The sequence below is a fragment of the Coregonus lavaretus genome, assembly GCF_964263955.1.
Source record: "Coregonus lavaretus genome assembly, chromosome: 5".
Taxonomy (NCBI): Eukaryota; Metazoa; Chordata; class Actinopteri; order Salmoniformes; family Salmonidae; genus Coregonus; species Coregonus lavaretus.
Window position 1 is genome coordinate 43250200 of NC_139992.1, and position 126533 is coordinate 43376732.

General features: G+C 43.0%; 2 protein-coding genes across 5 annotated transcripts in view; both read left to right on the forward strand.

Moving 5' to 3' along the window:
* Nucleotides 1-16880: 16880 nt before the first annotated feature.
* LOC311130157 (protein phosphatase 1 regulatory subunit 12A-like) lies at nt 16881-86680 on the forward strand. 4 transcript variants are annotated; one of them, XM_084162846.1, is made up of 26 exons: nt 16881-17194; nt 44765-44895; nt 53324-53442; nt 58487-58646; nt 59342-59486; nt 59640-59714; nt 59932-60023; nt 60316-60476; nt 61313-61449; nt 64010-64273; nt 64798-64889; nt 65364-65483; nt 66081-66227; nt 66613-66777; nt 67141-67302; nt 68178-68268; nt 68927-69097; nt 69313-69580; nt 72470-72603; nt 72892-72957; nt 79047-79063; nt 79353-79467; nt 79598-79702; nt 79859-79906; nt 82472-82522; nt 85569-86680. In XM_084162846.1, the coding sequence occupies exons 1-26, from the start codon at nt 16958-16960 to the stop codon at nt 85653-85655; spliced, it is 3360 nt and encodes a 1119-aa protein (XP_084018972.1). In that variant the 5' UTR covers nt 16881-16957; the 3' UTR covers nt 85656-86680. The 4 variants fall into 4 exon arrangements, with proteins under 4 accessions (XP_084018972.1, XP_084018973.1, XP_084018974.1 ...); XM_084162847.1 differs by having other exon boundaries at nt 67141-67287; XM_084162848.1 differs by having other exon boundaries at nt 16889-17194; nt 61313-61422.
* Nucleotides 86681-117606: 30926 nt separating this feature from the next.
* Nucleotides 117607-126533, forward strand: part of LOC311129267 (putative ferric-chelate reductase 1) — a gene marked incomplete at both ends in the record, with an annotated part of 13015 nt that continues 4088 nt past the window's right edge. Inside the window, 4 exons of the mRNA XM_084161557.1 lie at nt 117607-117799; nt 118004-118137; nt 123497-123549; nt 123694-123752. Of these exons, the coding sequence (XP_084017683.1) occupies nt 117607-117799; nt 118004-118137; nt 123497-123549; nt 123694-123752 (439 nt within the window). The remainder of the gene's footprint in view (nt 117800-118003; nt 118138-123496; nt 123550-123693; nt 123753-126533) is intronic.

Here is a 126533-nt window from a genome sequence, read left to right on the forward strand (position 1 = left end):
CTTAAAAGGCCAGGATGAATGATGTCGTCGTGGTCTCTCTTCTTTTCAATTTTTTTCTTTCCTTCTTAAAGAGTAGAGAAGCCTAGCAGCAGGCTTTGTGAAACTCGTCATGCACATCAGATACACCCACAACATCGATGACTTCAGAGGGCTGGAGTACATAAGCCTCATGTCCATCAGATTCTGACTGGGGCACACAGAGACCATGGGTTTATTGGACAGTATGTGTAGTCATTCAATGGGGCAGTGATTATATTTGTCTCTATTAGATATTGGAAAAGTAGAATAAATTCCTGAACAGTATAAAACCGCTAGTTCCATCAATGCAATCTAATCGTCTCCTCCTCTTCCTCACAGTCAAAGATACGTGGTTCTCCATGATAGGGCTTGTTTAAAGGAGAGAGTGAAGGAGAGACAGGAAGAGAGGGCTGTTCACTTTGATGGAATGTGACATGACAATGGTTGACAACACGATGCGCCAAGGTAGGGTTCTCAAGAGTTCCGGACCATTTACAGTCTGCTGAAGGCTCTGGAGAAGGGCGTCATTAATTCAACTGTCATCCGTGTGACACCCCTGTTAATGTGCGTGGTTCAGTCTTGGGGCCACTGAAGATGGAGAGAAAAAAAAAAAAAAAAAAAAAAAAAAAAATTTAATCATGGAGTGCGCCAAGAAATATAAGGAAGCTGTAGCTGGTTCCCCTTCTACGAAAGCAGGAACAGAAATTAAGTGAACAACGCAATATCCAGACAGAGACACGAACAGTGTGAAATTAGGCATTTCATCAACTACTATTTATGTGTTAACCAGGCCTACAATACAAATATCAACAAGATGTATGAAGTGATGATTTCCATGCTATGAAATGCTCATGCAGTTACCAGGAAGCCTCTATAGCTACATCCTGGCCCTAATGACTAATTAAAAAACACAGAGCACGTTCAGTAGCGGTTGTCTTCTTCAGACAACAGCTGTTGGCCTCTCAGTTTCAGGGAGTCCACATTTTTCCACCAGGACCTCACTGATAGGGGTCAAGGACTGCTTCATGTACAAAATGCTACAGTGTAGCCAAACCCAGGGTCCCTCTTAAACCCCTGTTTGCCTCCACACAGGACAATTTGGGAGCCCTGTCTCCACTCTTCGCTTTCTCCGTGGTGAACCTCCGCACCTATGGGCCTGCGATGCCTTGTTTGAAGCTTGTGTGGGCTGTTCCTCCTCTCCCTGCGTGGCCCAAATCTGTGAGCCATCTGCTGTTATCTGAGGAATGTGCTGCACACTTTATGGACATATATGTACCAGCGCTTTGACGTCTTTCCTATTTTTAGACACCGGCCCGCTGCTGGAGGTTGTTATTATGATGTCACACAGCCTCTGAAAATAAATCAGTTTGTTTGTCTTAGGTTGCACCTCCCGCCTGCTTTCCATGTCAAGTCTGTTTGTGTTTACATGTCTGTTAAACTGCATTTTTTGATGGCTTCCATGCAGGCTGGGCCTGAGGGCCGTCACAGTTCCAAGGACATTTCCTTGAACGATTTCCAAATGCGGAGTTGATTGGAGGATAATGTGATGTGTGGATTGGCACCATTTTCAGAGCTGAGAACCTACTCTCTGGGGGCTTTTGCTGTGTCTTTTCCAATGAAAATGTTGAAGTCTAACTCCAGGATTGTGTAGATCTCGATTGGAGTCAGCTGATATTCAGTTCCCTGGAGGTGATGCATGAATTCATATGTAAAACTGTAACCAGAAAATATGCAAAGCATTATCGGACTGGATGATTTACATGTCATATGAATTGGATGATAAATACTTCCCTGCTTTAATTTAGTTGTCACTTTCTCTATCAGTAAATATATCATATTATTGTACACTTATTTTGAATAGATAACAAGTCCATTATGTAATGATCACACATCCTGAAAACAGCATGCCTTGAGAGATGTACTGTATATGCTCTCCTGCATGTGAGTGTGAGATTGCATGCACACATTAACACGTGGGAGACTGTTATGAACACCTGTGTGTGTGTGCATGTGTGCGTGTGCATGTGTGCGTGTGTGTGTGTTTGTAGAGAGGCATCAAACCATGCAGGGTGAGTTGATCTGGGGTGACAGGTAAATGTGTTTGACTAATTCTGATTTAGGGAAGCTCTGACATGAGGAACCCCCCAGGGGTGTCTGGGAGGTACACAGTGACTGGCTCCACAAGCGACACGTCACCCCTCCCTCTCCCACCCCGTCACATACACACAAACAAACCTTATGTCATCCACTCCCCATCCTCCACCACACCCTTAGTACAGGTAGAGAGGAAGTGGCGAAGCGAGAGATTTTACTCCGCCCAAAATCTGTCCACAAAAATAATCCCACAACGTGAGGAATTTTTGCATGGAGGTCAATGAGAGAGTGTCGAATTTGAGGTCAACAAAAAACGGAATTGCTTATTTGCTATGTGAGGTTTATTTGATTGAATAGAAGTTTCGTAATGGTTAGGTTGTTACGAATGCACTGATATAAGTGAACACGTGACATTTCGGCAACTTTATATCGAAGCTGTGCCTGTTGTCAAAGAGATAGATAGAGGACTCATCATGGCTATAACCCGTTTTAGCATGGACATTGCCATTGAGAGCTTCCAACATTTTAAAGTAGTCAACTGGGTGGGGATTCCTATGAGTTGGGAGCAATCAGCCAATGAAGAAGAAGAAAATGGAGACTACTTTAAAATGGAGATAGCCTCAAAGGCGCAGTCCATGCTGTCACAGATGCTATAATGGCACAGATACAAAGATGAGTCCTCTTTCTATCTCTATCGCCTGTCTTTCACGTAAGTATCTGCCCTCTCATGGGCTAGAATGGTCCCACCTGATCTCGCCTCCTCCCACCTGCCTTCCATCTTTGAGGACATTTATTACCATTGTTAGAGCGGTCACTTGACTATCTTGTCAGTATAATAGACAATCTTTGGTACATGTAACGCGTGAGCACGGATCAGGACCTGTCACGGGGCTGTTGACAATTTCCATGTGATGAACAGCGTCAGTGGTCGGCTTGTCTTCTCTGACACGGCCCAATTGCTCAGAGATAACACTGACACTACCTCTTCATCACGTAGCAGGAGAGAATACCCATTCAGACTGGCTTGTTGTATTCTACACTATACAACTCAACACTTTGTATTGTATACCTGCAAAATATGCCAAACTTTTTCCATTGTACCTCAATAGATTGTATATTGGCAGCCATTTTGTTTTTACTATCTCTGGGCCTAGGATGGAGATGGTGGGCTGCAGCGGGACCAGGGAAGGAGGCTGTTATTGTGACTTTGGACATTCAGCCGACCTTGACCTAATTTGTTACTCTAAATTTAAACCGCATCCCAGAAAAGCCGTAGTGGTGGCTCACCGCTCGGTGACATAACTACCGTAGTCTTGTTCCATGGTCAAAATCATTGACCATTAGCAGCTATGCTGAAACAGTTACTGTGGGGTGTTAGTCAGAGGGCAGACGTACGACACAGTTGTCTGGTCATGAAGGGCAAGGCGAGAGAGGGACACTGGCTGTGTTTGGAATAGGATTACAACCAGCTTGATGAGCTATTTCACTCTATTTGTTTAATGAGAGAACGTCTGTCTGTGATAAGTCAACACAGCTGAGTAATTATACTCCTGTTAGACATGCATGTCTCAGCATAGCTTCCCTGGATGCTGAATATTCATATTCACACCTGTGACACCACGCCCCCATCTCACTGAAGCAGAATCACTCTCATTAAATTATTATTGCATTTGATGATAATACATTAATGTATTAATCCTGCTATGTTAATGCCAATGCCATCTCCTTTTACATGTGTATATTGTATACTTCAGGTCACCTGTGTTAGCTGATAAACCAACTGTATTGTGTGTTAAAATAATTGTTTTGTTTCAGCTCAGAAGCATGACTCTTACCTCCTCACTGGTCTTCTGATTCTGGTGAGAGGAGAGCTGCAACATAAACGCTAATAATGAGTGTCTCCACTGTAAAGCGAGGGGGAAGAGCTGAATCTAAGTAAGCAGAAGAAGACAGCTCTATTTATAACTCTGGTTGGAGGGACTGTTCTGTTTGCTTCATCTTGCAGACACTCAACACTGCTGCTCCAGGGCTTCCTGTGTAAAATGGAGGGTCTCTCACTGTTCATGTGCCAACTCTCCACAGTGGTAACGATGGCGGACTAGGTTTAAGGAGGATTATGTCTTCAATGGCCAGAGTCTGTGGTTGTCTATCTATCTACAGTATTTTTGGGCTGGGCTCCTATTGTCAACTAACACTGGCTACTAGTTGTTTTGCTCTGGAACTCTGGGGTCATAGGAGAGATGAGGCCGATGGGAAACAAGATATATGACACCTGTTAATTGAAACATGAACCTGTCTGCATGCGGATTTGAGTGCCTTGAAGTCCTGTCCATGACAAATGGGCTGGTCTGGTGAACTTTAAACCCTGAGAGAGAGGTCTCCACTGGGCTCCCATCCACTGATCATCAAAAGGGTTGGGGTTCAGTTCCAACTGAGGGTTGAAGACCCGGCAGCCCCCAGGTTGAGTGATCGATCACGTGGCTGCCCTTTTCATCACATGGTTGTCATGAAGGTAGGCTAAATGGAAACAGTCTGGATAGGAGATATAACCAATAGTAACTCTAACTGGGAATGCCCCAGTCTCTTTGTCCCAGAGATACATTTGACTCTTTGAAGTCAAGAGGCTTTCTGATATATTCTCCATTATCAACCACTCATTAATGTTAACCACTGATATGTCTACTGTCATGGAGCAATGGAGGAAGTTAGAGAGAGACAGACAGACAATGAGGAAGTGACAAGAAAAATAAGGAACAGCAAATCCTCCAGTTGCTGATAAGCCAATTGACACAAATAACGGAGTAGACAGCTGAGAGTGCCTCTCATCCACTGGGCTCTTGATGAAGCTGCCAGTGCCAACGTTGCCATGGTAACAATTTAGCAGCCCATAGGAGTGGACAGGTCAGCTGTTTGGTAGAGAGACGAAACACACTCCATCACCTTCAACGCACCGCCTCACCAATGGCGTGTATGTTGTTAACCTTTTATGACAATTAACGATGGATAGGCAGGCGTCTTTTTCCATGGTTTTCTCTGTCGGAGTGACTCATTCGAGCTTTTAGCTCTAACCCATTAACGGTTGCTGCACAGCTCCAGATTCATTCTATTATTAGACTCTTGATATGAAACAAGGTCAGTCCAATAGCCTTGTCTTATTAAGCTGTCACTACTAATTTTGCCTTAAAGAGACATGTATCCCTGCACCAGTAGAGTATTGTGCATAGTATTCATCCATTCATATGCAGTAAACCATAGCCATACCATAGGAAGTATATCCCCACACTGAGGGATATCTTAAAAGTTGAACGGTCCTTTGATGGACTGGAATATCTGTGACAAGAAAAATACAGTAATTTGTGTGTTACAGTTTAAGCACACTGTGTTTGTCTATTGTTGTGACTTAGATGAAGATCAGATCAAATTATATGACCAATTTATGCAGAAATCCAGGTAATTCCAAAGGGTTCACATACTTTTTCTTGCCACTGTATCTGTGCATGTGTAGCCTTTAGACTCATAGAGAGAATGGAGTGCACTACAGTAGTAAAAGGTGCTAAGTGAGGGCCCTATATCTGGCTGAGGCAGGAGCTCAGCTGTTGTCCATGAGAAGATCAGATCATGATTACTCCTCCTCTGGGGGGATTTTGGCGAGGGACGCTCTCGCTGAGATATATCACGTGTTAAACACAGGGGCACACCAGCAAGATTTGCCAGGTGGCACGCATTCGACAGACTGGCTGGTATTCTCAAGGAACTGCCTGCCCGCTCACGACAGAGCAATATTGCTCCTTAAGTCGAAGAAGCCACATGATCAGTGGTGTAAATATCTTAAGAGCATGCATTCAAAGTGACAAGCTCCCTGAGACTACAGAGAGAAGCTTTTCCACACCCCCCATAAGGAGGCTCAGAGTAGAAAAAGGGGGCCCTGGGACAGCTGCGAGGAAGGGGGGAGGGCAGCTCCATCACAGATCTGTCTGACCTCTGACCCCTGGCTGCAAGAGTCAAATCCCTGAGTCTCTCTGCCTCAGTGTCTCTGCTATGCTGCTGCTTGCTTAGCACCACAAATATACCCTGCGCTGAGAGTTTAGCCACAGCTTATTCTTTCCACTATTGCCTTTCTGCTATCTATTTAGAGAAGATGTGTTACCATAGTTAGGTTGTTGGTTGTTTTGGATCTTTGGTGAACCTCAAATTGATTAGACTCATCAACAACTGACATGGGCAATGAACTTCACTTCAACACTTGAGAAGCTTTTCTCACAGAAGCATGAAGTGTGTCAGCCACAATGTCAAACCTAAAACCACAGCCTTGCATACCATACCTGCCAACATGACCTGACAGGCTGTGTGAGCATACAGTCGTTTTATTAATTTACTTGGGAGAACTGCTCAACAGATTTCTATAGAAATTATGCAAACATGTGCACAGATATGCACACACCCACACACACACACACACACACACACACACACACACACACACACACACACACACACACACACAAACACACAACAACAACAACAACAACATCAACAGACTTCACAGCATGTGACTGGCTGCTGCGGAGATCAGCTTGCTATTAATACTCAATGAGGAGGGTCTGACAGAATCGAACCACTCTGCCTCGGCCAACTCAGCTTAGAGTATCTCTTCCTCTGCCTGAAACACTATGTGGTATGACATAGTCTGTCCCCCGGTTCAGCTGGATGATGGTGGGCCAAAGTTCCACACGTAGCATACTTTGAATATATAGAACCATAGGCCTATTTGTCAATGACGGGCGTGGATGAGCACAGATGTATAGGAAGGGTTGCATTGGGCCTGCTGCCAATTTAAGCATCATGCTGTGCTTTTCTGGGAATGTGATGATATGTACGAACAACTTTGCCCATTGCAAAACAGCGGGCCGAGAGCGACACTTTCTGCAGACCTGCTAACTCTCACCTGATACCAGGGGCTGGAGGAGAGCTTTAAAATCTGACAGTGACTAATTGAAGAGGCTATGGTCTGAGCCGGCACTATCTATGCATTTCTTGCCATCGCCTTTCGCATCCCAGATAACATCAAAGCAATACTATTTCTATCAGTGTGATGATAGCACTGCAATCTGGGTTTTCTGCTCTGGGAGGAGTTGAGTGTGTGTCACAGGCGCCAACGTCGCCGCGGCAGCAGGCAGTGGGCAACAGGAAGTGGGCGTCTGGCTTCACTCAGATGGTGCTCACTCATCCACACTTACGAGTCACCCAGCTCTGAGTGGCTGCTGCATCAGTTACCTTCTGGGACATGTTACTGTAGGTAGTGAATATGTCTGAAGAGACCGTTTTACTGTCAATGGTAGTCAGTTATTTATTGGAAGGATTCTAACATAACTGTATTTCATCTTCAGTGCAATATCTGATCATTTACCCCTGTCCAATACATTAACAGTTTTGAACCCACTCACAACCACAGGCAATAGCAATCATCCCACTCACAACAGTCCACAATATTGTATAGTCCTCCACCCTCGGCCTCAGCCAGCTGTTTCTCCTGCATGCTCTTAGACTGCACACCTCATCTGGTTTTCCAAACCACATCAGGGAACAGTTGCTTCAGAAACACTCAATTACAATAGTAAACACCAGCTTCCCCTGAGGAATCAGTCATCGGTATAACCGTTCTGACACCAGATCACACAACAGCACACACACACTCAACAACAAGTCTTTATGACTTATGGCTTGTTTGTAATCAGCCCCAGTCACTAACATGTCAATGGACAATGCCAAAAAGAGAGTGTTGGTGGTTTGTGGTATTGATTCACTTCATTTGTTTCCCTCCCAAACTTTTGTTTGATCTCCGCGAGGAACAGGAACAACAGCAAACAGTCCTCTGGCATCAAAGTGAAAGGTAATGAGGGACAGAGTTTGTCTGGATTACCTTCCCTCCCAGTGACACATGATGACTGGATGGCCTGCATGCAGCTGAGGCAGCCACTAATGGCCAACGTGAGCATTGTGGTAAACACAACTGTTTGATGGGTAAGGAAAAGACATCTAAACATTTACTATACCTTCAAGAGGTAGGTTAGTCCACATGGGAAAAGCCAAACAGAATGCACACAGTCATATAAATGATGTGGTTGGATGATGGATCACATGATTGCCCCAGGGAGCGAATGACCACTGTTAGACAAGCAGAGGGGTTGTGGCAGTTGTGGCGACTGACTACAGACAGGACCTGGCAGGTTGGGGAGTATAGGCCAGAAGGAGAGGCTGTGGCGAGTGGATATGAATTCACCTTGGGGGCCCTATGATCTACTGTTTCTCTGCTGAGGCGTCCAATCAGAAGCCTGTAACAAATTAGCACCCTGACGTTTCAGAAGGCCTTGGCTTTAGGATAGACTGAGCTTGGCCCTGCATTTCATCCACAGATGGTTTCTTGGTGGTACTCCACCTTCCTCGTGGAGAGAGACAATTCACTGCCATGCTTGGCTCTGCCTGTATTGCAGACTTTGTCTTCTATATTCCGCTCAAGCTACCTATGATCCCTGCAAATGTGAAAACAAGCAAATGGATTTACTGTGTTTGACGTGACATCATCCTTACATAATTAATGGTTGGTTCTTTATAATCTAACCCGTGGGAAAGGTGTAGCTGTTCAGTCTCACACACAGTATGGTGCTGTATGTGATGTATAGTAAGCATAAACTGATGACGGTAAGGTGTTTAGGTAGGAGAGGGGCCCTGCTTTAAGGTTGATATACAATTCCTACACTATTGGCTTGACAATCAATGTTTTAAAGCAGAAGCAGGAACTTATAAAGGTGATTTGGACACACATTTGACACATTTTCTTATGTGTGTTTATTCGGTAGGATGATTTCCTTGAGTTTGAGCACCTCCATTAACACATTGAGAAGAACAATATGCAGACGCTGACAGATTGTCAGTGTTCCAATACAAACACTACAGATATCAACGCCGTCCAACACACATGTACCCTGAGCTCAAAAAGCTCCACAAAGTGACTCATGTGGCTTCACTCACACTGTCCATCACATCACTGGGAGGTCTGCTCCCTGCCCTACCCAGCAGCAGCTTACACATCACTTTCCACTACTAGCTCTCCTGATATCAGTACATAAAACCCTTTTAACCATCATCCTGACACCACAGACGTTTGGCGTGCTCCACCTCCCCTGTGACTAAACACAACAGACCTCCCTCCAGGATCTCCTGACGGCCGTTCGCACTGTAGACGTTGGTTCGAGGGGTGGCCAGTAAATCAGGATGAACTGGGCCTGATCCCCCTCTGTGTATCTTGGCCTCCCACTGGTTCTCCTGGCCCAGAGATCCTCCACTCCTCAGCGTCGGTCCTGCCAGGAGGCTGATTCATGTGCCGAGTCTGCAGAAATCAATTAATGTTAAGTCTGTCCTCATTATTATTAAAACAAGACCCAGATGGCAAATATAAAGATCCAGTAAATCTAAAAAACTGGAAGCCTCTTACACTTCAAAGTTGTGATGCAAAAATACTAGCGAAATGCATAGCACTCAGAATTAAAACGGTTTTCCCAGGTATTGTTCATCCTGATCAGACAGGTTTTTTACATGGACAATACGTTGGAGATAATATACGACAACTACTAGAAATAATAGAACAACATGAAACATCTAAGAAGCCAGGCCTGGTATTTATAGCGGATTTTGAAAAGGCCTTTGATAAAGTAAGACTGGATTTGATTTATAAATGCCTGGATTTTTTTCAATTTTGGTGAGTCTCTTATAAAATGGGTAAAAGTAATGTATAGCAACCCCAGGTGTAAAATAGTAAATAGTGGCTACTTCTCAGGGAGTTTTGAATTGTCAAGAGGAGTTAAACAAGGGTGTCTGCTGTCTCCTTATCTATTCCTTATGGCCATCTGTCACGGTTTCGGCCGAGGCTGCCTCTCTTCCTTGCTCGGGCAGGCTTCGGCGGTCGTCGTCTCCGGAGTACTAGCTGCCACCATTGCATGTTTCGATGTTCGTTTGGTTTTGTCTTGATGTTGTACACCTGTTATCGTTTAGCGTTCATTAGTTGTCCTATAAGTTCTCGTTGTGTTTGTCATGTGTTGTGTGTGATTGCGCTACTGTTGGTTGTCTGTGCTTCGCTGTTTTCCTCCTCTGTTTTGGGAGGGCTCTCGCACATGTTAGTGCGCATTTTGTTTTACGCCTGTGTGCGTATTTTCTCGCCTCCGGGCTTTTTGGCTCGTGTTCTAAGTGATTGTTCACTAAAGTCTTTTGGACTAAGTTTCTGCGTCCTGCGCCTGATTCCTGCACCACACCCACCTACAGCACCCACTGACACCATCGAAATGCTAGCTATTAAAATCAGATAAAATAACAACAGTAGAGGATTCGAAATCTAAGGCTTAAAAACAAAGGTGTCCATGTATGCCGATGACTCAAGTTTTATATTAAGTCTGCAAACTAGATCCCTGCATTGTCTCATTGAAGATAGATAGATCTTTTCTGGACTCTGTGGACTAAAACCTGTGGACTAAAACCTAATTATGTGTACAATATTACGTATTGGATCTTTAAAAAATACAACTTTTACATTACCCTGCAGTTTACCTATAAAATGGGCTGACGGTGAAGTAGACATACTACAATTAATTGAAAATGAAACCTCTTTCAAAGTATCTCTCTTTTTCTAACAAGCATTGCAGAGCTGGTTACAATTTCAATTTCATCCTCCTGAAAAGACAAAACAAATATTGCAACAAATATTATGGCTGAACTCAAATGTGCTGGTTGATAAATGACCTGTATTTATGGAAAATATGTTTGAAAAGGGTATTATGTTTTTAAATGATATTGTAAATTGGAATGGTAGAGTTATGTATTTCATGGAGTTATCAGAATTGTATGGGAAGGTCTGCTCAATCCAAGATTACAACCAATTGATTACAGCATTACCCAAAAATGGAGGAGGCAGGTGGCAACGGGAGGAGGTAGGGAACTGGTCTGTCTGCCCAATATAAAGGATAAAAACTTGCAGAGGAATAAAAATAGCATAAATAGGAAAGTATACCAGTTTCATTTGAGGACCAGGATGTTGACAGCTGTGCCATACAGATTGCAAAATAGTTGGAAAGAGATTTTTGATGTACCGATTCCATGGTATGAGTTGATATATAAAACGACGCAAGATTCAAGACTTGGTGCTTTTGAGCAAAAATTATTGTACAGAATTCTTTCCACCAACAAAATGTTGAATATTTGGTGCATACAATCATCACAGCTCTGCAGATTTTGTTGTGAGGATACAGAATCAATAGACCATTTGTTTTGGTATTGCCCTCAGGTAGCCTGTTTCTGGTCTCAGGTTCAGGAATGGCTGAAAAAGCATAACAATCTAAAATTGACCCTAGAAATAGCATTGTTGGGAGATCTGGAGAGACCTGGTAAATCAATTACTAATATACTAATACTCTTACTAATAGTACTTATCTTCAACTTGCAATCTGTCGATTCTATTCGATTAGATAGATTCAAATTATATGTTAAACATCACAGCATAGTTGAAAGATATATTGTATGGTGTGTAGAAATCCAAAGAGGGTGGACAGCAGAGATAGCTGTGATGGGCTGAGGGAAGCTGAGGGTTGGGATGTGGAATTGGAGACAAGTGGGAGTGGAGTTGCTGGTCAAAAATAAAAGTAAAATAATTAAGTCAAAACAAAACAAAACAAAAAGTAAGTTTGAATGGCACTGAGGGGCAACGTTGTTACATCTCATGCCTGTTTTTATTTAGCGCCATCCATCATTCCTTCAATTCTGACCAGTTTCCCAGTCCCTGCCGATGAAAAACATCCCCACAGCATGATGCTGCCACCACCATGCTTCACTGTGGGGATGGTGTTCTCGGGGTGATGAGAGGTGTTGGGTTTGCGGCAGACATAGCGTTTTCCTTGATGGCCAAAAAGCTCAATTTTGTTTGGAGAGCTCCTTGGTCTTCAAGGTGCCGCTTGCTTTGTGGTGCCCCTTGCTTAGTGGTGTTGCAGACTGGGCCCTTTCAGAACAGGTGTATATATACAGTGAGGGAAAAAAGTATTTGATCCCCTGCTGATTTTGTAAGTTTGCCCACTGACAAAGACATGATCAGTCTATAATTATAATGGTAGGTTTATTTGAACAGTGAGAGACAGAATAACAACAAAAAAATCCAGAAAAATGCATGTAAAAAATGTTATGAATTTATTTGCATTTTAATGAGGGTGTCACGAACGTCAGGGTAAGGAGTAGACCAAGGCGCAGCGTGAGAAACAAACATGACTTTAATTAGTTAAAGTTTCAAAAATACAAAACAAGAAACGACTTGTGAAGTCCACGGTGACAATGACCGAACACGGAACAAAAACCCACAACACCCAAGGGACAACATACAGTTTAAATATGGCTCCCAATCAGAGACAACCAGCCGACAGCTGACACTCGTTGCCTCTGATTGGGAGTCACACAGGCAAACATAGAAACAGACAACCTAGAACACCCAAACAAAGAAACAGAACACATAGAATGAACACACCCTGGCTCAACATATAGAGTCCCAGAGCCAGGGTGTGACAGAGGGAAATAAGTATTAGACCCCTCTGCAAAACATGACTTAGTACTTGGTGGCAAAACCCTTGTTGGCAATCACAGAGGTCAGACGTTTCTTGTAGTTGGCCACCAGGTTTGCACACATCTCGGGAGGGATTTTGTCCCACTCCTCTTTGCAGATCTTCTCCAAGTCATTAAGGTTTCGAGGCTGATGTTTGGCAACTCGAACCTTCAGCTCCCTCCACAGATTTTTTATGGGATTAAGGTCTGGAGACTGGCTACGCCACTCCAGGACCTTAATGTGCTTCTTCTTGAGCCACTCCTTTGTTGCCTTGGCCGTGTGTTTTGGGTCATTGTCATGCTGGAATACCCATCCACGACCCATTTTCAATGCCCTGGCTGAGGGAAGGAGGTTCTCACCCAAGATTTGACGGTACATGGCCCCGTCAATCGTCCCTTTGATGCGGTGAAGTTGTCCTGTCCCCTTACCAGAAAAACACCCCCAAAGCATAACGTTTCCACCTCCACCTTGTCCCTGACATCCTTGGAGAGCTCTTTGGTCTTGGCCATGGTGGAGAGTTAGGAATCTGATTGATTGATTGCTTCGGTGGACAGGTATCTTTTATACAGGTAACAAACTGAGATTAGGAGCACTCCCTTTAAGAGTGTGCTCATAATCTCAGCTGTTACCTGTATAAAAGACACCTAGGAGCCAGAAATCCTTCTGATTGAGAAGGGGTCAAATACTTATTTCCCTCATTAAAATGCAAATCAATTTATAAAAATGTTGACATTCGTTTTTCTGGATTTTTGTTATTGTTATTCTGTCTCTCACTGTTCAAATAAACCTACCATTAAAATTATAGACTGATCATGTCTTTGTCAGTGGGCAAACGTACAACATCAGCAGGGGATCAAATACTTTTTTCCCTCACTGTATACTGAGATCATGTGACAGATCATGTGACACTTAGATTTCACACAGGTGGACTTTATTTAACTAATTATGTGACTTCTGAAGGTAATTGGTTGCACCAGATCTTATTTAGGGGCTTCATAGCAAAGGGGGTGAATACATATGCATGCACCACTTTTCCGTTATTTATTATTTTTGTAATTTTTGAAACAAGTTATTTTTTTCATTTCACTTCACCAATTTGGACTATTTTGTGTATGTCCATTACATGAAATAAAAAATACAAATCCATTTAAATGACAGGTTGTAATGCAACAAAATAGGAAAAAGCCAAGGGTGATGAATACTTTTGCAAGGCACTGTATGTTTTAATATTCAATAAATAAATACAAATATATATATTTAAAAATATAAGTCTGTCCTCACTGGACGTCCACTGGGTCTGATGGAGGGACCAGGTTTGGGAAAAGAAGTGGCAGCCGGTTGGATCTACAGAGGAGATCTCTCTCTCGTCACTCCCCTTCTGTCCTCACAGTGGTCGGTCTGTCTTGAGGTTTAACTCATGTGGGTGGAGCTGTGTAAATGTTTTGGATCATTTCTTTGCTTGGATGGCTTTTTGGCTCAGGTTGTCAGATTTTGTCAGATAGTCCAGAGGCAGGCGGTTTATCGCACAACAACATCTCTGGTGCTGCTGACAGATACTAAAAGGTTCAATTGACAAATGAAGCATTGTATCAAGCAAAGTTACAGAAAATGGACTAAAGCAGATTATAATGGGCAACCAACTTCAGAAACATGTATCTGTATCACTATTATCCCCACTTGTTTTATACACAGGGATCTTCTAGATTTCATGTAGGAAATAAACTATTTTGAGATCCAGGAGCCGTTCCCACCCACCAGAATTAGCAAGACAATTAGACCAACAATTTTTGTCCTCAAACCCATAAACACTATCATTATGAACATGACAGTAAACAGCACATCCATTTAAATAGTGTTGTGGCATGCTCCATGACGACTGCCTAGGAACTGGCCTCTAGAAACAACTCCACAACCAGCATACAAGGAAGCAAAACCACACCCCTGCGGCGTACACATGGGTGTCTGCCAATAATAACGCTCGGTGGTTCAAAATAAAAACCACTCTTCGCCGGTCCATCTTGCATTCAGTCAGGGCTAAGTCTGGACCACCCCAGAGCTTGAGTCCACTAGACATTCCTGGCGCTACAAGTGCTCCCATCAAATCATTACAGGTACTGGTTTGTGGTAAAGGTGCTTTATATTGCACTTTGTGTGCATTGTGTCTCTGTTATGAAAAGGAACATGTGCTGATGGGACAGAAATACACAGAGTAGGTCTACCACAGGCGGCTGGTGGCACCTTAATTGGGGGAGGACGGGTTCATAGTAATGGCTGGAAAGGAATAAATGGAATGGTACTCCATTCCAGCCATTGTTATGAGCTGTCCTCCCCACAGCAGCCTCCTGTGATGTCTACAGTAATTAGCCACGTATGTCCGTATTGGTGACTCATGTTGGAGAAAGGGAAAAAAATGCAGATTGAATATTTGGGTCCTGCCAAGCTTATCCACTTGAGACAATTGTGTTTGTCTTACCAGAGCCACAGTTGCTATGCAAGGTGTTTCGAGGGCCCTGAACATACTTTGCTTCAGCAATATTGTGGCAATGGTGAGAATCACCATCTGTTTATACCACAATAGGTTCGTGGCACCTTAATTGAGGAGGACGGGCTCGTGGTAATGGCTGGAGCGGAATCAGTGGAATGGTATCAAATACATCAAACACATGGTTTCCATGTGTTTGATGCCATTCAATTTACTCCGTTCCAGCCTTTATTATGAGGCGTTCTCCCCTCAACAGCCTCCACTGGTTTATACCTGATATAACCATCCAACACACAAAATAAAGTGGATGTCTCTTGTGAAGGTATTTTCCCCTGACAAAACATACACACAAACACTACTGAGAGACAAAGTAGTCTATACCATGGCTTACACCCTTGGGTTTCCAATCCCATTTGAGGCCAAGGAGGAAGTCAATAGTTTCCTATAGATAAGTTGTTGTTGCACACTGGTCACTAAACGTTTTCCTATCGACCCACAGTGCTTCAAAACACCATGGCAAAAGGCCAGCTAATGTTTCATGGACAATAGTCTCTCTCTCCATAATGGCTACTCTGAAGGAGTGGCACAGCTGACACAGATGGGCACAAACTGAGTAAACAACTAATATCCTGCTACTACAGTGAAACTACCACAGAGATATTTAAGTAGAAAATAGATAGATATTTGTTCAACTGTTGGTTGTTTTGTAATCAAGCTATTTAAAATTGAAAGTCTGATTAAGTGACCACGGTCACATTTCATTTAGAGGCCCAGTTTTAAATTCTTTGGGATGTAATTTGATGTGTCCTTTTAATCATTGGTGAGATGGTTTTGAGTTTTTTAGGGCCTCATGAATAACTCTAAATGTAAAAATAATGTAATAGCACCTCATCCTTGATTAATACAAGGCTCTGAAATCATCTTGATAAGACATGCATTTAATTGGCCTGTGTTGTACAGTATGTGGCCTGCCTGTCTGCTGATAATCGCTCTGCAACATCGATTTCACTTTTTGTTTTCTGAGACCTTAGCATGCAAAGCTCAATTTGCTACCTTAAGAAATCTGCAAGTTCTGCTTTTGGCGATAGTGCCTTTTTACACCGTTGTATCACTTGTTGGTAAAACATAAACCCCCTTGCCTATTTATATTGGTAATGATATTTAATTGTTATTGTCTTCCTCTGGTAATTTCATATGGATACGGATGATGTTCTTTGAATGTTATTAATAAACAGATGAAAAAATGTATGAAAGAGATATGTTTATCAATAGCCTATCTCTGGTCTAAGAAATAAAATACATATTTTCTCAAATGTTTTGACTTAGTTTGACCAGTCATCATAAAAACCCTTGAGAAAAACAGTAAGCAATCCTGATAGAACTCACAATGACTAAAATCGACATTATGCTGGTCTTAGCGCTCCTATTTATGATTAATAAATGATAACACTCTCCAACTCTGTCAAGGAATGTACAATCTCCTCTGATTAATAAATGATAACACTCTCCAACTCTGTCAAGGAATGTACAATCTCCTCATTTCCCTTTATCTGTTGATGATGACGTTACACTGCAGATCCTGAGGTGACGTTACTTTGTCTCGCGAGTTTATGGAAAACAATCCAGACGCTCTCTCAGCCCCCCCCTTCCCACGCCCCAGTGCGCTGTGGGATAGTGGCACTATAAAGTATATCCTCTCTTGGAGAAAGATAAGAAACCCGAGACAGGAGGGGATGAAGATGGCGGACGCCAAGCAAAAAAGGAACGAACAGTTGAAACGGTGGTTAGGGTCGGAGACAGACATCGAGCCTCCTATTCTGAAAAAGAAGAAGACGAAGGTGAAGTTCGACGATGGCGCCGTGTTTTTGGCTGCCTGCTCAAGCGGCGATACCGAGGAGGTGCTCCGAATGATTGACCGGGGTGCTGACATCAACTACGCCAATGTAGACGGTCTGACTGCCCTCCACCAGGTTTGTCATTTACAGCTATAAGCCTAGACACTGCCCATACGATAGTACGACAACCATATGTCTTGCCAAAGATAGTAGTTAACGTCTCCTCCTGCCACAGCAATGGAGAAAGGAGTCATTCCTACTGAAGCTCAGTCTGTTTACCTAGCACGCCCGTCTTTTTTAGACGAGAGACAGGGCCATTTCATTTGTTGGGCTGTGTTGATTGAATTGGATCAGAAGCGAAGGGGTGGATAAACTCATAAAATACCTGATTGGTAGCTATTCTGTTTGGGCTAACTAGGTATGTTACATGTATTCTTAGGTTAGCTAATGTTGAAAATATGGATAGTTAGCTATTTGGTCTTTGTATATCAGCAACTGATTCAAACATCCATAGTCAGGAAGAATGACGTTGGCTCGCTTGCTAACATCTAACCAGTTACTGTAGCTAGCTAGCTAGGCAAACCATTATTGGAACTGATCTGTCGCCCTGCCCTGGCTAGCCTGTACGCTATGAAAGATAGCTTAACTCTATACTGTTGGTTTGTTGTTTAACAAATATTAAAGTATTACAGTCGTCGACGAGGTTAAAACCAATCGTGTTGTATTGGAGTCAATAGGAAGTACAGAAAAGTAAAATGTTTTGTTAATTGCTAGCTAACGTGCTACAAGTTGGCTAGCTGGCTAGCTAACGTTAGCTAGCCTGTACAAATGGTGGAAAGAACGTTTAGTTAGCCTGTTCGTTACCAAGCATAAGCTTGACTGTAGTCAGTCGGCAGTAAAACTCCATTCAAATTAAGTTAATCAAATGTCAGTTTGGATCACGTCGAAGCTGTGACATGCAACAATATTTTAGTTGGTTGAAGTGCTGTAAGTTGTTCCTGGATGTGAGGAGTGGGTGCATTATCAGAAATATGTTTAGCAACAATAGCAATGCCGCAGTCTCTAGTCTAAAGGGCAGGACGACTGTAACTAGCTACAGTCATGACACATTTATATTTTCAAGAAATATTATCTGTGGTTAATAGCAGATGTAACTAACTAGCCTGACTTAGGCTAGCTAAATCATCATACAACAGCCCACTACAAGCTAACGTTAGCCCCAGGAGCCACGTCTTTTGACATTCTGTAGCTACTCCTATCATTTCAGTAATAATAAAATAGCAGATTGATAACGTTGCAATTTGTATCTACATTTTGTAATTGCAATTTGAGACTTCACTGGATTCAAAGCTGTTTTTTCAAGTGTGATATATATTACACTACAGATTACATGTATCACAATACGTGCATGTATTGGTTTTGGCCTAGTTTCCTTTGCTGCTCTGGTAAGGTAGGCACAGCCCAGTTATTTTGATATATGGAGGATATAGCTATGCATAGATCTGTGCAATTTTATTATAAGCAATCTGCATCGATTGGCAATCAAAACTTGTTGTGTTTCAAAGTAGTTAGGACAGTGTACTTTTCAAACAGCCTAGCTAACTAACATTCTTAGCTTAAAACTAGGTAAATGCTCAGAATTAGAATCATACGCTCATTTTATAAAGATTGTTACACTTTGGAATTGGCGATTGGCTCTAAATTAGGCTATCTAGCCTATATCCTGCAGATGTGTTCGGATTGCAATGTTGCATTACTAACATGGGTTTTGCTGCACAGTAAACTGTTCTGCAGTCGGATAACAGCTGACACATCTCTCAGAGAGAATGTGAGGTTTACATGTCAATACCTGTCGCTTTCAGCTGTCTGAAATAAGCCAATCCTAGGTTTTTGGGCTGTTAATGTTATTAGTCAACACTTTAGCCTACATTATGGCAGGTGGAGGACCAGCCTGTTACCCTGAATACTGACAACAAAACAGAGTGCCCATGGAAGCCAGAAGTCCTCTAAGTCAGTGGAAAGTGTTGTGCTTTTAGGCTATCGTTTTTTTCAAACAGCTACTACACATAAACATTTAAAGTCATGCCATTGTTTTGTGTCATTGTAGCCATAGAATAACTAACACGTTAACTGTTCATCAAAGGTTTTCACACAGGCTTAAATGAAAAATTGAGAAAATGTAGGTCTGCCTTTCTCCCCAAATGCATTTTAGTAAAGTCAGAATGAGTCATGGTTTATTGAAGAAGTCTTGCATGCTCAAACTGTCTTGAACCTTACATCTACAATGATCTCATCACCCAGATGTCCTCTTTGCTAAGTGATGCATCACCCGCACTTTCTCTTAAGTAGTGTGATGTGTGCATCTTTTATAAACAATGTTATTGCCGGGCAAGGCTATATCCCTCAAGGCCCATCTCAGGGTGTGGAAGTGGTGCCGTATCCCTAGAATAGATGCTGCTGTATAACTAGTTGACTTTGGGGGGATGAGGAGGAATTCACACAAATTATTGTGTCTTATCTGACATTAGAAAGTCCCTAACTAGTAGTGCATGTCTCTTAATCAGCCTTTCTTTAGGGTGACCGAGTTGGTCTTCCTTTCAACTGGAATTAGTCAGCTCCCTGCTCTGCAGGCTCACTGGGTGAAAACATTGCCTTTTTTTGGACTGGAGTCTACTCTAGGGATGAGCAGAGTGAGGAAAGCATTTGCGATGCAGCGCGTGAGACCTAACCATGTCTGGAGAGACTTGGAGCAGCTTTGTGTTTGTGTTCCAGCATGTGATCCCTGGCTTCAGGGTCTTGGAAAAGAGTTGAAGGCGATATAGGGATTCGCGTTTAGCGTGCTAATCCTAGGATTTCAGGAAGGCCATGCTGATGTTGGTTTGCTCAAACCAACAGATATTTGGTTTAGGGATGTGCACGGTTATTCAAATATCCAGACGTCAGTATTTGAATACTTGTGAGTGTTCATTAATTCATTTTCTAAAATAAAATATCCATGTGACATTGTTACATACAATAATATACCATGACATTTGAAATTATACACTAATAAATACAACAAACCTTTCAATGTAGTTTTTTGATGTTCTCCCCATAAAGACTGGTAGCATTAATAATAATAATATGCCATTTAGCAGACGGTTTTTTTTCCAAAGCGACTTACAGTCATGTGCGCATAAATTTTTACGTATGTGTGGTCCCGGGGAGCGAACCCACTACCCTGGCGTTACAAGCGCCATGCTCTACCAATTGCGCTACAGAGGACCATTCAGGTGTTTGTTGGCCAATCAAAGCAGCTCAATGTGTATTGACTTCACTATTGCAATGCAAGATGGAATAAAGTTACGTGATTAAAAGTTAGCGAAATGAGAAGTAGGTTACTACGAGCAACCAACAGGTAGGCAGTTCTATCAGAATGGGGTTGGAGAGAAAGTGCAAAATGTGGCCTCAATTAGCCTAGCTAGCTATAGTTGGCTAGCTTAGCTTCTCTAGGCTAATCCAGTCAAGATGGGCACTGTTATATGGGATGATGAATAACAGTGGCTTCTACAAGCTAGGTAGTCTTGGCTGTAGCCGAGTAGCGTCACTCTCTGCCTCAGTCTACTCACTCCCATCTCACCGGCACCTCCGCAGCTCCCTCGCGCAGCAGCGCTCGGGTAAAAAATGTATGTAAAAAAACAAACAGCCACATGTATTTCGGATATCCGACAAGTCTAATTTTATTGGTCACATGCGCCGAAAACAACAGGTGTAGACTTTACAGTGAAATGCTTACTTACGAGCCCATTCCCAACAATGCAGAGTTAGAAAAGTAGACAAACGTTTGCTATAAAAAAAACAATTCTTGATACTATTCCAATAGTGACATTTTTTGCAAACCCCCATCTAATGTGGCTCAGTCTGTGTTGCCACGTTAATTGTCCCTGATGGCTTTGCTAATCATTATCCACGTTGGGAATCTCTGCCTTCAAGGAGTAGGGCCAGTTGGCTTAGAGAATCAAAGTTGTCAGAATAATGGTTAATGACTCCCCTCCTATTAGCAGGAGGCCAGTAGTGGTAATGCACCCTAGTCCTGGTCTTCAATGGAACTAAATCAAAGTCTAGTAAGCTAATTCTCCCCAATACTCCACTGCCCACCCCCCATTCATTGTAAACAAGCCTAATATTTTCATTGGTCCCTAACACGTCTTCTTCGAAAACACCTGCCTCTTTATTGGGTGTATAGGATTAGTAGTCATCTGCCTGCGGTTTGGCTAGCCTATTTATTTATAGAGTCAAACATGGTGCCACGATTCACCACTACTGTAATAATTGGCTTAGTAGTGAGACTACGGGTGGCTTTAACATTACTCTAATGCTGCTACCATGCTGGTACCTGGGTGACCTCTGACCTGCCAGGCAGTGTAGGCTAATTGACATGGTAGAGTGGCAACTCTCCTTTCAGTTGCAGCTGTAGAGCTGTTATTTTGTCTGCAAAAATTGTTTATGGGGGCTGTCGAGTGCTGATGACATCAGAGGCCATTGACATGCCCTGAACCATGTCCCTTCCTGGTGACAAGGCAGTGACCTCTATTTTTTTGTTGTAACAATGCTCTGTTTTTACACGGAGGGTCACTCACTCCTCCTCGGGTGCAGTGACTGCACTGCACTCCCGCCACTTGTGAGTGCCAGGTTATAAATACCACCTGCACCAGTTCCTCTCAGTATAGCTCGGTTTGAGGAGATGATTCTAAGTTTGGGTATGAGTCACCGCCACACATACTCCGGACCGCTTAGCTTTGTACTGGCATGCATTTGGAGTTTATGTGGAGTATATATGGACAGTCTGGCTTGAAAGGGCTTGTCTGTGTGGAACAGAGATCACCTACTAGAAATACTGCACCAAACATCTTAATGTAAAATTGCACGACTAAGATCTCCTTGGTAAAAATGTCAATTTTATGACATTTCTTGAGTTATCTTAGATTAATTCTGAGTATTTGGTTATGGCGTCTTCATGGACAAACGGTACTATTGCCGCTTTTTTTCTCGTTTTTCAAACAAATTTCTTTTTAAGGGAGTATGCGAGAACACTCGTTTGGCTAGCTGAGTTTGGCGAGACATCAGCCGATATGAAGCATGCTGAAGCCTTTACTGCTGGCACACAAGCCCTCACACCCTGCAGCCTTCTAGGACCACTGAGTAAACGCATTGACTTGAAGTCGATGTGTGAAGGGCTAGGAAATACATATAATGGTGCTACTATAAACCAGAATTGTAACGCTTTCCATACAGTTGCTCCCCGTCGGTGAGGGGTGGAGAGGAGGTACAGGGAGTTGTGAATGAGGGGGCAGGACTGGAGAGAGATGTTTGTAGATATGCACTGGATGGGTAGCATTCCGGCCCTGACGTCCTGGCCCGTGCATTCCTCGCATGACAGTAGATGGAAACCATGGCAAAGGGAGAGCAGAGCAGGCATTCCTCAGCTGTCAACCCCCCCCCCCCCCCTCCCACAGTCCTACCCTCTTTCTGGCCTGCCTGCCAGCCTCTCCCCAGGCGATGCCAGGAACCAGCTGACTACTGTGCCCTATCAAGGCAGGGCCTGCACTGTCCCCTGTAGCTCAGTTGGTAGAGCATGGCGCTTGCGACGCCAGGGTTGTGGGTTCGTTTTCCACGGGGGGGCCAGTATGAAAATGTATGCACTCACTAACTAAGTCGCTCTGGATAAGAGCGTCTGCTAAATGACTAAAATGTGGCAAAAAATTTGGAAACAACGGGTGTATTCACCCATATCTGGCCTTTCTTTTGAGTCGTCCACATTGTCTATCATTGGTAATGTACTTACAGTATATAGCCTAGCTGGTACAGTTATTGTTAAGGATTACATTTTTACTGGCTCATCAAAGTAGCTTTTTGTAAGTTGTGGTTTTGACGTCATGGTGAAGGTTTTACGACATTGGGATAGGCTCGATAAAATGCCAACTGTTCACTTTTTTACCTTAGCAACAGTTTACCTTCCACGCCCTCACTATCGGTGTGTGAACTCTATTAACAATGTAACCATGGCAACGTCTCATGCCAAGTTGCTAGTGGCTTGTCGGCATATTTGCGTACATAGAGTTACATAACCACTGACTTGAAATGGAACCTATGCAGACAGCAGTGCATGGGGCCCTCACTGCAGTTCCATCCAAAGCAGCACCAGTTACATTAACACATTACATAATTGCTCCAGCCCCAACCCTGAATCGTGGCAGGAAGCACAGATTCCGACTTTCAGTAGTTGCTTAGAAGTTTTTGTTGTTGCTTGAATTCAATCTATTGATTAATTTTGGAAAATGTACTTGTTGACTTTATATTTTGATGGTCTGGCCTTGTAAAGTGTTGTCTTCGCACAGATCCTATTGCTGAAATATTCCGTTCTGGAACATTTCTTCCACCAGTCATGCTGCGTTCTGTTTTGGTTCTCAAGGCTGTAAACTCACTTACCCTGGAGGGAAGCGGAGAACGTTTTGGGTTACCACGGATCACCTGATCTGAAGTGAGAATTGGTGTGTGATGGGACCTGAAAGCGCTGCCCAATTAGGGCTAGATTAAGTTGACTTGGGATGAATCGAGCTGTGTGACTTTTGATGACGGGGGAGCACCATGTTCCTCTCATTACAAGGGACATTTGCAGTGGTTCTCCTTTGAAGATAATCAAAGGAACGCCAAACAAGACTGAATACTTTGTCACTGTTTATTTTCCATACCAAGGCCCAGAAGATAAAGAATGCAATTGCTTAGTTTTTGTCTCAGACTTCATTCTCTACTTGCTACCTTTTCCTGTAGATGTTTGCTTTATCTGTCACTCAATGTCACTCCGAGCCGGTTTGCTCATTGAAGGCGTCTATTCCTAACCCTAAACCAAAGTTGGAGGTGGCCTGTTTGGCAGTGGACTGGGTCTGCAGGCGCAGGGTGAACACAGCACATGGCACTGTTTGGATTGTGGAGGAGGGGATGCTTACAGTGGAATGCCCCACTTCCTTTGTTGAAACCACCGAGGAATGGTCTGAAACCCCTGCCTCTGGTGTTGGGCCCTGTCAACAGAGGCTGTTTAGACCTGCCAAAGGTCAGTGGCAATACAAATGGCAGCTCTGAATTAAATGTAGGCTAATTGTAGCCATTGCGGTTTATGGCGACGGGGGTACTGTAAAGCTTGATGACCTTATATTTGTGATGTGATAATTTGTCACTGTTTGTCCAATTTTAAGACCTTAAACACTTGGTCATTTTTGGAGGGCTTTTTAAAACCACATTTCATTGGTGGTTGAGGTGAGTTTAGCCCTTACTATGTAAAGCTCTTTAAGTACCTCCAGTAGAAAGGCACTTTAAAAATAACAATTTGACCACCCCTTTAGTTGTAGCTGAAGTTTAGGCTTTCTAGTTGACCTGCTCAAAGGCAGCGATTCATGCATTTATAATGCAAATAGCAGCATGAGAATTGAGAATACATTAAAATGTCACTCAATTATTTATAGTATGGAATTAAGACAATCTGAATCGTATTACTCTTTGTCTATTCGTTCAGTCTGTCTTGTAGAAAGGTTAATGGCTAATACAGTTTGATGTTTTCATAACCTTAGCAGTCGATTGCTTGTCAGTTTTATGGACACTAGGTCATTAATAACATATTATAATTCAAGCATTACGGGTCACCCAACCCAATGTTGGTTCAACGTTGCCTCTGAATCATCAGCACAACCGTCACGCCTCTAGCCTGTGACAACTCAAATATTAGAGAAGCTCACAGAACGTGCACATTCTACCTGTTTATAATTGGTAGGTCTTGCTCTGTCAGGCGGGCCCCGTCTTAAGTTTTCATTGAAATGTTTCTACAAAACCTATAATCAAGTGCAGGAAGTCGTTGTGTCGTTGCTCTCGACTGCTTCTCTACATGTCGGGTAGTCTGCTGATCATGATCCGTCAGCATGGCTTCCTTACGCAATGTCAGTCAGACATATTAGAAAGCAGACACCTTCCATGTCTGTTCAACTCAAGATTTTCTTGGATAGTTTGCCAACGTTACCTCAAATAAAACAAACCCTTGCATATACATTTTTTTTTGTTATAAACACTCACATTTTCTTCCGACTTGACACCCAATTTCCTGACGCTTTGATTTTCAAAGGGCTTTAGTGGTAGGGACTGTCTGAAGTATTTGAGACAAGCGTCACCGCAGGTTGAAACTGGCTCACCTGGGGTTGAAGGTAGAATTCCTCAGCAGGGGTGTAAACTCAACCCTCTTTTGCCACGTATGTGCTCAGACAGACGTGACAACCAGGCAGGCAGTGGAGACGGACTTGACCTGTCAGACACTACTTCACCCTCCGCCAGAAGCAACCGATAGGCTAGGTGCTCTGCGGATGTCAGCCATGATCAAAACGAGACGGTGAAGCTGGCGACACGGCTATAAATTAAAGGCAAAGTGACGGTTGATTTGAAACTAGAAGCTGCCATTGATCCACACCAGTGTACCACCCTCTCCCACATGCGTTTTGATGATGTCACTGTGTTTTCCTGTACATGCAAACTATTTCTCACCCGAGCGAGAAGCTATAGATCTCTCACTATGTCGTCAGGGCTCCTCGGGTCGCTGAGAAATAGTCCCGGCACATAGACCTGTTGACAACATCTGTGTAAGATAAACTGGGATGAGAACCTTCCAAGAGCTCTCACTCACTCACTCATCTCCGGCCACACTCGGGCTTTAGCATAGTATTGAGCTGCTGCAAAATTTTAGTGGGATGACTTCAGCAGCTTGTCTGTTTTATTCACCCTGTGGCACAGTCTCCTCTGTTCTAGATTGGTCTTTAACCCATCCCAGGGTTGTTTGCTCTCCAGCAGCAGTCACATGCCTCACTCTGAGTGTGGGTTTATAAGATGTTTTTGAACCGAAAACACCTGGACGCTGAAGACTGTGAACTCCTCTGTCTTATGCAGCGAGGAGGACAATTAAGCCCAGAGTCTGTTTTGTTGTTGTCCTGGGAGGGAGAGGTTACATTCTTTCCATTAATCTCAAAATGGCCTCATCTTTCCAGCCAGTGAAATTGGTGGACCAAAAACTGTACTGACAGGTACAGGAGTCGCATTAACGCAGAATTCTGCGTTTTTCATGCAAGAAGGAGAACGCATATTAAATATCTTGCTGCGTTTTATAAACGCAGATCTAAAATGCTTCTTATTGTAATTTATGCTCTGCATCAGACTAATGTGACTCAAAATGCCTGTTTGTGAATTGTCATCTATCAGCAGACAACGCTCTAACTGATGTGAATATACTTTTCTCTGATAAAATGCAAGATTAACTTCAAGCAAATCATTAGGAAATGTAGCTTGCTACATTCTTTCTATGATAAACATCTATAAATATGATGGCCTTTTCATTGTAAGCAATATACAACGCAGGTGAAATTGTTTAAAACATTATTTGATGGTCTGCATTTTGAAAAGGAAGATCCCTGAGGTAAAGTCCTTTATTATAGCCATGGTGAAGGACCATAAGATGTAGGCCTAGGACACCTTAGAATATGTGAGTGAAGAACCTACAACTTAGTAGACATGACAGCCTTCACACCCCTATGTGGTTTCAAAGTGGGCTACTTCCCTAGCCTTGCCTTGCCTATAGTCAACCCAGTACACAACAAACTCTTCAGCTACCTTTGTACAGGCTAACCAGTCTGCCTCTTCCCCTCAGCCTGTGATTGATCTAGTTATGTACTGAACTACCACCAGACTGTGTGCCAGTGAAACTGCTGTGTGCAGTTGTGCAGCCAGGGCCTTTTAATTATATGCTGTACTGTGTGTGTGCTGTGCTTGTGTGTGTACTGTGCTTGTGTGTGTGCTGTGCGTGTGTTTGTATTTGACTGCAGAGGAAAGGCAGTGTCAGTGAATAGAGCTGGGTGTCAGAGTGCTTGGCTTGTGAGTTTTGATGGCTGCAGGCATTGGACATCATTCAAAACCACTGATTTTATTTAGAATTTCCAGGTGCAGTAATTTAGTGGTGCCATTAACACCGCTGAACAGACCAACAGAGTAGGAAACTATTCAGAACAGGAATATACTATAAGTAAAATTTACTCTTATTTTCACTCTGGTGCCTTTTTGAAATCCAAATGGACATTTTGGTTCAATGTCACCGTTTGCATATTTTTCACTGTTCATTTCCTAATATTGTAGACTTGATTTTACATATTTTGTAGAGCGTGAATATTGTCCAGTCAGAAAGTCTAATTGAGCTTTTATCCCAGATGTTGATAGCCTGCCAAATTAATAATTAAATGAACCAAAAATAAGCAACTGCCCTACTGTACATGTGCCGGTCTGGAGAAAGGAGGCTACAGTCGGAAGCACAGCAATGTCAATCAAGAAGTGTAGCCTTTTCAACCCAGATAAGTGACCTCTTTCATGAGCAATGAGCCGTTTAGCATGCTATATAGAACTCTTGGTGTACCAGTCATTTTGGTCTGATTTAGTCTCCTTAGACCGCACTGGAGATTCACGTGATCCTTCCAATGTAGTTGACATTTTCTGAGGCTCAGGGAGATTAGGTGTGCCTTTGGAAATCCCAACGCCCTAGTCTCCACCAGAGTTTTGCTCTGCTCAGGACTACTCTAGTAGATTTTCATTGGCTAATTAAAGGTGTGCCCTGCCGTCGTTGTCCGTTTTGAGAGGGCAGGAGGACTGACAGGAATGTTTCTCCTCTTCCTAAATGGGGGGAATAGGATGTAGAGGGGGATGGGGGTGTTGGAGAGATTTTCATGCAGAGGAACAGGAAGTATTTGTTTATTTTTCTCATTTCCTCGTCGAGGCTCCACAAGTGAGCTTCAGCTACTAACTCCTATTGCCTGCTTTTATCACTGTAACCCCCCCCCCCCCCCCCTCCCATTACCCAGCATTCGCCCCCACAACCACCACCACAGAACACACACCCAGCTCCTCTCCTACTTGAAAGCCCAGTCTGCACTATATGCCGCTCTCACATTGGAGAGCCAAGACAACCCTCCTAACTGTGTAAACTGTTTCCTCATCTAGTACTGTGTGGCTTAGCTCTGAGGAAATCACACTCTGATGCTTATCTGTGTCTTGAGTTGTTCTTTCCCAAGAGCAGTCTTTTGGTAATACCAGGAAAGAAAGAGATCATGTCTCATGAGCTAGGCCTAACAAGATACAGAAAAGTATTTGATCCCCTGCTGATTTTGTACGTTTGCCCGCTGACAAAGAAATGATCCAGAAAAACGCATGTCAAAAATGTTATAAATTGATTTTCATTTTAATGAGGGAAATAAGTATTTGACCCCCTCTCAATCAGAAAGATTTCTGGCTCCCAGGTGTCTTTTTTTTTTATACAGGTAACGAGCTGAGATTAGGAGCACACTCTTAAAGGGAGAGCTCCTAATCTCAGTTTGTTACCTGTATAAAAGACACCTGTCCACAGAAGCAATCAATCAATCAGATTCCTAACTCTCCAACCTGGCCAAGAACAAAGAGCTTTCCAAGGATGTCAGGGACAAGATTGTAGACCTACACAAGGCTGGAATGGGCTACAAGACCATCGCCAAGCAGCTTGGTGAGAAGGTGACAACAGTTGGTGCGATTATTCACAAATGGAAGAAACACAAAATAACTGTCAATCTCCCTCAGCCTGGGGCTCCATGCAAGATCTCACCTCGTGGAGTTGCAATGATCATGAGAACGGTGAGGAATCAGAACTACACGGGAGGATCTTGTCAATGATCTCAAGGCAGCTGGGTCCATAGTCACCAAGAAAACAATTGGTAACACACTACGCTGTAAAGGACTGAAATCCTGCAGCGCCCGCAAGGTCCTCCTGCTCAAGAAAGCACATATACAGTGGGGGAAAAAAGTATTTAGTCAGCCACCAATTGTGCAAGTTCTCCCACTTAAAAAGATGAGGCCTGTAATTTTCATCATAGGTACACATCAACTATGACAGACAAAATGAGAAAAAAAATCCAGAAAATCACATTGTAGGATTTTTCATGAATTTATTTGCAAATTATGGTGGAAAATAAGTATTTGGTCAATAACAAAAGTTTCTCAATACTTTGTTATATACCCTTTGTTGGCAATGACACAGGTCAAACGTTTTCTGTAAGTCTTCACAAGGTTTTCACACACTGTTGCTGGTATTTTGGCCCATTCCTCCATGCAGATCTCCTCTAGAGCAGTGATGTTTTGGGCCTGTCGCTGGGCAACAAGGACTTTCAACTCCCTCCAAAGATTTTCTATGGGGTTGAGATCTGGAGACTGGCTAGGCCACTCCAGGACCTTGAAATGCTTCTTACGAAGCCACTCCTTCGTTGCCCGGGCGGTGTGTTTGGGATCATTGTCATGCTGAAAGACCCAGCCACGTTTCATCATCAATGCCCTTGCTGATGAAAGGAGGTTTTCACTCAATCTCACGATACATGGCCCCATTCATTCTTTCCTTTACACGGATCAGTCGTCCTGGTCCCTTTGCAGGAAAAACAGCCCCAAAGCATGATGTTTCCACCCCCATGCTTCACAGTAGGTATGGTGTTCTTTGGATGCAACTCAGCATTCTTTGTCCTCCAAACACGACGAGTTGAGTTTTGACCAAAAAGTTATATTTTGGTTTCATCTGACCATATGACATTCTCCCAATCCTCTTCTGGATCATCCAAATGCACTCTAGCAAACTTCAGACGGGCCTGGACATGTACTGGCTTAAGCAGGGGGACACGTTTCGCACTGCAGGATTTGAGTCCCTGGCGGCGTAGTGTGTTACTGATGGTAGGCTTTGTTACTTTGGTCCCAGCTCTCTGCAGGTCATTCACTAGGTCCCCCCGTGTGGTTCTGGGATTTTTGCTCACCGTTCTTGTGATCATTTTGACCCCACGGGGTGAGAACTTGCGTGGAGCCCCAGATCGAGGGAGATTATCAGTGGTCTTGTATGTCTTCCATTTCCTAATAATTGCTCCAACAGTTGATTTCTTCAAACCAAGCTGCTTACCTATTGCAGATTCAGTCTTCTCAGCTTGGTGCAGGTCTACAATTTTGTTTCTGGTGTCCTTTGACAGCTCTTTGGTCTTGGCCATGGTGGAGTTTGGAGTGTGACTGTTTGAGGTTGTGGACAGGTGTCTTTTATACTGATAACAAGTTCAAACGGGTGCCATTAATACAGGTAACGAGTGGAGGACAGAGGAGCCTCTTAAAGAAGTAGTTATATGTCTGTGAGAGCCAGAAATCCTGCTTGTTTGTAGGTGACCAAATACTTATTTTCCACCATAATTTGCAAATAAATTCATTAAAAGTCCTACAGTGTGATTTTCTGGATTTTTTTCCCCTCAATTTGTCTGTCATAGTTGACGTGTACCTATGATGAAAATTACAGGCCTCTCATCTTTTTAAGTGGGAGAACTTGCACAATTGGTGGCTGACTAAATACTTTTTTTCCCCACTGTACATGCCCGTCTGAAGTTTGCCAATGAACATCTGAATAATTCAGAGGAGAACTGGGTGAAAGTGTTGTGGTCAGATGAGACCAAAATGGAGCTCTTTGGCATCTACTCAACTCGCCGTGTTTGGAGGAGGAGGAATGCTGCCTATGACCCCAAGAACACCATCCCCACCGTCAAACATGGAGGTGGAAACATTATGCTTTGGGGGTGTTTTTCTGTTAAGGGGACAGGACAACTTCACCGCATCAAAGGGACGATGGACGGGGTCATGTACCGTCAAATCTTGGGTGAGAACCTCCTTCCCTCAGCCAGGGCATTGAAAATGGGTCGTGGATGGGTATTCCAGCATGACAATGACCCAAAACACACGGCCAAGGCAACAAAGGAGTGGCTCAAGAAGAAGCACATTAAGGTCCTGGAGTGGCCTAGCCAGTCTCCAGACCTTAATCCCATAGAAAATCTGTGGAGGGAGCTGAAGGTTCGAGTTGCCTCAACCTTAATGACTTGGAGAAGATCTGCAAAGAGGAGTGGGACAAAATCCCTCCTGAGATGTGTGCAAACCTGGTGGCCAACTACAAGAAAAATCTGACCTCTGTGATTGCCAACAAGGGTTTTGCCACCAAGTACTAAGTCATGTTTTGCAGAGGGGTCAAATACTTATTTCTCTCATTAAAATGGAAATCCATTTATAAATATTTTGACATGCGTTTTTCTGGATTTTGTTGTTATTCTGTCTCTCACTGTTCAAATAAACCTACCATTGAAATTATAGACTGATCATGTCTTTGTCAGTGGGCAAACGTACAAAATCAGCAGGGGATCAAATACTTTTTTCCCTCACTGTAGGACCATCACGCACATTACTTTGCCTATGTGGTGTTGACGATGGCGCAGGGGACAACGGCTGGAGCCTTTACTCCAAAGGCTATGGAGGTGATCCATATTTTTCAACCGTAATGGCTATGGATTGGTTGAATGCCTGGCGGGCAGACACAAGCATACACACTGTCTCTTTAACCTCTGGAGTTCAGTCAGTGCTTGCCTAGAGAATGACATGAACAACAGGCTTCATCAGCGTTTTCTGCAAATGGCTGTATGTTAACCCACAATGCACAGTATTAAGGGAGATTGTGCTACACACACGCTTGTGTTTCTGTGGCCGTCTGACCTCGTTGTCCCATGCCCCCCACTCATTTGCCCGCCCTCTCTCCTTGGATCCCTGACAGTAACAGCTCATGGAAACAAACTTGGCTCTCAAGCAGGGCTATTGTTTTGGCTGGTGAGCGTGAGCCTCAGTTAAATGTATAGTTACAATCTCCCTGGACTTTTTTTTCTCTCTGCTTCAATCCTGGCCTTCTTTTTCCATGGGAATCCCAGAGCCATATATGGTCGTCCTCAGCAGCAGTGGAGACAGAGGCAGTTCTCTCAGTGTAGCTGGGTTACGGCTCCCAACAGGGCTCACCTAGTGGAGGAACCCAGCTGGCTGCCCTGCAGCGCTCCCCCCCCCCCCCCCCGGCCTCCTGCAGTAGCTTTATGCTTTTAAACCACACACACATTTGCTCCCTCTTTCATTTTCTCTCTTGCTCTCTTTTTTTCCTCTCACTCACGGTAAGAAGGAATTCCTTTTGTGGAAGTGGCTGCGTGCCTCTGAGCCGGTGACATAGCCCAGTAGGCGTGGCCAGAGCGTCGTTCCTCGAAGCCCTGAGCCCCGGAGTATTACTTATCTGGGAAGTTCTCCACTGCTATGCTAGACTGTGGCTTGGCTGCAGCTACGCTAGGTGGCTGTGGAAAGAAAGCAAGGTAACGGGGGGAGAGAAATGGGCCAGTGTTGGTCTCCAGGAGAAGCTGCTTTGTCTCCATGCTGTTGCTTTATAAGGGAGTAAATTGGGCTTTTCCGAAAAGAAAACAAGGGCTCCACTGTGGATGCCCTATCTCCTGTTATTACATTTAGTTACTGACTCAAAAAGCCAGCGGGCGTGTTTGTTATACACGTGATATTTTAAAACCAGGCCTATGATGGATGTTTTGCTTTTTCTGACGGCTATTCAAATGTTGCAGTGCCTCTCTCTCTCTCTCTCTCTCGGCTCTGAAATTAGATTACCAGTTTAGTTTTCTCAAAAGCCAGTGAGGTTTATCCAAAACACATGAGCAGACGGTTGACAAAATGATAGAATGGTGATAGTTGATACAGAAAAAATACAACAGTTCTACTTTTTTATGGTGTTGATATTGTGACAGAGATAATGCTATCATTTGGGTTCTATAATGTCATGTTTTCAAAGTGCTTGGTGGCTGTGCTGGTGCTTTGATCCCACCCAAAGCCCTGATCACAATCACAGGGAGAGTGACTCAGGCCTCTCTCTGTCGTTATGGGTTTGAACAGCTGCTCAGTCACCACTGTTCTCCACTCATGGCACAAAGTGTCTTGTTTTGGTTGTGGTTTGGTCATCTGTTCTGAGCCGGTTCCTGTGCTAAAACAATTGAATTACCATATTCTAAATGTGTCATTCTGAGCACTGTGGGTGAATGCCCTAATCAGGTTACACACCCAGTGCATATGGGTCCGGTCAAATTCTCAAATGTCAGGTCAATTTAAAAATGTTGCCAGTTAAATGTCAGGCGCCACATTTTCCTAACGGAAACCCTGGTTGAGACGTAGTCTACCTGTAGCTGAGAGAACACTAGGCCTCTGCTGTTTCACTCTCCTGCCTCCTGTTTCTGGGCTAGCTCCCACTGGCAACCAGGCCCAGTACATTTACATTTACGTCATTTAGCGACTTACAAATTGGTGCATTCACCTTATAGCGAGTGGGATAACCACTTTACACTTTTTTTTGGGGGGGGGGGGGGGGGGGGTTAGAAGGATTACTTTATCCTATCCCAGGTATTCCTTAAAGAGGTGGGGCTTCAAATGTCTCCGGAAGGAGGTGAGTGACTCCGCTGTCCTGGCGTCGTGAGGGAGCTTGTTCCACCATTGGGGTGCCAGAGCAGCGAACAGTTTTGATTGGGCTGAGCGGGAACTGTGCTTCAGCAGAGGTAGGGGAGCCAGCAGGCCAGAGGTGGATGAACGCAATGCCCTCGTTTGGGTGTAGGGACTGATCAGAGCCTGAAGGTACGGAGGTGCCGTTCCCCTCACAGCTCTGTAGGCAAGCACCATGGTCTTGTAGCAGATGCGAGCTTCAACTGGAAGCCAGTGTAGTGAGCGGGGTGACGTGGGAGAACTTGGGAAGGTTGAACACCAGACGGGCTGCGGCATTCTGGATGAGTTGTAGGGGTTTAATGGCACAGGCAGGGAGCCCAGCCAACAGAGAGTTGCAGTAATCCAGACGGGAGATGACAAGTGCCTGGATTAGGACCTGTGCCGCTTCCTGTGTAAGGCAGGGTCGTACTCTCCGAATGTTGTAGAGCATGAACCTACAGGATCGGGTCACCGCCTTGATGTTAGCGGAGAACGACAGGGTGTTGTCCAGGGTCACGCCAAGGCTCTTCGCACTCTGGGAGGAGGACACAACGGAGTTGTCAACCGTGATGGTGAGATCATGGAACGGGCAGTCCTTCCCCGGGAGGAAGAGCAGCTCCGTCTTGCCAAGGTTCAGCTTGAGGTGGTGATCCGTCATCCATACTGATATGTCTGCCAGGCATGCAGAGATGCGATTCGCCACCTGGTTATCAGAAGGGGGAAAGGAGAAGATTAGTTGTGTGTCGTCTGCGTAGCAATGATAGGAGAGGCCATGTGAGGATATGACAGAGCCAAGTGACTTGGTGTATAGCGAGAATAGGAGAGGGCCTAGACCTGAGCCCTGGGGGACACCAGTGGTGAGAGCACGTGGTGCGGAGACAGCTTCTCGCCACACCACTTGGTAGGAGCGACCGGTCAGGTAGGACGCAATCCAAGAGTGTGCCGCGCCGGAGATGGTGGAGAGAAGGATCTGATGGTTCACAGTATCAAAGGCAGCAGACAGGTTTAGAAGGACAAGAGGAGAGAGAGTTAGCTTTAGCAGTGAGGAGAGCCTCCGTGACACAGAGAAGAGCAGTCTCAGTTGAATGACCAGTCTTGAAACCTGACTGGTTTGGATCAAGAAGGTCATTCTGAGAGAGATAGCAAGAGTTGGCTAAAGACGGCACGCTCAATAGTTTTGGAGAGAAAAGAAAGAAGGGATACTGGTCTGTAGTTGTTGACATCAGAGGGATCGAGTGTTGGTTTTTTGAGAAGGGGTGCAACTCTCGCTCTCTTGAAGACTGAAGGGACATAGCCAGCGGTCAAGGATGAGTTGATCAGCGAGGTGAGGTAAGGGAGAAGGTCACCGGAGATGGGCTGGAGAAGAGAGGAGGGGATAGGGTCAAGCGGGCAGGTTGTTGGGCGGCCGGCCGTCACAAGTCGCAAGATTTTATCTGGAGAGAGAGGGGAGAAAGAAGTCAAAGCATAGGGTAGGGCAATGTGAGCAGGACCAGCAGTGTCATTTGACTTAACAAACGAGGATCGGATGTCGTCAACCTTCTTTTCAAAATGGTTGACGAAGTCATCCACAGAGAGGGAGGAGGGGGGGGGGGAGGAGGATTCAGCAGGGAGGAGAAGGTGGCAAAGAGCTTCCTAAGTTTAGAGGCAGATGCTTGGAATTTAGAGTGGTAGAAAGTGGCCTAGGCAGCAGAAACAGATGAAGAAAATGTAGAGAGGAGGGAGTGAAAAGATGCCAGGTCCGCAGGATGTCTAGTTTTCCTCCATTTCCGCTCGGCTGCCCGGAGCCCTGTTCTGTGAGCTCGCAATGAGTCATCAAGCCACGGAGCTGGAGGGGAGGACCGAGCCGGCCGGGAGGATAGGGGACATAGAGAGTCAAAGGATGCAGAAAGGGAGGAGAGGAGGGTTGAGGAGGCAGAATCAGGAGATTGGAGGGATAATGATTGAGCAGAGGGAAGAGATGATAGGATGGAAGAGGAGAGAGTAGCGGGAGAGAGAGAGCGAAGGTTGCGACGGCGCATTACCATCTGAGTAGGGGCAGAGTGAGTAGTGTTGGAGGAGAGCGAGAGAGAAAAGGATACAAAGTAGTGGTCGGAGACATGGAGGGGAGTTGCAGTGAGATTAGTAGAAGAACAGCATCTAGTAAAGATGAGGTCAAGCGTATTGCCTGCCTTGTGAGTAGGGGGGGACGGTGAGAGGGTGAGGTCAAAAGAGGAGAGGAGTGGAAAGAAGGAGGCAGAGAGAAATGAGTCAAAGGTAGACGTAGGGAGGTTGAAGTCCCCCAGAACTGTGAGGGGTGAGCCATCCTCAGGAAAGGAACTTATCAAGGCGTCAAGCTCATTGATGAACTCTCCAAGGGAACCTGGAGGGCGATAGATGACAAGGATATTAAGCTTAAATGGGCTAGTGACTGTGACAGCATGGAATTCAAATGAGGAGACAGACAGATGGGTCAGGGGAAAAATAGAGAATGTCCATTTGGGAGAGATGAGGATTCCTGTGCCACCACTCCGCTGAACAGATGCTCTCGGGGTATGCGAGAACACATGGTCAGACGAGGAGAGAGCAGTAGGAGTAGCAGTGTTTTCAGTGGTAATCCATGTTTCCGTCAGCGCCAAGAAGTCGAGGGACTGGAGGGTAGCATAGGCTGAGATGAACTCTGCCTTGTTGGCAGCAGAACGGCAGTTCCAGAGGCTGCCTGAGACCTGGAACTCCACGTGGGTGGTGCGTACAGGGACCACCAGGTTAGAGAGGCAGCAGGCACGTGGTGTGAGGCGTTTGTATAGCCTGTGCGGAAAGGAGAGAACAGGGATAGACAGAGGCATAGTTGACAGGCTGCAGAAAAAGGCTACAATAATGCAAAGGAGATCGGAATGAAATGAACTAAACATCTGGGAAAGGAGAGAGCGGGGCCTCCCTCACCACAACTCCCAAATATAACTCTCCCAACTTCCACCTCAGAAACTATAATTGTTGTAAACTACAGCGGTTCAATGTTTTCTAGGAATAGACTAACTTAGTTTATTCAGCTAGCTAACTAGGTACAGTGTTCTTCCGTGAAAATCGTCCAGGGCACCTAGTCATAAGACGCCACAGCCAGCTAGCATGCCGGACTCCAACAACACGGTTTAGCACCAATACTCGGCCACAACAAACCACCAGTAGAAACCACTGCATTTACAACCAACGCACCAACCAGGCCCAGTAGAAACCACTGCATTTACAACCAACGCACCAACCAGGCCCAGTAGAAACCACTGCATTTACAACCAACGCAACAACCAGGCCCAGTAGAAACCACTGCATTTATAACCAACGCACCAACCAGGCACAGTAGAAACCACTGCATTTACGACCAACGCACCAACCAGGCACATTGGTGTTAGAGGTGGGATTTCAAATATGGGCATGTGCCACGGATGCTTCCGTTTTTAATATATAGCGTATCTGAACACTGGCTCCCCTCTCATTCAGCACTAGGCATATTCCAAAGGAGCAGTTTAGGCCGGGTGTTTTAGTTGGCTATCGGAGGGCCCTGCCAGAGGAAGTGAGGGAGGGGAGGGGTCCTCAAGTGTCTTTTCATTGATGTGGAGTGCTGCTAAAGTTAGCATGGAGCGCTCTGCACGATGACCTGGGAGATAATCAAGCTCCCTAACACCCCCCCCCCCCCCCCCCCCCACCACACACACACACAATTCTTCTTCACAGTAGCAGTTGGAGGTACAGTGCCTTTTTAAAGTATGGAAAAAGCCCACTGTCCTTTTTCTGAACTGTACTATGGGTGGGAGATGGGGTTTGGAAGCTGTCACAGGTTCATTATGTTGTATGAAATGTTTTCATATTGTGTGATTTCATTGCAATAGATAGGAGAACCTATATGCATGGGCTAGGCTACATTGTCTACATGCATTATATTTTTGGGTAAATACTCTTGGTTGGAGCATAATTGTTAATCACATGTTAATCAGGTGGAAGTCTTTTGAAGTTCACTTTGTGACTTGACAGTAAAATGTTATGTTATGGATTGTGGTCATACAGCAAAGTCTTCTGACTAATAATGCAACGTCTGCCTCAAGTCTGGTTATATGGATGACACGCCATTAGCAAGAAGTGTTATTTTGGTTTTTTTTGTGTCCCCCCCCCCCCCCCCCCCACAGAAATGGCTTCAGCCATCCTGAAGTTTGAGGTCGTCACCATTCTATTTGTTGTATCCTTTAAGTTAACCTATTATGGTGACCTAATGCTTTCAACCTGTCCAATAATATACTCTGAGATTGTGGAGATAAGTCCTGGTACCTTGCTGAGAGGTCTAGCAGCAGAGAAGAAAAGTATTTCTATCTGTTGACCATAATGGGTCATGAGAACAGTGGTGGGGTGACCAAAAACTTGGAATGTCCAAAAAGAGAAGGAAACCTTCTCTCCCCTGTTCTCAAGATTAGCTTTTGATCTTGTACTTGCAAGGTCTGCTCCGTGCGCTGCCTTCGGGGGGCTATCTGAGCAACCCCAGTGTGCTTTAAATTAACTATTTTCTCTATTTATTTATGTTTCTTACAAAGGCCCGAAAAGACTGAACTCTCGTCCTCTTTTGGGCTTGGTTGCCACAGCAACGGCCCGGGCTCTCTCAGCCGTCATTGGTGCATTTTTTTTTGGGTCGTTCTCTGAGAACTGCTTTGCCCATCTCCGCCCGCTAGCCGGGGCTCTTGAATTCCTCTATTATTTTAACATTAGGCTGGTGCATATGGACACTGTATTCTTTCTGCTCTTAATGTTTCCATATTTATGGAAACATTAAGAGCAGAAAGAATAGTGTCCATATGCACCCACCCCGAGCCCTGCTGGGTGGGTTTCTTAAGTTAATCTATAGATGGTGCTCTGTAACCAGCCCCATGTGGGTACCCTAAATTGAAGAGTGTGAGGCGCAAAGGGCACCGCTTCACTTGCCTTGCGGTTGGAGAAAGTCTCGACTGCCCTGGGACAGTCGCTCCTTGTAGCCTGAGCTTGTGAAAACAGCCAGCATGAAGGCTACCTTCACGCATTTCTTCCAGCAGACGAGGTTGGTTCTGTCATGTGAAACGTATAAACATTCCACTGGTAAGTTCCCAACTGTTTTCACCATTAAACCACGATTGACAATGCCAGGACAGATACAGAGCATTCGCTCACTGATGCCCGCTGATATGACTTCCTGCAGTCAACACATGGACAGCTACCTAACAGGGCCATGAGTTGGAGCCATTTGGCTGTGCTAACATTGTGGTTTACAGTGTGAGCCCTGTGTGTTTGTACGGATCAGGTTTCACTGGGGAGCTTAGGCTCTGCTCTCTGACTGCAGGAGACAGCCTCTACCTCCCACCCTCAGTGCTCTTTTGTGAAGTGTGCACTCATAGCCACAGTCACTTCCTGACACATGCCGGCTGAAGTTCCACTGATGGGAATGGGTAATCACGTGTACACACACCCAATAAACACACACAAGTTTGATTTAGGAGTACTTTTCAGTGTTTGAAAAGAGTATCGGTTAGAACAGTCCTGTGTTGTAGTGTTAGTGTTCTAAGTTCCCTCCAGTGAAAATAAGATGCTAAGTGTTCTGTCACTTAGCAGCACTGAGATTGAGTGCAGACTAGTTAAACATGAGGTCAATTCCAACGCTGTTTCTGTATATTTTCAAACTCTAAACCCAAGCAGGCCTGGTATGAATTTATCAACTATGATATGATACTATTCCAGTAGCCGCCGCCTCTTTTTATTTCAAATATAGAGATTCATAAGAATGTTACAGAGCTGTGTATCTTATAGAAATGCACAAAACAATATTGCAACTGGTAAGGATGATTACATCTCGATTTACTTTAACTTAATTGAACATAATCAGCTAGGATCTCTTGCTAGTCAGTCAGTAACGCAGAAAGAGCATCACTATCTGGCTTGGGGTGGAGGTGAACGTCATGAGATGACAGCTACTTTGCTGTTCTCCCTGGTCGAACCGTTTAGTGGATAAACAGGCTGTTGTTTTCAGAAGGAGAGGCACATACGCTGTACATTTTAAAGCTGCAATATGTAACCTTTTGGGCAACCTGACCAAATTCACATAGAAATGTGAGTTTTATAGATCTGTCATTCTCATTGAAAGCAAGTCTAAGAAGCGGTAGATCAGTTCTATGTGTGCTATTTCTATGCTTCAAACAGCTGAAAATCTATTTCACAGCGGTTTAGATGGCACAATGTTTCTCTACACTACTTGCTTGTTTTGTCGCAAACTGAAACTAGGCGACCTATTAGCATTTTAGCATACAGGAAATGGCGTAGCGATTTCTGCATAGTGCATCTTTTTAACTATTGACCAGTGAAGTGGGGGGTCCTGTCCTACTGTGCATCATGGATTCATTTACTAAAGCTCTGTAAGTGTTTACTTCCCAGAACCCCTCTCTTCCTCCATTAGAGAAGGGCATTCCAAGAAAGGCCACCTTGCCCTCAGCCCCTTTCCTGTCAGGCTAGCTTTAGTGGATGCTATGCTATATGGCTAAAGCACCTGCTCCAGTGTAGTGATATCCAGCGGAAATAGCGGCGGCTGTGTTTCCCCCTCTCTCTCTGTGTGGCCACCAGCCAACCCTGCTGTCTCAACATTGCGCTTAGCGCTATTGAAAGTCACACTCTGCCATATAGAAATTCCCCCTGGGCCAAGGGGAGCGTGCTAAGGTGCAGTTTGCCGGGATGGGATGATATTTTACCCGGAGCGTACGGCGTTCCAGGCCTGACTTTGGAGTTCTCCTCTGCAGGGATGGCTGGGGAGGAGGCGGCAGCCCTGGTTTCAGGGCTAGGGGGGGATCCAGCCCTTATATTTAGCCTCACGGTGAAGTGTTTTACCATTTTAAAACAATTTAACAAACTGTCAATAAAAAAATGCGGTCAGCCAAAGCAAAAACCAGAGAAATGAATTTTATCAATTCTGTAAGTACAGATTGTTTCCTCAGTAGGAAATGTCCAACTAGTCAGTGACAACAGTTTGACAGCAACTATGTGAGTTTATTACAGTATCAAAGATACTATGTGCTGGGATTTCCTATACTATGTAGAAGAACCCCTTCTAACGACTTGTGTAGCTTGTTACATGTGTGTTTTTGTTTCATAGTTTGTAGCGCAAACCATTTGGACCCGGGATCGGCCCTTGTCTCATAAACACAGTTAATCACACAGACTAATGTTGGTATCTACGGATGCAGAAGAAGTAGACTAATCCAATGGTACAGGCCAGAAATATTTCAAAGCGGTTTGAAGTCCAAAATGTGCCTGTGTTAGTGGGAGTCATTGGGTTAAGAACATGCTGGAAGGGAAATGGAGAAGTAGCCCCCGCTGCTATACCCAGCTGGTGTCTTCATGTTATGTCGGTGTTAATAATACTGAAGAGGGTTGTGCTATCGATGACATCGCTCTGTGTGGTTGAGTAACACTGGATTGAACTGTGAGTCATGATGGCTTTTAGTCAAACATTACGATGATGCTACATTAGTTTTTTTTATTTATTTTGCGAGTTCATGACACAGCATTGCCCTCCCTCGCCCCCCTCTCTCTCCCTGTCTGCTGTGTTGTGCAGACTGCTACGTGTGTGACAAGGCCTGCTCTCTAGCCAGAACACTGGCCAAACAGGTTTGAATGGCTACGTGTATGTTGCCTGTGGAGTGTCAGTACGTGTCTGCAGTGTTTCCCCTATATTCAAATTGTTTCCACCGCTGCAAAAAATGTGGTGATAAAAAAAAAAAAGGGTCTTGACACCACTGCTGAAAAAAGTGTATCCTAGGATTGTCTGTGTGGGCTGTGAGTGCAGAACAGGCCTGTCTGTCAGGGGTCAGTGGCGGTGTGAGGTGGGCTTTACTCACAATGTCTCCTGTTATTGCCTACATTAATAGTCAGATTATCTCCCTCTCTCGCTCCCTATAGTGTGTTTAGCCATCAAATAAAGATGGCTTTGTCTGCCTTGTTCGGCTTTAACCAACGAAACGCTGCTGAAATCTCCCATCAGTAAAAAGATGGTTCAACCCATTCACGGTATTGCTCCCGTTGCATTTCTCAGCGGCTCCTATATTGGTCAAGGAATGCATCGTTCCCCCCCGTCCTTGACATTAAACAGTGGTAGTGTCCCTCCTGCGTCAGTGGGTGTCTCTCGCAGGCTGCTGAGAGATGCCAATGTGTGGCTGTGACAGAGTGGGGCAGCGAGGTATGCCAGTTTCCCCACAACCCTTAAGCTCTGCCAAAGGACTGTTAGCAAAGGATGACACTTGCTGTCTTTTCTCCTCCTCCTCTTCCACATCCTGTCCCCCTGGTTGCCATGCTACTTGTCCCTGTGATGTGGGCAGTAACTCTGGCACCTGTCAGCTACAAACAATTACAGCCATTAAGGGATTACCATTGTTGGGCTCCTGTAGCCGGTGGGCTGGGCCTCTGTAGGGGATGAAGCAGTGGAGAGGAGGCTCAGGAGGGGAGTAGCAGGAACTAGCAGTGAGTTCTCCTTAAGGGGCATGGTAGCGGTCAGAGAAAGAGAGAAGGAGACAAGACGGAGGGGGAAATGGTGGACACAAATCAACTGACCTAAATTGCTACTACCTTAGTTTCCTATAGTATCAGTCACCTGCAGGTATGAGACTTCAGACGGTGCAGAATTGGGCAGAACACCAGTCTAGCTGTTTGTATACCATCTACATTTAGCTACATTATTTTGGTTTCTGCATTTAGCAGACGCTCTTATCAATAATGATCTACTGTGTGTGTGTGTGTGTGTGTGTATCTAAGGGATGGTGACACCGAGGGGTGACTGAACTCTTGACAGACAGGCCTAGCGTCATCTTGTCACTCAGCCAGAGTGTGGTTGTGAGCAGCTGTGTGGAGCGCGCTCAGTGGAGGGCCGTCTGTCTGTCTCTCTGTCCGCCCTGCAGCAAAGTCAGACGAGCCCAGCCAGCCAGTGAGTGAAAGGTGGATACGCACCTGGATACTCTTCCAAGCAGCTGCCTGAATAGCTTATTTCCTACCCCCTCCCATTACACACACACACACACACACACACACACACACACACACACACACACACACACACACACACACAGTCCCAGATAGGCGTGGCGAGGCCCACGCAGACTCCTCTCCAGCCTTGGCCATGTACGACGCTTGTAAACAGCCCAAATTTGGACAAGGATTCCAGCCAGATAGCGGTGTGCCCCAAACGTGAGTCCGGTGTGTGTGTTCCCCCCCTCGCCGCTTTTACCGTCAAAGCAGCTCGCAGAGAGAGTTGGAGACTTTACAGGCAGCTTTTAGAAAGGGGGAAGCCTCGGTCTGAACGTTATCAAGAGATCAAAGTTTTGGGACGCAAAGCAGGGATTTGAACTCCCAAGTCCTGGGTCTAAAAAGGGATCCCAGAATGACATTTAGCAGTAGTAATACCAACAGGATTGTTGTCATATCAACATAGCATTGAAATCTATAACGGTGTCCATTTTCAGAATACCATGCATTTTGCAAATCATGTCCACGCTCTTTTTTGGGGGGGATGGCTTCTAAAATGTTGCAGTGGAAAGAGTTGGCGCTGTCGTGACTGGAGATATTCAGTAGCATGAGAGCAGGGGGGCATTTTAGTCGAGTGAGAGCAGGGGGGCCTTTTGGGCATTCCCGATTTGTGAAATCCCTGCCACTTACTGTAATAACTGAGCTCTGAAACTGTTTCCGTCAAAAGTGTTTCACTAATTTGGTCCAGCTTTAATCCTGTCATTCCTGTGTACAATGTTTTGCCCAGCTAGGCCATGTTTCTTTGTTGACAGTCACCTTGTTATCTGGCTGGCTTTTAAGCGGGTGACATTTTAACCCCTAGATCGTCATTGAGGTCACTGCGGCGCTGGCCCAGCAGCCCCTAGTCCTCTGAACAGAATGTCTCAACTCCCTACAGCGCTCTCCCTCTCCTTTCTCTCTATCTTCTCTCTCTCCCTCTCTCTCTACTACAGATAGTTGGCCTTTCATCCCTTTTACCTCTCAGCCTCTAGGCAGGGAACGCCCCCAGCTAGCATGCGCACACAGTTGCTGGCTCACTCCCACATTTCATTTACATTTACATTTACATTTTAGTCATTTAGCAGACGCTCTTATCCAGAGCGACTTACAGTTAGTGAATACATTTTTTTTTAATTTTTTTTTTTATACTGGCCCCCCGTGGGAAACGAACCCACAACCCTGGCGTTGCAAACGCCATGCTCTATCAACTGAGCTACATCCCTGCCGGCCATTCCCTCCCCTACCCTGGACGACGCTGGGCCAATTGTGCGCCGCCCATGAGTCTCCCGGTCGCGGCCGGCGGCGACAGAGCCTGGATTCGAACCAGGATCTCTAGTGGCACAATTAGCACTGCGATGCAGTGCCTTAGACCACTGCGCCACTCAGGAGTACATTGTACTGTTATGGTTTCTCTTTGGATGCAACCTAAAATTAGCAGATTTACAGCCATTTTGTAGTGTCGTCGCTTAGGCCTAATGTTTTTCCCTTCTCATGTTTGTGCTCCTTGCCTCTCAAGTCCTGGCATGCGCATTTGAAGGATAAGAAAGCTCCTTTTGAATTTCTGACTTACCGGTTTCTTGTTCTTAGTATGCATAGGATTTGCCTATTCCAGAGGACTAAATACTGAGTCGAGGGTATAATGGCGAGTGCGTTTTGGGTAGCTCAATGGTCTTTTCTGTCTAACCACATTTCACTGGAATGAAATATCAGTCATGTTGTCGAGAGCGGCACAAATCTATAGATACAGCCTTTGAATGGGACAGCCTAAAAGAGGAAGTCTGAAAAGTCAAATTGTGCATATTTTTTTGCATATGAGCTGTCGGAGAAAACCCAAAACATCCATCTCAACAGAAATCGTACGCACGGAGGTATTCCAAACACCTCGGCTATGTCCTGGCATTTTGGGCATGCTACCCCCGCCAACATTCACCAACAATTTCTGGAGAAGTGAGGAGATTCATCAAAAGGAGTTGACCGCTGCCCCTCTCTTTAAAACAGGCCATGAGGCAGCCCTTACTGACATCACCCACTCCCTGTCAGCGGGGTCAACCGGGTACACACACACACACACACACACAGGTGCTGCTAGCTGGTTTCTGACACTCTGAGGAAGGCATCACACAGAAACATAAGCCAACCTGCATGTCCCTGAATGCTCATGATTTTTCTCCTTTTGGGGTAGTCACACTGAAGTTTCTTAGTGTTTAAATGTTGGACTTTTCTAACGTACTTTCTATTTCTCTCCCCCTCCTTCAGGCGTGCATAGATGACAACGTGGACATGGTGACGTTCCTGGTGGAGCATGGGGCTGCCATCAACCAGCCCGACAATGAGGGCTGGATCCCCCTCCACGCCGCAGCCTCCTGTGGATACATGGACATAGCAGAGTAAGTACAGCTGCTGGGCCAGAGAGGTGTAATGGCTGACGTGGTGAGGGTCCAGCTGGGGGCTGTTATGGACCTTTAGGGAATGGCTGCACCCCCCCCCCCCCCACACACACACACACACACACGCACACACACTTTACTGCATTGGGATAACCCCATTATGTACCAGCCCTTTCACATTGTTGTCTAACGACTCACCCTGAATTAAATTCTGCTGCTCTGATCGCTACGTACATGATCGTATACATTCATCGTGGAGAAGAAACGTCAGTTTGGCCAGAGCAACATGGATGGCTAGCCAGGCAATTCACCTTGAGCAAACTCATTTTTCTCAATGGAGGCAATAACTCACAGGCACTTAAAAAAATCAATGGTCAGTTTTGAAATGTAACAAGTGTTTATTTTGCGTCGCCAAGCGTTACAAGGCTATTCCCTGAGGTTTCATTTGGAGAACATCCATTACCCCATCCTGTCTAGACACATCAATTTGTTGTAAATCACTAGTCAGGTTAGTTAGGTCATCAATTAACCCTTTCTATTCAATCGTCTTAGACTATGAAATGCAATGCTAATCAACTAAATCCTAATAGCTACTTTTTACAGCCTAAACTTGTTAAGGGTCACCGTTTTCAATGGCCCATGCTTCTCCAAGGTGCATGATTACATGTTGATGGGCGCAACCGCCTATCAGAGGGCCCCAACAACCTCGCACAAGTTCCTGGTGATGTAATCAATATAGAGAAATCGGGGTGTCCACCGGCATCAGTCATTACTCCAGTTGCTTTCCAGTCTTTTCTTTCATTGTGCTTATTGAGGTAAGAAGGCTGTTTTAAAGGGAACAGAAACCGGGCCGGCGAGGAGGGAGGTATTATCAGTAGACATTTTAAACAGGCTAAGGAGAGCTGAAGGAGCTCACTTGCACCCATTGTGCAGTGACCTGTTTTACTTCTCTGTATTGTATTACAGGAGCCTGGCATGAGCGTTATCCCACAATCGCACACTGTGCAGTCCTGCTGCCCAAGTTAGAGCAGAAGTATCATACTATGCTACCAAGGTTATTGACTGACTGGAATGTTGCCTTTTTATGGTGTTTCATCAGCTGCAATTGTTTGTTGTAATTCCAAGAGCTTTCTTGTAGGTATTACCTGGAAGTTCTGTCCTTCAGACTTCCCTCTCACCCCTACGGCAAATTAGTTTATTAAAAATATGTACAAAAGCTGTCGAACGTTCAGTTTAATCATTTTCAGACGGTGGTGTTTGTCGATTATTTTCATACAGTGGAGTCTACCTTATTGTCCCATTTTCTCCATATATCAGGGCTAGGCTGTTGTTGAAGACAAGGGCTCTCTTTTGTTTTACACAATGCAATGAGGAATGAAGGAAAATGTGAAGGGCCTTGTCTGATATGGATGACTAATGGAGTGCTCTGGTCTTGGGCGACTCTGGGCCCTGATGTGGGTGGTAGGAGCACATAGCAGCACCATTTTACCCCACAACACTGTCCCGTAATGAGGCCTACAGAGCCGGAAAGGCAATGGCAGCCTTTTCCGCCAAGCCCTTTGGTGTCAAACCGACAGCCATCCGATGGCAGTAGTGCTGAGCGATTTAACCAACATTTCCGTAACTTTTTTGGGCTTTAAACAACTAATTGACCATGTGTTTAATTATTTGAATTCCATTTTGTTCGTTTTTTCTGTGAGCTCAATGCACAGTTTCTCCAGATAAATCAGATCAAGCCCGAACTGTGTGATGTAGTAGGGAGTTGTAGTTTCCAACAGGCCAATATTCTACATAGTTTAGCGCAGAAAACATGGTGATGACCTACAATGACCATAATCCATTGCGAGCCTACTTGTCCAGTCTACAGCACAGACCGTCTGTTGGGCAGACACAGAGAAGAAACAAGAAGAACACGGATAGAGCAGTTGCTTCGAGGTATCTTTGCCTGAAAATACATGATCTATGTGATAGTTGGTATTCGGCAGTCATAAAAGTAGGCTTTATTTACTTTGAAAAACTACAAAAAATAGAGATTTTGTCAGACAGCATAGGCAGCAGCTCTATAGAGATGAGGACTTGGAATGAAATAAGTAATCCAATGAAACAAATAATGTAGAGAACTTACATTTTTTTATTTAAGTAATGTGAATAAATGATTTCACAAGTAATAAGCAGTAGGGCTGGGCGCGATACCATATTTGACTATATACCGGTATTGATGCACAGACTGGTTTGGGTTTTTACTTCACCTTCTATAACAGTATTTGGTTTGTTAAATGTGAATGTGATGAGCAATGTCCGTAATGTCAGTATTTATAGTTTACTCTGTTTGCTACTTGCAAGTCGTCGCTCCTGCATGCCGCTTCTCACACCAAGCCCTGCCCCCTGTCACTCAAGGAGAGCAGTTCTTGGTGTTGCTCGACCACAGAGTCACGAGCACTTCACTTGCCGTTCACTCTGCAGTCTGCATGGTCAGACGCAACGATGTTGGTAACAAGTATGCTGCTTTCAAAGCCTTCTATAATTACACTATTAGTTTGTATCTTACTTTCTGCAAACAGCTAGTTTGTCTTTCCTTAGCACATTGTTAATAAAATAAAATGTGTTAGCCGCTAATGCTAATTGCTAGTTACCTAGATGGCTAATACAGCCTGATACCAGTGCTGGTGTAGACCTAGATCTGCATGTTTGTGTAATGGCATCTACTACATCAGAGGAATAGGCAAAGCATGAATGTTAGCTAGCCAGCTATATAAAGAAGAGGAACGTAACACCGTATAGGGTCCCCTGGGAAATGCTGACCAACACTTTGGTTCCGACCCTTACACAATAATTCCTCCCTGGCTTATTCATTTGTTGTCATGTCAAATAACAATTTATTAAAGGTGCTGCCCACTATATTCCAACTATTGAATTACAATAATTTGAATTACATTCTATTTCCATGATTCCAACAGTACGCCAATAAACTAGGCCTAGATATTTTGCCCATATCATGCAGTCCTACGTGGCACAGTGAGGAATTGATGAAAATGCTGATTTTGTTTGAGGGGGACGGGTTGGATTGAACAGTATAAAACAAACAGAATGGAGAAAGCCCCATTTGAAATCACTTATGTATGTGTTGCCACCCTAGGGTCACGAACTACTCGTGAAGTATATTTAGAAATGTTTTTATTAGAACTTAAAATACTGTCGAGTACGTCATATATATATATTTATTTATTTATTTATTTATTTTTTCTCTTGTGATAAGCTATTTTGGCCATATCTCTCCCAGCCGTAATAAGCAGTATTGTGCAGTCACCACCATCTTGGGACTTTTATTAATTGTTTTATTCTGTGTTACAGCATTCAACCCACATAATGCATAGTACATTTAATGGCAAATAAAATCCTGAAATCGAAAACCGTGATTTATTTTTTAATAATCAAACCGAACCGACCTCAAAAAGCTTGAATCGCTCAACACTAGACACTGGCAGGGTGAACTCCTAACCACAAGGCCCAACCACACCTTGTAAAACCCAGCTAAAATGGGTCGAAAGTGAATTCAAAAGAATGTGGAACTCTAAAATGTAACGGCGGTCGCTGAATCTCCATTACGAGGGAAGTTACCGGAATGCGCCGTTTTCAAGTGGTGTGTTCTAATGAGAAGGGTCTGCGTATCTCCATGGCTTTAATTGGTAGCAGCAGGAGTCAAGATCTCCTCCTGCTGTTCCAAGAGCCACTTGAATCAGCCAGCGCAGGGTGAGAAATCAGTGAGGAAAGATAAATGGAGTGTGATTGACCAAAAAGGGTGATTCACTAGGCTAATTATGCAGTGAATATGTGTGAACTGGTTGTCTGATTTTAGAGGCAGGGTACTAGAATGACATCATTAAACTCCTCAGGTGTTTAGGTCAGTGGAGGGATACAACAGGAAACCCTTCAGGTGAATATGGTGTAATTGCAGACTGCAATTCGGGGTGTTTCTTGATATGGGTGTTCCCTGATATTAGAAAACGCCAATTCATACCTGCCGTTGGTCAGTTCCGGAGACTGATGGTTTCTCATCACAGATTTGTTTACACAGCAGGTTAGGATAACTAACATGGCAGGTTAGGTGAATTAGCGTGGCAGGTTAGGTGAATTAGCGTGGCAGGTTAGGTGAATTAGCGTGGCAGGTTAGGAGACTGAGGTTAAGGTTAGGAAAAGGGTTAGGCTTAGCTAAAATGCTACAGTAGTCAACCACTGTTGTCCCCGACGAGAAAGAAACGTCCACGGACCAATGGCGAGCATCAATGGGTGTAACTTGATATCAAGAAACGCCTATGTCAGAAAATGCCCCTAATTGCGGTCTGCAATTACACCATTCTCCCTCAGGTGGTTAGGTCAGTGTAGGGATATGTGCCTGGCCTTACCCAAGGTTGGGGATTTCTGCTACCAGTGGGTTGTGACCAGGGTTTCCATTAGCCGGTAATAGCTGACTGAAGTAAGTAAATGAAAAAGCTGATGAATAAAATTGGCGCCGGCCAATTGTCCTGGCAAAATAATGCTTTTTAGCCTATTAATTGATGGAAATACCTGTCTATGTAAATACATTTGAGTAGTCAGGCTTATCGGTCTATAGGTTAATTTGCATAATTTAGTGGAATTAAATGGGTGCGTGTACAGTATATTCATTATGTATATTTTTTTATCACAGGAATACAGAGCCTTTGAGCGGAAAATCTGTCAGACCGCAAGAGCTGCAGCTACAGCATCTCAAACGGCAAATGTATAGACAACAGAAGGCAGGCTTCATCAGCGCGTCACACCACTTTGAAATGAGCTGAAGGCAGTATGCATTTTGAGAACATATGCTTAACTGTTGGAAACCTGAACGTTTTACTTCAAAGTAGCCTAGCCAAAATCAGACCATGTCCGTGGAGGCAATTATTTTATCAACTTTTTCATTGTCCAGTAGCCAAAGGCACAATCCTAGTCATATTAGCAACCCATGCTAGTTGTTGCATATTAAAACTCCCCTCTTTCTAAATGTCTAACATATATTTTCATCTGTCACATTTAGGGCTGACCCCATTTAGTCGACTGGTCGACAGGCTGTTGGTCGACCGAGATTTCTTTAGACGAGCAGTAGCAAAAAATAATCATGGTGTGCAAGACACCTGTCTGATTGGCTCCTGTCTGAGTGGACTGATCCATTGTGGAGGCCTTGGGGATGGCACAGTCCATCAGACGAAGACATGTGCTACTGAAATTGTACATGGTTATATTATGTAAGAACAATGGTGCAACGCAAATAGAAATGATATTATTTTATAACAAATGCGCTTTCTCCCGCCTTGGATAGTGGTCACTGTCTGCGGTTCTGAAACACATCATGGCGCTGTTGAATTGCCGCCTTTTCCTAGACCATGTTGCTATGTGCATAATTTCAAAGTTAACCAGCATATTGGTGTTAAGAACAATGCGTCGGAGGCAGCAGTGGAGTTAGGAGACGAGAAAACACCCCTTGCCTTAATTGTGTAAGAAAAGTGAGGAGAGAGGAAACCCCAATTTAATTAGGTCTATAATCAATAGCCTAACTGTTTAAATGTGCATGACTTTTATAAATCATCCATATATATCTACAGAAACCAGACAATTCCTGCTTCTGTTGCCTATTTGAGTGTTTGTTTAATAGCCTACTCATTCTGAGAGCACCAAGCCTCACGCCACCACATGTCAGATAAATCATCTCACAAATTCTGCTGTTTTTAATCTTTGCTAGGCGTTACACTTTTTTTCCCGTTAGACCAACCTCTGGTATTATTTATCATTTATTTAGTGTTTACACTATTCCAAATTTGTATAAATTATATTTATAATAAAAACCCACATTTTTCTTTGACATTATTATAATAATAATAATAATAATAATAATAATAATAAGTAATTTCATTATCAATAGTAGGCTTAATATAGCTCCCGAGTGGCGCAGCGGTCTAAGGCACTGCATCTCAGTGCTTGAGGCATCACTACAGACCCCCTGGTTCGATTCCAGGCTGTATCACAACCGACCATGATTGGGAGTCCCATAGGGCGGCGCACAATTGGCCCAGCGTCGTCCGGGTTTGGCCGGTGTAGGCCGTCATTGTAAATAAGAATTTGTTCTTAACTGACTTGCCTAGTTAAATAAAGGTTAAATAAAAATTAAAAAAATAGCAGCCTTGTATAACCACCATCGAGATGTAGGCCTAAGAGCGCATCCTGTTTAGTCTTAATACCGTAACTTAGGCGTATATTTCAATACTTACAGTATATAGGCTACTGTATCAATCAATCATTTATTTGTTCATGTCATCAAACAGCATATGAGTCATTCATGCTTTTAAATGCAATCAAACATTTATTTTAAAATAACAAAGTGACCTTTGAATAATTAGAGTAAACAATAAATAGACCTTAACCATTCCATTTCGGGAATTGAATTCACAAGTGAATGCGACTGTTTTTAGCCTTTGCTGTAACAAGGCTTTACAACAAACAAAAAAACTTTACAACCTACTCTATTATAGGGCGTTTGTTTCAAACGGTCAGAAAAATGATATTGTAAACCATCGGCACCTGTTTGTCACACATACGCATGCAGCACTTACTCCTTACCTTCTTTTTCTTGATCTCCAGTATTTACAAGTCAAATTTATTTCACAGAACTGACTTCCCCCATTACCTCCTGAGCAACCAGTTTCGAGTTTATTTGTCAAGTCCTCTGCATCCATTTTTCTGTCACATGTGTTACGGTGTTCAGAGTTTATAACCAATTTGTGGATATGATATGCTATAGGTCAGGCCCTATTGGTCACGTGCATTTTATTTTATTTTTATTTAACCTTTTTATTTAACTAGGCAAGTCAGTTAAGAACAAATTCTTATTTACAATGACGGCCTACATTGGCTGGGCCAATTGTGCGCTGCCCTATGGGACTCCTAAAGAGAGCAAGGGTTGAGGGAATAGAGAATATTTTTCCTAAACAAATGAGGGATTTCGGTGTAAACTTTTCAGCCAGAAAGGGCTGTAATTGTGTTGCAGCACTGACAGTGCGATACACACTGATGTTCTGTGGTGGTCACTGCAGCAGGGAGGAGAGGGCGACAATGGGTGCTAGTCAGTCACTCAGGATTTTGTAAATGTTTTTTTATTTTTTTATTACAGCACAGCAAGTCTTAGCCAGGCCCAGCACAATCAAATCAATTGCGGTCGGACTCCCTCTTGTCATTTTGTCTTAATTATATCATCAAACAGTTCAATTAAAGCATCAGACAAGCTCAGTGCATATAGTTGATATGATTAAAACACATAGGATGTGTCTATATAAGGAAAAAATACACGGTTCGAAATTTCGACCAATCGATTGGTCGAAAGAACCGACGACTCTCGGACGACCAAGATAAAAAAAAAAAAAAAATGTTGGACAGCCCTATTCACGTTAAACCGCTAGCATGTGCGGTGCACTTTTGACAACAGTGTTTTCCCGATAATTGTATTATTGAACTAACATTTGCGCGTTGCCTACTGTGTTGTGCTCATATAGTTGAAATAACAGTTGATCAACATTTTAAGCTAAACTTTCTGATCTGTTGCAATTATTCATTGCTTTTTAACGTGATATATTTTTTTTTTTTGTAGCGTAGGGCTACTGGTTGTATGAATTTGTGATCTATCGTTCCACAACTGTCCCAGAGGCTGTTTGGAATCGGCTATTTCTTTCTCGACAAGCTGACCAATAGAATAGGTACATTTTCTCTACTATTGGGATAGTAGATTGACAAAGGCTAGTGATTTTGCTCTTGGTTACTCGTCTTGTTGGCTGAGGAAAAGTCAATGTGGACGATTATTCTAACCTCTTCAAAGTGCGAATCAGATTTCGGTAAGAAGGACCACACCGTTGATCCTCGACTTGCATGTTCTGTTAATATGAATTACCATAATCTAAATGTGATTTCTGTCGTTCTGAGCACCGTCTGGTAAATTAAAATGCTGCCGGTCAAATGTCCAGCGCCACATTTTCCTAACGGAAACCTGGTTGTGACGTACTGGTTTTCTTTAATATATTCACTCGACTGTTTCCCTGCAAGTAAAGGAACAAATTATTGACAGAGTTATGGTAATTGGTAAATGCATCTATTTTCCAATCCTGGTAAATGTGTCTTGCTAGAATTTGGCCCATTTTTGTCTTCAAACTTTTCATAGGCCTAGGATAGTAGCTTATAGAGGCCTACTACATAGAATGAGATGGGCATGATTTCCTTGGCATTTTGATTGAACCTTTATTCACCTGGGTTAAATAAGAGACCTGATCCATCCATATTGATTCAGTGAATAATTAATTTACTACTACTGAATGTTACTAATACTACTTAGACGACTACTTACCTGTCCTAAGCAAGTGTGTTTGTGCAGGTTTCTGATCGGCCAGGGGGCCAGCGTGGGGGTGGTGAACAGCGAGGGGGAGACGCCACTGGACATTGCTGAGGAGGAGGCCATGGAGGAGCTGCTGAAGAATGAGATCAACCGACAAGGTATAGACGGACCGCAGCACTGACTCACTCTGTCTGCCCCACACTGACCTGCTAGTCAACAACGACTCTTTCACTTCTGCTTTCAGTTGAACCATTGCCAGTCAAACATTGTCCACCAAGCATATCATTAATGGGACTTTTTATATCGATATGTAATTGGAAGGGAAGTGCTCAAAATGACACAATGGAAATGTTTTTCATAAAGTTTTCAAATTAGATTACTTTTTAACGACAAATGTGTGCTGCTACTTTGCTTGCATCATTCTGTGTTTTCTACAGACCAGGCAGTTATGCATTGCCTTTCCAAATAGACCGGTTAAGGGAGAAGAGAGTTGTTGTGTGTGCAATGGATCGTGGTCAATTCATCTAGGCCGCTGTGGCCTCCAGTCATATCAGGCAAAAAGTATTGGCAGGCCTCCAGTGGCGTGCACTCAGCTTTGTTCAATAGCACTGCAGCCGCCACGGCCAACAGCTCACTGGTCTGGTCTGACTCCCCCTTCACTACTCCACCCAATATCCCGCTTACGTACATGATGTTCAGGTATGTCATGCGTGTACAGTGTCATCAAGGATTTATGAAATCGAGTGAGACCCAGAGTCCCGGCAGCTGCGACGCTTTGCCTCAGTGGAGAAGTTACATAATGGAGATTAATGTGATCCACTTAAACTCTGGGTTTCTCTTTGTGATGATTCTAAACTGGATGGAAGGGTTTTTCAATTTTTGGGCCTGTGTGTTCTTGAGATGATGAAATGTACCCCCCTCTGGTGGGAGTCCTTGTTCAGATGTGCTAATGGCCCCGGGGACAAACCGCTCCTCTGCTCATGATGCCGCTGCGTTGTCGGCAGATGATGGCGTTCTCCTTTGCCTAGTAGCCATTCCAAATGCGCCTCTCTTTTCAAATCCACTAAGTGTGGCTGGACACCTTTGCACTGTTTACATTGTTAGCCATGCTAGCCACCCAGCCATAATTAGAAGTTAGGTAGCAGCTTAGCTTGTCAGACAGCAGGCCCACCCCCTCTGTCATTTGCACCCTTGTCTGCTGAGGTTGCGCCTCCCCTGAGGTGTAGACCAGTAATAGAACTAGGGCTGTGCGATATGGCCAAAATATCATGTCACATTATTTGTTTTAATGTTTTCACGGTATACATTTTTTAATAATAAAAGTTCTAAATTTGCTTTATGAGTATTGCGTGACCCTACAGTGGCAACACATACATTCTAAGTGATTTCAACAGGTCTTTCTCCATTCTGTTTTATACTGTTCAATTAAACTTCAACCTAAAATAATTTCCTGCATTTCCATCAATTTCTGCATTTCCTGAACTAATTTGAGAATTTCCACACTGCCACATAGGGCTGCACGATATAGGCAAAAAAATTAGGTCTTATTTTTAACCAAATGTTGCAATTGCGATTTGACTTGCGATTTAGATCAAAACACTTGGGTGAACTGTTGGAATCATGGAAATAGAATGTTTATTCTAATTCTATAGTTAGAATATAAGTAATAGTTGGCATTTTGAATAGTGTTAAATGCCCAGGAGGAGTTATTGTGACAGGGTAGGAACCAAAGTGATGGTCAGTGTTTCCTAGGGGACCCTATAATCTTTGGCTACATTAAATGTATCTTCATGTAGCCAACATATTCATGCTTCGCCTATACCTCTTTTGATTTAGAAGATACTGTTGCACAAACAACATGCAGATTTAGGCCTACACCATCACTGGTATCATGCTGTGTTAGCTAGCTACGTTTGCTCTGACTGAGTACATTTATTAGCTAGCTAGCTAACTAACTAGCGGTTAGCATTAGCGGCTAACATGATGTAGCTAAAACGTACTAAGAAAAGACAAACTAGCTGTTTGCAGATGTATGAAACACAAACGAAGTGTAATTATAGAACGCTTGTGGATTTATATTAAGAAGCAAAGTAGAAACATCGTTGTCCCAAGCCTTTTTTAAATATGCAAAGCGTTGTTCCCTCCTGGCTGTATCTGATCAGTGACACTACAGATTTAAAAAAATTGTCGAAGGGCAGTTACACTGGCAATTAGTTTGCAGTAGTTGCAGCACGAATGGAATGCCCAGGCTGTTGGATGGAACTCTACATAGGGAATGAATTCATGCGCATTGTTCTTGACCTTACCACAATAAGGGCTAGAGCAGCTCTCCATTCACTGTGTTCAGTAAGGTACAGTTATGGAACAGTGTTGTGCAACTCCCTCTATGTTTGTAATGTGATTTTATCCTCCTGTCTCATGGTCTCCTCTTTAACGAGATACCGTCATGGGATTAAACTCGTTAAGGAGCCACCACTGTTCCCCCACAGCCAGGCGGCTGGCCACAACTTAAGATCCCCTCTCTGCCTCCCAGACAGTAGCTCCACGCCGGCCAGGTGACTGGGCTGCCTGTAACCCCACTACTCCCTTTATAGCTGCCCATAAGGGCTGTCTCTGATACCCCCCCCCCCCCCCCCCCCTACAGTTGCCCTGCTCAGTGTCTTGGGTTAATTTAGTTTTGGCTAGTCAGCAGGTTTTCCCTCAGCTGAATTTAGTCCTGTGTTGTCACATCCTCAGAGGTCCAGGCAACTTTCCTCTGTTTGCTCCAAGGCAGATTATTTTGGATATTTTCATTTTGGCTTTACCAGACCATATGTAGGCCTAGCTTTGAGAGAGTGGGAGGAGGGAGAGTGGTGGAGACTTAATGAGTCAGTTTTTGGTCTACTGGCTTTTCTGTTTATTTTCTCAGCATCCCGGTAGAAGGTGCAATATTCTCTTGTAAAATCAGCTTTGAATGTGTGCCAGTTCCTCCGCCAGGCTGCTGTTTTGTAGTCCTACTTAGGATCTATTAGTCTCCCTGCCTTTTTATAGAACCAGTATAGGCTACTCCCTAAAACAATTTCCCTGCACTCTAGTAAGCGATAGGCCCTATTGTAGCAGATGCAATAAACATTTATACAGGCCAATTACTGCAAGGCTAGTAATGTTGATAATGCCTTGAATAATAGACTTCCCTGCCTTGCTGGTTCATTTGTAAAACATGCATATCTCTCACCTTTTGTACCACAGTCCACGCGTTCCACTCATACAAGCTTTATGCGCTGCAGCCCAGCCGAATAAAGGACTAATTGAGATCCATTATGACAGCAGTGTATTGTGTGTTACACTGTAATGGCATCACATGGGCTGGACTAAAGGGCAAAGCTTTACTGAACACTGCAGCCATGGTGCCATCTGCCCCAACTCTAACCCAAGGCCAGCCTGAACCCATTGATTCACTTCTGTATTGGAAAAAATCTGTTTAATTGGACCATTCATCATGCAGTGAGTCAGGGATTTCACTCGTAGACCCTCACCCATCCCCCTTTCAAATGGGGTTTGTTTATTCCATGCAGCTAGACGTCATAGTGACCCAAGGTGTTGTTGATGAAAGGGATGGAAAACTCAATGCAAAGGCTTATAGTTTAGCTAAAAGTATTTTTGTCACAACCATTAACTCCTACTGCACAATGAGAAAGTAAAACCGAACTGTGGTGAGCTGCAAAACCGAACTGTGGTGAGCTTTAATTTCTTCCCACGATTGAAATGCAGCATGCAGACAAGCGGTGCTCTGTCAGTGAATTTGTGCAGGAATTTTTACCAAGGTCCCCTAGCTGACAGATCTACGTCCCATCGTCCCTTGTGTTCTCCTCCGCTGGCGCCAGGCCAGAACTTCTGGCTGGAGTTAACTGCTCCCTGTCCATCCAGCCTAACACTGTCAGACAGTTGGAATCTTCTTTTGCCCTTTTATTTAGTCACGCTTCAGCTCACTAATCTCATCAACCATGACAGGTACAGTGTTAACAAGGCACTTAACCAGTGCTGATTTAACCAATGTCGATCTGTTTCTGAATAAAATCAGACTATTCCTGGACCTTATGATATTTGATCTTTGTCAAAATCTTGTTTCTTTTTTTAATGCTGCTTGACTCTCCTTGGCCCTCTCATGAATGGAAAAATAAAGTAATTTCATGAACGGATAGAAAAAGAAAGTCCAGCCTTTTTTGCAGGAGCTGACAAATGAGGGATGATGGTCATCATACGAGGAACCCAAAACCTATAGGACCAGCTGAAGTGTAGTTGGCTTCCACCCCAGAGCACTTATACTCATTGTTTATGTAGTTGAGCACAATCAACTCACAGCTGAGTAGTCAGACGCACCTTCACCAGTCGCTCCAAATTTCAGCTGTCTCGCGTTCCAGTCGAGTGTCAACAAGACATTACACGCCTGTTCCTGCTACAGCCTGTATCCTGTAGAGTGCCAGCCTATACCTTAGACATACTGACCCACATGGAAAACTTAGGCCCCATGTTTGCTCTCAGTCCCAGAGCAGTGATAACATTTACAAAATATAGAAATAAGCAATTTGTCAGAGGTCAGACACTCCACATCAGCCTCTAGTGTAGTCTATGGAAAAGAGTGCTAGCTTTCCTCCCACTCACTTTGCACAACCAAGTGGATTATTTGCTTAAACTACATGCCTGCATGGCTTGGATTTTGACATCTCACCATACAAAGGATGTCAAATGTCCATAGCTCGCTTACAACACTGTGTAAACCATAGGGAGATTTTAGCCTGTGCTTGTGTAATATTCCAGGGCAGATTTCTGCTGTGTAAAGGGTTTCTGCCGCATTTTGACTGTTCATCCATTGTCGTTAGTTTCAAATGAAACTCTGGACTGTAGTTCCCCATTTTGAGTGTGTTCAACGTATTCACTTAAGGCCATGTGTGTCAAGCATGTGTATATGGTGTGTCCAGTTTCAGCTAATTTCAGGGTTCCATTTTCATGTCTTTTGAATCACTTCTGTAATGTTCTAATGTTGGTTCCCTGGGGTTTAATGCCAGACAGGCAGCATTATTTCTTGACTCTTTCTGCCTTCTACTGCTCTTTGTAGCCTAGATAATCTCAAGTGTTTATAGGGACGTGCCTCTCTTTAAGTAGCCGTTAATCCACTGAGGCCAGACTAACAGTGGTCACCGTTACACTCCGCCCCCCCACCAGGCGTGGACATCGAGGCGGCCAGGAAGGAGGAGGAGCGGATCATGCTGAGGGACGCCCGGCAGTGGCTCAACAGCGGAACCATCAACGATGTCCGACACGCCAAGTCCGGGGGGACCGCACTCCACGTCGCCGCCGCCAAGGGATACGCAGAGGTTTTAAAGTAAGTCCAGACTCCTTACCTCGCCTTTACCTCTAACAAGCTGTCGCCAATCTTTGGATATTTTTTTATTATAGACGTATCACCTTTATTAACACAGATTTTTAAAAGATATTTCCACGTACATATTGTCGTTATTTTAGTCCGTGTTAGGTATTTGTTGTTCTTAGGTGGATGCTGCTTATAGCCATGTCCCTTGTGGGATTTTACTACATTACTGTATCAATGGTTATCAAGAGCACATCTCCAGCTCTGGCCTGTCAGTACAGACAGACTGCCTAAGGTTGGGACTACAGCACCCTATTCATCTGCTCCTGGGAATGCAGCCAACAGTCTCCCACACACTCCACTGCCATAGTTGGCTAACACTAACATCTACCATGTTGAGTACCAGATACTCTGAGAGAGGTCAACAATTTTCCTGTCCTGCAAGACGTTTATTGACTGAAATATGGTTCTTAAACCTTTTGCACAAATGTATTTGCGCTTATGCAAATAGTTGATAGAAAACTTTTTGGTTTATTTGTGCCTAACTAATAGGAAATACAGCCATAATGCTGGCACAGTAACAAAAGCCTGGACACTGGCAACGACTGATAAGATTAGGTTGCAGCACCAAATCCAAGAAAACAAGATTTAGATAAATCTCATAAACACTATGAGATTTAGCTAATCCCACCCCCCCTGTGCCCCCCCAGGCTTTTAATCCAAGCAGGGTATGATGTAAATATTAAAGACTTTGACGGCTGGACCCCGCTCCACGCTGCTTCACATTGGGGCAAAGAGGAGGCCTGCAGGATACTGGTGGAGAACCTGTGTGACATGGACCTTATCAATAAAGTGGTGAGTAGTACTTCTACTGAGTCTCCGTCCTCTTTCCATACCTTCTAAGGTTCAGTTGAATATGGAGCATGTACTGTACTCTTCATGTACAGTACTGCACATATGTGCTCTTCTCATAACACTAGTTCTGAGAATTGTGTGTTTCCTCCTCAGGGTCAGACAGCTTTTGATGTGGCAGATGAAGATGTCCTTGGCTACTTAGAGGAATTACAGAAGAAGCAGACTCTGGTAAGCCAGTGTGTGTGGCTAATGCTTTCGTAAGAGCTTTCATTTGAGCCTGGATGAACTGCATAACCTGTTATTATAGCTTTCAAAAGTGAAACTGAGTCACTGGTATATGCCTTGCAGGTGTAAGCATTGCAGAAGCCCTTGATCAAATCTGACAAGTTCTGGCGTTCGGTACTAACTGCCGTCAATCATTATGCATTTTCTTCTCCCATTGCAGCTCAATAGTGAAAAGAAGGATGTTAAGAAGTCTCCCTTGATAGAAACGACAACCACTGGGGACAACAATCAAAATCTAAAATCCATTAAGAGGTAAATGTCCTGGTCGGGGGGAAATGGGGTGACATAAGGGAGTCACTCAGTGAAAAACGGTCCTATAATGGATTCTCAGTCTTTTATGCATCAATCCCCAGGGTAGGTCTAGGCCACGGGGCAAACCATGGTTAAAGTGCCTGTTAGCGCTAAGTCATTGAGGCACTCTGATAATACAGAGGTGAATGAGTTTATGGGTAATGTTACTCTGAAATGGAGCACATGTCTTTGTAGTCTAATAATAATGAATCCATGCAGGCTGAAAGTACCAAACTTTCTGTGTGTGTTCCAGCAAAGAGACCCTCCTCCTGGAGCCCGAGAAGCCCGCACCGCGCATCGAGACCCTGGAGCCGGAGAAGGTGGACGAAGAAGAGGAGGGCAAGAAGGACCAGGAGTCCAGCTGCTCCAGCGAGGAGGAAGAGGAGGAAGACTCTGAGTCTGAGACTGAAGCCGGTACGTTCCACCTACTGTAATGGTACAATAACCTCAATGGCAGGCAGGGTGTTTCTAAACCTTCACCTGATTTCAATCTAAGCCATTAGCACAGAGTCCAAGTCTGAAGAAGACCTTAGACCCTGTATACATTAGTTGAACACATTGTAAATGTTGTAGTGTTTTGTAGATGTACTCTTTTGAACTGTGTCTGTATACACTTATTGCAACATCATCATGAACATTGTTGTCTGTGACATCACCTATGGTCGTTATCTTTATGAAAAAGTATAAACACAAAAACGACAGTCTGCATGACATCAGCAAAATATGGTCCAAAAAGCATTCCTGCTCTATTTTAACACCAACAAACCCATCCGTTAAAAAAATTATTTTGGTACATGTCAATCTAGCAAGCCAGACAACTAAAAATACACATTTCTAAAGAGGGGTTTGGCGCTAGCAATTTAGCTAGCTAGCTAACCAGTTCAAATGATCATCAGACCATATCTTACAAACAACAGTTGCAACGACGGTCTGCAGACAGTCGACCTGAGTATAAATTGAATGTTGATTTTTGCCAACGACACTTGTCTCATTTGTGGTTAGACTAAGTATAAACCAGCCTTTATGCATCAGTAACTGGGGCGGCAGGTAGCTTAGTGGTTAAGAGTGTTGTGCCAGTAACCGAAAGATTGCTGGTTCTAATCCCCGAGCCGACTAGGTGAAAAATCTGTCGGTGCCCTTGAGCAAGGCACTTAACCCTAATTGCTCCTGTAAGTCGCTCTGGATAAGAGCGTCTGCTAAATGACTAAAATATAAAAATTTAACTCATCCTATCTATTCCTCCATTCCAGACAAGAGCAAGATTCCTGTCCCTGTGAGCAACAGTAACGGCACTACTGTGGTGCCAGCGCCGACCAGCGTTACGGCGTCCTCCACCTCCCCAACCAGCCCCACTAACCAGGTGACTCCCACCTCACCTGTCAAGAAGGTACGGCCTGGTGGATAGGTCCACTGCAGTCCTCCACTAGTCCTCTTCAGCCTCTTCTGCAGAGAGTTTATCACGCCTTTACAGCTCCCACTACAGAAGCACTCTTTTCTAGAGATTCACATGACTGATCAAGTGGTTCCGTGTCCCAGAAGTTAGTTAGTTATAGAACCTAAGAGGAAGGTTTAACCGCTGATGCGTTAGGATGTAACCTGTCATCCGGGATACATATCCATGCCTGAGCTCACCGTTATACAGGTCGATATAATTCAGTCTATTTAGTTAAAGCTTTAACACAAACCCACGTTTCACGCTTGGCTCAAGTTACACAGGGTTTACTTAAAGGGGGTTACGTGGGATTTGACGCCCGTCACATGAGTAGTACAACACTTGGGTAGGTTTTGTTGTCGCCGCCAAGGTACACTGTGAACAGAAACTAGTGTCACAGAGGCCCAGGGCGCTATAGTTACGATTAGTTGAACAGGAGCTCTGGTCTTCAACAAACATGGCAGTGGTTGAACATGGGGTGGGTAGCCATTGCTCGATGGTGTTAACGGTACACTGTAACACTGTTGACCACGGGTAAGGGCATCAGTCAGATATTTTAGCAGTGTTGATTATTACAAGACACAATGAGGATGGGAATTTATCATTCAAAAATGGCCCCACAGTTTCCCTATGTCTGCTGCCCTCTGCAGTGCAGATGTGGCATTGCAGCTGACTGAATGTACTCAGTGACCTCAGTCATACTGTGCCTTTCAGTGTTGGCCTGTTACTCTCTTTAGAGGGCACTTGTGCATTATCCCCTCATAAGACCTGAGGCGGTGGACTTGCGCCACATTATCCTAATTATAGTACATTTATAGTAATAGTAGTTTGTAGTATCTTGCCTTCAACACAACTGGCACAGTATCATTCAACTAGAGAAAATAACTGCTAAGCTACAAACAATACCCTGTCTATACTTCCCTTCTGTTTTTCTGTCTCGTTAAGGTCCAACATTTTGAAACGGTCACGTTTTCCCTTTGTAAGTTGAAGTTATGTGCCTAAGGAAATTTCTCCCATTGGATGTATCCTCCCATCTGATTGCATTTTCTTGGTGGACTCTGCATTCAAACCGAAGTCAAGACTATGAAATATACCCATCACTATCCCTGTTATCCATATTTCCTGTTATCTCTCTTGTAGAAATGCTCTCAATCCCCTCCTACTTTAATGCCTAGCACACACACAACACAATGTCGTCTGTCTAACAAGAGTGATCAAAACAATTAACAATGTCCGCTTTGAGACTAGCATTGTCTTGTCTTTTCAAAAAGCCTCTCGTGCCCTGCGAGAGCTGTCACTCACTCAACCAATAGAAACGATTGACCCACTGGTCAGTAAACCTTGTGTGGTGTGATCAGGCCTTAAAATATATCTTTGTCTCTCTCCGTCTGTGCTAGGAACTGTATCTTTGCTGCTGCTTCTGTCTCTGTACTCTGTTTCTGTTTCTCTCTTACTCTCCCTTTCTACTAGTATTTTTGTCTCTCTGTCCGCCCCTCTCTCATCATGGCTCTTGTCTTGGTTGGCTTTAGTCTGATTATATTACTGCCCTCATGCCTGTGGCGGAGCCAAGCTGTCCTGCATTGTGGCGTCAAGGCTTGCGCAAAACTGGCATTTCTCTTGTGCCCAAAAAACCCATGGTGAGGCATTGGTGTGTGTTCCAGAGTTATTCGTTACCCTGCCCTTGTTACCTCCGCACCAAACGACAACTTGCCTAATCACCTAACCTCAATGGCACATCCAGTCAACACTCTTGATAAACCCCCTAGTGACATTTTGGTCTGCATGGGTCTTCAAACACACTGTCCTAAAATGCTTTCTCTGTGTGTCTGTGGCTCATGTGCTCCAACTAGTATGTGGTCTATTTGTCTCTGTTGCCGTTTATGTTTGCAGTGTAACAGTGTGCCCAAGGCTTGTGTTAGCCCTCTAAACCCTAACAGGTTGAATTGACCCAGTCCCATCCATCCATGCACTAACTAGAGTTTATCAGTGAACTGTGTTTATTCTCTTTGGTGTCTGATTGTAGACCTGCCGCTCAGTGTAGTTTGTACTCTGTCCCTCAGTCAAAAGTCTAATATCTGAGGTTATTTATTTTACCTTTTATTTTAGCTGGGAGTCCCATTGAGACCAAGCTCTCTTTTTCAAGGGAGACGTCGACTAGATGTGGTTATATTATTTCTAGGGGTACAAGTCACTTGTAGTGTTTTCAGCATGTCTCCAGACTTTCAGTTCCCCCTTCAACATGCGCCTGTACTCAAAACGTCCCCTGCATTTTGTTGTCAATCCATGACACGTTCTCAAGCGCTGCCCGAGATCAGACAGTAGCCTCTGCAGATTCATTCCACACCAAAACTCCTTTGCTTTTTGACCTCTTGATTAACCTCTGTTGACTGCTGTGTTGTTCACCCCAGAAAACTAAACCCCGGACTGCTGCCTTCGTCTGCTCTCTGTATAAACCCCCTTTATTAACGAGTCTAAGCTAACCACTAACCCCTCCTCTCCCCTCTCTCTCCCCCAGGTGGCCCAGCAGGTGTCCCCTGCCGGTAAGGTCTCTCCTAAAGAGGTCTCCCCTAAAGATAAACAGGAGGATGACAAGACTAAGAAATCGGACGTGTCCCCGGCGTCGTGGCGCCTGGGCCTGAGGAAGACAGGCAGCTACGGGGCGCTGGCGGAGATCACAGCCACTAAGGAGGCCCAGAAGGAGAAGGACACAGCCGGGGTGATGCGCTCGGCCTCCAGCCCCCGCCTCTCCTCCTCCCTGGACAACAAGGACAAAGAGAAGGTCAGTAGCTAACTAACGCCACACTGTCTGACCCAGGCATCAGTCCCCATCTGACCCAGGCATCAGTCCCCATCTGACCCAGGCATCAGTCCCCATCTGACCCAGGCATCAGTGCCATCATAATGTGTCCCTATCTGACCTAGTCATTAGTGCTGACACTATATCATCATATACTTACTGTATGTCCCTGTAGGACCCACTCAGTACCCCTACTATAACATAATGTGTCCCTGTCTAGCCTAGTCAATAGTGCTGATACTAATATATATATATAAAGCATATAGATATGCTTTAATGTGTACAAAGCAGCTGGTCATATAGCACGATTTGAAACGGATGTCATCGTTCATATTAAGATGAAGTTGATGATTCACCGTTCCAGACTGTTTTGAAAAGTTGCATTGCTAGATTGAAGTTGAAATCCACAGTCGACGGAGACTAGTTTGTTGGCTGGGGGTATGTATGTAGCATGCTTTTGTGTTTAGGAGCTCAAGCAAATGCCTACAATGTTGTTTCATGTGCAGGAAAAAGACAAAGGAACCAGACTTGCCTACGTTGCCCCCACCATCCCCAGGAGACTGGCCAGTACATCAGACGTTGATGAGAAGGAGAACAGGTGAAGCGCCAGCGTTGTCCCTCTGAAGGGAAAAGTGCATTGACAGGAACGCCACCTGCTGTTCACTGCTGTGTGTTACAGGCCAAAAGCAGCACTGCATGTTGTGGCTTAATGTAGCTGCTCTGCTGCCTCTAAGTATTTACATTTACATTTACATTTACGTCATTTAGCAGACGCTCTTATCCAGAGCGACTTACTTCAGTTTACAATGAAAAATCCTCATACATATTTCTATCAAGTGTAGCAATTAGTTACAGGAAAATAATATTCTCACAATGTTCACATTTGGCCAGCATCAGATTGACAAGAATAGAATATACAAATATCAGTCATTGATACTTTGTTAGTCATTGTGATTTACATTTCAATCTTAGAATTTATCGAATATTTACTTGTTGTAGCACAAGGCTGCTGGTCCTTGCCTGTATATTGTGGAGCCCTAGGTGCTATTGTAGTGTGTGGTTCCAATCCCAGGGACTCTGCTGCTAGTCTGGTACGTAGCGGCTCCTACACCAGGAGACGCTGGGACGATGAGCTGAAGAACAGTGAAGGAAGCGCTTCCACCAACCGAACAACACCCAGCTATCAGCGCAGGTTAGCCACGCTTCACTATATGCTACCCCTCAACCTGACCGAATCACTACACCAGATCAGTGCGCCATCTTCAATTCATTCAGTACTAGTTCTGGACATAGTTGTTAAAAATTAATAACCAAACTAACAATGTCGTGGAGATATCCAGTTACACTTTAGTTGACTCTTAGTAGTTTTGCTCATTCCTCATTTCGATTTGATTTCGGAGTGTCATTTGAAAAACGTGCATGTACATGCTTAACATGCAAACAGCTACTGAGAAAAGCCATGCAAATCAGTCCAACGGCTCTGTCACAAACGCCACAGTCTCTTGCATGACTGTACTAGTCCTGTCAGGTTTCTGTGCCTTTAGTTTCTCTATACTACACACCAGGTTCTACATTACTATCTGCCATTGTCACGCTCTTACAGCCTGCAAGGTTCCAAAACTACATTACCCAGAATCCATCCCTATGACGCAAGAAACCGAGACATGGACCAAGTGTATCAGAGCTTAGTTTTTATACATGTTATGCATGTGTATGTATGTTATATAAATGTGTGTGAGTTTGTGCACCCTCTTGCTAACATGCCAATCTCGTCCCCACACACTGCCAGCACGTCCCACACGCTAACGCTAGGGCGGAGCGGCAGCACGCGGGACGTGCCAGCCAAGTCCTCGTCCGCCTCCAGCTTGGACCCTAACACCTGTAACACTAAACTCTGGCAGTCGCCCGCCTCCCAGTCTTACAGCATTTACCGCAGGTATACCACCAGCCCCCACTCAACACCAACCTCTCCACCTCCACTGTCTGTCACCTGTCTGTCGGTCTCGGCTACATAAGTGTTGTGCAGTTCAATGCGTCTTTGTGACTTTGTTGTTCTCTTGACCATCCCATCAACTAAAGAGAGATCAACCCCATTTTGGAACACTGGTTATTGGCTAATGGAGAGGAATTCGTCTTCAAAGGCCATAGTGTTAACTGTTTTTGATCGGCTAGTTTTCAGAACATGTCATTCCTGTTACTGTTTTACTAAAGGTATGGGTAATGGGTCCTCTCCTTTCCATCCTATCTTTCACTCTCCTTCCCTCGTTCTCTTTCCCGTTCTCTCGTTCCTTCTCTGACTGTTGTCCCACTGGTATCCACAGTGGTTCCTTTGGCAGGAGGCACGAGGACCTGGGTTCGACCACCTCTTCCTCCACTAGCACCACCACCACCTCGTCTGTTACCTCGCCCACCGGCCACCGTGACCGAAGCCTGCTCTCCAGCCTGGGCTCCTCCACCCGCACCGGATCCTCCAGCCTCACCAGCAGGTACACACACACACGTAACACATGCATGTAACACGCACAGGGATCTCCCCAGAGAATGTAAGCGGGGTGCTGCGGCACTATGTAAAATAAATGCGTCTAAAAAAAAAAAAAGTTTTATTTTATTTGTTATCATATAATTTTTTGGCTCTAGATTGTGGGAAATGGCAGTTACAGGTGTTAAAAAATTCAAAAATCTCTGCGCCAAAGGGGGACACTGCCCCCCTCCGAGCAGAACCCCCCTCCGTATTCAGCAGCACCACCTTGTTAAAAAATCCTGGGGAGGACCCTACACACACGTGCATATAAATGTAAAAATGTTAGTCCTATTTTGAAGTCCTGTGTGTACAATTGTGTGTGGATCAGGTACTGGGCAGAGGAGAGTGCGGAGAGGGAAAAGGAGCGTGAGAAGGAGTCTGCGACTGTCATCCCTACGATTAACACTGGTTCTACCACCACCACAACGTCCACTACTGGCACTATCATTGGCTCTGACGGCAGGGAGAGACGCAGGTCCGACACGCGCACGTACGCGCAACCCCCACCTACACACACATACTCTGAAATGCAAACATGGACACACACATGGATGCCCACACGTGGCACCCACAGGGAAAAACAAGGATGTCACTGATACACACCTTTTTTACACAACTCATGTTTCTTCACTTGTTTATGCAACTACAAACAATGTAATAACTGCAGTCTCTCAGAAAGCGGAATATCTTGAAGCTAGCAGGATCCTGTGCTATTTGAGATTGCATTGCCTCTGTTTGAGAATTGGGTGTGGTCTCCTCCAGTGTGTACACACTGGAGGAGGAGCGGGAGTCTGTTAAAATGAATGGGGTTAAGAGCTCGTCTTCCTGTGAAGTCACTGCTGCTGAAAGAAGCCACCTGTTCTGGGAGGGGTCTAGAACCCTGACTGCTTCAGAAAGTTCTCCTTATAAGGAAGATGGGTTTCTCTAGGCCATGCCAAGGCTCACAAGTGATTGAGTTCATATTCTTGTATGGGATGAAGAAACACATTCCCTCGTCAAAGAAAGCACTAGACTTACCGGTCTCCTCAATATTAGCCATTTATTTTAGACTGATGCTAAATAAAAGGTGAAAGGAGATAATATCTCCACAGCTGATAGTACAATACAAATCTGGATGATTAAACGGAGGGGAACAGAAAGAATACCTGGATGTTAGATTTAGTCATTTTAGATTTGGCTACTTACTTGAAGTGTTGTCAGTCTCATTCTATCATCCTCATGCTTACGTGTGGCTTTAGCCTGTCCTTGTTTGTGTTGCAGCTCCTACCTCACGCCTGTCCTTGTTTGTGCTGCAGCTCCTACCTCACGCCTGTCCTTGTTTGTGTTGCAGCTCCTACCTCACGCCTGTCCTTGTTTGTGTTGCAGATCGTACCTCACACCTGTCCGGGATGAAGAGTCTGAGTCCCAGAGGAAAGCCCGCTCCAGACAGGCTAGACAGTCCAGGAGGTCTACCCAGGTTAGTCTAGACACTTGTCCTGACTCTGCTTCTGAACTGGGCCTGAATGGCTAACCAAATACTTGCTGGGGTTTACAAAAAGAAAACAACATGCTGATAAATGCAGTGTCAACTGAGTCACTTCTCATTGGACTTTGTAATGGTTCATGGTTAGTCCATTTATCTACTACAAGAGTCATATATATATATATGTGGCTTGGGGTAATATAGCTGAACTGATTGTTGTTTAAAAAAAGTTATTGCCAGTTTGTTTTATTGCCGAAAACAAACACGTTTGTATAAGCTGGCACACATTGCTAAGCGTGGCAAGTTTTAATGAGGAGATTGTTTACAAGCCATAGGAAATTGGGCTATTCCTTTTCCTCTCCCCCAACAAGCTCAATTTTCCATGCTGTCGCTAATACTACCTGAAATAACTAAATATGGTGCAGCTTAAAATGCCCTATTAAATTGTCTACTTTTTATAACATAAATAATGTTCACAGTGCAGTAAGTGAATGCCTGAAATTAGTTGTAAATGTTCCTCTTCCAAAACGCAGATAACTGCCATTTTGTAGTTTTTCCCTCCATGAAGAAATCAAAATGGCCCAATAAAAACATTGCTCCTCTAACCCTTTTCGACACAGAGATTCACTCAATTCTCTCCATTTCCTCTCAGGGTGTGACTCTGACTGACCTCCAAGAGGCAGAGAAGACCATTGGCAGGAGCCGCCCCACACGGACCCGGGAGGAGGAGAAGGAAGAGACTGAGAAACAAGACAAGGAGAAGAAGGAGACTGGTGAGACCAAGGAGGACGACTACCGGTCCAGGTACCGCAGCTTCGAAGAGGTATGTGAAGGCTTCCCCAATAGTTATTTACTATGCTATATTATACATTTGGAAAAACAACATAATGTGTTTACTGGTGAAGTGTAAACTGAAAATCACTTTTGAGATTTCAGAATAAATTAATCTTTTTTTGTGTAGTTTTCCTCAAGCCCAGGTTGATTGATCTGAAGACTGTAACCATTCCTGACTTCCTGTTCTCTTTCTCCTCTCTCCAGACTTACCAGCGCTACCGTCCCTCCACCACTTCAACCACCTCCACCCTGAGCACGGCCTCCACCCCGTCCTCCTCCACTTCCCTGTCCACCTCCTCCAGCTCCCTCAACAGGCCCAACAGCTTGACGGGCATCACTTCCTCCTCCAGCTCCCTCAACAGGCCCAACAGCCTGACGGGCATCACTTCCTCCTCCAGCTCCCTCAACAGGCCCAACAGCCTGACGGGCATCACCACCTCCTACAGCCGCTCCTCTAGGGACACTGAGAAAGGTAAGCCATGAGAGCAGAGCTACGGGTTCAGATCTCTAAATGCTATGGATTGTTATTAAACCTCATATGTTACTGCCATTCGGTGTATCAGTATGATAAATCTATGTACTCGCATACCAAACTGTAAGCATACTGGACACACTGTCAGCAGTGCATTGATTGTGACTGAGTAGACGCACATGCACACACTGAGATACTCATGCTTTCAACATCAGATCTATTCATTGAAAAAAATAAGCTTGAGTTCTGCTGATGTTGAATGTATTCCCACATTGAGGTATGGCCAGAGTATCTATCATTATTAGATGTATAGCGCCTTCAGAAAGTATTTGTTTTTGACATATTCTACATTTTGTTGTTACAGCCTGAATTCAAAATGGATTAGATTTTTTCTCAGCCATCTACACACAATATCCCATGACAGTGAAAACATGTTTTTAGAAATGTTTCTTTGATTTTATTGAGTTATAGTTCATATAAGGAAATCAGTCAATTTAAATAAATTCATTAGGCCCTAATCTATGGATTTTACATGACTGGGCAGCGGCGCAGCCATGGGTGGGCCTGAGTCGGCATAGGCCCACCAACTAGGGAGCCAGGCCCAGCCAATCAGAATGAGTTTGTCCCCACAAAAGGGCTTTATTATAGACAGAAATACTCCTCAGTTTCATCAGCTATTCGGGTGGCTGGTCTCAGACGAATCCCGCAGGTGAAGAAGCCGGATGTGGAGGTCCTGGGCTGGCGTGGTTACACGTGGTCTGCGCTTGTGAGGCCGGTTGGACATGCTGCCAAATTCTCTAATGACGTTGGGGGTGGCTTATGGTAGAGAAATTAAAATGTATGTCTCTGGCAACAGCTCTGATGGACAATCCTGCAGTCAGCATGCCCATTGCAAAACTTAAGAAATCTGTGGCGTTGTGTTGCGTGACAAAACTACACATTTTAGAGTGGCCTTTTATTGTCCCCAGCACAAGGTGCACCTGTGTAATGATCATGCTGTTTAATCAGCTTCTTGATATGCCACACCTGTCAGGTGGATGGATTATTTTGGCAAAGGAGAAATTCTCACTAACAGGGATGGCAACAAATTTGTGCTTATGGAAATGTAGGGATTCGTTTATTTCAGCTCATGAAACATGGGACCAACACTTTACATGTTGCATTTTAATATTTTTGTTCAGTGTACATAAGTATTCACACCCCTTTGCTATGACACTCCAAATTGTGCTCAGGTGCATCCAATTTCCTTTGATCATCCTTGATGTCACTACAACTTGAATGGAATCCACCTGTGGCCAATTCAATTGTTTGGACATGATTTTTAGAAAGAAACACACATCTATATAAGGTCCCACATTGCATGTCAGAGCAGAAACTATACCATAAAGTCCAAGGAACTGTCCATAGCACGCCAAGAGAATTGTGATGAGGCATATAGAAGGAAGGGTATAAAACAATTTCTAGAGTTTTGAAAGTTTCCAAGAGCACAGTGGTCTCAATCATTGGGAAATTAAATGTCTGGAGAAAACCAGGCACAGCTCATCACCCGTCTAACACCATCCCTACCGTGAAGGATGGTGGTGGCAGCAGCATGCTATTGGGATGCTTTTCAGCGGCAGGGACTGGGAGACTGGTAAGGATAGCAGGAACAATGAATGGAGACATACAGGCATATTCTTGACGAGAACTTGCTTCAGAGTGCAAATGACCTTAGACTGGGGCAAAGATTAACACTCCAACAGGACAATGACCCCAAGCATGCAGCCAAAGCAACGCTGAAATGGCTTCAGAACAAGAATGTGTAAGTCCTTGAGTGGCCCAGCCAAAACCCAGACTTGAAATCTGTGGAAAGACTTGAAGATTGCTGTTCACCGCCGCTCCCCATCTAACTTAACAGAGCTTGAGAAAATCTGCAAGGAAGAATGGGAGAAAATCCTCAAATCCAGAGGTGCAAAAGCTGATACAGACACCCAAGATGACTCAAAGCTGTAAACGCCGCCAAAGGTGCTTCTACAAAGTATTGACTCAGGGGTGTGAATACTTAATATGTTGTGAAATCTGTTATAATGTATTGTAATGTTTTTTTAAATGTATAGCTGCCTTAATTTAGCCAGACCCCAGGAAGAGTAGCTGCTGCCTTGGCAACAGCTAATGGGGATCCATAATAAAAACAAATGTAAATTAGGTTTTTGTGTTTCATTTTCAATAAATCTAAAAACATGTTTTCACTTTGTCATTATGGGGTATTTTGTGTAGATGGGTGAAGAAATAATCCATTTTGAAATCAGGCTGTAACGCAAGAAAATGTGCAATAAGTAAAGGGGTATGAATACTTTCTGAAGGCACTGTATCTAATAGCCATGTGAGCACAGACAGGTTAACCTGAATTCCACCCAGGCAGCATTGGTCCCTCGAAGATTGGGTTGCCTTAAATGAAATGGTTTCTCATCTCAGAGACTAAAGCACATTGTCTCACGTCAGATGGTGTCATTTTAACACGACACGCAGTTGCTAGGAGCCATCTGTCTAACCAAACGTGGAACCCCTCTCTAAAAATTTTGATTTTGCTCATCCGCTTAACACTAGTTCCTAATTCTGAAAATCACTCCGCTCTCCATAGCGATGACGCACTGGCTACTACGGCAAACCATGCTCGGTCAGCTGAGCAAACTTTAAATTAAGCTTTGATGGAATGAAACTTTGATGTCAGCACATACACTGACTGTAATGAACACTATTGATAAACTACATGAGTCACCAGTTAGGCTCCTCAGTAAAGTCAAATGCAATTCGAAAATTTGATTTTGAGTTGACAATGTGAATTGGAATTGACCCCAAATGTGCTAGGTGAGGTGCATGTGGCTCACTCGGTCTCTTTGTGATTGACAGAATCAGACAAGAAGCAGCAGCAGGAGGAGGAGAAAGAGGGAGAGGATAAGTCCCAGCCCCGCTCCATACGGGATCGCCGGCGGCCCCGTGAGAAGAGACGCTCCACCGGGGTGTCCTTCTGGACCCAAGATGGGGTTAGTGACACACACACACACACTTTAATGTGGACATGCCTCAAGTATAATGATCAGCGCCCACTTGACCCACCCATAAGGCAATAAAGATACATGTCAGTTTTGAAGTAAAAAGCTATTTTATGGATTTAGCAGTACAACTACTCATGTGGTACTACACTGAAGTGCACCTCATGAAACACCTCTGGGTCTAGCTGATTGGGGATTTGGAGCCAGACTTTGGATTTGTTCTGAGAATAACTGTGTCCCGGGGCTGTTCCTGACTTCATGTCCCTCCTTGTATTCCAGAGTGATGACAATGACCCAGACCAGTCGGCGGACTCAGAGGAAGGCAGCATCAAGGGTGAACCTCAGGTAACCTCAGTCCACACAACCATATAGAAATAAACCCACAATAGATGCGGTAAAGATGTCAATGAACGCAGGATGCTGTGATGCCCTCATTGGCGTAAATTCAACAAATCTGATCGAACTAAGTGTAAATTCGTCAAGTCCTTAATGATTTATGTATTGATTTGAAACAGGCTCACAATGTGGTTACTAAAGTCTGTTTTTCGCTGCATAACATTTAGAAGTTGTCCCTTTTCACGTTTTCAAGATGTGACTGCTAAATGCTAACTCCTGTTCGTATGAGCTGGTAGCATAGCTAGCATACAGAAATCGGTTATGGAAGTCAGTCGTTTTTAACTCGAATACAGTTGATTGGTGACGATGACATGGACATATATTGGGGTTGACATCCATACAAGTATTATACTCAGATTTGTACCTCAACATCTTGTTAAATATACATAAACAATAGCCTACATAGAGGCTGTTCTTGCTGGGGGGGCAATGAGGATATTCAAGACCTTTCCCCCACTCGTTTCCACTGCATTTCCATTGTTTTGGTTGAGTTCCATTGACCTCTTTACTGCAACTGTCTGTGGTCAAACCTCCAGCCTGAGACCCAAACTAAAGGATAGACTGTTTTGATAAAACACATGCTTTTTAGTGACTGACAAGTGTTTTTTGGTGGTTCAACCACCCCAATCAACTTCTTCCTGTAGTGTTTGCTCTCTCACTCTCTTTTGTGTATAGTCATGGCCAAGCAAGTGCCTCTGCTTTTCCTTTATTTGTCCTATTTTGGCCAACTTTGGTACTGTAAATACCTCTGACTTTGGATTTAATGGTTCCTCCTTTCCTGTGATTGTCCTGTTGCTAAGGTGACCTCAAACCCAAAACACTCTCCACCGTAGTTCAGTAAGTTCCAAAACAAGCCACCACACAAAGGAAATGTGTCTTGCTCAGGTCAAAGGTTGAACGTACAGGCAGTTTTCACTACTAGGAACATTCTGCGAATGGAGGAGAAAGTGGAAGGAATTAAAACATTCTGGACTAGTTACTTTTTTGGACTAGTTATTGAAAAATGACAAAAAATCTTATTTTTCACATGCAGTGAAAAACATCAGATATTCTGGCATCTGCTAGGACTTAATTTTAGTGGACAGGACATCCACCCTGTAATCATAGCTAAAGAACCCCCTACAGAGTTCCTTTGTAGCTTTGAGAGGGGAAGGTCAGTGTGACTAACAAAAAATGGGTTGGGCCTCTTTGTATGTAAGGGGAGAGCAGCATTTTCTTGTTTATCTACAAAGCACTCATGCTTTGTAGATAAACAATATCTACTGTATCATTAATTCAATTTAGACTTACAAATTACCAAGCCCAGTCTCAGGCTTGGATGCTGCTGGAGGCCCCTTCAGTCTCCACAGAGTTGAGTAAAGCTACTTTTAGTGGGTTTTTTTGCGACCTTTATTTGGAACAACTTACAGAGCTCTCTGAAATTAGATCTTCTCGTCCTCCTTGGTCAGTTCAGAGTAATGATCAGTGACCTCTGTTGATAAATCTCTGTTTTATTTACATTTACGTCATTTAGCAGACGCTCTTATCCAGAGCGACTTACAAATTAATACTTTTTGTATTGTGTCTGTTTGATGTATTTATGCAGGGCTCATCTGTAGGAGACCCTAGTCTCAGTATGACTTCCCTGTCAAAATAAAGGTTAAGTAAGATGGAGTCTCCCTGGCTAGGTCTTCCTGTTTTTGGAAGGGGTGTGTCCTGTGTAGTGCTGCAGAGCGGAGCAGACAGCGATGTGGCCAGGCGCTTGGCTGCAGATCAGACGCACACAGTGGGAGGAGGGGGGCAGGCGGACGGAGCAACCAGACAGAAAGCCAGCGTATCTCTTTGTTGTTGGAGGCTGCACATTGGGGCGGGGCCAGAACGGAACACCAAATAGGAAATGGTCCATTATCTCTGCATGGATAGGAAAGCATTCAGGAAGAGCTGCTCTCTCCTGGCAGAGTTGATTTGGGTTTCTCCTTGGGCTGGGAATTGCAAGGGACCTCACGCTATGATGTTGTCCTTAGGTGCAGATATGATATGTATTGATATTCTCCCAATTCTATGTGTATTGCGATTCGATATTGCGATTTGCTTTTTCAAACTATATTGCTCATTATATGTCTGCTATAGAGAGATGAGAGAGCATGAGAAAATGACGTTTGATCAGTCATGGAAATAAAAGGACTGAACATGTTGGCTCACTATTTAAAAAGAAGATGGAGAGCAAGCTATAGGATGAAAAATACAAGAGTTTTGGCGCAAGTACAGTCGACTAGCGCTAGCTAACGCTACCTAGCAATTAAGGTTGAATATTTTACAAATGTTCCATCCCGAGAATAAATCACTTTTCTCCCGTGTAACCCGGTATTTCCCGCCAAACCTGAAGTGTCATTCAAAAGCATATAAATAGGCCTATGTCTGGATTTGATTAGAGCTTTGATGGAAAATTCAAGCCGGATGCAACCTGAGCCTAATTTAAATACATATTATGAGCCCTACATTAAAGACATTTAATGAGTCGAAGCCCAAATGATTTTGACGTTATCCAATACATAGGCTATATGATATATAGGCTACTGCACATTAAGCACGGTAGAAAAACATAAAAGCACATAGATGTAGCTATGCTATGGAACAAGCTCCAGTAATCTTTTTGAGTGTGACCTGTATTACTGTATTGTACTATACTGTATTAAATGGACTGGAATTACGCACCTTGTTCAAACCATGATAAAGCAGGGAGAGAACATGCGATTCTGGTGCAGCACATGCGGCCTACAAAGTTACAAGTATAGGCTAGTGAATTTGATTGACATTTTTCATAATATTTCCCCTAATGTTATTAGCCTACCACCTCTTTCTCTCTCTAGTGTTGCTTCATGCCTTGCTCGCTTTCAACAGTTAAATTAAATACGTTTTGTTGTCTTTATCTTAATCATTCTAATGACATGCTTGAATAATATAGGACTAGAATGAGATGCAGAATGCTTTCAATTCTCCACGAGGATTGAATGGTTATGGGTCTGAATAAATAACTTCTATAGCGTACTGCCATCGCGCATTCACTCTTTCAAACTACCCGTGAGTTCTATTGGCTGCTGTATTTAACATTCAACAAACAAGAGTTTGCGTCCCTCTTCAAATAGTCGATCTTGAACGCATTTTGAACGTAATTGATGAGAGCGAAAGACTGCGAGAGAGTGCTCGCTCGTGCATTGATTTAAAGCAGCGATATAGGAGTGTTTTTAAAATGCTTCAGCTGCAAAAAATATATATATTTACCATTTCAAAAAAGGAGACCCCAGCCAGATGGAGATGTGTAAATTAGACGTGCATTCGGTCTTTATATTACTGTAGCATAGGCTATGCTGCAGCGACTGTAAGTCTACCTGTCACAAAAGTTACCATGATGAGATGATAGGTCTACATACTGAGATGAGCTGTCGGTCCCCACCCTGAGATTTGATGATTCATCATGCTTTGACCAGAGAGAAGGCCTTAGAGAATCCTGATTTAGACAACACATATAATTTAAGTTCTATTTCACGTCATGCTGTTAATATAAATAATTTATTATAATTTACCGGTTTCTCTGTTATTTATCTCGGGAAAAGGGAGTGGTTTTGGGCGGTAAATCTGTAAATCTCGGTAACCGGGTTCCCGACATTCAACCCTACTAGTAATATGTTTACAAATCGATACTTGCAGTCAAAGTATCGCTATAATATCGTCCAAAATGATATTGTGATATGTAACTAGTTTAACCCCTCCAGTTCTGCCCACTTGATTTTAGGTGGTAAACTTAGCTGGCCTTTTTATTGTGGTGAAAGTCATGGATAACTGGAGTTAGATGGAAGAATGTCCCTGCATTTATCAATTACTTGCAGTGTGAAGTGAAGCACACAGTTTTTTCACGACTTGAGGGAGATTTGAATTTGCCATGATCTGCAAAATACACTGCTCAAAAAAATAAAGGGAACACTAAAATAACACATCCTAGATCTGAATGAATGAAATAATCTTATTAAATACTTTTTTCTTTACATAGTTGAATGTGCTGACAACAAAATCACACAAAAATTATCAATGGAAATCAAATGTATCAACCCATGGAGGTCTGGATTTGGAGTCACCCTCAAAATTAAAGTGGAAAACCACACTACAGGCTGATCCAACTTTGATGTAATGTCCTTAAAACAAGTCAAAATGAGGCTCAGTAGTGTGTGTGGCCTCCACGTGCCTGTATGACCTCCCTACAACGCCTGGGCATGCTCCTGATGAGGTGGCGGATGGTCTCCTGAGGGATCTCATCCCAGACCTGAACTAAAGCATCCGCCAACTCCTGGACAGTCTGTGGTGCAACGTGGCGTTGGTGGATGGAGCGAGACATGATGTCCCAGATGTGCTCAATTGGATTCAGGTCTGGGGAACGGGCGGGCCAGTCCATAGCATCAATGCCTTCCTCTTGCAGGAACTGCTGACACACTCCAGCCACATGAGGTCTAGCATTGTCTTGCATTAGGAGGAACCCAGGGCCAACCGCACCAGCATATGGTCTCACAAGGGGTCTGAGGATCTCATCTCGGTACCTAATGGCAGTCAGGCTACCTCTGGCGAGCACATGGAGGGCTGTGCGGCCCCCCAATGAAATGCCACCCCACACCATGACTGACCCACCGCCAAACCGGTCATGCTGGAGGGTGTTGCAGGCAGCAGAACGTTCTCCACGGCGTCTCCAGACTCTGTCACGTCTGTCACATGTGCTCAGTGTGAACCTGCTTTCATCTGTGAAGAGCACAGGGCGCCAGTGGCAAATTTGCCAATCTTGGTGTTCTCTGGCAATTGCCAAACGTCCTGCACGGTGTTGGGCTGTAAGCACAACCCCCACCTGTGGATGTCGGGCCCTCATACCACCCTCATGGAGTCTGTTTCTGACCATTTGAGCAGACACATGCACATTTGTGGCCTGCTGGAGGTCATTTTGCAGGGCTCTGGCAGTGCTCCTCCTGCTCCTCCTTGCACAAAGGCGGAGGTAGCAGTCCTGCTGCTGGGTTGTTCCCCTCCTACGGCCTCCTCCACGTCTCCTGATGTACTGGCCTGTCTCCTGGTAGCGCCTCCATGCTCTGGACACTACGCTGACAGACACAGCAAACCTTCTTGCCACAGCTCGCATTGATGTGCCAACCTGGATGAGCTGCACTACCTGAGCCACTTGTGTGGGTTGTAGACTCCGTCTCATGCTACCACTAGAGTGAAAGCACCGCCAGCATTCAAAAGTGACCAAAACATCAGCCAGGAAGCATAGGAACTGAGAAGTGGTCTGTGGTCACCACCTGCAAACCAGTCCTTTATTGGGGGTGTCTTGCTAATTGCCTATAATTTCCACCTGTTGTCTATTCCATTTGCACAACAGCATGTGAAATGTATTGTCAATCAGTGTTGCTTCCTAAGTGGACAGTTTGATTTTCACAGAAGTGTGATTGACTTGGAGTTACATTGTGTTGTTTAAGTGTTCCCTTTATTTTTTTGAGCAGTGTATATAAACCTTAGAGAAGTAGGCTAAAATATGCTGTGGTGTTTTTGTTAAGCAGTATATTTTTCTGACAAACCTGTAATTCAACCAGTTGTACATGTCAGTTTTCTTCCCCCTCACCATTTTAATCTCTGTAGCCAAGGTCTTAAAGATATGCTGACACACAAGTGCTTTTCCTGGCAATCGGGCTCCTTCAGCTTCAGGAAGCCAACAGCAATTTGAATACCGCTGTAGGCTTGGCCCTCTGACCCCCATCCTGCCTGCTCCCTAACCCCACTCTGAGGCCCTCTGCTGGAGCAGCGGGAGCTAGGAGAGGCTGGGGATCAGAGGCAGGCCCTGAGGCACTGGCAGGCTTGGCAGCCGTTCAGGAATGTGGGGGGGGGGGGACTGTTGCAGTGCAGAGGGGTCAGGTGCTATGAGAGGGAGAGGCTCGGAGCTGAGAGGGGGTAGACACTGATTTGGATTTGCTTGTTTTAACATCGGGTGAAGACATTAAATCACTTCTGTTTTTCTTTTCTTTTCACAGAGCGACCGACTGTCCAGGTACGTGGCAAATTCAGTTTATTCTTCAGGTCTGTCCCAAATGGCACCCTATTCCCTATATAGTGCACTACCTTTGACCATTGCCCAAAGTAGTGCACTATGTAGAGAATAGGGTGCCATTTGGGAATTCATCCTTCCTGTTTGCTATTTACCCTTCTCTTGGAGGGCTTGTGCCACTTTGGACCAAATAAACCGTTGACAACCTTGTATATGGCAGTGTAAATATTAGATATGGTTGAATAGATAATGTAACTGTAGAGGTAAGTGTCCATGTTTTTATTATCTTCAGGAATGAAAGCAGCACTTCCTCTTTCGACCGAAATGACCACCTGGGTAGCCGTGGCGAGGGTCGCAGGTCATTCTCAAGCAGGCTGGACCGAGACGATAGCACTGACTACAAGAAGGTACTGGAGCTCCCGGACACTGACCTTCTACCTTAGTTAAGATCACACCAGACTCAATAACACCACCATAGAAATAGTCATTCTTCCACGTGAAGTGACATTTTTTTCTCACTGTTGTTTTTCCTCTCAGCTTTATGAGCAGATCCTAGCAGAGAATGAGAAGCTGAAGGCCCAGTTACGTGACACAGACCTGCAGCTGACTGACTTGAAGCTACAGCTGGAGAAGGCCACACAGGTGAGGCACTGGGGCCAGGCTGCACAGTACAGTTGGGAAATTAGCATGTATCATGTAGCATTAGCATAAGTAGCCTCAGCATTAGCATCACTCATTGGGAATAAATAGGGGCTGTTCCTCGCTAACTGTGGGTTATCGACTTTGCTTGTGTTACAGAGGCAGGAGCGCTTTGCTGACCGGTCGCAGCTTGAGATGGAGAAAAGGGTAATGATTATTAAGTGTTTTATGTTTTTAACTTATTTAATCATTTTTTCCCAACAAATGAATGAACTCAAAAAAAATTGTATGTATGAAAGGCACTTAAAAATAAAAGTATTATTATTGGCTTGAACTGAATTGGTAATGCTAGTGGTAATCAATGCCAACTGGTTTATGTCTGAAGGTTACAAGCAGGCCCCAATTTCAGCTGGGTGGTATGGTCTTATAAACCTGACTACTTTCTGCAGTCTACTGCCTCTGCTGCTGGCTGTCTCACCATGCCCGTATAGCTGGCTGGGGGCGTGCCACCCCACCCAAGCACAAGCTACCTACCTTCTCTCACGTGTTTTGTAAAAAAAAAAAAAGCCAGTGTGTGGTCACTTCTTCTCCAGAGTTTTTGCGTAGTGTGTGATAGCGAGTATACATTATGGATTGTTTCAATGTAAATGTTATCTTCTGCATGTGCTTTTTGCTATTCTTCTTGGCAAGTGTTCCTCATCCCAATTTTGAGTAACTTTCACTCATATCAACTTTACGACTGACACAAACATCCCCTTTACGACTGACACAAACATCCCCTTTACGACTGACACAAACATCCCCTTAAAGACAACAGGCACATGTAGTTCACATGGTGGCCAAGAAAACATTTAGCCCTCAACTCAAAACATCTTCCATTAATGATTTACTCATACCCTAGTCTATTGCTTTAGTCTGCGTAAAGTCCATGTTCTAACTGGATTTCAGATCACCTTCCCTTGATCACATTCCCCTGGCATTCCCTAAAGTCAGCATACCTCCAGACCTTCACAGCTCGGGTCTTCCTTTGCAAACGAAGCCAAATGCTTCTTTTATTTTAGTTGCATTGGCCCTGCCAGTATGGCTGACATTTACCATGAGTCATTTCATGAACTTGTCATGTTTAGATAACCACAGCCTTTAACCACATCAGGAGAAAATGGGACATGCAGCACTAAACATGTTAGGGCTTTAGATTAGTCTCCATGGTTCCGGCTTTGACATGCTTCACAGTTGTGTGTACCTCACCCACTCTCCTCTCACCTCTGTCTCTCTTCATAAAGCTCCCCAACCTGCATCTGTTATCTGACGTTCACACCTCACCTCATGGCAGCTATTTAGTTCTAGTCTGTTTTAGTCTTAAAATACCTTTTTAGTCTTAGCCACGTTTTAGCCACAGTCAGTACATTATTTTCTATCCTCGAGCCGACTAGGTGAAAAATCTGTCGATGTGCCCTTGAGCAAGGCACTTAACCCTAATTGCTCCTGTAAGTCGCTCTGGATAAGAGCGTCTGCTAAATGACTAAAATGTAAATGTATAAAGAAATGAATATATAGGCTACCTCTAACTTCCATCATGTGCACATTCAGATGGCCTTGTCCAACTAGGCCTATTATCTCCTTGTATAGTTTAGTTGGTAACATTGATATTGTGGCAGATTGAAACTAATGCCAGCCATAATTAACCATATAGGCTATAAAACCTTGGCTACAGGTTAAACAATTTACAACTGTTTTCCTCCCCATCATAACCGTCAAGGGGGGTAAATAACAGTGGTTTCTTGATAAGGGGAGAATTTGAGCTTTCCCAAAATGTCAGAAGTATTACTGTACTCCTAATATTTAACAAATGGCATTAGTTTTTCCCCATAGGAAAAAAGCAACCACTCGCATTTGCGGACCGCGGCGCGAGAGCGGCAACACAGATGAATAAAAGTGCAAATGGGAAAATAGAGGTTCTGATGTGATAAACAAAAATAGCCTACATGAAAGTAAGAGTAAACATTACTGTTTCTAGTTGAGGTTAGTTACAAGTAGTGTCCTAGCACCTGGCTTCGCGTCAGTTCAAGAGATTGACGAGTGATTTGAAGTGACCTGGGTAGCTGTGTGGGAGGAGAGCTGGGTAGATCAACTCAATCAGACCGCGCAACTGAAATATGTAAATTCTGCAAACAAACATGTCCAATCCTAAGCGTGTATGCATGCAGAATATTTAATGTAGTCCTCTCATTGGCAGAATTCACATCTTTCAGTTCCGCGGTCTGCAGCTGATTTGAGCTGATCTGCCCGGCTCTCCCACACAGCTCCAGGCGGTCACTTCAGTCACTCATCAATCTTTTTAACTGCAGCGAAGCCAGGTGCCACGACACTTGACTGCCGAATTAAATGTAAAAATAAATGTCCATTAGTGTCACGTGGGAGGCTCGTCATTTTTTCGTTGACTAAAATGAAAAGTAATTTGTGATAGTTCTCGTTTTTTCCCCAGGGAATCTCGTCTCGTTATCATAGTGTTAGTCAGGAAAAATAGGTAGTTGATGAGTGTTTTTCATAATTGTTGTTGACAAATGAACACTGCTGTCAGTCACTCAAGGCTGTAACAGCCGAGCTGCCGAGCTATGGCCTTCGTTTTGTCCACGAGGTGTGAGGTAACATAACTGAAGCAGTTTGTGGGAGCTTGTATGTGGTGGTTGTCTTGCGTGGTGTTTTCAATGCTCCTCTCCCTCTTCTTTAAACCCAGGGTTAACATCTGTTTGTCCCCCTCCCTCCCTGCAGGAAAGAAGAGCTCTAGAAAGGAAGATCTCTGAGATGGAGGAGGAACTCAAGGTACTGTCTCATGTGACTGGGCCCTCAGGGGTGACCCGTGCTGGGTGTATGTGGTTGGGTGTATGCCCTGTTTGTGTGTAGGGCACCAGGAGGTTGTTAGTGACATAATTACATATTGCCCCTTTAAGATCAGGGACAGCAGTCAATATTCCAATATTGTTAAACATACTGTATACATTAGCTGTACTATATTAGTATGCCCTGTTGAAATGTATTACTGAACAAAGTTACTATACAGGATAGCATTTTTACCACAGGCCCAATGTGAGGGAGGCCTGCAGGCAATTCAATGTTCCATTTGATAAACTCTCTGGTGCTGTCAATTATAGCATAGTATTTGTATAATGAAGCAATCTTAACTGACAGTCAGCATAGTGCTGTTGTCACTGTTTGATTTGAGCCACCAGTGTTTGATTTGAGACCCCAGTGTATCCTGTCTGTGGTGTGTATTCTGAATATGTGTGTATTCACCTGTGTGTGTGTGTTCCGTATTTATGACATTTTGGGATGCTCTATATAATCTTTGTCAACGTAACTCGTAAGCTCTTCTAACTAAGGAGATTGGATGTTGTTCTCAAACTGTAGCAAAATCCATTATGTCAGTCAGCAAGTGTTCTTCCTTCTTCCCAGCACTGCCATAATGTAGTGTTTATTTCTAGGTCATAAGGAGCCCAGCGATCATATCTGTCTTCCACACTCTATTCTACTCTGCTACCGTAGATCGCCATCTCTCCTACATGCCAGTCTGCCTGGAACGCACTTGTCATTCCTCCAGTTCCAAACTCTGTCCCATTTTCCTAACAATCTCCTTTTTCTGTTTTGTCTTCTCTTTGCCCCCTCTTATCCTCTCTATCATTTGTATTGGCCCCTCCCTTGTCTTCCATTCTTTCTCTCCCTTCTGGTACACTCTCCCATCTCCCCCCTTTTCTCTGCCCTCTGCTGGTTTGACTCGCTCTCTTGCTCTTTCTCTCGTTCTCGCTTGTTCTCTCGCTCTCTTTCTCTCGTTCTCCCGCTCTCTCTCTCTCTCCCGCTCTCTCTCTCTCCCCCGCTCTTTCTCTCTCCCCCGCTCGCTCTCTCTCTCCCGCTCTCTCTCTCCCGCTCTCTCTCCCTGTGTTGTGGTTTTCCTGCAGAACCTCCCAGAGGTAAAGCAGGTTCAGGCCCTGCGTCAGGTCAAAGAGCGGCTGCAGGCAGAGAACAGGGCCCTGGCCCGCGTGGTGGTCAAGCTCTCCCAGTCAGCCTGCAGCCAGCTGCCCCCCTCCGTGGACCTGTAGCCCTGCCCAACCGCTCCTCCTCACCCCCTCACCCTCCCTTCTCATGCTCCATTCGTGCTCCGACCGCACCCATAGACAGGCAGGTCCCCAGCCGCCCAACTACATGGTTATTCCCCCCGGAGACTGACTCACCCTACCTCCCCAGACCTCTCTGGTGTTCATATTGGGGGAGTGTGTTTTGAGTGGGCACTTTCCATTTACAGTACCCATATTTTACAGTATAGTGAAATGTTATTTTCAGTCAGGTAAGTATCAATTCAGGTGTTCATTTTCATAGAAGCAAATATGTACTACTTTATTGTTAGTGCAGTACCTGAAGTATAAATATTGGACTACATGATTAGGTATTTTATGCAGTTGATTTTACTAGATAATTTGATGTACTGTAAAGGAGAGTGCCCCATTTTTTGTTTCCCCCCCCCAGTGTGCTGTCTTGAAGTCTTTATCAGGGAGGGCCGTTTCGTTTGGCTTGTTTCTGCTTTCTTTGCATGACGTGGCTTTCTTTTTGCGTCAAATGGCGGACATCTTTATTTTTATTTTTATGGAGGACGGACACATATCCTTTCCCCTCAGTGTCTTTCTCCAGTCCTACCCCCGTTTCAATTCACTCTTATAGATGCCATCAACCCAGCTTTGAGACCGGGTCAACCCCATACTGCAGGTTTACACTTGGTCTGATTTCAATTCCAAGTGAAATGTGACCTAGACATATTAATTTGGCTCATGATTCAAGGTCCATTACATACCATAAGAAGCTCAGGTTGGTTGATTGTCATCTGTAATAAAATGCTTTTATAGTTTTGCAGTGGACAGTGAAGTTTTGCGCTTCATCTCCCTGGATGTTCAGTTGTTCCCTATGTGAGTGCTGAAGTGTTTCAAGAGGGACTGGACAGTCCTCCATATTTGCTCTGCCCAAGACAATGCTCTACTGCATGGCTTTATGAATCTGCTTAGCCCGGTATGGTTTTAATTGATATTAATGAGGGAATTATACCTGTAAATGATAATCTGTGACTCATTGTGATTAGTTATCTTTTCATTTGTCAAACAAACTGGTTAGTATTTCGTAGGTCTCTCGTAATATTACCCACATAATAGACAACACTTTGGCACCACACTGAGTATTGTGTTAATAAATAGTTAAAGCGGTAGGGTATCCCTTATTCAGATAGCTAGTCAGAATGACCCTAATGAGTGTCATAGGGCTTTTGAGTCATTTTATTGTATCTATTTCAGACAACTCACAAACTGTGACCAAGATGACAGGCAGTGGTGTAACTATGTTAGTGAATAATGTACCTACTGTAATTCTATTAAGGCAGAGTTGTTGTATTACCATTACTTTCTTATAAGAAAAGAACAGCAGTTAGTTTGGAAACTTAGTTCAGGGCAGAAATGGTTATTGGGTGGGGAATGGCCCCATTTTCCACCTCCAATCCTGACTGCGAGATGGTGTTAGCTTTACACATGGTAAGTCGACCTCACAAATACAAAAAGAAGAACCGAACAATTGCAAAGGCAGTATTTGATGCTGCAACAGTTTTAGTTGTCGCTCATGCATTTTTTTGGCCCTGTATGCTTCAAACAAAGGAGCACTGTTTGTGCGGAGAAAATAAATGACAAGAAAAAAATGGTTGAGACTGGCTCGTCAAAGATGCTGATGACACGCTGCAATTAACAGTTTCTAGAACTGGGCTGACTGGTAAACCTCAACGTGTCTCTGTGGTGACTTGTCTCTAAGCCTGTTTCCCTATCTTCCTTTTGTTCTCTTCCAGACGCTACCAGACTTGAAAGCAGACAACCAGAGACTAAAGGACGAGAACGGAGCTCTTATTCGAGTCATTAGCAAGCTTTCCAAGTAGAACAGACCCCCTCCCCGCCCTCCTGCACCCGCCCACTCCTCCATGGCAGTGACTAATGGAATTGCAACTTTTAGGTATTAATTGCAAGAGACATCAGCAACAAGAAGACTCCTTCTTCCCTCGCTCCTCTCCTCTACCACCACCACAGCATCCTCCCATCCATTTCCTCCCTCTCTCCATTAGGTTATTATCCACTTCAACCTGTGGCTGCTCTCCAGATAGAACCACTGAGTTTACATTAGCAAAGGAAAGGGTTGTGAATGGCATGTAAAAGCGTTTGCGGGCGGGGAAGCCTCAACTATTTAACCAATAAGCCTTAGTTGTACATAAAACACTTGTATCGATCTCTCGGCTGTCACAGAAGAACAGTTATTTCACCTGATTTTTTTTGTGCCACAAACTCTTATTTCATCTTTTTGTTTTCATTTCCTGTTTGTTCCTCGACCTACATACAAGGGTTGTGCGATGTGTAGTTGTCCTGTTCTTTCTGACCCCCCCCCTCCCCCAGAAGAAGTCCCACCCTGTTTTTGGAGGCTCTGTCGCCCAGCAGAATACTTCCCAGTTGTACCCTGTCTTAGTGCACGCAACCTCCACCCCCATCCTGACACACACCACACGCACACACCTCTATCCACCCACCCCCTTTCCATTTCTGTACCTTTGTGTGTCTCTTCAGAGGTAAATGGAATTATCGCTTTACAGAACAGGTGGACTTGGTGGAATTTAAGCTTTCACTGTATGTGCAATATGCATTTATTTCTAATAAAAATGCTTTAATGATGAGTCCATCACTAGTAGGATTTTCACTCCTCTTCAATCTTTCCATCGCTCACCCCTTTCACCGACCCGCTCCCCCCTCTTTTCTTTAAGTTTGTAGTGTAGTTGTTGGTTTATACTCTGTATTTCTCACTTCGTTTTAGCAGGTACTGAGTGATGCTGTATATACCTGTATGTTTTGTTTGAGACTAGCACATGGCATGCATTTATGGTTCCCGTCTGTTACTATTAAAAATATACAAACTCCAGAGGACAAAAAAAGTGTGTTTTTAACTATTTTCTTCATTTATAGTCTAAAGACATTGGATTACAATAGGGCCTCTCTCTTAAAGGGAATGGCTGGCAGTGTTCAGTGCTTTTTCTTTCCAGTTTTAAGTGTTCACGGTAATTGTGAGATACAAATAATATAATTGCTTCACTACATTTGACACATTGTATTCAGTATCTTTGGACGAGTGCTGTTCATTTTCTTTTCAGTAAAAAAAAAAAAGCTGTAGTATTAGCCAAGGTGTTGTCACTAAAAGATCTTAGGTATTGCTAACCCAGTCCTTTTTACAATGTCTACATGCACTGTCAATGCCATGTGAGGAGTATTTGATGTCAGCCACCATCAAATAAAGTCCATGCATCAAACACATTTTATGCATTTCAGTGGCCTTTTAAGGATACTGTAGTAAAGAAAACAAGTTGCTGTAGTTGGACTGTTGGCCATCTCTTTTTGGTTTACATTTTTGATGTTTTTCCTTTTTAAATTTCCCATCTTGTAAAATAGGCGTGTGGCTTCATTCATGCGAGCTGTGCTGTGACTACCAACCACTGAAGAGTTCATTAAAAATAAACTTGTACATTGTAAAGACCTTGTGTTGGCTATTTTATTCTTGGCATTCATTAAATTGTTCACTTGAAGGTGACTTTATAGCCCTTCAGGGATTCTAACCTGTCACTTCTCTGTGAATAGTTTCTTATCTGGCTTGACCTCTTTCTGCAGCGGTACCCCCATAGTACAGCAGAAACATGTTTCTTGGGTCATCTCGGCTGTGTTATGGAGGTCCCCAACTCCATCAACTGGGTAAAACTGTGGAGGACCTTCAAAGATGTCCATGTTGGTGGCTCTGTCAACTACTACCTGTATTTTATTTAGGACAAACGAGTGCATGTTTTAAGAAATGACAAGGTCTACTCATTCCTATTCATGTGTACCAATAAAATGTTAAAGTTTATTTTCACCCACATAGAATGGAAACACCCAGGTCAGCCGGGGAGAGCCCAACAACCATGCTCCTCTAGGCATACAACAACCACCACCACCTCAGGTCAGTTTGTTTCAACTGCAATAATGTCAGTGACCCATGTCAACCATGGATTAGTTTCTCTCTCTTTCATGGTGAGGAACCATCTAACCTTGTCCCCAGGCGAATGTGCATATAATCCTGGGATATCAACGATTCAAAGTTGGATTTAGTGGGAGTGACTATACTGAGTAAAGTATTTGTCATTTAATTTTAGCGAATCACACCATTGTGGGGAGGGTTAGGGGTGTGATTTGTTGCCACATCCGGTTAGGTGAATTAATTTAGCAGGTTAGGAGAATGAGGTTAATGTTAAGGAAAGGGTTCGGGTTAAGCTAATGCCACAGTTGTCAACAACTGTTGTCCCCGACGCGACCACTAGATGGCGCGGTAAGCCTACTTCAACTCCCTCTAGCCACAACGGTAGAAACGTAAACAAACCATCTGTGGCGACAAATCATGTCTGCTTTACGATACTCCATTACAGCAAAAGACCCGCTCATACAAAGTGATTGCTAACTATGTTGAATCACCTTTCTTGTATTGTATGCTACCTTCTATAAGACTATTACGATCTTTGTTTGATAAGACACTTTGCAAAAGTGCCCATTTGAGAGGAACGGAAATACCTTGAAGCAATCTTGACCTGGGCATTGCCTTATCACTAGTGTTGGGTCTACAAATGTTTCTGTCACTAATGTGCTTGTGTTACAATAATGAGCCGTCATCCATCCTGGAGTGTTATAACTGGAACAGACAGGAGGAGCTTAATGTGGAGCGCTATAAGGAGCTGCACTCAAATGATTAATAAGGGCAACGACTGCATCGTGGGAAATGTAGTTTATGAACACCTTGCGGACCACGGGCCTAAATTGGGACCTATCACCAGGAAACATCCAGTGGTGTGCAGATATTTCACCTGAGGACATGGCATTTGACCAGGAAATGCAGCTGATGAGCCAGACAGACACTTCCTGGCCCAAAACCGCTGGGTGATGTCAGATGACCCCCTGAGGAACTTTGCAGAGCCAGGTCAGCTGATAGTTCAGTAATATTAGGTTCCAGGTCAGCTGCTAGTTCCGTTGTAACTGGGGCCTAGCGATAGGCCTAAAATTCTCATATCCAGTCTATACCAAAAGGGGGTGGTAAAGATGTACCTTTCCCTGAGAAATGTGACTTTTCCAGTTTAGAGAGAATTGATATTTCTAACTTCTCTGTCTCATCCCCGTCTGGCTCTACCTTGTACCTGAGGGAAGAGCTGCTCTGTTGGGGAGACAGCCTGAAGCTGTGTTAAACTAGAGGACTGCCCACATAAAGTAGTACACAGAGATCACGGCCAAACACTTTGCAGGCGTACGCCTGGACAACTGTCGCTCCACTCCCCTAACCGTGCATGGCTGAGGAACAGAATGCTGATCTGACTGTACATGCACACATTCATATCTGCATATCCTGGTGAATATTTTCTGTGAAACTCTTAAATTGAATGTGCTGAGTGTTACAGGTGTTACTAGGCCAACATTATCCTCTTGTTATTGCTGGGGGAAAACACTTTGAAGTCTTTGTAGAAAAGTGGACCCCTAGTCTTCCTGCCATCTTGTGTGAATGTGCTGTGGAACATCTAGATTAGAGCATTATGAAAAATTACAAACGGTGTCAAATAAAGCTAAGTACAAACATTGCCGTGAAAAAGTATTTGCCCCCTTTCTGATTTTCTCTCTTAGCATATTTTTGATACTGAATGTTATGAGATCTTCAAACAAAACCTATTAGATCAAGGAAACCTGAGTTTACAAATAACAGAAATGTATACTTATTTAATTTATTTAATTAGCAAAGTTATGCAACACCCAATTCCCCTGTGTGAAAAAGTAATTGCCCCCTTAAACTCAATAACTGCTTGTGCCACCTTTAGCTGCAATGGCTGCAACCAAATGCTTCCATATTGCTGTGGAGGAATTTTGGCCCACTCTTGCATGCAGAACTGCTTTAACTCAGTGACATTTGTGGATATTCAAGCATGAACTTGCCACAACATCTCAATTGGGTTTAGGTCTGGACTTTGGCTAGGCCATTCAAAAACTTCAAATGTGTTGCTTTTTAACCATTTCCATGTAGACTTGATTGTGTGTTTTGGATCATTGTCTTGCTGCATGACCCAGCTGCCTTTCAGCTCACAGACGGATGGCCTGACATTCTCCTGTAGAATTCTCTGATACAGAGCAGAATTCATGGTTCCTTCTATTAAGGCAAGTCGTCCAGGTCCTGAGGCAGCAAAGCATCCCCAAACCATCTCACTACCACCACCATGCTTGACCGTTGGTATGAGGTTCTTACTGTGGAATGCAGTGTTTGGTTTTCGCCAGACATAATGTGACTCATCTCGACCATTCTTTACACATACAGGAAACTGTTGAGCGTGAAAAACCCAGCAGTGTTGCAGTTCTTGAGTCAAACCAGTGCGCCTGGCACCTACTACCATTCCCATTCAAAGGCACTTAAAGCAGGTGTTCTTAATGTTTTCTATATTAAGTGTATAACTATATTTTCCATTATCACGTGACTACCTGTGCACATTCACTTAAACAAATTGATTTTCCAAACACCCCTTTCATCAGGCCAATTCCCACCATTAACCTGTTTGTTGCCTGGTAATTGACACTTTGCATGTCCCCCCTCCCCTCTCTGTGTTGTTTTCATATTTACTCTTTCTTGCCCAGCCTGTACCCCTTGACTTTCCCCTTCCCATCTCTCTCTCTCCTCCTCTCTTGTCTCATATCTATCTCTCTTTCTATATCCCCTTTTCTCCTCTATTCCTCCTCTCCTTTTCATCTCTATCTCCAATCTCACTCGTCCTCCCTTCCCCAACATTGCCTGTGTTGCATTGTGTGCCCTGGCCGTTGTGGTGTGGGTGGCTGTGCTGTATGTAGTCCATGCTGGAGAGAGCTCGCGATCTGAAGCCTGACCTGTAAATGGTGGCTGAGCTGTTCACGGGCAGCGATGAGCTGGACAATGTCTTTGTCACTAGACTGGCCATTACCTCCCTCATCAGAGGTAAGAGCCTGGGAAATGCACAAATGGCATGTAATCTACAGCCTGACTGCCAGTCTATTTGTGAAATCATGCCAACTTCTTGACAATGAGGAAATTAGTTGAGCAATAGAGTTGACCAGAGCACATACAGATCTGGGACCAGGCTACATAATCTGGTAGAAATTGAAAAATAAATGGTTACGGTTTCTGTTTTGCTTCAGAATGTGGCATGGATATGCGTTCGTGAAGTTGGGTATTGCCTTTGTTCATGGTATGAAATGCCTTATCATGAAATATTGATACACACAGGAACTTAAATGAATCTGCAATTGATCGTCTCTTGGCTAAAAAGGACCATTGGTGGTAATATTTGAAGTAAACTATGAATTAATTGACAGAGTCATTCAGCTTGAGTTGTTTGTTTTCTTATTAAAGACAGCTGTGACCATATTGGCTATAACCATTTGCCTGTTTTATCTCTCTCTTTCTCTCTTCCTCAGAGACCATGAGTGCAGGGGACAGTCACGAGGAGGGCAGGCTGGTCTTCAGGTTTGGTGGAGAGCCTGTGGGCTCGTTCGTTCAGCCCAGCCTCAGATCTCTAGTGCCCTCTATCGCCCACGCCATGTTCCTGGACGTTACCCATGACAAAGATATGATCCAATTCATGCACCTAGCAATATAACGCGTTGTAATCCCTACTGCCTCTGATCTGGCGGAATCACTAAACACATACTGTATTTGTAAATGATGTCTGAATGTTGGAGTGTGCCCGTCTGTCCGTAAATTAAAAAAGCACAAAAAAAATGTCTGGTTTGCTTAATATAAGGAATTTTATGTATTACTTTTACTCAAGTATGACAATTTTAGTATTTTTTCCACCACTGTACTTAAGTACATTTAAAAAAGAGGTGGTGGTTCTGGGGGCCAGGACTGTGGAGAGGATCGGATCGCTGGGTCATACCAGAAAGACAGGAACAGCATCAACATTCTGCCTAAGCACACTGTAGAGACCAGAGAACACATCTAGGTAACATGAGAACAGCACCATAGAATTACAACTTTACATCCCAGCTAGGGTTACAGGTGTGTCTGGATACGCCTGGGATGGGATTGTACACAATGGGCAATTCAATAAGGCATGAGAACCCGGGGATTATCGTGTGATAACTAAGGGCTGTTCTTAGGCCCAAGGTTTTGTGCTTGGGTCACTTCAGTGTAAACACACATGTACAGTGCAAAGTATTCAGACCCCTCCACTTACAGCCTTATTCTAAAATGGATTAAATAGTTTTTATCCACACACAATACCCAATAATGACAAAGCAAAAACAGGTTTTTAGGCATTTTTGCAAATGTATTAAAAATAAAAAACGGAAATATCTAATTTACATAAGTATTCAGCCCTTTACTCAGTACTTTGTTGAAGCACCTTTGGCAGCAATTACAGCCTCGAGTCTTCTTGGGTATGACGCTACAAGCTTGGCACACCTCGTATTTGGGGAGTTTTTCTCCCATTCTTCTCTGCAGATCCTCTCAAGGTCTGTCAGGTTGAATGGGGAGCGTTGTTGCACAGCCATTTTCAGGTCTCTCCAGAGATATTAGAACGGGTTCAAGTCTGGGCTCTGGCTGGGCCACTCAAGGACATTCAGAGACTTGTCTCGAAGCCACTTTTGCGTTGTCTTTGCTGTGTGCTTAGGGTCGCTGGCCTGTTGGAAGGTGAACCTTCGCCCCAGTCAAGTCCTGAGCACTCTGGAGCAGGTTTTCATCAAGGATCTCTCTGTACTTTGCTCTGTTCATCTTTCCCTCGATCCTGACTACAGGCCCTAGTTTTGTCGCACCCGGACTACTGTTCAGTCGTGTGGTCAGGTGCCACAGAGGGCCTTAGGAAAATTGCAATTGGCTCAGAACAGGGCAGCACGGCTGGCCCTTAGATGTACACAGAGAGCCAATATTAATAATATACATGTCAATCTCTCCTGGCTCAAAGTGGAGGATAGATTGACTTCATCACTACTTGTATTTGTGAGAGGTATTGACATGTTGAATGCACCGAGCTGTCTGTTTGAACTACTGGCACACAGATCAGACACCCATGCATACCCTACAAGACATGCCACCAAAAGGTCTCTTCACAGTCCCCAAGTCCAGAACAGACTATGGGAGGCGCACAGTACATAGAGCCATGACTACATGGAACTCTATTCCACATCAAGTAACCCATGCAAGCAGTAAAATTAGATTTAAAAAAAACTGATAAAAATACACCTTATGGAACAGCGGGGACTGTGAAGCAACACAAACATAGGAACAGACACATGCATACAATAACACGATAACATATGCACTGTACACACGCGTACACATGGATTTTGTGTTGTAGATATGTGGTAGTAGAGTAGGGACCTGAGGGCATACAATGTGTTGTGAAATCTGTTGTGTATGTTTTGTAATGTTTTTAAAATGTTATAACTGCCTTAATTTTGCTGGACCCCAGGAAGAGTAGCTGCTGCCTTGGCTAATGGGGATCCGTAATAAATACAAATACTATTCTCCCAGTCCCTGTCACTGAAAAACACCCCCACAGTATGATGCTGCCACCACCATGCTTCACCGTATGGATGGTATTGGCCAGGTGATGAGCGGTGCCTGGTTTCCTCCAGACGTGACGCTTGGCATTCAGGCCAAAGAGTTCAATCTTGGTTTCATCAGACCAGAGAATCTTGTTTCTCATGGTCTGAGAGTCTTTTAAGTGCTTTTTGACAAACTCCAAGCGGGCTGTCGTGCCTTTTACTGAGGAGTGGCTTCCGTCTAGCCACTCTGCCATAAAGGCCTGTCACTCACTGACAGTCACTCAATTAGCCAATGTCAGTTAACATTTTTGGTAAATTAGTCTAGTTAGTGTTGCCAGCTATCTAAATTTGTAGTAATCATAGCTGAATTACTGACCGGCACGTGCCCAGGGGCCATGACCTCCAGAGGGCCCCCATTGATTTTCTTAGTCACTCTCATTCAGATATCATATTAACATGGTATAAGTCATGTCAAAATATGTAGAATTGGAGGAAATTAGCTTTTAAACGTCAAAAATGCCTCCCAACCCATGGCAAAATGTGTAGAATTGCAAGGAATTTGCTCTAAAACAGCAACAAAATAAAAGTTATGTAAAGCAAAAGTACAGTATGTGTTTACCTTTTGTTAATAAAATACTTTTGCTGCAAACAGACCCCTCTGTACGTATTAAATTATAGTTTTTAATCTCGGTGCTGAGTTAATGTGTAGTGGCTAATTGTATACGGGGTTGGAACTTAAATTATTTTCCAATCGTTTAGTTCTGAACAGAAATTGTTCCGTTTCGCTGTTCTGACCAGCAAAGACATCTATGAACCGATTAAAACCAGAAAAAAGTGCCGGTTTATTTTGTTCCTTTTTTAACCTGTGAAATCAACCATTTGTTTTCATTTATCTCATTAAATTACTTCACCAATCAGTGCGGATAGAGCAGGCAAGCTAGTTGTTTACATGCGTGATGGACAGACAAGTGTAGCCTATGGCGCAAGATGCGACTGAAATTTTACAAGAGAGGGTTGAGGAGGCGGCTTGAAGCACTGGGCATCTTGTTATGACATGCATTATCTGAATTAGGTCCACAGAATTATACCTAGGAGGAGCGTCTTCAATGGAGGAACTTTGAATGTATTTTAAGCTAGGTAGCTAACAAGCTTGAGCTAGCTAGCTAAAAAACTTGTGTGTGCAGAGCGGCACCAGAATTAAAAACACATCTTACCTTTTTGTAGTTAATAAATCCAACGTGAAAGGTGATAACTAGGCATAAGTATCCTTAACTAGCATTGAAAAAAAGTTAATCCATTCTTCTCTAGCTAATTAAAAATCTCTCCCTATCTTCTGAATCACGGTTGTAATGTCAGTACAATAGCCTATGCTTCGGAGGGGCAGGTAGCCTAAACACGCACACACACACACTAGCAAAGATTTTCAGTTTGCAGGCAGATACTGGAATACGTTTGACACAGTGAGGGCTTTGCAGAGTGACACAGTGAGGGCATTGTTGCATTTTTTGTGGGACTAGAAAAAAAATGCTTGGAACGTAAAATAACGTTATTAACCAGTTCCCATGTTTTAAAAATAATGGTTCCGTTCCGGAAACGTATGGACCACTTTCAGTTCCATTTCTGTTCCTTGTAAAATGTCTTTATTTTACGGTTTTCGGTTCTGTTCCCTGAACCGGTTCCAACCCCTGATTGTATAGCTAATAGGCTGTGTTTGTAGATTGACTGAGGTGAATGAAGCTACAGCAACCAATGTTATAATGGTTGGGCTAATTTCTGCGTGTTTTTTTCTGTTCTCCAAAAAACATTTTAGAGTTTTTAAATTGTACAGAAATGCAGTAAATGAGCTTCAACTTTCTTAAAATTATTAAACACACACACACGTTTAGGTCTTCTATCCTCGTGGGGACCTAAAAATATATTTCCATTCAAAATCCTATTTTCCCTAACCGTAACCCTAGCCCAAACCCTAAACCTAACTCCTAAACCTAACAACTAACCCCCTACCATAACCCTAATCCTAAACCTAACCCCTAAACTCAAAATAGCCTTTGTCCTCATGGGGACATGGGAAAGGATTTTCCTTGTTTTACTATCCTTGTGGGGACTTTGGGGGAATTTAGGTCCCCACAAGGATAGAAGAACAAACGCACACACACACACACTTAATTCTGAGTTTTTAAAATTAACTTAGACTATGTTTCATTTACAGAAGCAGGGTTGATCAGCTATTTATGTTTTTTTTTCTCATGACTTGGTTGTCTTTCCCCACCAGGGTAAATGTTGAGGCCAAGGTGAATGAAGACTCTGGGTTTGTCTATGGAGGAAATTGTTTCAACTATGGGACATGGATGGACAAGATGGGAGAGAGTGATAAAGCACATAACAAAGGAATCCCAGCTACACCTAGGTACAGGTTTTTTGCCCTTTGCCCTTTGCTCAAGACAAGATAAGATAGGATGTACTTTATTGTCCATTAACCCTAAAAGCACCAACATGGGTCTAAAATGTCATAATTTCGATTTTGGGACTTTGTCAAGCAAAACACAATTTACTGTGATTTCTGTGTTAATATGGCGGAATGAAAAATAATCTCTCTTTTGCATACTAGTGCTACTTTTCTTACTAGTGACCCACTTCCTCCGACTCTCAAAAATGTTGATGAATCATTATGACAATTGGTATACTACTTCGTAGTAATGTCAGAGGTTGAATTGTCTATTTGAACATGAATTGTAAAATGAAAATGGTATGAATATTTCCTATCGTAAAGTTAGACATATTTGTTTTGTTCTAGGTCGTAATATCTCTGTGCCATATGAAGAGTGGAACAGGAGGATCCAGTCGAACTTTGATTAGATGTTCTATCCCACTAGGCCCACTGGTTGAATCGACGTAGGAAATTACGCTGAACCAATGTGGAAGAGACGCGATGTGTCTCACAACCTTCAGGACCCCAATGAGAAACACCCAGACCTGGTGCACAAGAGGCATCTACAAGGACAGCCATGGGGCTTCCAGTCCCTGGTGTGACTACAAGCTCAGGCCTAACTTTGCTATCACCATGGTGGTGGTAAGCACTGTTCCTTTTTACTGCCTCATTAGCCTTGTAGCTAACGTCCTGGCGTCCTGGTGTCCTGTCCAAAAGAAGTACATGTACATTAAACTGCCTCATGCTAAAGAAACAGGAAGATAGGCCCCTACCCTATGGGCCACTCTGGCTCTGATAAGGCTTACTTAGCTCCGTCATTAGTGTTGTAAAGACTAGTCAGTACACTGGATAACCCCAACACTATCAATATGGGTGAAGAAAAGATTATCACATTTCTGTCCCCCCCCCATTTCTGTCCCCCCCCCCCCCCCCCCCCACACACACACACACATTCTGCAAGAGAAATGTGTTGTTTTGGCAAACACCAATGTGTACATGTGTAGGGATAATCAATATACAGACTTCGGAGCGGTTTCTGGTAGAGAACACTCTGTAGGCCTAACATCACTGTCATGAGGCCTACAGCATGTTGTATGCAAAGCTATTTCAAATAACAGTTTTGAGGGTGTTAGTTAATTTAGCTAAATAAGTCTTCTAATTAGATGACAAATTATACTGTTTTGATGGAGTGATTTAATTTTGAGACAGGTATTTTAAGTTTTGATGGTGTTAGTGTATTTTGCAAGAGAAATGTGTTGTTTTGGCAAACTCACTTCAGTTTAGTGGGCTGCGTTGCAGTTTGTCTCGATTCATTGAACATTGAAGGAAACTGGAATCCACATGAGCAAAACTGGGATCCAAGTAACCCTAAATCCAGTTAGCCTAGTAATTTCTGATTGTTTTCGCACTAAATGCAAATGCTAAAAATTTTTTTATTTAAACAGTAGATGTAACTCTATCACAAACAGTAGACACAACTCTTTACATGAGCCACAAATAAATTCTCCAAAGCATGTTAAACAAAACTAGATACAAATAAAAATCACGGTCAATAACAATTTACTCCCATAATTGTTTAACTTTATCACCAACATGTAAACTCCCTTTGCATAATTGTTAACCTCACAATCAGTCCATAAATACATATGAAATAGTTCACGGGTGAGTTATTTGGCTTTCCATGGGTTATACAGTAGATCACATTGCTATTTTCTATATTGCTAGTTGTATTGGCCTACATCTCATATTTTTAAGTTGCATTGGGCAGAATATCAGATCTCATAATGATTGGAGTAGTATTTAACATCACCAGTGTATCACCAATACATACAGTACATCATTTTTCTTTTGTTATTGCTTTATTTAGACACATCAGAAGAGAAGGGTGAAAGAGGATAAACAGTTAAGAAACTGGCAGTGTAGCATACAGTAGATTCGCTCCCCAGCAATAGTCCGAAGACGTCTGTGTTACTCATTAGACTAGACCCACCTCTTGCACCACACTCAGTCTCTCATTCTTGCCCCACAGTTAACATATTATCTATTTTCTTTCCCCTCATGAAGTGACATGAAGTACTGTGGTGTCTACGATAACGCTCTGGATAGTGAGAATTTCAATGTCGCTAAGGGCTTCAAATACCACCAAGGATCCGTTAATGCATTTACAGCCCACATAAACATTTCTTAGTAGATAGGAACTGTACTTTGCCAAGAAGATGGGAGATCTACGACAAGACTGTTAACCTAGTGAAGAATGTCCTCTCTAGGCATAACATCCACTTGGAGAGGTAAGTCACAAGCCAAAGAACTTAAGTGACTGCACATACTATAACGTTCTCAATTTTTACGTTTTAACGGTAAGTGACCAAAATGGTTTTGAAAATGCTCTCAGGATGGAATTTCTTTTTTTTTCATTGTTTCACTCAATTGATATGATTGATTATAATTGTCACATAATCAATATTTTCTCTTATCACCCACCAGATCGTCTTGGGTCTACTTGAGCTGACCAATGAGAATGGCCAGTACTGTCCCTTCAGCTGTGAGACCCAGGCCTGGTTTACCACCACCATACTGGGGGTCCTGTATGATCTGTAGATGGAGAATATCTTCTCCTCTTTTCTTTCCTTCTCTTTTCTTCTCTTCTCAACACAATATAGTTTCAGCCTCCCAGTCTGTCAGTTTTCAAAAATACTTCCATTATGACAGTATTTTCAGTGAAGCCATTTTAAACATTATCTCATTCTCCATAGCTGGAACCCTGTGGCTATCTAAAAAAAACTGCCTTTAACAACATAAGAAACCTGCAAACTCCTAAACCTCTTTGTTACACCTGGATATTATGCCAGTGTGTGTTTTCATAAATGTGGCTTGCATGGTCAATGTAGGCCTAGTCAATACATCTTCAATTGCTTTGAAATATATTTTAGTACTTTTAGAAGTACTTTTTTCTTAATTCTGCACTCTCATCCCTGCAAGGGTGAATTGCCTGTCTTCCAGTTCTAAATTCTGTCTCATACTATAGCCTATATATTTTTTCCCTGGTGACTGATGATGAGACATCAAACTGTGAATCAGAAATGTAAAAAATGGTCTGACCACCATAATAAAAGAAATACCAATTCCCATTTTTTTTCCAGTTTAAACCTCTATGGATCATACCAGTATAAATAAATCATTTGAAGTAATCCCCTCTTGCTGTTTTCTGCATAGTCATGATGATTCAGCCCCTCTTTTCTGCAAAGTCATTGTTTATTCAACCTCTCACTGGAAGCCATCATCTCCTACAGATTGTTATTACATGCTGGTAGTGGCATTGCCCAATGTGATGACGTTTTTCTTCGCCCATTTAGCTGGAAACAAAGGAGCTGCACATCGTATTAGTCACACACACAACATGTCTTAGCCACACACACCACTGAGAAGGGGGAAGAACATGGGGAAATCACACAGTCTGATGTACAGGATGCCGCAAAGGCCTTATAAACACATCTTTATTCATCACACACATTCCTGAGTGAACAACAGCCGCCCAACCATGCCTCCCCACACATCGAATCAGTCTCTAAAATAAATAAATAAAACACACTTACAAACACCTGCACCTGCTCGTACATCATCAATCAACACATCAAACACATCAACACATCAAAATCCACCCAATCACACCCAGATACATCGGAACACCTGATCTACTTATTCTAAGTACATATACATGACTCAATCATCCTCTTTTGGTACGTTTTATTCAAGCATAATGTGCATAATATATATATATATACATATGCCATTTAGCAGACGCTTTTATCCAAAGCGACTTACAGTCATGCGTGCATACATTTTACGTATGGGTGGTCCCGGGAATTGAACCCACTACCCTGGTGTTACAAGCATCATGCTCTACTAACTGAGCTACAAAGGACCATATACAAAGGACCATGCATTTCAGTAATTTTTTCAGGTGTTCTGTTTTACTACCTAATGTTAGGAATAGCAAGGGGTTAAAGTGCCATGGAAAGTTCCATCTTCTGGGACACAGGGTTTGTCTTTCTATAGCCTCAGCTCCAGGCTTCGCTCACATTGTCTTTCTATTGTCACTAATGGGAAGGGTAGGGGTTTCAGCACTTCTGTCCTAATCTCGTTCACCAGACACTTACTGGTGACTTGGCATCTTTCCATCTTGGCATTTTTTTGGTTCCAGGTAGAACTCTTTTGGGTTCCATGTAGAGATAGGGTTCTACATGGAACCCAAAAGGGTTCTACCAGGAACCAAAATAGCTCTTCCTGGAACCAAAAGGGGTTCTTCAAAGGGTTCTTCAAAGGGTTCTCCAATGGGGACAGCCGAATAACCCTTTTGGTTCTAGATAGCACCTTTTTTTCTAAGAGTGTGCTATTGGAAGTTAATATAAAGTGAACGATAGTGTTATTTCAACAATTCATGCTCAATACCCTCTAGTGCCATATTATGAACTGATAGTAGATCAATTCTATTTAGATGTTTGTAGGCTATAAAAAATATATATATTATATGGCCATCTAAATGGTTATGAAGGGTTAATTAATAATAATCTATTTCTGTTTTACTTTATTATTGTAATACAGTCCATCTGAAGCTCTGTAAGATGGAAAGATGTCATGTCTGAAGTAGGCAAGCTGCAAAGGAGAGGCTTCTTCACTAGAGGCATTGGACTCTTTTGAATGTGTATGAAAGTTACTTCTTCAGAGCAAGCATGTTTGTATGTTTTGTATTCATTCATCAACGTTCAAATCCTTCCATAGCCTACTCAGCGCTTACTATCAGTCTCAACCATCAGCAGTTAATTGTTTGTTTAAGTCTTTAATTTGTCTTAATTTTGAGTAGCTCAGTTTTGCATGGCAGGTCACACTCCAGGTGTACCTGATTAGTTAATTACTCAAGCCAGAGTGTAAAACCAGTGTTTTTAGAATGTTATAATCTAGAAGGTCTGAAATGTAAAATGTTGTTTTATCACATGATACTGCCAATTAGTTTTATTGTTTTATATTTCTTGCTAAATGAAAGCTGCAATATGTAACTTTTTGGGTGACCCTACCAAATTGACATAGAAATGTGAGTTATAGATCTTTCATTCTCATTGAAAGCAAGTCTAAGAAGTGGTAGATATGTTCTATGTGCGCTATTTCTGTGCTTCCCATGCTCAAGTTTCGTTTTTGCGTCTTTTACTTTGGTTTTGCACACCAACATCACACAGCTGAAAATACAATAGTTTAGGTTACTGAAAATACATTTCACAGCGGTTTAGATGGTAGAATGATTCTCTACATCAGGGGTATTCAACTCTTACCCTATTAGGTCCGGAGCCTGCTGGTTTTCTGTTCTACCTGATAATTAATTGCACACACCTGGTGTCCCAGGTCTAAATCAGTCCCTGATGTCGTGACGTGACTTTCATTAATATGATGACTGTTATTTATCGAATCAACTAACTATGTTTATTTGTTACTCGATTAAATTAATAATGTAACAATTAACTCATTAGGATTTGGGGCACCATGGAAGAAGTTGTTTATAGAGTTACCATCTCCCGAATTAAACTCTAAAGTTCTTTACCTATTAATATGGATAAAACAGTGAACGTATTAAATATTACCTCTTATCAGTCTCATTCTGAACGGTCGTAGACTTCTTGGATCTGCACGAACCCCAGCCTTACTTATGATTCAGCACTATGCAAATTGGTTTAATTATTTATTTACTAGCTAACTAAATAATAACACAGAATAACATGCACACTTAATACATGAGAAAAAGTCCCTAGCGGACTAACAACAACATGACTGCTTGGTTACCAAAAGAGGGAGGGGTAGAGAGCGAGAGAGAGAAAGAGAGACACAACACTTATCGTGGATACATTTGGAAACTACCCTCAAAGTAATCATAATACTTTGCTCACGAACCATCGCCCGTTTGGAGTAAGAAATCATGAATGTATTTACGTGTGGATGTCTTTGTTCGTCGTCTATCTCTGTTGACCCAAGCCCTCTTGGAAAGGAGGTTTTGGCTTGGTCTTCGCTCAGCTCACTTGTAAGGCTCTGATTGTCCTGTGGGTGTAAGGCCCTGATTGTCCATAAGAGGTTACAATGTCCTTCTTCTTAGTTGTCCTGGCTTGTATTGGAATGTTTCCTCAGAACAGTTACTCAGATGTATCAGTGATTGTCTGAGAGGGGAGCTTTCTTCTTCCCACCTCGTGTGGTTAGTCAGAGTTTGAGGCACTTTACACGCACAGCTGGAGTGATTTAATTTTGAGACAGGTATTTTAAGTTTTGATGGTGTTAGTGTATTTTGCAAGAGAAATGTGTTGTTTTGGCAAACTCACTTCAGTTTAGTGGGCTGCGTTGCAGTTTGTCTCGATTCATTGAACATTGAAGGAAACTGGAATCCACATGAGCAAAACTGGGATCCAAGTAACCCTAAATCCAGTTAGCCTAGTAATTTCTGATTGTTTTCGCACTAAATGCAAATGCTAAACATTTTTGTATTTAAACAGTAGATGTAACTCTATCACAAACAGTAGACACAACTCTTTACATGAGCCACAAATAAATTCTCCAAAGCATGTCAAACAAAACTAGATACAAATAAAAATCACGGTCAATAACAATTTACTCCCATAATTGTTTAACTTTATCACCAACATGTAAACTCCCTTTGCATAATTGTTAACCTCACAATCAGTCCATAAATACATATGAAATAGTTCACGGGTGAGTTATTTGGCTTTCCATGGGTTATACAGTAGATCACATTGCTATTTTCTATATTGCTAGTTGTATTGGCCTACATCTCACATTTTTAAGTTGCATTGGGCAGAATATCAGATCTCATAACGATTGGAGTAGTATTTAACATCACCAGTGTATCACCAATACATACAGTACATCATTCTTCTTTTGTTATTGCTTTATTTAGACACATCAGAAGAGAAGGGTGAAAGAGGATAAACAGTAAAGAAACTGGCAGTGTAGCATACAGTAGATTCACTCCCCAGCAATAGTCCGAAGACGTCTGTGTTACTCATTAGACTAGACCCACCTCTTGCACCACACTCAGTCTCTCATTCTTGCCCCACAGTTAACATATTATCTATTTTCTTTCCCCTCATGAAGTGACATGAAGTACTGTGGTGTCTACGATAACGCTCTGGATAGTGAGAATTTCAATGTCGCTAAGGGCTTCAAAAACCACCAAGGATCCGTTAATGCATTTACAGCCCATATAAACATTTTTTAGTAGATAGGAACTGTACTTTGCCAAGAAGATGGGAGATCTACGACAAGACTGTTAACCTAGTGAAGAATGTCCTCTCTAGGCATAACATCCACTTGGAGAGGTAAGTCACAAGCCAAAGAACTTAAGTGACTGCACATACTATAACGTTCTCAATTTTTACGTTTTAACGGTAAGTGACCAAAATGGTTTTGAAAATGCTCTCAGGATGGAATCATGTTTTTTCGTTTTTATATAAAAAAAATTCATTGTTTCACTCAATTGATATGATTGATTATAATTGTCACATAATCAATATTTTCTCTTATCACCCACCAGATCGTCTTGGGTCTACTTGAGCTGACCAATGAGAATGGCCAGTACTGTCCCTTCAGCTGTGAGACCCAGGCCTGGTTTACCACCACCATACTGGAGGTCCTGTATGATCTGTAGATGGAGAATATCTTCTCCTCTTTTCTTTCCTTCTCTTTTCTTCTCTTCTCAACACAATATAGTTTCAGCCTCCCAGTCTGTCAGTTTTCAAAAATACTTCCATTATGACAGTATTTTCAGTGAAGCCATTTTAAACATTATCTCATTCTCCATAGCTGGAAACCTGTGGCTATCTAAAAAAAAAACTGCCTTTAACAACATAAGAAACCTGCAAACTCCTAAACCTCTTTGTTACACCTGTATATTATGCCAGTGTGTGTTTTCATAAATGTGGCTTGCATGGTCAATGTAGGCCTAGTCAATACATCTTGAATTGCTTTGAAATATATTTTAGTACTTTTAGAAGTACTTTTTTCTTAATTCTGCACTCTCATCCCTGCAAGGGTGAATTGCCTGTCTTCCAGTTCTAAATTCTGTCTCATACTATAGCCTATATATTTTTGCCCTCGTGACTGATGATGAGACATCAAACTGTGAATCAGAAATGTAAAAAATTGTCTGTAAATCCACATGCTACACCACCGACCACCATAATAAAAGAAATACCAATTCCCATTTTTTTTCCAGTTTAAACCTCTATGGATCATACCAGTAGAAATAAATCATTTGAAGTAATCCCCTCTTGCTGTTTTCTGCAAAGTCATTGTTTATTCAACCTCTCACTGGAAGCCATCATCTCCTACAGATTGTTATTACATGCTGGTAGTGGCATTGCCCAATGTGATGACGTTTTTCTTCGCCCATTTAGCTGGAAACAAAGGAGCTGCACATCGTATTAGTCACACACACAACATGTCTTAGCCACACACACCACTGAGAAGGGGGAAGAACATGGGGAAATCACACAGTCTGATGTACAGGATGCCGCAAAGGCCTTATAAACACATCTTTATTCATCACACACATTCCTGAGTGAACAACAGCTGCCCAACCATGCCTCCCCACACATCGAATCAGTCTCTAAAATAAATAAATAAAACACACTTACAAACACCTGCACCTGCTCGTACATCATCAATCAACACATCAAACACATCAACACATCAAAATCCACCCAATCACACCCAGATACATCGGAACACCTGATCTACTTATTCTAAGTACATATACATGACTCAATCATCCTCTTTTGGTACGTTTTATTCAAGTATAATGTGCATAATATATATGCCATTTAGCAGACGCTTTTATCCAAAGCGACTTACAGTCATGCGTGCATACATTTTACGTATGGGTGGTCCCAGGAATTGAACCCACTACCCTGGTGTTACAAGTACCATGCTCTACTAACTGAGCTACAAAGGACCATATACAAAGGACCATGCATTTCAGTAATTTTTTTCAGGTGTTCTGTTTTACTACCTAATGTTAGGAATAGCAAGGGGTTAAAGTGCCATGGAAAGTTCCATCTTCTGGGACACAGGGTTTGTCTTTCTATAGCCTCAGCTCCAGGCTTTGCTCACATTGTCTTTCTATTGTCACTAATGGGAAGGGTAGGGGTTTCAGCACTTCTGTCCTAATCTCGTTCACCAGACACTTACTGGTGACTTGGCATCTTTCCATCTTGGCATTTTTTTGGTTCCAGGTAGAACTCTTTTGGGTTCCATGTAGAGATAGGGTTCTACATGGAACCCAAAAGGGTTCTACCAGGAACCAAAATAGCTCTTCCTGGAACCAAAAGGTGTTCTTCAAAGGGTTCTTCAAAGGGTTCTCCAATGGGGACAGCCAAATAACCCTTTTGGTTCTAGATAGTACCTTTTTTTCTAAGAGTGTACTATTGGAAGTTAATATAAAGTGAACGATAGTGTTATTTCAACAATTCATGCTCAATACCCTCTAGTTCCATATTATGAACTGATAGTAGATCAATTCTATTTAGATGTTTGTAGGCTATAAAAAATATATATATTATATGGCCATCTAAATGGTTATGAAGGGTTAATTAATAATAATCTATTTCTGTTTTACTTTATTATTGTAATACAGTCCATCTGAAGCTCTGTAAGATGGAAAGATGTCATGTCTGAAGTAGGCAAGCTGCAAAGGAGAGGCTTCTTCACTAGAGGCATTGGACTCTTTTGAATGTGTATGAACGTTACTTCTTCAGAGCAAGCATGTTTGTATGTTTTGTATTCATTCATCAACGTTCAAATCCTTCCATAGCCTACTCAGCGCTTACTATCAGTCTCAACCATCAGCAGTTAATTGTTTGTTTAAGTCTTTAATTTGTCTTAATTTTGAGTAGCTCAGTTTTGCATGGCAGGTCACACTCCAGGTGTACCTGATTAGTTAATTACTCAAGCCAGAGTGTAAAACCAGTGTTTTTAGAATGTTATAATCTAGAAGGTCTGAAATGTAAAATGTTGTTTTATCACATGATACTGCCAATTAGTTTTATTGTTTTATATTTCTTGCTAAATGAAAGCTGCAATATGTAACTTTTTGGGTGACCCTACCAAATTGACATAGAAATGTGAGTTATAGATCTTTCATTCTCATTGAAAGCAAGTCTAAGAAGTGGTAGATATGTTCTATGTGCGCTATTTCTGTGCTTCCCATGCTCAAGTTTCGTTTTTGCGTCTTTTACTTTGGTTTTGCACACCAACGTCACACAGCTGAAAATACAATATTTTAGGTTACTGAAAATACATTTCACAGTGGTTTAGATGGTAGAATGATTCTCTACATCAGGGGTATTCAACTCTTACCCTATTAGGTTCGGAGCCTGCTGGTTTTCTGTTCTACCTGATAAATAATTGCACACACCTGGTGTCCCAGGTCTAAATCAGTCCCTGATGTCGTGACGTGACTTTCATTAATATGATGACTGTTATTTAACGAATCTACTAACTATGTTTATTTGTTACTCGATTAAATTAATAATGTAACAATTAACTCATTAGGATTTGGGGCACCATGGAAGAAGTTGTTTATAGAGTTACCATCTCCCGAATTAAACTCTAAAGTTCTTTACCTATCAATATGGATAAAACAGTGAACGTATTAAACATGACCTCTTATCAGTCTCATTCTGAACGGTCGTAGACTTCTTGGATCTGCACGAACCCCAGCCTTACTTATGATTCAGCACTATGCAAATTGGTTTAATTATTTATTTACTAGCTAACTAAATAATAACACAGAATAACATACACACTTAATAAATGAGAAAAAGTCCCTAGCGGACTAACAACAACATGACTGCTTGGTTACCAAAAGAGGGAGGGGTAGAGAGCGAGAGAGAGAAAGAGAGACACAACACTTATCGTGGATACATTTGGAAACTACCCTCAAAGTAATCATAATACTTTGCTCACGAACCATCGCCCGTTTGGAGTAAGAAATCATGAATGTATTTACGTGTGGATGTCTTTGTTCGTCGTCTATCTCTGTTGACCCAAGCCCTCTTGGAAAGGAGGTTTTGGCTGGGTCTTCGCTCAGCTCACTTGTAAGGCTCTGATTGTCCTGTGGGTTTAAGGCCCTGATTGTCCATAAGAGGTTACAATGTCCTTCTTCTTAGTTGTCCTGGCTTGTATTGGAATGTTTCCTCAGAACAGTTACTCAGATGTACCAGTGATTGTCTGAGAGGGGAGCTTTCTTCTTCCCACCTTGTGTGGTTAGTCAGAGTTTGAGCCACTTTACACGCACAGCTGCAGCCTGGCGATGTTCGGGTCTAGTCTGGGAGTTGGTATTCTTCACCTCGTGTTGAGGTTCAACGTTCCAACCATTTTCAGACGTGTAGACCACCGTCTCACGTCTTTCTGGTCTGATGTTAATTTGTTTTTCAAGCCTTTATGCACTCTTGGTAAAAGGGGTGTTCCATCATGCTGACATGCTCATCATGCTGATGATCTCGTTAGAAAACCAAAATCACATTCCTATCTTAACAAAAATACGCTCGTCATTTTTTATATACATTATTTTTATGTATTTTTTATTTAACCTTTATTTAACTAGGCAAGTCAGTTAAGAACACATTCTTATTTACAATGATGGCCTACCCCTGCCAAACCTGGATGACGTTGGGCCAATTGTGTGCCGCCCTATGGGACTCCCAATCACAGCCGGATTGTGATACAGCCTGGAATCGAACCAGGGTCTGTAGTGACGTCTCTAACACTGAGATGCAGTGCCTTAGACCGCTGCACCATCGGGAACCGAGTGGCGCATATTCAACGTAAAAGGATGAAAACTTGACATATATATAGTGTGTATACTTTTCAAGTTACAGTATTTTCTTGATACCATTCTTAATGACATCACAAAATAATAAACAATATGACATGATTATTCTTTAGGTCCCCACTGACCATTCCCCACATTCTTATCTTAGAAATATTGTTCCAGTGTTTACTTTTTGGACGTTGGAGTTTTGGCGGCAAAAGTATTCTGGAGACAAAGGGACATTCCAATCACCAGTACTGGAGGGTATGGTAAGAGATACCCCTCTGCCTAATTTACGACCAGGTGTGAGGTGTCAAAACCGTCCCAGCCCCCACTACCCTCTTCTGTGGGTGAGAGATGGTCTGGTTATTGTCAGCCATTGTCAAGCTGATCTGAGGCCTTAGATTCTCACACAGGACAGTCATGACACTGATTAGAGGGGAACAATGAAAAAATACAGTGGAATTGGCTTCAAGGTTTTTTTGTCATTTAGCAGACGCTCTTATCCAGAGCGACTTACAGTTAGTGAGAGCATACATTTACATACATTTTTCATACTGGCCCCCTGTGGGAATTGAACCCACAACCCTGGCGTTGCAAGCACCATGCTCTACCAACTGAGCTACACAGGAGTTGAGTTTGAGGACTCTACACTATACACTGCTTGTTTTGTCACAAAACAAAACAGAAATTAAGTAAACTATTAGAATTTTAGCAACCAGGAAATGGCGGAGTGATTTCTGCATATTGCACCTTTAATTAAGTCTGTTTTATAACGTTTTGCCCTCAGTGTACTTTTAAAGCCTTTAAGTCACGTGTCAAACTCATTCCACAAAGGGGCGAGTGTCTGCGGGTTTTCGCTCCAACCTTGTACAACCTTGTACTTGTGGTCCTCTGTAGCTCAGCTGGTAGAGCGCGGCACTTGTAATGCCAGGGCAGTGGGTTCGATCCCCGGGACCACCCATACACAAAAATGTACAGTGGGGAAAAAAAGTATTTAGTCAGCCACCAATTGTGCAAGTTCTCCCACTTAAAAAGATGAGAGAGGTCTGTAATTTTCATCATAGGTACACGTCAACTATGACAGACAAATTGAGATTTTTTTTTCCGGAAGATATAAAATAAAGGAAATACTTGAGTTGGGCTGGGTAGTAGCCTGGTTTTTAAGAGGTTGGGCCAGTAACCAAAAGGTTGCTGGTTCAAATCCCCAAGCTGACTAGGCGAAATCTGTTGATGTGCCCTTGAGCAAGGCACTTAACCCTAATTGCTCCTGTAAGTCGCTCTGGATAAGAGCGTCTGCTAAATAAAAAAGAGGGATACAAAGTATATTGAAAGCTGGTGCTTCCATACAGGTGTGGTTCCTGCATTAATTCATCCCATCATGCTTACGGTCATGTCTAAACATGCCCAGTTGCTTATTATTTTGTCTACCATGTCTAGAAGAAGAGATCTCAGTGACTTTTTAAAAGAGGGGTCTCAAAAGAGCATAGGGGGTTTAAAGGGTGTGTATGTGTGTCTGTCACCAGATCTCAACCCAATTGAACACTTATGGGAGATTCTGGAGCAGCGCCTGAGACAGTGTTTTCCACCACCATCAACAACGGCAAATTATGGATTTTCTCGTGGAAGAATGGTGTCGCATCCCTCCAATAGAGTTCCAGACACTTGTAGACTCAATGCCAAGGTGCATTGAAGCTGTTCTGGCAGCTCGTAGTGGCCCAACGCTCTATTAAGACACTTTAAGTTGGCATTTCCTTTATTTTGGCAGTTACCTGTATGTGGCTGGTGTACACACTATGCATTATTTAGTAGAAAAACAGTTGACAGTAAACCCCTGTGTCAGTGACTCAACATAAAACTGTCAGCAGTGTTTCCACCATAGAGGAGGATATAAGCATAATCGTCCCGAAGCCCAAGGACATGAATGAATAAAAATAAAAATAAATAATAATAATAATAATAAAAAATAAAAAAATAAAAAAAAAAATATATATATATATATATATATATATATACAGTGGGGGAAAAAAGTATTTAGTCAGCCACCAATTGTGCAAGTTCTCCCACTTAAAAAGATGAGAGAGGCCTGTAATTTTCATCATAGGTACACGTCAACTATGACAGACAAATTGAGATTTTTTTTCTCCAGAAAATCACATTGTAGGATTTTTAATGAATTTATTTGCAAATTATGGTGGAAAATAAGTATTTGGTCACCTACAAACAAGCAAGATTTCTGGCTCTCACAGACCTGTAACTTCTTCTTTAAGAGGCTCCTCTGTCCTCCACTCGTTACCTGTATTAATGGCACCTGTTTGAACTTGTTATCAGTATAAAAGACACCTGTCCACAACATCAAACAGTCACACTCCAAACTCCACTATGGCCAAGACCAAAGAGCTGTCAAAGGACACCAGAAACAAAATTGTAGACCTGCACCAGGCTGGGAAGACTGAATCTGCAATAGGTAAGCAGCTTGGTTTGAAGAAATCAACTGTGGGAGCAATTATTAGGAAATGGAAGACATACAAGACCACTGATAATCTCCTTCGATCTGGGGCTCCACGCAAGATCTCACCCCGTGGGGTCAAAATGATCACAAGAACGGTGAGCAAAAATCCCAGAACCACACAGGGGGACCTAGTGAATGACCTGCAGAGAGCTGGGACCAAAGTAACAAAGCCTACCATCAGTAACACACTACGCCGCCAGGGACTCAAATCCTGCAGTGCCAGACGTGTCCCCCTGCTTAAGCCAGTACATGTCCAGGCCCGTCTGAAGTTTGCTAGAGTGCATTTGGATGATCCAGAAGAGGATTGGGAGAATGTCATATGGTCAGATGAAACCAAAATATAACTTTTTGGTAAAAACTCAACTCGTCGTGTTTGGAGGACAAAGAATGCTGAGTTGCATCCAAAGAACACCATACCTACTGTGAAGCATGGGGGTGGAAACATCATGCTTTGGGGCTGTTTTTCTGCAAAGGGACCAGGACGACTGATCCGTGTAAAGGAAAGAATGAATGGGGCCATGTATCGTGAGATTTTGAGTGAAAACCTCCTTCCATCAGCAAGGGCATTGAAGATGAAACATGGCTGGGTCTTTCAGCATGACAATGATCCCAAACACACCGCCCGGGCAACGAAGGAGTCGCTTCGTAAGAAGCATTTCAAGGTCCTGGAGTGGCCTAGCCAGTCTCCAGATCTCAACCCCATAGAAAATCTTTGGAGGGAGTTGAAAGTCTGTGTTGCCCAGCGACAGCCCCAAAACATCACTGCTCTAGATGAGATCTGCATGGAGGAATGGGCCAAAATACCAGCAACAGTGTGTGAAAACCTTGTGAAGACTTACAGAAAACGTTTGACCTGTGTCATTGCCAACAAAGGGTATATAACAAACTATTGAGAAACTTTTGTTATTGACCAAATACTTATTTTCCACCATAATTTGCAAATAAATTCATAAAAAATCCTACAATGTGATTTTCTGGAAAAAATAATTCTCATTTTGTCTGTCATAGTTGACGTGTACCTATGATGAAAATTACAGGCCTCTCTCATCTTTTTAAGTGGGAGAACTTGCACAATTGGTGGCTGACTAAAGACTTTTTTTCCCCACTGTATGCATGCATGACTGTAAGTCGCTTTGGATAAAAGCGTCTGCTAAATGGCATATAATTGATTAATTAAGGTTACTGATTAGTAAGGAACTCCCCTCACCTGGTTGTCTAAGTCTTAATTGAAAGGAAAAACCAAAAACCTGCAGACACTTGGCCCTTCGTGGAATGAGTTTGACACCCCTGCTTTAAGTGCTCAAGGCTACAGCCAGCTTTTTCACACTAGCTATCCAGGGCCCGGTTTCCCAAAAGCATCTTAAGGCTAAGTACGTCATTAGAACCTTCGTATGCACATTGTTAAATCTCTGAGCTGTTTCCCCAAAACCATCATTATTAACGTTGCACTTGGAAATGCTCGTAATCTAACGTCTGCCTCAGACGCTCCTGCGTCACTTTATACACAGAAGATCTCCGCTAAACAGAATCATGTGGTTTATACAAATGAATTCAAAGTTGCGATGTCTTTGCAATTGATACAAACAAGCAACATATAAAAATATGCTTCAAATTACAAATATACAGTAGGCTATAGGCCTATTTCAATATGATGTTCAATCAATTGGGTTATTTTTTGCTACTTGTAGGTTACAGTAATTTGTCTCAATATATTTTATGATGTGTAGCCTAACGTAATGATGTGCCAAATCTTAATGTAGTGCATGATTATAGGGTAAGCATTAGAATAAGCCGCCTTAGTATTTGTAGCCTTAGGTGATATCTTTCCAGGAGCTGATTCATCATTAGTATTGTGGAATAATTGTAATGTTAAGGTAAGATTTGAATGTATGTGGTACATTTTCACAACACTTAGTACAAAACTCAAAACAGATCATCAAAAAGGCAGTTGTTTCAAAACTCTAAGCACTCCAATTGACTATGTACAACACAAAATCATACAGTCACTTTTTCACCAAACTTAATCAGTGTTTCATGTAGAAAAACATGTTTCACATTGCAATACATGTTCAAATAAATTAATTGCTTTTCACACTGCAATGTTCACATAATTTTTTATGATTGTCTTCTCATTTGTTAAAATACATTTTACTATCCGACTGCTCTTAATTGATAACCACTTAACCGTTTGGTAAACCTCTAGATTCTAAACAGTTTTTTCTACTACAGAGTTTGAGAACTACATAATGAAAATGTATGTTTGTAAAGTATAAACATATAAAGTATGATAAACGGTATATTGTAACGTACTATTATGATGATGACTTATAATTTTACGTCACAGTACATTTTAAGCAATCTGATATAGTCAAGATCAGAGATGTATTCTGCCGTACAATTAAGACTGAAACCAGGCTTTGTGTTATCTGTTTTATCTTGTGACAAAGTGTCCTGGTTCAATTATCTTCCATTTTAGAGAAAATTGAGTGTCAAATTTGCAGTAACTACAAATTCCAAGGAAAAACCAAGGAAAACAGCAGTAAGTGAAGTTACTAAATGAAGTTACTGCACTCTGGCTTTGTTCCACCATGTTTTGACTGCTTACTACGGTTTGCCTTGATATTCTATCGGGTTCCAAGTTCGGATCTTCCTGATCATGACACACACCATAACAGCCAATAAAGTCGGAGAAACACATTTAGATTTTAGATAGTGCACTTTTCTTTTGCTTTACCCATGTAGTTTTAAGGTCATACAAAGGAGAGTGCAGTATCAGTAGTCCGCCTCCTGTCCCTCCTGAAAACAATGGCACTATACTTTGCTTAAACCTGTTCTGCCTTAAAGATTAGATGCCTTTAAAGATTAGAATGTCCCTTTGTGGTTAGCCAAAGAGATGACAAAGTAGTTCACACATTCATCATTCAGGGTCACTGTCAAAGAGATATGTCACATTTCTATTATGTCCATAACTTTTTTCCTACTTGTAGCAGGTTGCATTTACAGGAATCTTTTTCTATAATGTTTCTGCAGTGAGGGTGTGTAATGCAAGTCAAGGTGTCCTTGGATTAATGTCAACAAGATGTATAAACAGCATTGTTAAAGGGCAACTCCGCAACTTTTCAACATATTCATTATCTCCAGCACCAAACCGGGGAATACAGTGGCTTGCGAAAGCATTCACCCCCTGGAATTAAAATTGATTTTTGGGGGGTTTGTATCATTTGATTTACACAACATGCCTACCACTTTGAAGATGCAAATTTTTTGGGGGGGTGAAACAAACATAAGACAAAAAAACAGAAAACTTGAGCGTGCTTAACTATTCACCCCCCCCCCCAAAGTCAATACTTTGTAGAGCCTCCTTTTGCAGCAATTACAGCTGCAGGTCTCTTGGGGTATGTCTCTATAAGCTTGGTGCATCTAGCCACTGGGATTTTTGCCCATTCTTCAAGGCAAAACTGCTCCAGCTCCTTCAAGTTGGATGGGTTCCGCTGGTGTACAGCAATCTTTAAGTCATACCACAGATTCTCAATTGGATTGAGGTCTGGGCTTTGACTAGGCCATTCCAAGACATTTAAATGTTTCCGCTTAAACCACTCAAGTGTTGCTTTAGCAGTATGCTTAGGGTCATTGTCCTGCTGGAAGGTGAACCTCCGTCCCAGTCTCAAATCTCTGGAAGACTGAAACAGGTTTCCATCAAGAATTTCCCTGTATTTAGCGCCATCCATCATTCCTTAAATTCTGATCAGTTTCCCAGTCCCTGCCGATGAAAAACATGGTGTTCTCGGGGTGATGAGAGATGTTGGGTTTGTGCCAGACATAGCGTTTTCCTTGATGGCCAAAAAGCTCAATTTTAGTCTCATCTGACCAGAGTACCGTCTTCCATATGTTTGGGGAGTCTCCCACATGCCTTTTGGCAAACACCAAACGTGTTTGCTATTTTTTTTCTTGAAGCATTGGCTTTTTTCTGGCCACTCTTCCGTAAAGCCCAGCTCTGTGGAATGTACAGCTTAAAGTGGTCCTATGAACAGATATTCCAATCTCCGCTGTGGAGCTTTGCAGCTCCTTCAGGGTTATCTTTGGTCTCTTTGTTGCCTCTCTGATTAATGCCCTCCTTGCCTGGTCCTAGAGTTTTGGTGAGTTTCTGATATTTTTGTATAACCCAACCCTGATCTGTACTTCTCCATAACTTTGTCCCTGACCTGTTTGGAGAGCTCCTTGGTCTTCATGTTGCCGCTTGCTTGGTGGTGTTGCAGACTCTGGGGCCTTTCAGAACAGGTGTATATATACTGAGATCATGTGACAGATCATGTGACACTTAGATTGCACACAGGTGGACTTTATTTAACTAATTATGTGACTTCTGAAGGTAATTGGTTGCACCAGATCTTATTTAGGGGCTTCATAGCAAAGGGGGTGAATACGTATGCACGCACCACTTTTCCGTTATTTATTTTTTCGAATTTTCTTAAACAAGTTATTTTTTTCATTTCACTTCACCAATTTGGACTATTTTGTGTATGTCCATTACATGAAATCCAAATTTAAAATCAATTTAAAATGCAGGTTGTAATGCAACAAAATAGGAAAAAGGCCAAGGGGGATAAATACTTTTGCAAGGCACTGTACATATGTGAAAACGGTGCATTTCTATGATATGTGGTTAAAAATCAAATCAAATGTTATTTGTCACATGCGCCGAATACAACAGGTGTAGACCTTACCGTGAAATGCAAGGCTATATACAGGGGGTACCGGTACCGAGTCAATGTGCGGGGGTACAGGTTAGTCAAGGTAATTTGTACATGTAGGTAGGGGTAAGTGACTATGCATAGATAATAATCAGCAGTCTTATGGCTTGTGGGTAGAAGCTGTTAAGGAGCTTTTTGGTCCTACAGACTCAGACAGGGAGAGGTTGAAAATGTCAGTAAAGACACTTGCCAGTTGGTCAGCGCATGCTCGGAGTACACGTCCTGGTAATCCGTCTGGCCCTGCGGCCTTGTGAATGTTGACCTGTTTGAAGGTCTTACATCGGCTATGGAGAGCATGATCACACAGTCATCCGGAACAGCTGATGCTCTCATGCATGTTTCAGTGCTACTTGCCGCGAAGCGAGCATAGAAGTAATTTAGCTCGTCTGGTAGACTTGTGTCACTTGGCAGCTCGCGACTGTGCTTCCCTTTGTAGTCTGTAATCGTTTGCAAGCCCTGATCTTAGTCCTGTATTGACGCTTTGCCAGTTTGATGGTTCGTCTGAGGGAATAGCGGGATTTCTTGTACGCTTCCGGGTTAGAGTCCCGCTCCTTGAAAGCAGCAGCTCTACCCTTTGCTCAGTGCGGATGTTGCCTGTAATCCATAGCTTCTGGTTGGGGTATGTACGTACAGTCACTGTGGGGACGACATCATCGATACACTTATTGATGAAGCCAGTGACTGATGTGGTGTACTCCTCAATGCCATCGGAAGAATCCCGGAACATATTCCAGTCTGGCTTATGTCACTGTGAATCTCATAGTGTTTGAAAAATCTATGTTTTTAAAATGTTTTAACTTTTGATGATGTCATCGGGTAGAACTTTTTACGTTATATTTTCTACAAAATGTAGAAATGTTCACATACTGTATAGACACCGATTTGGTGCTGAAGATAATATGAGGTTGAAAAGTGGCAGAGTTGCCCCTTAAATTAACTGTTTTAATTCAATCTGACCATAGCAATTCACACCCTAAAAGAAGACAATGTTCAAATGTAATCAATGAAGAGGTATTAGGATTAAGTGCACAGCTATAACTGTATGTAACAAAGGCATCCCCATTACAGTAAACATGGATCCAAAATGAAGTTGCTGCCTTCTTTTTGATAGGGGGGTTCACACTGCTTTAATGAAATTGCATTGGGCGGTGTCCTCTAATATATTTTCCCCTATGGGAAAAATGAATGGTGGAAAAACGATTGGAACCTTTTTCCTGTTTGACCGCTAGATTGTATGGGTATTATGACTCATACTGTAGTACTCTATAGAGGCCTCTAATGCCCAAAAGCCAGTTTTAACATGGGCAGCACCATTGAGGACTTTCACCATTTTCGAAAGTAGTCATCTGGGTGGGAATTCCTATGGCAGGGATCATCAACTAGATTCAGCCATGGGCCGATTTATTTATTGAGCAGATGGTCTGGGAGTGGGAACATAATTACAAATAATTTGTAGACGGCAAATTGACCGCAAGAAGCCCAAACAGAAATCATGTTTGACTAAAACATAATCATTTCAAATCTTGTTTACATTTGTATATGATCACGACTTTCTATTATGCGTGGGAATAGGCCTACTTTGGAACATATTTCTTAAATTAAAATCACTTGGAACTGATTTCCTGGTGTTTTTACAGTCTTTTATGTCCAATAATGAAAATTCCCAAAAATATGATTTGTGGGGGCCGCCAGTTGGGGAACCCTGTCCTATAGGTTAAGGAAGGATCACATAATTCCATCCAGGTCATCAGAAGGGATCAACCAATGAATTATACTTGTGAGCAAATATTCCATAATTGCAGTAAATCATCAACCTTGGCTTTATACCTGTTCAAACAACACACTCCAGGTGGCAGTATCACATTTACATTTTAGTAATTTAGCAGACGCTCTTATCCAGAGCGACTTACAGTTAGTGAGTGCATACATTTTTCATACTGGCCCCCCGTGGGAATCAAACCCACAACCCTGGCATTGCAAACGCCATGCTCTACCAACTGAGCTACACAGTATGCACCCTTAGTTTGTTTACCAACTCATTGAAGTGGTAGTAGAAGAAAATGGACTACTTCGAAATGGAGGTGGCCTCTGGCTTTGCTCGTGCGCTCACAGATGCCATAATAGGACAGATACAACGCTGTGATATCTATATATCTCTATGGAAGCAACCTGTCATACCCTGCATTCATAACCCAGTGGGAAGGTGGTATTTACCACATACGAGTCGGAGAAATCCACTTGAACGCCCCTCCAACTGGTAATTACTAGAGGGAAACTCGTCCATCATCCCTGAGCGCCGATTTCTACTACATGCTGACCTCTAATGTCAAGGAAATTACCTCGATAACAGCATTTTCGGCAGTTAAAAGCAACAACAAAACATTATTTCTAAAAAGCAATCTATTAATATTGTTTTGGAACACTATAATTTGTTTACAAGCATGATAGTTTATGGTTGACGGAGCTTGTTGGCCAAGTTGGCCATTAGCCAATCAGCATTTTATCAAGGAGTGAAAACATCCAACTAGTATTTATGACGTCACAAAAGGTCATTTCCACCATCCCACTTGGTTATGAACGCAGCATAACCTGTCGAGACTAGTCTACTCTCCACCCACAAGGCACTTCAATATAAATTCCGCCCTCACCCAAACTCCACAGTTTGCCGGCATAGGTCTCCAGCAGTAGGCTATTCTTAGTTAATTTTCGTTTTAATAATTTAATCTAAATGGATCGATACATATTTATCATCATGTTTTTGGCGTGTGTTCTGCGGGTCGTGCAGTGCTACAGCTCCGGAAAGGTGACTGGGGCTTGTGACAATATGACACCGCAACACAAAATAGGCGCGCAGCAAAGCCCCGCTACATTCTATGTCACCACTGACCGGTTCAGCTTCAAGGAGGGCGATGAAATCATAGGTGAGACATCATGTAGTTTTCTCTATTACTGCAGGGTTCATGCAGATATATTGAACACTCACCACTAGGACTATAGGTTTTATTAATCCATCTATGGTTTGGCTGTTATGGGTAGATATTTCTGAAAAGTAGATATGGAATGAATAAACGGTCTCCATTTTCTATGGTGGTGTTTAAATCAACTAAACACTGTGTTGTTTACAGTCAAGCTCCTGGCAGGTTCCACTCCATTCATGGGGTTTATGTTACAAGCCAGAGAGGTTGGAGGACGCAGTCCTCTGGGATCCTTCACTGTAACAAGTGGAGAGGCCCAGCTACTCACCTGCAACGGACTACCTGTGAGTCTATTCCCATAGAGACTGTATAATTCAATTTAAATCTGTTTATTCCCACCTATCTATTACCACCCGATCTGGAGCCTGCTTTTCTGTTATGTAATGAGAGCTACAGTATTATATATAACCAGGGGCGCAACTTTGGTTTTAGAAGGGGAGGGGGGACATAACTTTTTTGTTATTTATTTGTATTTTTTATTTGTATTTTTATCCCTTCGGATAAACACTCCGAACAGCCTACCCGACTGCTCGGAGGCGTCTGCATGGTCCTAAAGCACACCGTAGCCTCGTTTTGTATCACATTCCATGTCCTTTAAAAGGTTCACAGATAATCATTTAATTAATTATCATAAATGTACATTTGCAATCAGCTTCTCAAAGATCAACACACAAATTACTATATCACTTTTACATAACACCACTACTCAAAGTGTGTGTTCCAAAACGTGACTTCACATGCACGCACAATTTGGGACAGGCACTGCAAGCCATCCCGATTGCCGTAGTTCGGCCACAAATGGTGGAGAAATGAGGATAGTTCACTTAAGACGTTTACCATTGTAAAAAATATTTGATGTTCCTGTCTGTGTAAGTGGGCGTTCCCTCTCTCCTGTGAGCATGCTATCCCATGAGAGCTCAGGGTTCCTCCATAATATCTAGCATGCTCATATAAGAGAGGGAACAGTTGGCTCTCGTCTACTTATTGACCTGAAAAGAATAGCAGTGAGATGTCTTGCTCTGGGGCATCCCCTTCGTAGGGCCGGGGCAATAAAGTCTTGTTCACATTGGCAGTTTAAAGTGATTCCCCCCCCCCAAAAAAATGCATATCCAATTCAAATCTTTTATTTTTCCTGCAGTCTGAACATCCAAAAAGCACATGAAATAGGATGTTTCAAGCCACATTTGAAACCACCTTCGTAGGTCAGATACAAATCTGATTCTTGGCCATGCGACTGATTTATTTGCCCTGAAGTGGTTTTTAGACTTATTTGGCATATCTTGTTGTTTGCTAGCTGCTCTGTTGACAGTTTGACAAGAACGTGGTAGCTAACTAGCTTGTTAATCGTTTACAAACAAATTAGGGAATGTGCTAGAAAGCTAAACAGCTACCTAGCTAGCTAGTTGACAGCTGTGGCTAGCCAAATAATTATTGCTTTGAAAGTTGGATTATTTTATCCTTTGAGGCCTTAAAAGTGTTCTTACACTATGATTTTGTACATTCAAGTCAACTGGGAAATGCCCATTGCAGGCATTGTCACCTTAGCTTGCTAAATAACTTCTGAGTGACGAGCACCACCGCCAATCATCCTACACCACTGCGCACACACCCGTTTTTACTATGACAACTAGCATAGCCATGTCAGCAAATGACTTCTGTCTGAATACACACAATCTGATTTGGTCACTTTTAACTTGCTGTTTGGACAGTCAGTATTCCAAAACGGATAAACACATTTTTTAAAAAGATTTGAGCGTTAAGGCCTGCAGTGTGAACAAGGCTTTAATAGACCAGAGTGGCCCTGCCCCGATCAGAAAAAATGAGGGAGTGGGATGTCTCGCTTTTTCTACCATCTCTGGTTCGGGTCCCTTTCCTAGTATACCTGGAAGCTACAGAGAACGGAGAAAAAACTGAAACAACAGACAGATTGCTCATCCAAAACATAGATAAGTACAATAAATAGCACTCGAATGAAACCTGAACACTTGTCTGAGCATTATTTAAAACATACAAACAGTGACTGAATGGAGGGTAAGAATAATGTGTGAAATGTATGAACTGAGATCGCTAGGTTAACTTGTGTGTCGACCCACATTGCTGCTAATGTAGCTGAAAACGGAGCAGGGAGGTGGAGATTAGTTTGTGTGTGTGTGGGGACGTTTCTAGCATTTTGCAGGCAAAACCCATGGGGCGGCGCACAATTGGCCCAGCATCGTCCAGGGTAGGGGAGGGAATGGCCGGCAGGGATGTAGCTCAATTGGTAGAGCATGGCGTTTGCAACGCCAGGGTTGTGGGTTCGATTCCCACGGGGGGCCAGTATGTTTTTTAAATGTATGCACTCACTAACTGTAAGTCGCTCTGGATAAGAGCGTCTGCTAAATGACAAAAATGTAAATGTAAAAACATTTTAGTGGCCCTCCAGCAAACCGGGAACATTCCCAGAACCTTAGCTAAGATTCTCATTAAGTTCTAGTTAGGGTTTTATCTAACATTAGCATGATAACATTCCAAAAACAGTCAAAGAATGTTTTTGATAACAAAATGTTTTTTTCTTCTTCAGAATAAAATAAAAATCCTTGGAATGTTCTAACGTTCACTAAAATGTTGTGCACAACATCTCTAACAATCACCACAGAACATTTCCCAAACGTTCTTATTAGGTTTCCAGGTAATGTAATAATACAATGTACCAGTAATATTTTTAGAACATACTGCCGCAACAAAATGTGAGAGCAATAGAAATGGTTCTGAGAGAACTTTACGGGAACGTTCAAGCTAAAGTTGATGTTATTAAAAACACCCATAACAACAAGCAGGGAATATTCCCACAATGCTCTCATAAAGTTATAGTGTGACATTATGACATGGTGGTTCTAATAACGTTCCCTGAACATACTTCAGCAATAAAATGTTGGAGCAATAAAGTTGTTCAAAAAAAAAAAAACATTCCTGGAATATTCAGTTAATGTTGATGGAAATATTACAACGAACACCTATAACAACAAACATAAATAAAAAAATGATGTATGCACTCTGGATAAGAGCGTCTGCTAAATGACGTAAATGTAAACACGCACTATATCAAATCAGATAAAAGTTTATTTGTCACATGCACAGGATACAGCAGGTGTAAACACTACAGTAAAATGCTTACTTTCAGCTTACTTGCAAGCTCTTCCTTAACAGTGCAGTATCAATATAAAAAAATAGAAGTGTCAATATAAAAGTAAATATTTGTAAAAACGTAAGTGTCAATGCCAGTAGAGAAAGAACACAAGAATGTACATGTACTGATATAATGATGGCAGTGATAATGGTGATATATGAGGTAGTTAAATGCATACAATCAGGGGTAAAGTGGCTGAGAAGCAGGATATAATTATCTATGGTAGGGTTGTGTGTGTGTTAGAAGAGCGAGTCATGTGAGTGTGCATAATCACTGCAGATCAGTGTTAATTTCGTCAACAAAAATATTGACTAAAATATTCATCAAACACCTATTTTTCAGTGGCAATTGACCAGACTGTCTATATACAGTTGAAGTCGGAAGTTTACATACACTTAGGTTGGAGTCATTAAAACTTGTTTTTCAACCACTCCACAAATTTCTTGATAACAAACCATAGTTTTGGCAAGTCGTTTAGGACATCTACTTTGTGCATGACACAGGTAATTTTTCCAACAATTGTTTACAGACAGATTATTTAACTTATAATTCACTGTATCACAATTCCAGTGGGTCAGAAGTTTACATACACTAAGTTGACTGTGCCTTTAAACAGCTTGGAAAATTCCAGAAAATGATGTCATGGCTTTAGAAGCTTCTGATCTGAGTTCTATTCAGCAGTGGGAAGGATGCAACACACACAGCCTACATCAGCTGGTGAGCTGCGGGGGAGCAAGCTATGCAGACAGGCTCCGCTCCGGCTGCGCAGGAGACTTTAATGGCTGTGATAGGAGAACTGAGGATGGATCAACAACATTGTAGTTAATCCACAATACTAACCTAAATGACAGAGTGAAAAGACGGAAGCATGTACAGAATAACAAATATTCCGATACATGCATCCTGTTTGCAACAAGGCACTAAAGTAATACTGCAAAGAATGTGGCAAAGCAATTCACTTTTTGTCCTCAATACAAATTTGTGGCAAATCCAATACAACACATTACTGAGTACCACGCTCCATATTTTCAAGCATAGTGGTGGCTGCATCATGTTATGGGTATGCTTGTAATCGTTAAGGACTGGGGAGTTTTTCACGATAAAACATTTACGTAAAGGAGCTAAGCACAGGCAAAATCCTAGAGGAAAACCTGGTTCAGTCTGATTTCCATCAGACACTGGGAGATGAATTCACCTTTCAGCAGGACAATAACCTAAAACAAAAGGCCAAATCTACAGTTGCTTACCAAGAAGACAGTGAATGTTCTGGAGTGGTCGAGTTACAGTTTTGACTTAAATCTGCTTGAAAAATCTATGGCAAGACCTGAAAATGGTTGTCTAGCAATGATCAACAACCCATTTGACAAAGCTTGAAGAATTTAAAAAAGAATAATGGGCAAATGTTGCACAATCCAGGTGTGGAAAGCTCTTAGAGACTTAACCAGAAAGACTCACAGCTGTAATCGCTGCTAAAGGTGATTCGAACATGTATTGACTCAGGGGGTTGCATACTTATCTAATCAAGATATATTAGTGTTTTATTTTTCATGAATCTTTTACAAGTGTTAGACTTTTTCTTCCACTTTGACATTACAGAGTATTTTGTGTAGATCGTTGACAGAAAATGACAATTAAATAAATGTTTATCCCACTTTGTAACACAACAAAATGTGGAAAAAGTCAAGGGGTGTGAATACTTTCTGAAGGCACTGTATAGCCTAAGGTTTGTATCACAACTAAAGTTGCATAATTAACTAGAAAGTAAGCATATAGGAGAACCTGTTTCAAATCACTTTGATAACATAGAATAGCCGCATGTGCACACTCCCTCAGAAATCGTTTGGGAAAAATATATGTTATATTTATTCAGCTATGTTCAATTGTATTCTTCTTACTATAAAGTAATGTAAAATAATGCCACAGGAATTATTAAATTAACTAGTGTAGCCCACAGCCATATGACATTTCCAGATCAGGGCCTAACATAAGGACGACTCAGAATATGCCATTTGGTTCTTCTGAAATAGACTACATTTTCTTCATATCATAATGTTTCTTTAGACCTGCCTAAAATAAATCATGGATTTATTGTGATTGTGTAGGCTATATTAAATGGATTTATTTGACTTTTTAATATGTAGATTTTCCAAAGGTCCTCCTCAGAGACAGGGAACTACCAGTGTCAAGCATTCCAGTGAGACTTTGACCATTCACTTTCACAAGTAGCAAGACTGACTCTCCCCCACTCTGCCTATCCTGAACACCATCTCCCTCTCTGGGCACATAACAGTAACCTGAGAGCTTGGATTTATGTAGTGGACACATTGAAGCTTTGTGCCCTTGCTGCTGACAATAAAAACAGGTCCCTCCCATCTGAACGAACTGCACGATCCCATACCTCCCTCCTCCCAGACACAAACCCCCCAGAGTTACCTCCACCATCTTTGGTGTTCCTGGTGTCCCTTGTGTCTCTGAAGTTTCTTGGAGCGGATGCTGCAGGTTGTGGTGGGCCCCCTTTTTGTATGTTGAGGTACTTCAGTGCCAGCTTGGCCGCCGTAAACCCATCCTTGGGCTCGTGCTCTCTGACCCAGGTCTGAGTGTTGTGTGGAAGAACTTGTAGAAGTTGCTAGAGGATGACGACCTCACCGATCTCGTCCTGTGTCTTCTCCTCCAGTCGAAACAATCGGCGGAACCCATCCCCGATGGCGTCGATCCAGCTCTCAAGCGTTGAAGGTAGGTCTCAGGGGAAATGTCCAACTTCACCAGCAGCGCTTCCTTCAGGTCTTTGTAGACATTGGACAACCCCTCATCAGTCGCTGTGTAAGCCTCCATGGCCTTGCCCTTGAGCAATGGATCAAGACTGCAGGCCCACTTCAGCAGGTCGTTTTCAATGTCCACCCACTGCTGGTACGACGGCATCTTCGGCTCCTTCCTCGGGAATGCTGTAGGGTTGACGTTGGTGCTGCTGGACTGGTCTCCTGGTGCTGGGGTTGAGGTTAGCATCATCGCTGCTTGAAAACCCTGCTGTGGGGTTGAAGTCCCTGCTGCGTCATCCCTCAGTCGACTTGGTGTTGACAGACCCATTCTTGGGCTCTGGCTGGCAAGCTCAGCTTGGGATAGGTGAGGGCTGTGAGGATAGATTGTCATAGACCCCGGAACTCCTGCTTGATGTCTTCGTCCCTCCACTCCAGGCTACCATAGTTGGATGTGGTTCTGGGCCCTCCACCAGTTCTCCAGCCGCTCCTTCAGTCGGCTGCTCACTCGGACCTTCTCTGGTTGTATCTGATGATTCCATTGGCAGCTCACGCAGGTCTGAAATCCTTTAACTTACACAACTTTTTGCGGCGCCGGTAGGTTCTGTCGCTTATATTTTCAATCTGTTGACGCATTGCACGTGATGCACAATATGTAAACAATAGCCAAATGTAACTGAATGTAGTCGACCGAGGGAACGTTTCCTCGCAATCAGCTGGAAGTTCGGCTCGGCCATATTGTGCAAGTGTTTGTCACGTGTGAATTGCATCAGTATTGAAAATAAAAACCATAAATAAAAATGAAATACAGACCAGCATACTGAAGGTCGGGTTGATAACACTACTCTGTGGATATTTGATATCACATTCCTACCTGCAAAAGGACCAACCACACGGACAACCGGTAAAGTATCATTTTATTCAGCATTCTGGCTGGTGGAGGTCGTGAGAGGAAACTTTCCTGATCCAAATGCTAATTTCTGCCCGAAGTAGAATTCCATGCAATTCAACGTTGGGTCTTCAGGCTAAATGCACATGTGCCCAGGAGACAGCAACTTACCAAGTTCAGGGCCAGCTCCGTCATGACCTCTTGGTCAGCCAGTCCAAACAGATCTTTATGTCCAGGACGATAACAAACCAGAAGCCTCATAACATGCGCAGTTGGAGCTACTCCAGGAAGTGACGTTACCGGGGTCGGCCTTGAACTTCGTGGCTTCAATGAGAGGGGACAGTCGTTCTCCCCTGCCGTGTGCTCACAGACGCCATAATGGGACAGATACAACGTTGCGATCTTTATTTATCTCTATGGTTCATATATATATACAGTACCAGTCAAAAGTTTGGACACACCTACTCATTCCAGGGCTTTTCTTTATCTTCATATGAAATAACACATATGGAGTCATGTAGTAACCAAAAAAGTGTTTAACAAATGTATTTTATATTTGAGATTCTTCAAAGTACCACCCTTTGCCTTGATGACAGCTTTGCACACTCTTGGCATTCTCTCAACCAGCTTCATGAGGTAGTCACCTGGAATGCATTTCAATTAACAGGTGTGCCTTGTTAAAAGTTAATTTGTGGAATTTCTTTCCTTAATGCATTTCAGCGAATCAGTTGTGTTGTGACAAGATAGGGTTGGTATACAGAAGATAGCCCTATTTGGTAAAAGACCAAGTCCATATTATGGCAAGAGCAGCTCAAATAAGCAAAGAGAAATGACAGTCCATCATTACTTTAAGACATGAAGGTCAGTCAATCCGGAAAATGTCAAGAACTTTAAAAGTTTCTTCAAGTGCAGTCGCAAAAACCAGGTAAAACTCAGAAACCTGGTTGTAGCAGGGACCTTAAGGGTTCCCCTATTTCCTGGGGCAAGTAAACTGAGACTTCGGGCAAGCAGTCCGTTTTTTTTACTGAAAACAACAAAACTCTAAAGAATTCCAGTAGGCCTAGCCTAAAACTGATCTTTATGGATCATCCCCATTGTTTAACTTAGACTGACATTTTATGGCATGTATGGCAGCCAGCCAAGTTGCGCCTGCTCTGTGGTTGCCCCTTGGAAAGTGAGAGAGCACTCTGCTTTCTTTGTAGATGTGTGTCTTTTGAGATATTGATATTCATATTTTTAATGTTGAATAAATTCATGTACATTTTTGTATTTCAGAATCTAGACAAACTCCATATTTTAAAGAACACTATAAGGAGTATAATGACACGTTGTCTGTATCATGTATGGTTCACGGATCATGGGGTCTTACAGGAGGAGTGCATTCGGAAAGTATTCAGACCCCTTGACATTTTCCACATTTTCTTACATTACAGCCTTATTCTACAATGGATGAAATAGTTTTTTTCCTCCTCAATCTAAACACAATACCCCATAATGACGAAGCAAAAACAGGTTTTTAGAGATGTTTGCAAATGTATAAAAAAATAAAAAACGGAAATAATGATGCTGCCACCGTAGGGAATGTAACAGGTTTCCTCCAGACTTGAAATTTGGCATTCAGCCCAAATAGTTCAATCTTGGTTTCATCAGACCAGAGAATCTTGTTTCTAATGGTCTGAGAGTCCTTTAGGTGCCTTTTGGCGAACTCCAAGCGGGCTGTCATGTGCCTTTTACTGAGGAGTGGCTTCATTCAGGCCACTCTACCATAAAGGCCTGATTGGTGGAGTGCTGCAGAGATGGTTGTCCTTCTGGAAGGTTCTCCCATCTCTACAGAAGAGCTCTGTCAGACTGACCATCGGGTTCTTGGTCACC

Coding starts and splice junctions, on each gene's coding strand:
- LOC311130157 (XM_084162846.1), top strand. CDS start 16,958: ATGAAGATGGCGGACGCCAAGCAAAAAAGGAACGAACAGTTGAAACGG. Junction 60,024..60,315: donor AATCTAAAATCCATTAAGAG/GTAAATGTCCTG, acceptor TGTGTGTTCCAG/CAAAGAGACCCTCCTCCTGG. Junction 64,274..64,797: donor ACAACAAGGACAAAGAGAAG/GTCAGTAGCTAA, acceptor TTTCATGTGCAG/GAAAAAGACAAAGGAACCAG.